This window comes from Monodelphis domestica, chromosome 7 (genome assembly GCF_027887165.1).
Source record: "Monodelphis domestica isolate mMonDom1 chromosome 7, mMonDom1.pri, whole genome shotgun sequence".
NCBI classification, from domain to species: Eukaryota; Metazoa; Chordata; class Mammalia; order Didelphimorphia; family Didelphidae; genus Monodelphis; species Monodelphis domestica.
In genome coordinates this window covers 147,496,257-147,640,435 of record NC_077233.1, presented here as the reverse complement: position 1 = coordinate 147,640,435, position 144,179 = coordinate 147,496,257, and the positions used below count along the sequence as shown (strand labels likewise).

At 37.4% G+C, this 144,179-nt stretch overlaps 3 protein-coding genes, 1 long non-coding RNA gene and 1 pseudogene across 11 annotated transcripts in view; 3 read left to right on the top strand and 2 right to left on the bottom strand.

Annotated features, from left to right (window-relative positions):
- ZNF263 (zinc finger protein 263) overlaps nt 1–1,969 on the bottom strand; it is a 14,247-nt gene extending 12,278 nt beyond the window's left edge. For all 4 annotated transcript variants that reach the window (XR_470280.3, XM_007499101.3, XM_007499103.3 and 1 more), the window contains exon 1: nt 1–1,969. This exon is cut by the window's left edge and continues 2,506 nt beyond it. The gene's annotated coding sequence lies outside the window, so the exon portion shown is untranslated.
- Nucleotides 1,970–55,416: 53,447 nt separating this feature from the next.
- Nucleotides 55,417–81,969, top strand: MEFV (MEFV innate immunity regulator, pyrin). The gene is made up of 10 exons (XM_007499114.2): nt 55,417–56,103; nt 60,502–61,083; nt 70,619–71,058; nt 75,168–75,263; nt 76,361–76,591; nt 77,995–78,017; nt 79,987–80,102; nt 80,300–80,332; nt 80,863–80,895; nt 81,422–81,969. The coding sequence occupies exons 1-10, from the start codon at nt 55,824–55,826 to the stop codon at nt 81,967–81,969; spliced, it is 2,382 nt and encodes a 793-aa protein (XP_007499176.1). The 5' UTR covers nt 55,417–55,823.
- On the bottom strand, nt 64,495–96,062 carry LOC103095692 (uncharacterized). Of its 4 annotated transcripts, none has more exons than XR_008913563.1 (4): nt 95,961–96,062; nt 72,688–81,947; nt 68,749–71,336; nt 64,495–65,985 (listed from the first exon to the last, which is right to left on the bottom strand). It is a non-coding gene; the product is annotated as an uncharacterized LOC103095692 (long non-coding RNA). The 4 variants fall into 4 exon arrangements; XR_008913562.1 differs by having other exon boundaries at nt 72,688–74,078; nt 95,961–96,047; XR_008913561.1 differs by lacking the exon at nt 95,961–96,062 and having other exon boundaries at nt 68,749–69,039; nt 70,874–71,336; nt 72,688–75,170.
- Nucleotides 96,063–96,604: 542 nt separating this feature from the next.
- On the top strand, nt 96,605–120,039 carry ZNF200 (zinc finger protein 200). 2 transcript variants are annotated; one of them, XM_007499113.3, is made up of 5 exons: nt 96,605–96,741; nt 101,694–102,059; nt 102,803–102,894; nt 103,238–103,367; nt 111,542–120,039. In XM_007499113.3, the coding sequence occupies exons 2-5, from the start codon at nt 101,807–101,809 to the stop codon at nt 112,285–112,287; spliced, it is 1,221 nt and encodes a 406-aa protein (XP_007499175.1). In that variant the 5' UTR covers nt 96,605–96,741; nt 101,694–101,806; the 3' UTR covers nt 112,288–120,039. The 2 variants fall into 2 exon arrangements, with proteins under 2 accessions (XP_007499175.1, XP_003341734.1); XM_003341686.3 differs by having other exon boundaries at nt 96,722–96,848.
- LOC130455591 (voltage-dependent anion-selective channel protein 2-like) lies at nt 118,597–125,851 on the top strand (annotated as a pseudogene).
- Nucleotides 125,852–144,179: the final 18,328 nt, after the last annotated feature.

The following is a 144,179-nucleotide window of genomic DNA, read 5'->3' as shown; positions in this document are numbered from 1 at the left end:
ATAAGGACTGAGAAAAGACTTGGATATAGCAACTGAGATATTGGTAATCTAGAAAAAGGCATTGTCTGGCTGTTGATGGGTCCAGAACCTAGATTGCAAAGGATTCAGAAGTGAGTTTGAGAACTGAATAGAAAGTAAAATGCAAACAACTGGAGTCTTTAGAAAGGTAAATGTTTTCATCCAATGGAAAGGAATATATATTGTTGATATTTACATTCTAATAGAAAAAAGTATACTCAGAATATATTGTTTTCCAGGGTCATAGATAAAATTAAGTATTGAAAAGATAATACTGTGATTAGATTCGAACCAGAAATGCAGAGTTGGTTTAATATTTTTTTTAAACCTATAAGCACAATTGACCATATTAATAACAAAATAATTTTTAAACTATGTGATTATATCATAGTTGCCAAAAAAGCTTTTGACAAATTTTAATATCTGTTTCTGTTAAAAATAGCAGAAAGAAGGGGCAGCTGGGTAGCTCAGTGAATTGAGAACCAGGCCTAGAGACGGGAGGTCCTAGGTTCAAATGTGGCCTCAGCCACTTCCTAGCTGTGTGACCCTGGGCAAGTCACTTGACTCCCATTGCCTAGCCCTTACCACTCTTCTGCCTTGGAGCCAATACACAGTATTGGCTCCAAGACAGAAGGTAAGGATTTAAAAAAAATAATAACAGAAAGAGTGGAAATAAAGACTTTTCCTAAACATAGGAAGTAGTATCTATCTAATGGGGCTGCTAGGTGGCTTAGTGGATAGAATGTCAGGCCTGGAGTCAAGACTTATCTTAGTTGAGATTGGGCCTCACTTACTAGCTGGATGACCCTGGGCAAATCACTTAACCCTCTTTGCCAAAGTTTCCTCATATGTAAAATGAGCTGGAGAAGGAAATGGCAAATCACTCCAATTTCTTTGCCAAGGAAACCCAAAATGGGGACACAAAGAGCTAGACACGACTGAAAATGACTGAACAGTACAGTGGAAGATGGGTACCTGAAGAGAAAGATTAGCGAGGAAGATAAGAGAAAGGTGCTAGAAAAGTGCCAAGAGTTTATTTCTTGGCTTGATGCCAACCAGTTGGCTGAGAAAGAAGAGTTTGAGTATAATAGGAAGGAGCTGGAGCAGGAGTGTAAGTAATCCTATCTTTAAAGATTAGGAAGTGGGGTTTCTCCTGGGGGAAGTTGTAGGGCTGAGTCCTAGCATTCAAACTCTGGAACAGCCCCTACTAGTGAAGAGGTAGATTAAATGTACTTTCTCTTTTATCACTGAACTACATTATACTTCTGAAATTTTGAGAATTTGGGGAGACTTTGCTTCCATTATGATTTCCCTCTTTCAAACCCCCTACGATGTCTGTACAGTCATTATAAAATGTAATGTCCTTTTAATTAGTGGAGGTTTTTTCCCCAAACTCAGGAATATGTCTCCCTTGCTTAGGTCTTGCTGTGCAATACACTTTTTCATAACTCAATTATTTTCTATTTTTATTTCAGAAGTTAATAGCTTAGAAAATAAGAAAAGTAAACTATCAAAATTTTTTAAAATGATAACAACATCTCAAACCAAAATTATATATAATGGAGTAAAGCTAGAGGCCTTTCCAGTAAAATCAGGGGTAAGGCAAAGTTGTCCATTATCACCACTATCACCTAATAGATTCCTAGAAATGCTAGCTATGGACTTAGGATAAGAAAAAGAAATTGTAGAGCAGCTAAGTAGCACAGTGGATAGCATGCTAGGCCTGGAGTTGGGAGGTCCTGGGTTCAAATTTGACCTCAGATACTTCCTAGCTATATGTGATCTAGGCAAGTCACTTAACCCTAATTGCCTAGCCCTTACCGCTTTTCTGTGTTGGAACTGTAAGGGTTTTACACTAACTGTAAGGAAAAAGTAAGGGTTAAAAAAAAAATAGAATTTATCAAGTGGAAACCAATGATTCCATGAGACATCAAGAAACACTAAAACAAAGTCAAAAGTAATTAAAAATAGAAGAAAATGTAAAATATCTCATTGGAAAAACAACAGTCCTGCAAAACAGAACCAATAGAGATAATTTAAGAATTATTGGAATATCTGAAAGCCATGATAGAAAAAAAGAGCTTAGATATCATCTTTCAAGAAAAATGTAAAAAGATGGAAATGAGAGGGTCTACTATTACCATATCTCAAACTATACAACAAAGCAGTAATCAAAAAGTTTTTGTACTGGTTACAGAATAGGTCAACAAGCAGAATAGAACATACAAAAATATGACATACAAAAGCAAACAAACTAGTGGCAGAGCCTTTGATGAACCCAACGATTCCAACTGCTGAGGTATACTTAATGAACAAAAATTGCTAGGAAACCGAACTGGTAGAATAGTGGGATCACTATATAATAAGATTCATTCCAAATGTTTACATGACATAAATAAAGGTCATGTCACAAAAAAAAAAATTAGAGGAGCCAGAAAACAAATATCTTTTCCACCTGTGAGTAGGAAAGGAGTTCATGTTAAAAAAAGTTTGAGGGGGTCGTAGATGATAAAACGTTCATTACTTAACAATTTTTAACTGTGCAAACATCTAATTGTGTTAAAATTAGAAGGCAAATAATGGGGGAAAGTCTTTGTAGAATATTTCTTTAATAGTCTCATATCTCTTCCACAAAATGACTAATATGGAAAATGTTTTAATTGATTTACAATCTATTAGATTGCTTACCATTGTAACCGCGAAAATGTGGGTTTCAGGACTGCGAATTGCCAAAACCGTAAAGATAATTTTTAGTGTCTTGATTTAAATCAAAAATAAGTGGTTGCAATGGGAAAAATTTCCAAATATGAAAATACCCAAGTCAGCTGGGGTTTATGGAGATTTAAATTAATACAAATTAAGGAAAGGGAGAGAGAGAGTAGAGAGTAAATAGTATGAAGGGCCTAGGCCAAAAGCCTTAAGAGAGACTAGTCAGTCTTTTATCACTCACCACAAGATTTGTCCCAAGCAAAACTCTAGTCCTTCACTGAAATCCTCAACTCCTGAACTGAGTTCATAGACCCAGCTCCTTCAAACTAACTCCAAACTCCAACTAAGTTCAGAGAGCCAACTCCTTTTAAAGAGAAATTTCTCTCATGTTGTCTTCCCTAAATTTTCACATCTACCAATCACAGTAAACATTTTCCCCAGGACTGATCATTCTTAGTTCACATCTTCTTTTGTTATCACCTTCTCTGATTAGATTATATCTTCTAAGTATTTCACATCTCTTTGCTAAGCTTGCCCTTTGTAAATTGCTTGACCTTTTAGTGATTAATTTAATCTTTATAGGTACTTAGTACCCTTTTGTATTAGATCTAAAAATAGACCTAGCTTAGGTTTTTTGCTTCACTATAAGTATGAGTTGGGGACTTTTCATTGTTCAGTAAGGAGTTCACAACTTTATCTTCCCCTAAAGTATGCCTAAGTATAGGTGGAGTAATGTTAAAGTTCTCAATACATTCCTGACCAAGTACCTGCATTGTTTAAAATGGGGAATAGCTTTAACCAAATCTTCTAAGATAGAGTCTGAGCAGTTTTTAAGATTCACACCATCTTAGGGAGGAGGAAGGGAAGAAGAGAGGGAGAAGAATTTAGAACTCAATGTAAAAAAAATGTTAAAGAAAATAATGGTCTCATTAATAAGATTTTTAAGAGTGCAGACAGCTTTCAAAGGAAGAAATCCAAGATGCCACAAACCATATGAAAAATAGCTGCAAATCATGAATAGAGAAATGTAAGTTAAAGTAATTCTGATATTACACTTCATACCCATCAGATTATCAAAGACAACAAAAATGGAAGAAGAAATTAGGGGCTATGGGAAAATATACGTTAAAACTCTGTTGATGGAACTATTAATAAGTCCAGACATTCTAGAAAGTAATTCAGAATTATGTATACTTTTTTACTGAGACATACTACTACTGGCATATACTCCAAAAAGATCAAAGAAAGAGGAAAAAGACTAATATACACCAAAATATTGTAGCAAATCTTTTTGTTGTGGCAAAGAACTAGAAACCAAAGGAGTTTCCTATTGGGAAATAAATTATGGTATATGAATAAAAGTGCATATCATTGTGCCATAGAAAATGACAAAAGGTAGTAAATAGATTATTCTTTGAAGGGGTCTAAGGATTGCCTAAAGTAGAGATGAGGAGGAACATTCCAGACAGATAAAGCTGGAATACCTTGTATGAAGTGATGCACACTGTTTTGGGCATTTATTATTTGTGCATTAACTAGAACCATTTATTCAATAAAATTATAAAGAAAAACAACTTTGACAGACTCTAGAATTTTGGTGAATGCAATGAACAACTACAATTCCAGCAGATTAATGATGAAGCACATTCACCACCATAAGTAGAAAGGTGATGGACTCAAGACTCAGAATGAGACATACAACTCCTTACATGCCCACTGTGGGAATTTGTTTTGCTTAAAAAGAAAAGCAATGAGACAAGTAATTTGATGTACAGCCCTTTTTCTTTCCTACTCCATATAAGGAAATGCCTATTTTATTTGGTGTTAAGTTCAAAATAAAAATAAATTTATAAAGGAATGGGATGAAGGAGGAGGCCATGAGTTATAGCCATATCTAGGATTTTGGCAATGAAAAGGGAGGAAAAAGAGGATTGTGACAAATGAGGTGCAGGCTGGATATGTTTTGGGTATGTATCTCAGATGATTCGTAGAGTTCTGCTTTCTTATACATTATTCAAACTGCCTCCTTTCTGTAAGCCTATTGAGGCAGGCTGAAACTTTATTATTTCGTAAGGAAGAGATTTTCAGGCGTTCCTGTTAGCCATCTGCCCAGATAAAAAGGCATTTTAAAATGACTGTGCAAGAAGGAAATCCTCACCAATCTGGCTGAAGTCTTGATTTAGGGGCAAAATGAAAACTTTAAATTAATGGAGAATCTCCTGGTTCCACCCTGACCCCCATATCTGGGGAATTTCCTAACTCAATCTGATCCTCTATTTCAATGACAGACTCCCGTAGTCATATAAAACCAGAGAAATTGCTAAGTGTTCTCTTCTAGAACTCTTCAATCAATAGTCCTCATTTACCTTCTCACTTTTTTGGAGTATCTGAGGGAAAAGTTAATACCCCCTGCTCCTGAATATCCTGCAAGAGAGTGGGGAGAAGTGTATTCAGGATCTCAGCTCTGAACCTTGACATTAAGACAGGAAGATAAGGGCTGTAGGGGGAGAGGTTGATCTCCTCTGCTTTGACTCACCTGTACTTTTCAACATCTGATGGTTTCCAGCTCTCTGGGCCTAATCTCTGTTCAGGCCCCTGCACTTGCTCCTGATTAAGACCTATCACCGTGCCCGATTTCACTCATAGGGTTTCTTTCACCACCTTGCAGATTATCCCCACTTCTAACTTTCAGATTTGACCTCTCTTCTATCCACATCCAGAGGAAGAATTGTTGGAGTGAAGAACAACTGCTTGGTCACCTGGGTTGATGGTGATATGATTAGGGATATAGACTCTAAATGATCACCCTAGTGCAAATATCAATAATATGGAAATAGGTCTTGATTGATGACACATGTAAAACCCAGTGGAATTGCTCATTGGCTACAGGAGGGGGGTGGGAGGAGGGGAGAGAAAAAACATGAATCATGTAACCATGGGAAAATATTCTAAATTAATTAAATAAAAATTTTTAAGTAAAAAAAATCCTTGTCTGGGTCTCACCAACAGGCTCAAAATAAAATTCCTATCTTTCCCCCATAAACATGCTCTTCCTTGGCTTTATATTATCTTTTGCCCTTAATATATAATCTGTTACCAAGTTTTATCTTAAGTATTACATATAATCCATTACCACATCTTTCCCATCTTCTCTGTTCCCACTAATATCACCCTAGTTTGAATTTTCATTACCCTCTGCTTGAACTACTGTAGTAGCCTCACAGGTCTCCATTTTCTGCCCTCTTTAATCCATCTTCCCAATTCCTGCCACAGTAACTGTTCTTATGCTATGATCATGCCCCTCCTCAGCCCAAAAATCTTCAGGCTCCCTACTACTGATTAAAATGTAAACTTGTTTGCCTGGTTTTCAAAGACCTTGAAGTCTAGTAATTGGTACCACCCTATCTTTTTTTTTTTAAACCCTTACCTTCTGTCTTGGAATCAATACTGTGTATTGGTTCCAAGGTAGAAGAATGGGGGTCAAGTGACTTGCCCAGGGTCACACAGCTGGGAAGTGTCTGAGGTCCGATTTGAACCCAGAACCTCCCATCTTAAGGCCTGGCTCAATCCACTGAGCTACCCAGCTGCACCCTACCACCTTATCCTTCAAACCTTCTTTTGTTATTCTCTTTAATGCCAAACTATGATCCTGCCTACCTGTCTTTCTTCATGCCATCCACCATGTGCAGAATCTTTTCCTTGTTAAATTCTTGCCTCTTCTTTAAAACCTAACTTAAATGGCACCTTTCCATGAAGCTTTTCTCATTCCCCTACTTAGTGATGTCCTTCCCTCTCAGATGTTAGTAGTACTATACTGTACTTGAGTTTTGCAACTCTTGGCCCCAGAAGCAGGTTAGAACATCATCTCCATTTACTAGTTATTGAAATCTGACAGGTTTTGTGTTTTGTTTGTTTTTTTTTTAATTGAGTCTGTTTTCTCTAAAAATTTAGGGCTGAATTAAGATTGGGTAGCTCGGTTTATTATATCTCTGGACATGGTGTGTGGAAGACCTGAGTTCAAATATAGGCTCGGGCACTAACCGTGCCCGTGTCACTTTTAATTTGTTTGCCTCAGTTTTCTGAGATAGGGATTATAGTACCTATTTTATAGGGTTGTTGTAAACATCATATGAGATGCACCACGGTGCCTTTATAGCTATTAGTTATAAATTCTGCCTCAGACACTTGTGTGAACTTCGGAAAGTCGCTTGATTTCTCTTTGCTTCAAATTTCTTATTTATAAAATGAAAGGGTTGGACTAGCGTCTTCTAGTTCTGTAATTTGGCCAGCTGAATTTCGATGTCTCTAAAGTCCCGCCCAGCTACAAATACTGTGATCCTAATTGGCCAACTGCAGAGAAGAAGAAGAAGGTCTTTCCCTTATTGGATGATCTCGGGTTAGGAGTGGGGAGAAATCCTTCGTGCTTATTGGGTAGAACCAGAAAGGGAAGAAATCCATCGAGTTCTCTGGTTTGAATTGGGAGAAGGGGAGACGACGTTCAAGACTATTGGCTCACAGGGAAAGGGAGCCTGCAGCGCGGAGTCTTCCGGGAGATGTAGTCCCGCTGAATCTGGGCACGTATGCCTTGGGCGATGAGCAGCTGTTCCCTTTGGACGCTAGGGGACCGAATTTCCCCTTATTATATCCCCCAAACCCTAGATATTGGAACATTCTCTGCTTTCATTCTCGGTTTCGTCTCCCGGATTCTTTCTGGCCCCCGATCGGTTTTAAGGAAACGAGATAAAGGGCAAAGTGCTGGGAAGACAACATTGGGCATGTTCTGGGGACGCGGCTGGGGAGTGGGGCGCTAATCAGACGGACCCCCCCCCAGAAAACCCCAAACCCCAAACACTAGAAGTCTCTTTCTCCCTGTCCGCCTCCCCGGCTTGTTCTAGTTGAGCTGTCCCAGGGCCCGCAAACATTGTCAGTTCTTTGTTTTTATATGCTTGTATGTTGCCATATAGCGTTTGTACTTTAACGGTCTCCAGGGAAAATATGTCTAATACCTCCAACTATATTTTGGAAGCCCAAGACATACTTCATTTTAAATAAAGCTTTATGGATTTGGTTTTTATTTTTTACATTTACAGATCATTCCCAGGTTGTGAGAGGCCTCTGTAACAACTGGAAGAGTGCCCTCATTTGAAAGTGCATTTAACATTTTACATCTATCACACCTTCCTACCTTTCTAATGGGAAAAAAAAAAATTAACATCTCTCAGAGCTCCTACCCCACTGGAAAAAAAAAAAGTAAAAAAATTATTGTACCAAATCCACATAGTCTAGCAAAACAAATTCCTTTGATGCCTATGTAGAAAATAAATGTCTCATTTTGTATTCTAAATCTATGACCTCTCTAATGGATAGCATGTTTCATCACTGGTCCTCTGAAATCATGAATTGTGACTTTATTGATAGTTCTTCCAGTTTTCCAAGTTGTTTTTACAAGTGTGGTTGAATAGGAGAACATTTCATAACCAAACAAGGAGTTGAGAGGATCACAGAACATAAAACAGATACTTTTTATTATATCAAATTGAAAAGTTTTTGCACAAACTCATCTAATGAAGTAAACTACTGCCTAAGAATACCCCAAATGGAATCATGAAGAGCTGCGACCTATCTGAAACAACTGAATGGTATTTTTTTTTAAACCCTTACCTCTGTCTCAGTGTCATTCTAAGGCAGAAGGAGGTTAAGGGCTTGGGCATTTGGAGTTAAGTGACTTGCCCACAGTCACACAGCTAGGGAGTGTCTGAGGCCAGACTTGAAACCAGGTCCTCTATCCACTGTGCTATCTACCTGCTCCAACATTTGGAATCAAGCACAAAAAGGTTCCAAAACTTTGCAGGCTATTCCACTGCAAGGCCCATACCCAAAAGAGATGAAAAAAGAGGAAAAGGTCCATTACATACGAAAACACATAGAACAATTTGTGTGTGGGGTGGTAAAAAAAGAAAAAAGAAAAGAAAACTAAGGGGAAGACTATCAATTGAGGCATTGCTGGGTAGGTTATGATATAGGATTGTGATTCAATACTTAAGAAATGAAGAAAACAAATTTTTAAAGACATGAAACCATATGAACAGTATTTTGAGGACTTTTATAAACTGACAAAGAGGTGAAGCAGGAATCACATTTCTATAGCGCTAATTAGCTGTTTACAAATCCCTTTCTTTAAAGCAATCTTGTGGTGGCAAAGAATTGGAAATTAAAGGGATGTCTCATCAATTAGGAAATGGCTGAATAAATTGTGGTATATGATGGTAATGAAATATTGCTGTGCTGTAAGAAATGAACAGGATGATTTCTGAAAGAGCTGGAAAAACCTTCATGGATTGAGGCAAAGTGAACCAGGAGAACATTATACATAGTAACAGCAATATTGTGAAATGATCAAATGTGATAGACTTAGCTATCATTGGCAATACAATGAACAAGGACAATCCTAAGAGACTTAAGACAAAACGCTATTTACCTACAGAAAAAGAACCATTGGAGTCAGAATGCAGATCAAAGCATGTGATTTTTCATTTAAGTTTTTTGGATTTTTGCTTTGGGGGTTGGGTTTTACATGATTATTCTCTTAGAAAAATGAACCATATGGAGATGTGTTTAGCATGGTAACACATGTATAACCAAAATCAATAGATTGCCAGCTATTGGGGGTGGGGCTGGGGGAGACAATTTGGATCATATAACTTTGGACAACTTATGTGGAAATTTGTTATTACATGTAATAGGTAAAAATAAAATATATTTATAAAACAACTTTGTGAAATTGACAGCAGGCACTGGAGGCTCAAATGAATTGAATAATTTGCTTTTGAGAAGGATCATAGGCCTGGAGCATAATGTCTTTTTAGAGATGAGTAAATTGAGTCTCAGGGAGGCTGAGTGACAGATACCAGGGGCAGAGCAGATCCTCTGGCTCCAAACCCAGCCCTCTCTCTACTGTACCATGCTGCCTTTTGCTTAGAGGCAGAACTAAAAATCTAACCTAGGTCTTTTGCCTCTTAAGACCAGGTCTTTTCCCACTACAACTAGGGCTGGTGAGAGGAAAACAACAGGTTGTATAGGAAAAACCTAGGGCCTCCAGGGGTGCCCAAACTTTTTACACAGGGGGCCAGTTCACTGCCCCTCAGACCATTGGAGGACCAGACTATAAAAAAACTGTGAACAAATCTGTATACGGCTGTCTGGGATAGCGGAGGCTGCAGCGCTGGCTGTGATGGGCCTGTCACACCTTGCACAGTCCCATCACCACCACCACTATACTGGGCAGCAGTATACACAGTGTGGAATCCCCTCCCCCAGATCGCCACTCACCATGCTTCCATTGTGCAGCCACATAATCCTTTGTGCAGCGTCTCATTCTCGTTCAGTTACTCTCAGAACAAGGCGCCACGCAAAGGATTATGTCACCGGAGGTAGTACTGTACGTGAGCAATGCCTCACTTTGTGGTGCCGCCACATGCAGTGCTCCTCTCACTGACCACCAATGAAAGAGGTGCCCCTTCTGGAAGTGTGGTGGAATCTGGATAAATGACCTCAGAGGGCTGCATGTGGCCCCAGGGCCTCAGTTTGGGGACCCAGGCTTAGGCTATACAGGCTTGTGATAAGCACAGAACAGAGCAATCCCCAAAGCCTGGGATTCGGGCTGGGAATTGTAGTCCCTGTCACTTTCTACCTGTGTGAGCTGGGCAAGTCTGGGGTTCATTTTCCTTGTCTGTAAAATAAAGGGTTGCCTGGGGAACTCCCTCTCACTCCAAATCTATGGTTTGTGACAATATGTGCATGAAGTAAACATTCGGTGAGTTCTTTACACTGGTAACTTTAGAGGCACAATTTGCAATCATCATTAACCAAAGGAGAGCAGTTAGCAGATCCTGGATTCAAATCTGATCTCAGACACTGGACAAATCACTTAACCCCAATTATCTAGCACTTACCACTCTTTCGCCTTGGAAGTGATTCTAAGACAGAAGGTAAGGGTTTTTTTAAATAGTGCTTGTTGAATGATTGATTGAAAGATTAAGAAGATGTCTCAGAGGGATTGGTATAATAACATAAAAAAAGTAAGGGGGAAGCTTGAGCTTGAAAGTTCCTGTGTTTTTTTAACAGCTATGAGATAAGAACGGTTTTTACATTTTAACAAAATTTTATTGTATTTAGAAATGCAAACTCCATTTTTGGCTCACTGGCCTTACCAAATCAGGAGGAGGCAGGTGGAATTTGCCTCCTGCATCCTAGTTTGCTGATCCCTGCCTTAACCAGATAAAAAGTGATGCACTGAACACAGAATCAAAAATCATGAGCTTCCAATTTAGAATCATATATCTAGTATTTAGAATCATAGATTTAAAGCCAAGCTCTGATGTTTACTAGCTGTGGGTCTAGGAGTAAATCACTTAACTTTTCTTACCTTCAGTTTCTTCTTTGAAATAGGGATAATACTGTTTTCCTACCTTTTGGTATTCTGAAAAGCAAATAAGGATATAGCAATTTCATTGTTGTTGCATATCTATTCCATGAGGTGGGGCCAGGGCCAGCATGGATGAAGAAGCGACATTACATTTCATTATTCTCATGATTTTCATGATTCTGGGTCCTTTTCTGCCTGACAGGTTCTTGTTCTACAGAAGTATTCCTCCTTGGTTTTACATACAACCATAGAAATTAAATAATCAAGCATTTTAAGAATCTAATTTCTCTAGGAGCAAATAACTTTTTCTCTTTGAGTTTTATTTTTTGTATCTATATCTGCTATCCTTCCATTAGAATGTAAGTTCCTTGAGAGAAAGTACTATCTTATTATTCTATGTATCTAAGTACTAAGTACAGTGCTTTGCACATAATAAGCACTTAAATATTTTTTAAATTTATTCATTTATTCCATAAAATAGGAATAATGTCACTGAATTTCTTATCTTGGAGATTGCTAGGAAAGAGAGATGGTATAGAAATGTGAATTATTATTATGATAGCTCCCTTCTTATTATACTATTTCCCTTTTCAATAAATCATCTACTCCTAATTATTTTTAAGCAGTTCCTTTTGGAAATATTAGTATGTATTTTGTTTAATCAGGTGATAGACAGAGCCAACATCAGCAATACAGCTAATAATTTGAGGACATTGAATCAAGAATTTGAGAAAGGATATTCCACATTATTTTTTCCTATGTTTCGATTTTTCCCTTCCACTGGGTTTTATCTTTGGTTCTAAATACCTTTTCACTCACTTCCCTTTTTGTTGGAGGCATAAGAAACATAACATTACAAGTTTTATATCAATCAAATGCAAAGGAAAAATGATACCAGGATTTTTGGTTGGGAATTCAGGACACTAAAGTTATAGTTAATAAGGATGAAAAGGATTTGCCCTTTTTCATGGTAGTCTGTCCTAGGATTTTTCTCGTAGTTCACAGAACTTCTTGGTCTTCTCCAAACCATGCCACCTGCATAATTGCTTTCTCCTCTCACTAGAACTTGAACTCCCATGTTCAGAGTGGTGAACTTTTACCTTATCTAGTCCAATTACCTTGCCCTTCTCTATATTGCTGGGCTCCTACCTTCTGGCACCATCTTGCTTTCCACCTCTACCCTCCTCTTTATATTTTATCCTGTTGCAATAAAAGCTCTTTGAGGGCAGAAACTATCTTGCTAGCTTGCAGCGCCTCACATATATTAACTACTTGATAAATGTTTGGTTTTTTTTCCCCCATTCATTCTGAATGTTTCTCTGGGAATGGAATGAAAATTTGGGTTTTCTTTTCCTTCTTTGTTGTTCACAAGGGAGTCTTCCCCTTGTCCTCCCATAGTAGTTAAGAATTTAGCACCAAATTATTTAGAAAACTATATTATTCTTCCTCCCTACAGTAACAAGTATGGAAATTTTCCTCAGGTCACAGCTTAGAGGAAAGTGTTCTTATAAAAGATGGCACTACTAGGTGCAGTGTTGGAGATGGCAGAGCTCCAGACTGAAGAAACATCACAGGAGGAGAAAGTATGAAATTCATACTCAGTATTTCAAGAATCACTAAAGGGCTCAAATGAGGCCTCCAAGCCCTTTTAGAAATATGGTCAGGCTCAAAGACTTTTTTTTAGATAATGGGAGATCTCAAGTATTAGAATTAGAAATATTATTGATAGCAGGTAGCCATGTTTTGTTTTGTTTTTAAACACAGTGAGAGCTAGACATAGCTCCACAGTATCAGTAAGGAAGTGAAAATTAAGTAAGAAAATGAGACTTTTGTGCTAGTACTCTGTTCAGGGATATGCCTTAGGGACATTGTATAAGAAAATTATAGAACTATAACTCCTCTGGGAAGAACCAATTTACCTTATTCTGTCCCTTCTCTGAACACAAAATTTCAAATTATAGATTTTATGATAATTTCTTGAGGGGTCCTAATCATTGCTGGCTCTAGAATTTGTGGGGAAAATTCTCCATCGACAGGTGCTCAGAGTAGTAGATGATTCCAGAAACTAAAACTTGAACTGCCCTGTGAAGGGCAGAGTAGCTAAAGGGTATAAGTCTCATGTTTGTTAATAGCCAAAACCACAAGATTTTTGCAGGACATGCAAAAATGTCTTTCACAATGTATAATGTTCTTTTATGCTAAAAAAGGGGGGGCTTTTATAGACATCATTTTAAAAGTCATATAAATAATATATCTCTGTAAAACCAAAAGAAAGCATTATAAAAAAAATGAGAATATACTAGAAAGTTTCCCAATAAACACAGTAGTAAAGCAAGGGTACCTATTCTCCCCATCATTACTTGATATAGTTTTAGAAATGTTAGCAATATCAATAAGACAAGATAAATGAAAGACAAAGATAGTAAAAGAAGAGTCAAAACTATCCCTATTTAGTGATGACAGTATTTATTTAAAAAATAAAAAAGAATCAGGAAAAATGTTAATTGAGATAATGTAGCTTTAAAAGATGAAGGCTGAAAAATGAGCCCACAAAACTCATTAGCGTTTCTCTGTGTTAAATCCAAGATTCAAAGAAAGAGAAGTCCTATTCAAAACAACCACAAATTGATCAGTCTACTAAAGCACACTCAAAACTTACATAGATTCAGTTACAAAATCTTCTTAAAGAAACAAAGAACAGGACAACTAGGTGGCTCACTGGATTGAAAGCCACTCAAAGAAGGATCAAGGGAGAGGTAAAATTGGGTAAATTATCTCACATAAAAGGAGCATGAAAGAAGAAATGGGCAAAGTATAAAGGGGAATGCTTGAACCTTATTCTCACTGGAATTGGCTCAATGAAGAAGGAACATATACACTCAGTGGTATGAAAACCTATCTCACCCTATAGGAAAGTAGAAGGGGATAAAAGAAGGGCAGGAGATAGAAGGGTGGGCAAACTGGGGGAGGCAGTGGTTAGAAGCAAAACACTTTTGATAATGGACAGGGTGAAATGAGAAAGTAGGATAAATAGGGGAAATAGATGGAGGGTAGCACACTAATAATTTTGGGAAAAAATCACAAGTGTCTCTAATAAAGGCCTCATTTCTCATATGCCCAGAGAAATGAGTTAAATGTATAAAAATATGTTATTTTTTTGATATTGATAAATGCCCAAAGGATATAGGCAGTTTTCAGATGAAGTAACCAAAGCTACCTATAGTTATGTGAAAAAAATGCTCTACATCATTATTAATTAGAGAAGTATAAAAAATTTTTAAATGTAAAAAGCCCTGAAGTACTACTTCATACTTATCAGATGGGCAATTATGACAGGAAACAAAAAAGACAAAAATTGGAAGGGATGTGTAAAAACTGAAACACTAATGCACTGCTTAGGGATTTCTGAACTGATCTAACTGTTCTGGAGAGCAATTTAGAACTATACCAAAGGGCTATAAAACATGTGCATACCCTTCAACCCTTCCAATACCATTACTATGCCTGTATCCTAAAGAGATTAAAAAAAAAAAGAATATCTGTATAGCAGTTCTTTTTGTGGTGCCAAGGAACTAGAAAATGAGGGAATGTCTATCAATGGGGGAATGACTGAGTAAGTTGTAGTATATGATTGTAATGGAACACTGTTGTGCTATAAGAAATGACAAGCAGAATGATTTCAGAAAAAAAAAACAAGAAAGATATAAACTGATGCAGAATGAAGGGGGCAGAACAAGGAGAACATTGTGTACAATAACAGCAATATTGTAATGATGAACAATTGTGAATGACTTACCTATTCTCAGCAATACAATGATCCAAGAAAATTCCAAAGGACTCATGATGAAAAATGGCGTATGCCTCCAGAGAAAGCTGATGGAATCTGAATCCAGACCAAAGCATATACTATATTTCATTTTCCTTCATTTTTTTGTTTGAGTTTGCTTTCACAAAAGGACTAATATGATAAAATGTTTTATGTAACTGCACAAGTAAAATCTACATCAGACTGTTTGCCAGCTCAGCAAGGGAGAAGGAGAGGGAATAGAGAATTTGGGATTCAAAAAAAATTTTTTCATGAATGTTAAAGTGTTTTTTGTACATAATTAGGGGAAAACAAAACACCAAAGCAAGACCTGCTACCAACAAAAGGATTAAGGCTCACTGAAAGATCCCATGATGGTTAGTATGTAGGAACAAAGTATTTTTTAATTAAAATTAAAAAGAAAAGGTAAGTTCAAGTCAATGTGGGTTAGAAAGGAAAGGAGGGAATTCTCCAGAGGAAAGACTAGGGATTTAGGGACATTCATAAGGCATTCAAACCACCATATAGGAAAAAAACCAGAATGACCTTCTGTAGAACCTTATGATCTTAGTCCACAGCAGAAAATCAGCCCAGGAAGAAAAATTTATAAATTTCTTTATTGAAGAAAAAGTTTTACTCAGAGGTCACAACCTACCTCCTACGCAGAAAAGAATTTACACACAGGAGATGAAGGCCATAAAGGTTTTTAATGGAGGAAAGCTGCAACTGTGGTTCAAATCTTTTTAGACATCAGTGACAATATAGAGGGGAGTGAACTCTATGAATGTTCTGAATTTAGAAAATGCTCCATTTGGTGGTCACATTATACACGGCAGCAGTAGTGTGACTACCACATTTGTGTGTGTGTGTGCGCTTGTAAACTTTGTTTAGCTCACTAATCATGCTTGAGCAAACTCACAATAAAGAAACCTTTCATGTATAGTTTGTGGAAAGAGCTTCAGAGACCTGGTCTTTGGCCTTGTTATTAATTTAAGAATTCACATAGGAGAGAAGCCATAAATATAAATGTAGATTGTACAAAAAGCTTTAATCAGATATTAAGCCTTATATAATAGGTAATACATATAAGAAGGAAACGTGTATGACAATTCTACCACATACATGTAACTGACAGGCATTCCTTCATCTTCACTTCAACACACATAAACACTTCCTGATGAACTAAGTAAAATTGTTAAAGGATGAAGATTGTTTTTTTGGCAACTTTTTATCTTCCTTTGGTTATATCATCTCTCTCACATGAATTCTTCTGCCTCTCACTCTAGTGTCCTATTCAAACTGCAGTTGACTCCTCATTAGGCAACTAGAGTGAGTCTGATAAAATTTATTAATCTAAGCGACTAAAGGTTTAATGTATTAACATTTACCATTAATAGTTTTAATCAAGACCTTCAATTATTCCAACAAACATTAAATAAAGCACTCCATGTTCTAAGTAAACAAACATCAACAAAACATCATCTCTGTCCTTGAGACGTGACATATACCACTAATAACCACATATATGAAGAAAATGTGACAAAGGAATAATAGGTACAAATAAAGTTTAGAGTGAGAGTTACTGAGTAAGAGAATGGCATTTAAGTAGATACTTGAAGGTTTGATAAGATTTTAACAGTTGGAAACAGTAAGCTATAGAGCAGCTTTTTATCTTTTTTTTTTAGTGTCATAGATCTCTTTGAGAGTTTAGTGAAACCTCTGTACTCCTCAGAATTATGTTTTATATAAAACAAAATACATGTATTATTAGTGGTATGTCTTATGTTTCAAAATTAAAGGCTTCCCTTAGAGGGACTAGTATAAACAAAGTCACACTGATGAAAGAATACTGGATAAGCTTAAATGGAGACTAATCCATTTTGGAAGGAACAAAGGGCACAGAAAAGGGAAAAGCTAGAAAGAAGTTTAGACTTTGAAAGTTCTTTCAGCTACTGAAATTTCTTTGGGAATGTAGTTAAACAGAGTTGTATGTGAGGACTATTAACCCAGAAACAATGTATAGGATATATTGAAATGAGAAAGGACAAGATGAGATAGGTAATGAAAAACTGAAATAAAATCATAAGAATGGACAGTTAGGGGCAGATATGAGATATTTTATAGTTTGGTTGGCTTTGTGGTGGTAAGTGAACTTTAGAAGGAAAAGAACATTAGAGATATTGGAGACATAAGCTAGGTAGAGAGTGATTGAAGAGATTTCAGGAGTATGGAATTAAAAGAGACCACTGGAAGGGTTAGTACTAGAAAGGAGAACCACCAATTTCTTTGAGAGCAAAAGCTGAGCATACGGATAAAAAAAGGGGCACTAGGTGGCAGAGTGGATAAAATGCTGGGTCTGGAGTAAGAAAACCAGAGTTCAAATCTGGCCTGAGACTTACTAGCTATATGTTAACCCTGTTTGCCTTATTTTTCCTCATCTGTAAAATGAAATGGAGAAGGAAATGGCAAATCACTCTAGTATCTTTGCCAAGAAAACCCCAAAAAGATCACAAAGAGGAGAAACAACTACACAACATAGATAAAAAACAATGGAGAAGGGTTTTTGAGGAAGCTCCAGTTAGATGGGACTCATCAGATCAAAATAAATACAATGGTCTAAGGCTGTGTTAACAAACCTATGACATGTGCCGGAGGCAATATGAAACCTGAGTAGGGTGATTCAGCAAGGTTTATTAGGCACCACAAAAACAAACGGGTTTGGTGGTGGTGGTTAGTAGTGGTGGTGGGGAGGAGTAAAGACCCAAAGCTGAGAGAGCTAGCCTAGGGTCTCATCTGGGCAAGGGGAGTGTAATAAGGGACTATTTTGATTGGTAATTGATAACTAAAGATCAGGCTGTTACTTTCTTCCTCCCTTTTTTCTCCCTCCCGTCAGCCTCCCTTTTCTTCCCTTCCCCCTTACTTCTTCTCTCTTCTTTTTCTAAATCAACTCAGGGTGAATTTATGATGTCTCAAATGAAATACTCTTTCTCTTCGTTATCTTAATTAAGAGGTTTATTTGGGGAAGACAGGAAAGGATAAGAAATGGAGGTAAAAGGGTTGGGGATTTTCCTAATACTACAATGAGTCTTAGGTTGGAGGATGGTGAAATATAGTTCAATTGAGAGAAATGGCTGATAGGTCTGGAAGTTCAGTCACAACAGAGCAAATCAGTGAGAGAGAGCTTTACTTTTGTCCTTCTTTCTTCTGTCTTCAAAGCAAAAACCACCTTCAGACTTTAGTCTCCAAAGTCGATAGAGAACAGCCTTCTTCCCTCCTTCAAACCAGAAAAGTTCCAAACATCAGTTGGTTTGCCTCCAATTGCTTCTCCGGGTCAGATTCTAAATAGAATACTCTCGTTTGAATGACAGATCATCGGTCTCAGCTGCTCCAAACTCCTGCTACAAAATCATTCTCAGTTTCTCACTTCCACAGGAGGTAGATTTGGGCAGAGTGGGGGCGGGGTTGGGAAAGTTAGGGGTGCAGATTAGGTAATCAGGCCTTGTTTCATTGGCCGTTTGGGGGGGGGGCAGTTGGTTCCCATGGTTGTATAGTTCTTGGTATGGTACAGACAGTATAAGTCCAGAACATCAAACCATCATGAAATTGTCAGGTCACAGTATGGGAAGTAACAGTTTTCCTAACAGGTGGAACTGCTGCCTTTGTTTTGCAGCTTCAACAGGTGCAGGGGAAGGTGGGACTGACAGGAAAAGGGGGCTTAGATTTTATCAAGGCCTATCATTAGTCTCATTTTACAGTTTATGCAACTGAGTCCCAGAGCGATTAGTTGACTTGCCCAAGTCACACAGTGACCTGTCTGTGGTAGGATTCAAACTCAGGCCTTGTTGACTCCAAGTCCCATACTATATCCACTGCGCCACCTAGCCGCCTACTGTAACAGTTAAGAAAAAATGTGTGTGTGCATTTCAGGGGCGCACAATCGCTCTAGAAGCTGCAGTAGAATGCAAAGGGGTGAACTGCGTGGTGGGGTTAATACAAAGACGGTGGTGTCTTCCCGGTGGTTCTCTGAAGGCCGGCAAGATTTCTCGCAGTCTAGAACAGCATATTCACTACTGACCAGGTCTCCTAGAGATTCTCAATTCAAGCTTCCTTTGCTGTCATTTTAGCTCACGCTCCTCCGTAGAGCAGATGCTACGCCTAAACTCCAGCGGGTAGCCTCTCTGAGTTGACAGCTGCGCAATGTCACTCCTCGCTCCTCCTCCCCAGGAGACAGTCCGGAAATAGAGTGAGGTGTTGTTTACTTCGGCCCAAACTCTCTCCGGCAGGAAGGGGCGGGGTTCCGGAATGCTTCCGGCAGTGACAGTGGTATCCACCAATGGGCTTCGAGCCCATTTGGAAGGGGTGACCCTAGTTTGCGAGATGTGGAGATGAAGAGGACCGGCCTTTGGCCGCTCTTCTGAAACCCGGGAGCATGTTTCTTGCCTCTCTCACCCTAAGCCCCACCCCACCCCACCCCGCGCATGACGTAGGCTTCCGTCTCCGGAGCCTGCCACCTCCCTACTTCCGAGCCCGGGGGCCATCTCCTTTCCCCATTTTCATGGCTCAGCTGGTAGTGCGGCCTACCTGCTAAAGCCTGACACGCATCGCTGGAGAATGAGGCCTCTGTACTGCAGCCGGTACCATAAATGCGTAAATACCGACTGTCCCCGGAGCGCCTCACTCTCCCCCGTGCTCTCGCTTGTCCCTCCCTCTCCCTTGGCATACTTTCTTTTTTTTCCACTTGTTAGTACTTCTTTTACTGCACTCTTAGCGACTTTGCTACTCCCTTCTCTCCCCGACATGCCCATCTGTTTTAAAACCAGAGATGCGAGCATACAGCCCTAATTTTATAGAGAAGTTGCGGGCCTAAGAGGTAAAGTAATTCGCTTAGCCACGCCCATCTTTCGCGGATGATTAAGATGGGAGCTCAGGATGCCGTAAAATCACTTTAACAGGCACAAGCAACCCCCAATAAAGATTTTATGTGAGTTCAACTGGGGCCTAAAATAGTTCGAAGCATTATTCATTTCTAATTAAAAAAAGACTTAGAATTTAATCAGGCATGACATGGGCATGTTTTAAATGATCTTTTATTGATATTTTGTTTGTACAACACCTACCTAGGGAGGTAGACCTATAATAAATACAAGTTCAGGAAAATAAACAAGACATTTATTGACACAGCCAATTCTCCATAAATGTAAGTGGGCTGTTCTGCAGACATTCTCCTGCCTTTCTAGGACTCCACCAGTCAAATTTGCATAATGAGATAAATGTAAAGCTAAAATTATCATAAGCATTTAATTTTTAAAAGGCTATACCTTCCCTCTCCTGCCTTCTTAACCCACATAAGGAAAAAAGTATGACTTTATATTTCAACATTCCATATAGTGATTCTTCTCATGTTTCTCTGTCTTCATATAATTTCTTTCGGCACAGTTTTATACATTCATGTACTTCTATTCCATTGCAGGGTCTCTAAAGGAATGTTCCAGATAAGAGTATAGATGTCTCAAAATAATAAACAAGTTTAATGAAAGAAATATATCATTCTGCTATGCCGTAAACTCCAGAAAGTTAAGGACCATATCTTAATTGTTTTGGGGCTTTACCTACCATTTAATGCATTACATATCTATAACAGGTATTTAATAAATAGCTTTTGAATTAATGAATATTCAAAGGGTAGGTTTGAATATAGTAGAACTTATCTAAAAGTAAGGATACCAATTAGTTTTCAAAGTTTCTCTGGCATTAAAAATACTGATGGGGAGAAAAAGGTAATGGTGATATATATGGGGATGAACTGAGCTTCAGAGTAAAATCTACTTGAAAGAATATATAACTTTGTAATAGTGTTCTCCAGTTGAGCTCTAATCACTCTCCAACTTAAACCAGCTCAAGATTAGGATGTAATTGTGGTTTCAGAATGGAATTTGTGAGACTCCTCAAGGAATTTTCATTCCATCACAGTACTGCATTATTCTGGAAGGGCCATTTGCTTCAAGAAACAATTCTTCTGTTAGACCTAGCAACCTCTGCACTTTAATCAAATTAAGTATTATATCCAGGTTTGTGATGCAGTCAATGCAAAAAAAAAATATGGAGACATGAGTGGAAGTGTTGGGAGTGAGGGATGGAGAAAAGGTCAATTTGACTATTTCAGAATTCAGGAGATGTAGTAATGTCCAATAAGGCTGGAAAGAAAGGTTGAGGCTAGGTTGTAAAAGTCTTTAAAAGTTAAAGATGTTGCATTTGTTTCTATAAGCTATAGGAAGTTACTGGATTTTCTTGAATGACATAATGTTATAAAATCAGTGTAGTGGTATGAAGGATGAACTGAAATGGCAAGACATCAGGCACAAATCAGTAAGAGGTTCTTGCAGTTATCTAGGGGTAAAGTGACGGACTGAACTAAAGTGCTATCTGTATGAATAGAGAGAACGGCACTGGATTTGATACTGTGGAAATAGAAATGGCAAAGACTTCCCAAGTGTTTGGATGTGTGGGGTGAGAGTAAAAGGTTGAGGATAATGAATGGCAAGGTTACAAGAATGATACTACAAGAATGATAATTCCATTCATAGAAATAGTAAAGTTTAGGAGAGAGGAAGAGTTTCGAGAAAGGGGGAAATGGAGAGAGTGGAGATATCAGTGAGTCAGTGGGATAAGTATATTTCCTACCTCTAAATACAGAAGAGACAACCATTGATTCAGCATAAGACAGACTTTCATATATGGCCAACTTTTAGATTGGTTTTGCTTGACTACACAAAATTACTTTTTGGGAGATTGGGGGTGGGAGGAGATTGGGGAATGTAAGGAAAGAAGGAGAACTAAAGATATTATACCTCCCCCCAAATAAAGAAGAAAATCAATGCAAGTACAAAATGCTTTTTGGCAATGAAAGCTCTTCATAATCTATCTCCCTCTTTACCTTTGAGTTTTCTTATATCTTACTTCCCCCAACACATACTCTTCTGTCCCCTGAAACTGGCCTCCTGGCTGTTTCATGAACAAGATACCTCATCCTTTGTCTCTGGGCAGTCACACATGGTCTAGAACACCCCCTCCTATACCCAAACCACTGACCTTTCTGGCTTCCTAGCTTTAAGTCCCAACTAAAATTCTGCCTTCTATAGGAAAGTCTTCCGCAACACCCTTTTAAGTCCCCAGTACCTTTATTCTGTTAATTATTTTTTATTTGTCCAGTACACAGCTTTTTTGTATAAAGTTGTTTGCATGTTGTCTTTCATATTTGACTGTTAGTTGCTTGAGGGCAGAGATTATCTTTTGCCTCTTTTAGTGTCCCCAGAATTTAGAACAATGCCCGATACATAATAGGTGCTTAATAAATTTAATTGATTGATCTAAAGAAAATAATAATAGAAAAAGCTTCAAAGGGCAATACAGACAAGTGAGATTGCTTTAGAACTAGCATGCTGAAATGAGTATATATACTTAAGAAAACAAGCTGTACCTAAGTTTTGCAGTTTCATATACAGCCATTTTATTGTCTTTGCATATGAAAACGTTCAATTTTTGCTTGTCAAGTTCAAAAAAAGCATCAACTTTTAAAAAGATGATTGCTTTATAATCTAGTTTGAGATCTGGTGATGCTATGCTTTATTCCTATTTTTTCCTCATTGCTTCCCTTGACATTGTAGAGTTTTTGTTAATACTGTTATTCTGTTTCCTTTTCAAAAGTATCCTTTTGATATTTTGACAAAATATCTTAGTAATAATTATCAAAATTATATTCTAGGGGCAACCAAGTAGTACAGTTGATAGATATCCAGGTCTGGAGTTGAGAGTATCTGAGTTCAAATGTGACCATAGGTACTTCTTAGATGTTCGATCCTGGGCAAATCACTTAATACCATTTGCCTAAACCTTACTGCTCTTCTGTTTTAGAGCTGTTACTATAGAAGGTAAGAGTTTAACAATCAAAAAGCCAAAAATCTATATTCTATTAGATAAAAATTAGAAAAGCTGATGAGTGCAAGAAGTGAGACAAGCATGACTTGTAAGGAAATTGGGCAGCACCAGCAGAGTCTTTTTGTGGATGTGTCATGTGCCTATGATATCATTAGTGTAGAGAGGATGCCTAGGGAGGATCCACCCCATTACAAGAAAATTTTTTTGAACAATTTCAAGAAAATCTGCATCGACTATCTTAGAGGGAGGGCTGCTTGGGGCAAGAAGTTAAATACATTGTCCAGGTTCACACTGCCAGGACTATTGTCGGGGTCAAGATTTGAAGAACCCAGGTCTTTCTGACTTTAGGCCTAGTTCTCTATCTATTCCAACATGATGCACAGTGATATAGAAAGCAATTTTTTCTTTGCTCATTGGCATGTGTTATTCATGATCTTTTGTGTGGTGCATCATCAGTGGCTGTTTACCTTGCATACTAGGCCTGGCTTGTCTGACTCGTACACTTCAGGAGTTCTCCCCTCTCATGTTGTCTTGTCCTGGAGTTGGGCTTTGTAGGATGGACAAGGTGATAGGGAGATATGAACTTGGGAAGATAAATTTTGGCCAGGTTGTTGTGAGCACTGAATGCCAGGATAAGTCAGGATTTTATTTCAGAGGTAATAAATAAGCCCTTAAAGGTTCTTGAATGGAAGAAAGTGGTGCTTGGATAGAGTCATTTTTCACAGCCTATTCAGGATAGGCTACAGTGTAGCAGGGAGATAAGGGTCTGGCAAAAGGGAAACTATTTAGGAGGATACTAGAATATTCCAAGGCAAAGCAATTAAAAAAAAAAGATTAATACCATAGTACTCTGTATTTTAGGTACACATCTTCCAGAAACAATTTAAATTTATCGTTAATCTAATATTCAAGTCATTTCTGACTTAGAAAGATATAGAATCTGGAATAGTGCTCCCATGCCCTCTAACATGACTTTCTGCCTCAAAACAATTTTAGGTAAATTTTATAAGAATCCTGAAGAAGAAAATCACATTATGCAAAAATGCAGTTTTAGTTTAATATTCCAGAAGAGATGAGTAACCAAGTAGCCATCCCATTTCTTCTTTGACCACTCCCTTTAAAGAGATCAATAAAGTTCTTTATGAAAGATATCTTTTTTTTTAAATCCCTTACTTTCTTAAGGCAGACGAGCAGCAAGGACTAGGTATCTGTGGATCCTGACTTGCCCAGGATCACACCTAAGAGATTTATAACAAGAATCTTTTTGGAAAAAGAGGCAGACAGCATACCTCCCTTTCCACAGAATAAAAGGCATTTCCCTTGGAGGTGGGGTGAGGTTCATAGTGCAATCACAGTTAAGTTTCATACTCTTAATACATTTCATTAAGAAAAGCCATCGATTTTGTTTTACTGGTTTTCCTAAAGTGAAAACTCTGGAAAAATATTTCTTAATATTTCTAGAGAAACTGAAAAGGAAGTTTTTAATAGGCTTCCACAACAACTACTATGTATAATACACACTAGGGATGAAAAAGGAATTTTTTTTAGGCATGGTACAGGTGAAAGTATAGGAAGGATAGATAAGGGCATGCTCAGAGGAAAAGCCTATTGGCTACCTCTGTGGTTTGGAATCTTACCTATTTAGGATGTGCTGCTACTCTGCAATAAGTGTCTAACAATGAGGAAACATCAGCATCTTTGGCACTCTACTGAAAGAATCAAACACATGGATAGATGTTTATATTGTGGCAAGTGGCATTTGTGATGAATACAAAACATGCCAGAAATGTATTCCAACTTTTAAAAAAATGAGTTCTTAAATGATTTTCTTATTCTTCCTCACTTTTTTTCATATAAGTAAAATGATCAGTGGCATTTGCCATTTCAGATCATAAGATAAAAAAGTGAAAACAACAATGTCTAAAGTTTTAAAGAAAAGTAAATACTCAATATATGATCTTAAGGGTTTCTTAAACTTTTTTTGTCATGGAATCCTTTGGTAGTCTGTTGAACCTTATGGACTTCTCAGGAAAATGCATAAATAAAATAAATAAAATGCATATATAGTATTATAAAGGAAACCAATTATATTGAATACAGCTGTCAAAATCTTTTTTTTAAAAAAACAAGTTTAGAGGCCTCAAATTAAGAACCCTTGACTCAGAAGATCTAGGGACCCCCCCCCAACTCAGAAGTGTTAGATAAATCTGTAAAGATAAAGAAAAGAGCAGAGGGAAAACCAGAAGAGGTTTTATGAAAGCCTGACTTGTAAAATGGAAAAATTTCATCAATGTGAAGAATGTAGGAAAACCTTTAGTGATTACTATCACCTTATCTTATACCTGAGAATCCACCCAAGGGAGAAGCTTCATAAATGGGAGAAATGCTTTAATCAGCTCTAACATAGGACTTCTCACTCAGTGCTTATTGGGTAGAAACCTCTCAATCAGTGAGGAAAAAAATTTTAATCATACCTCCACACAGAGACAAGATGACTGTTTCATAGGATAACAACCTTCTATAGATTAAAATGCAGAATTCCTTGTTTACTAGAGAACTCTCAAAGGAAAGGTTCTAGGAAATGGAAAAAGCAATTATAGCATTAGTCAACTCATCATGGCAACTTGGAATTCTTGGAAAAAGAGAATGTTCTCATTGATTGGAAAATAGTTAAACAAATTGTGGTATACGAATGTAATGGAATATATTTTGTGCTGGTATTAATACAAATATGATGAATATGGAGCATAGGAAGGCTCAACATGAATTGATTGATGAAAAGTGAACTGGCCAGGAAAATAATTAATTACAGCAATATAAATGAAAACAACAACCATGCAACAATCAAAACTGAAGGTTGTTAAGTTATAAGGAATTAACTTGACTCCAAAGAAGAGATATGTGAAAATACTTGCCTCTGCTTCTTTGCAAATGTCAGGGCAAAGGGGTGTGGAACATTAAATATGTCAGATTTGGGGGGAGAACATACTGATTTGTTTTAACAAATTTTTTTCTTTTCTTTCTTAAAAACGAAAAACTTTGTTATAATGGTCAGCTCTCTGGAATAGGATAGAAAATGGATATAGCTGGTAATCTAGAAATTGTAAAAAAACCCAAAAGATATAAATAAATGAATTTTTAAAAGATAAGTTTTAGGGGGCAGCTGGATGGTTGGAATTGACAGCCAGGCCCAGAGAGGGGAGATCCTGAGTTCAAATCTGGCCTCAGACACTTCCTAGGTGTGTGACTCTGAGCAAGTCACTTAACCCCCAACCCCCGCCCCCCCCAGCCTAGTCCTTAACACTCTTCTGGTAATACACAGTATTGGTTCTAAGGTGGACGGTAAGGGTTTAAAAAAGAAAAGATGAGTTTTATTATGTTTATGTTGAGTTTGAGATGCTTAAAGGATATCCAGGTTGAGCTATTCAGCAGATGGTTGAAGAGGCAGAACTGGGACCTAGTTAGGGAAGGGTAGGATAAGCAGGATAGGCTCTCATAGGTCTTAGGCTATGATTCAGGTTAATGTGAATGAAGATGACAAAGCTTGAAAGGAATGAGGAATAGAAAGGACTCCTTGTATGTCAATGTGAAAGCTAAGGAAATAGATGCCTGAAAGCTTAAAGTGCAGCTCTGTCTAGAGAAATCTACAGAGAACTAGGAATCAGTGAATATCCAAAATAATAAATAGCTAAATGTGACAAAGGGCAGCTAGGTGGTGCAGCAGACAGAACACCAGTCCTAAAATGGGAAGATTTCAGTTAAAATACGGCCTCAGATACTAGCTGTGTGACTCTAGGCAAGTCACTTAATCTCTATTTGATTCAGTTCCTCATCTGTAAAACAGGGATATGGGAGAAGTAAATGGCAAACCACTCTAGCATCTTTGCCAAGAAAACCCCATGGACAAAGTCCATGGACTCAAGTAGAGTAAGATACAATTTAATAACAACAGGAAATGTGCCAAATATCTTGTAGTTGAAGGAGGGCAAAGTTCATACCTTCAGAACTTTTATAAATTGTAGGCTAAATCTTTTATCTTGTTAATATATTTTAGGTAAGACTTTACCCTTGTGTTTTGTAATAAATCCTCTTCAAATACTTGAGGTTATCGTGCTATTACAGCAAAAAATAATGGGGAAAGGGAAGAAATCTTTGGTGTTTTAGATGATCTTTAATGTCTTTCCTAGTTCAAGCTCTCATTTAATGATGCTAACTTCCTAATTATTTTGTTGTTTTCAGTTATATCCAACTCTTAAGTGACCCAATGGACTGGCATTGCCTCCACTTGGCTGCCCTAGAATCAGGATCTGAGTTTAAATCCAGCCTCAGGCACTTACTAGCTATGTGACCCTAGACAAGCTGCTTAACTCTGCCTCAGAATCCTCATTTGTAAAAGACCTGGAGAAGGAAATGGCAAACCTCTACAGTATCTTTTTCAAGAAAATCTCAAATGGGATCACAAAGAGTTAAAACACAACTGAAAACAACTAAACAACTTCCAGACTCTATGCCTAGTGCTCTCTCCACTGAGCCACTTAGCTATCCCCTTTTTATTAGTTAACATATGGTTAACAGAGATAAGTCTTCAGCTGGAGATTCAATCAAAATCATGGGTTATTGGCCTGCTTCATGTTCCTCCCCCCAAGTAGAAAATCTGAAAACTATTACTAATTAGGGAGATGTTTTATGTTCATTTCTCCCTTACAATGGCGTCAGCATAACACCAGATTCTTATTTAACTTTCCTTCTAGTAATACTGGGACATAGGGAGAGGAAAAAAACTTACAACAGACCAATTCTGATAACCCTATTCTTATGATATTGGTCGGGCCTTTAAGGATTTTTTGCCTGGTCCAAATTAACCCTGAACAGTGAGTTACAGCAGAGAAATGTTTCTTCCAACTCAGAAGTACTTTACTCTAGGTTAGAACTAAAAGAAATCTAACCTCAGAGAAATAGATCAAAATCTTTGTTTTACATTTGGAGAAACTAAGGCCCAGGGAATGGAGTGGATTGTTCTAACAACAAAATAAATTGATGTTAAGAGTTGTAACTAGAATTCAGATCTCCTGAAATTCCAGGCCTAGGCTTTTCCCATTACACTCTATGACTACATATACAAGGTCGCCAGGGTTTCAATTCTTGATCCACGATCTTGCAGGGAAAAACACACCTTTTTGGAAAAGATTCCAACCTCTGCTTTAAGGGATGTAAATTGAAGAGAAAGGCATATCTGTCACCATATCTAGAAAACAAACCAACTGAGATCAAACTTTACTGAGCTGTCTTCAAAAGCATCAAGATGCTAATGATCAACAGTTCAGGGAGCAAAGGTCAGAAAGGTTTACAAACCTGAGGGAGGTAATTCCCAGGGCTTGGTTCCGGGGTTACCGGAAGGGACACGCCCTTTTCCGAGGCTATTTATTGGCTAGTCCGTCTTTCCGGAGGGCATTCTGGGAAATATCAATCCCAGCGGGCTATTTTCTCGTTTTAGGATTAGTCTCTATCCTCCCGGGTTTCTCTAGAAGTTGTACTTTCAGAAGTCACTCTATTACGAAACATTTGGTTTCTCTTCTTCTGAGGCACCCTGAACTCTGGGGATCGAGGAGAGGTAGGAACTAATCTGTTTCTAACTCCCGGAGTTGGAGAACAAAATTTGTAAAGAGAAACAGGCGTAGGCTAGAAGAAAAGAGGAGGCAGTGAGGACTCCCAACCGACTACGAAATACAGAATAAAAATGAACAGCCATCTCCTCACCCACCCCCAATCTCTCGTTCCCTGGAATATACCAGCTCATCAACGCCAAAGCCCTTTTGTTCTGGTCTCTGGAGTGGCCTCCTTTGTTCCTACCCATTTAGACTCCTCCCCCTTTCCAGGCCCGCCCCCGGTGGCGGAATTCCCCCGCCCTTTCAGGCTCCGCCCCCCTGCTCCCACCCCCGCCCCACCCAGGGATTACGTCCAACTCTGTCCTGACCCTTCAGCTCCCGCCTCTTCCTGCTCTCACCCCGCCCTGATGACCTCCTCTCTGGTCCCACCCCTCCAGGGTTCTCCTGTTCCTCTCGCATCTCGCCCACGGGGAGAAAGTTTCCCCTGAGCTTCTCTACAGGCTCGAAAAATCCCTTTTCCTAAATCTCTGCGCTGGAAAAGATCTCAGACGTCACTTAGTTAAACCCGGATTTGCACAATAATCCCTTTAACGCTATCCCTGATTGTAGGCGTCAGTCTTCTCCAGTGAAGGGACACGCCCCCTTCCTTTCCTCCCCAAACACCCCACACCCCCTCAAATCAGCTTCAGTGTTACTTTTCCTGGATATCCCTCCACGAGATAAAATGTTTGTCGACTGAGCTTTGCGTCACTCCCCTAAATATTACTCTTTCTCCTCCCACCTTTTAGATTCCTCTCTCTTCTAGATTTCTACCTGACCTAGAGACTATCTCCCACGTATTTTGTCCCCTCACTTCCCTTTTTCTCTCTTATCTCCTCCCTTGTTCTTACTCGGTGGTGCCCGACTCTTCGTGATCATATTTCGGGGTTTTTGGGCAAAGATACTAGAATGGTCTCCATTTCCTTCTCCAGTTCACTTGACAAATGAAAAAACTGAGGCACAAACAAAATTAAGTAACTTGCCTAGGACCACACAGCTAGTAAGTGTCATTTTGAACTAAGATGAGTCTTCCTGACTTCAGGTCTGGCAATCCACCCACTGAACCATCCACTTTTCCCTATACTTACAGAAATGCTTTGTAGTTGAGGGGACAGGTGATGAGGGCAATGGCAAAATGCAATTATGAAATGGGTATTTTTCTCAACTGGGCATTCCAAGCCTGCAGGAAGCTTATCTCCATTCAGGCCTCTTCTCTCCCAGTTCTGATTTTTAGCTAGCTGTGGCCTGACTTTGAATTACCTGATACCAGACAAAAGGCATGTTTTTCTGTAACAAGGTTCTTAAAATAGCCTGGTAGATTGAGTCAGCTGGCAGGACCTTAGAGCTTATCTAGTATATCTGATGATCAGATTTCTATTTTTTTTTTCAAACCCTTAGCTTCCACCTTAGAATCAATACTGTGTATTGGTTCCAAGGCAGAAGAATAGTAAGGGCTAAGCAATGGAAATAAGTGATTTGCTTAGGGTCATATAGCTAGGAAAGGTCTGAGGCCAGATTTGAATTTAGAACCTCCAGTCTCTAGGTATGGCTCTCAATCCACTGAGCCACTTAGTTGTGTTCCCCCTATTTCCAGCATGTACTTTTTGATCCAGTGACACTGGCCTCCAGGTTGTCCCATGAAGAAGACATTTTGTCTTTTGGCTCTGGGCATTTTCTCTATTTTTCCTTCTCCCTCTTCTCTGCTGGCTTACTGGCTCCCCTGGCATTCTTCAAGGCCCAACTAAAATCTCATCTTCTACAGGAGACCATTCCTAATCCCTCTTAATTCTAGAGCCTTTCCTATTTCTTATTTATCCTATACATAATTTGTTTGTATATTGTTTGTCCTTTATTTTGAAGAAGACCAATAAGTGATGTCTTGACTTATCCATTATTGGATTTAAGTGAGGCAGAGTTGCACAAAGTCATCAGTTTCACCTTTTTCCAGAGTCATTAAAGTCCTATACCAGGGCAAAAGTCAAGACAACTGGTGATGGCCTGGGATGCAGGGGGATGATCTTGGTGTCTTCAATGTTTGCCTTAGTTCTATATACTCCCATTGCCTGCTTCAGCCACCTTCATGGCCATTGGAAAAAATTGTTCTCATCTGCCCATTCTACAGAAGAAAGTCTTCACATGCTTGAGGTAGACATCCCTCTAAGTCATTGACAGGTTTAAGTACTGTCAGTTACCCTCAACCTTTAGGCTATCTGTCAAAATGGTTTGACTGGGATGTGGCCATTGTACATGTTACAGCTTCTTGGGTAAGAGTTGGGTGACAAGTAAATGCCAAAAGTAGATGAGTAGCCCTGAAAAGGGCTCAACAAGTCCTCATATCATAGGTACTGAACTCCTCTGTGTAGTCCATATATGTGTCTAGCACATAGTAGATACTTATTAAATCAATTTTGTCTTTTTCGATGGAGAACTGTGGATTCTAAGATATCACTTTAGATATGTGAGGAGGCTGTATTGTGGTCAGGAGAGAATTAAATGTGGTTATTAGTCTAAATCCATTCACTAAATGAAGGGCCGCAGACCCTGCCCCCCCCATCCCTCATCCCTCATTCCACCTTTGTTTAGCCCATTACTCTTTTTTTTTTTTAATCAGGAGCTTTCCCCCAGATTATGGAAAGGACTTTAGAAAAATATTGTTTAATATTATTATTTAATTATTTATTGACTATTATTACCTAATATTTTCCATTTAATTATAAATTAGGTTTCAAATATGCTTCCAAAGTATATATAGTTCCTTTCCCTCTTTCTTTGATCTCTTTGGGGTCTAGACCTAGTATTGATATAAGGGTATACACATTTCAGTAACTTTGGCAGCATGGCTCCAAATTATTTTTCTGAATGACTAGAGCACTTAACAATTCCAAAGTTATATTATTATTTCTCCAAAGCCTCTGTAACAATTGTCATTTTCTCCTATTGTCATCTTTGCCAGTCAAGGGGCTTCTTAATTCTTCTTTACTTTCTTCCTTCAATGTTATCATCTGTATATCTAAGATTGTTGATACGTCTCCTGGCAATCTTAATTCTGGCTTTTGATTTGTTCTGCCTGATATATATATATATATGGAGAGAGAGAGAGAGAGAGAGAGAGAGAGAGAGAAAGAGAGAGAAAGAGAGAGAGTCTCTTAAATCAGGTTTTCTGTGTTCAGTTCTACTGTTGCTTCTTTACCCTGCATACAGGTTATTCAGGAGATGAGTAAGATGATCTGGTACTCCCATCTTTTTTGAAGTCTTGCCACAATTTGTTGTGATACACATTGTCAAAGGCTTTAATGTAGTCAGTGAAACAAAAGTAGATGTTTTTTCCTGAACTCCCTTGCTTTCTCCATAATCCAGTTATGTTTTCACTTTCATTTTATTTTAGTTAGTCTCTTTGGTTTTTTTTGGTGGGGTAGAAGTAGAAGTCTGGAGTAGGGTGAGAAAGCATATATATTTGGGGTCAGCAAGTTTTGGCTTATATCTAAGATTTCATTTATTAATAAATGTTTACTAGAAAAAAGTACTGGGTTTTATCAAAAGACTTAATCATCTCTTGATATAATCATATTTTTGTTTATATTATTAACATGATCTATCATATTTATCATATATTGAATTAATCCTATGTTCCTGGTATAAACTCAATCTGATCATACTTTATAAACATTTCTAATATTTTGTTGTTCCCTACTTGCTAATATTTGATTTAGATATTTGGGGTTAATATTAATTTGATATTCATTTGTAGTTTTCTTTTTCTACTTGATCTCTTCCTGGTTTAGACATTAAGACCATTTTTGTATCATAGAAAGATATTTGAAAGGAATATACTTTTCTTATTTCTACAAACAGTTTATATATTATTGGAATTAATTGTTCTTTGAAAGTCACTTGTTAATCTACTAGGTCCCAAGTTATTTTCTTTGGGAGTTCATTTATGGCTTATTTAATTTCTTAATTTTTAGGGGGGTACCTACAAGACTCAGTGGATTGAGAGCCAGGCAAACAGATGGGAGATCATGGATTCAAATATTATCTCATGGATTCAAATATGATCACGGACACTTCTTAGTTGTGTGACCCTGGGCAAGTCACTTAACCCCAATTGCCTAGCCCTTACCACTCTTTTGCCTTGGAACCAATACACAACAGTGATTCTAAGATATAAGATAAGGATTAGTTGAGAATTACCAATTTTCTCTAAATTACCTGTTTTCTTAAAATGTGATTGGACAAAACAGTTTCTGATGATTTACTATTTCTTCCTTGTCAGTTATGCTTTTTCATCTTTAATTTAAAAAAATTGAGTTTTCCTTTCTTTTAAAAACTCAGATTAACTACCTGTTTATTTTATTTATTTTTTAAAACAACTTGTTTTTATTAATCAATTAAATTATTGTCTTTTTGTTCTCCATTTTACTAATCTCATCTCAGAATTTCTACATTTTTCCTTAGTTAGGGAGTGTTGTATACTCAATTCACAATTGGCTTTTTCTCTTTTGTTGAAAAAAGTGTTTGAGATATAAATTTCCCCCTAAGAACAGCTCTAGATCATACCAGAAATTTTGGTGTGCTGTGTAGCAATTGTCCTTTTCTTTGATAAAATTTTATTTTGATTTTATAATTTTTCTTTCAGTTACCAGTTCTTTAGAATTGTTATTTCATGTCAAAGCACTTTTAAACTCTTTAAGATTCTTCTATTAAACGTTATTTTTTTAAAATATCAGAATCAGTCAATTATGTATAGTATTTGTTTTTCTAGATTTTAGAAAAGACTTTATATGCCTCAATATATGATCAAATTTTGTAAAAGTGTCATAGAATTTATAAATGTTCAATTTCTTTTCTATTCCTACTTGATAATCACCAGAGATCTAGCAGTAGTAATTTTCCTAAAGTGCTATTCATCTCCCTAAGTTCTTTTTTATTCATAGTTCTTTCTTTATCTTTTGTTTAGATTTTTGTAAGTGCAAAAGTGGTTCATTAAGATTTGCCACTATTGTAGTTTAACCCCCTATTATTCTAGCTAATTCAATGAACTTTTCCTTTAAATATTTAGATGCTATGATAATTGTTTTGTATATATTAAATAATGATATTGATTCATTATCTTTGGTTATTTTGAGCATATTAGCATTATGACTAATGCCTTTTAATCCTATCTATATCTGCTGTCATGATTGCTGTACTGTTTTTCTAAGATTAAATGATGCATAATGAATTTTGTTTCAGGTTCTCATTTCAACTTCATGGGAATCTTTTTGTTTCAGTTTTTGGGGTTTTTTTTTTTTTGTAAATGACACATTGTCAGATTCTATTTTCTAATCTGTTCTGCTGTCTTTCATTTTAGGGGTGAGTTTATCCCATTCACATTTATGGTTATTATTGTTAATTTTCCATTTCCTTTTTGTTCTTTTTTCATTTCTTTGTTCCCAAACCCTTATTTTCAAGTAAGAATATAGTGTTAAAAGAGAGGGAAATTCTATTACACTTGTGATCTATAAATGCAACATCCAGTTTCTTTTCTATTTCAGTTCTTCTCTTCCCTTTACCATGCCCTGGATATCAGGGTTTCAACCTTTTCCCTTTTCATTTTAATCCCTTTTTCAAGATCTAATCTTTAATTTTAAAATTTGTTTTGCTTACGACTAATACCTTATCCATCTTGTCTTTTCTTTTGGGCTCCTCTCTAACTCTCCTTTATATCTGTCCCCTCCTATTTTCTTTTTGAAATTAACTGCATTTAAATACTATGTATATAATTGTGTTTAATATTCCTTTACCTGATTTAGATGAAAGTGAGGGTTATGGAACATCTATTTTCCCCATCCATCCTCCATGATTATATAATCTTTATCTTATGGACCTTTATTATGTGACTGGTTTCTGTACTCTTTCTCTACTTATCTTTCCCAATATAGTTCTTCATCCCCTCCTTTTTTTGTCTTTCCGAGACTATCTAAACAGAATAAAACTACCTCTAGACCCTCAGTTGTTACCATTCTCTGTGACTTTTAAAGATATTAAGATTTGAGTGGCAGCTGGGTAGCACGGTAGATAGAGAGTCAGGTTTGGGATTTGGAGGACCTCAGTACAAATCTGGCCTCAAATATTTCCTAGCTGTGTGACCCTGAGCAAGTTACTTAACTCCAATTGCCTTAAGTCCTTGCCATGTTTCTATCTTAGAACTGATATTAAGACCAAACATAAGATGTTTTTTTTAAAAGAAAAAAGATATTAAAGTTTTGGAGAGTAATCTGAAATTATGCCCAAAGAGTTGTGAAATTATGTATACCCTTTGGCCCAGAAATAGCTCTATTAGGTTTGTTTCCCAAGATGATGGGGTGGGACAGGGAAGGAAAATCCTAAAATATTGATAGCATTCCTTTTTATAGTGGCAATGATCTGGAAACCAAAGGAATGTCCATCAATTAGGGAATGATTGAATAAGTTGTGGTACATGATTGTGATGGAATACTATTGCTTTGCAAGAAATGATGAGCAATTTGATTTTAGGGGAAAAAAATGGAAATACCTGCATGAAATAATGATGAGTGAAACAAGCAGAATCAAGAGATTGTTTTATGCAGTAACAGCAATATGGTTGGAAGAGCAACTGTGAATACTATTCTGAATAATATGAATATTCAAATTAACTACAAAGGACCTATGGAAGAAGATGCTATCCACTTCCAGCAAAATAACTGATATATAGAAGAATGTATTGTATAGTTTCACACACACACACACACACACACACACATGTCTCTGTGCATGAAACCATTATATATACATGTATTTCAAAATGGCCTTCTCTAAATCTGGGTTGGGAGGGAGACAGCTCAGAACTCAAAATGTAACCAAAAAAAAGATAATAAGGTTTTGAGAAAACATAGATTTTTTTTATTTCTCTATTAGCATATAATCAATGCATCTCCATGTATTCATTTCCAATGAGATAAATATGTGTGCCTTTCTGTTCTTTTGGTGTCTGTATTTCTATTTCCAAATTTCTACTCAGTTCTGTCCTTTCATCAAGTATACTTGGAAATTATTTATTCCATTCCAGGTTCATTTCCACTATAGCCCCCATTCTTGTGGGATAATAGTTAGTTTTTCTGAATAGACTACCCATGATTTTTTTTTAAACCTTTCCTTCTGTCTTGGAGTCAATACTCTGTATTGACTCCAAGGCAGAAGAGTGGTAAGGGCTAGGCAATGGGGGTCAAGTGAGTTGCCCAGGGTCACACAGATAGGAAGTGTCTAAGGCCAGATTTGAATCTAGGACCTCCCATCTCTAGGCCTGGCTCTCAATCCACTGAGCTACCCAGCTGCCCCTGACTACCCATGATTTTAAGCCTTTAACTTTTAGTTCTGGAACATTGCTTTCCAAGCTTTTCTCTTCCTTAAGTAGAAGTTATGAAATCTTGCATGATACTTTGGTGGCTCCATGATATTTGAACTCTTTCTTTATTGCCACCTGTGCTATTTTTATCTTTGTAGCTCTCTCAGAGGGGAGAGGAGCTTCAAGGTAGGAAGATAGAGACAGGATAGAAGTTTTAGATACCACGAGGGGGATGATGGAGTCAAATTAGAGATATGAGGTGGTCAGAATGAGTCTTTATTAATTATCAATGAGCCACAGCCAAGCTCTGATCAAAGGACCATTCCGAAGGCTTTTACCAGTCCAGAGATCCATATTTAATACCACACAGGTCAGAGAGATGAATAGAGAAAGATTAAAGGCTGCAAGGACAGCCATCAGCTAGCCTGAAAGAGAAGGAGAGAGAGAGAGGCGGAGCTTGCTGGGCTACTTATACCCTCTGATACACAGTACATAGGGATGATCCTCATTGGTTAATGACAAGGTATAGGTGTGGTTTCTCTTAACCAGGCAAGAACAAAGAAACCTGTTTTCCCGCCTAACCTGGGAGAAGCTGGGGTCAAAGGTCAGAGGCCTTCCCAGCCATGAGCAATACTGAGCATGCTCAAGACTGAGCATGCTCTCTTCTAAGGCAATCTGCACATACCAGCCGTTCCCCTTGCCCATAGCTAGGGGTGGACTGCTACAATCTTGGTCCCAGAAACTCTTGATTTTGAGTATTATGTTTATGGGAGTTTTAAATTCAGAGTTTCTTTTGGGAGATGATTGGTAGATTCTTCTCATTTCTAATTTGCCTTATGGTTCTAACAGTTTGGGAAAGATTTCTATTATAATTTCTTGAAATATTTTATCCACACTTTCCCTCAGTCGTCAGTTTCAGTACTTCTTTCTATTGGAAACTTTTCCTAATTTCCCTACCTGCTAGTGCCTTCTCTCTACAAGATTATCTTTACTCTTCACTGTTTGATCCAGTAATACCACTACTGTCTCTATCCCAAAGAGATTAAAAAAAAAAGGGGGGGGGGAAGTACCTATTTGTACAAAAAAATTATACTAGCTCTTTTTGTGGTGGAAAAAAATTGGAAATTGAGGGGAACTTAATCAGTTGGGGAATGGCAAACAAATTGTGGAAAAAATTTGTGATGAAATACTATTTTCAGGAGAACACTGTAGACAGTAATAGCAATATTGTATGATGACCAACCGTTAAAGACTTAGTTATTCTCAGAAATACAGTGATCCAATCTGGCTTCAGACACTTCCCAGATGTGTGACCCTGGGCAAGTCACTTAATCCCCATTACCCAGCCCTTACCACTCACTCTTCTGCCTTGGAACCAATATACAGTACTGATTCTAAGTCAGAAGATAAAGGTTTTTTAAAAAATGAGATACACCTCCAGAGAAAGAATGAATGGAGTCTGAATGTGGATTGAAGCATATTATTTTTCTCTTTATTTTATCTGTGTATGTTTTTATTTGGGGGTTTTGGTTTTATATGAGTATTCTTTCACCTGACCAATATGGAAATATGTTTGGCATGATCATACATGTAAAACCCAGATCAAATTGCTTACCATCTTAGAAGAGGGAGGGAAGGAAGGGATGGAGACAATTTGGATCTTATTTTTTCTGAAAAGGTATGTTTAAAATTGTTATTACATGCAATTGGAAAAATAAAATATATTTTTAAAAAGATCATCTTCAGTCTTCTCTGTGTATCTTGTATAAATCTATATAAATGTTGTCTCTTCTAAGATAATATTGGCTCTGTGAGGGCAGACACTGTCTGTGCTTTTTCTTTTCTCCCCTGGTGTTTAATACAATTCTTAGTACTTTGTAAGTGCTTAATAAATGCTTATTGATAAATGCTAATCCTCTTCCAAAGTAGTCTCTCCTTTATCCCTTCAGCAATGTAATTATCATGTACTGCTTGCTTAAATATATTCTACTGTTTCTTGAGTTGTTATTTAATTCTTTTTTTAAATTTTTTTTTACTTAAACCCTTACCTTCCGTCTTGGAGTCAATACAGTGTATTGGCTCCAAGGCAGAAGAGTGGTAAGGGCTAGGCAATGGGGGTCAAGTGACTTGCCCAGGGTTACACAGCTGGGAAGGGTCTGAGGCCAGATTTGAACCTAGGACCTCCCGTCTCTAGGGCTGGCTCTCAATCCACTGAGCTACCCAGCTGCCCCATTGTTATTTAATTCTTAATGCTATTTTCACCTTCTCTGGAAGTGCATCTCTCAGTATCTTTGATCCATCACCTCCTTGCTGGAATTACCCAGACCTTAGCACTGTTCTGCCTTGGAACTGATACTTAGTATTGATTCTAAGACAGAAGGTAAGGATTAAAAAAAAAACCCAACAATAAATTGTTGTAGTGACCTGGGACCAACCCCAGCCAAGAGAGAATGACCCTTTCTATCAACTTTGCTGCATTTGGAAATTAATTTGGTGATGATAAAATGCTCTACAGCAAATACTTAAACTTGAGTCCACTGTCCCCACTCTGTAGGGCAAGAGTACACTTTTAGTTGGAGAGAGTGTTTTTATCTTCTGTTTTCACTATGTTTTCTCAGTAAAAATCCCTTCACAAAAGTGAATTGATAGTAAATGATCAAACGATCCTAGGGCATCAACCAGTCAGTTAACTAGTATTTATTGGGGGCATCTAGGAGGCTCAGTGGATAGAAGGCCAGGCTTAGAGGGGAGAGGATCTGGGTTCAAATTTTACCGCAGATACCTCCTAGCTGTTTGATCCTGGACAAGTCATTTAACCCCAATTACCTAGCCTTTAACACTTTTCTGCTTTCAAACTGATACTTAGTAGCAATTCATAAGACAGAAGTTAGGTTTTTTAAAATTTAAATCCTAGTATTCACTAACCATTGGCAGTTGATATTGTGGATAAAACACTAGAATGGGGGATTGAGCCAAGAGCATTATAGAAGAACCCTATAAAGCTCTGAGATATACCCCTAAGACTCCGAGAGAAAAAAGAAACAAGTTGCTTTTGAGGAGTGGGACATCCCTGTGAGGGCAAGTGGAGATAAGGACCTCCTATGAACTATATTAATTTCTTCATGAAAACTTTGAGTTAAGTAAGCAAGCATTACTATCTTCATCTTACATTGCTTACCTGTGAGGTGTGAATCTTAAAATTTCTCAGACTCTACTTCAGAAGATTTGATTAAGCTAAATCCATTTTAAATAATGAAGGGACTTTGGTCAGGAAGGTGAGAACTCTAACATTACTCCACCCATACTTAGGCATACTTTAGGGGAAGATAAAGTTGTAAACTCCTTACTGAACAATGAAAAGTACTCAACCCATACTTAAAGTGAAGCAAGAACCCTTAAGCTAGGTCTATTTTTAGATCTAATACAAAGGGGTGCTAAGTACCTATGAAGATCAGATTAATCAGGCAACTTGCAAAGGACAAGATTAGTGTACTCAGGTGTGAATTACTCAAAAGTTTTAGCCTACTCAGGTGTGAATTAAGAATGGTCAGTCCTTTGGAAAACATCTACTGTGATTGGTAGACGTAAAAACTTAGGGGAGGTGACATAGGAGAAAATTCTCTTTAAAAGGAGGTCAGAAGGCCTCTGAAAGTTATTTCAGCTTTGAAGCCAAATTGGAGGCTGGTCTCTCTCTCAGTGGCTGAAATGAATTCAGCTTTGGTAGCTGAGTTGGAGCTTGGATTATTTGGAGTAGCTGGGTCTCTCTGAACACTAGAATCTTGCTTGGGACAAATCTTGTGGTGAATGAATTAAAGACTGACTGGTCTCTCTTAAAGCTCAGGCCTAGGCCAATGGCCAAGGCCCCTTTCCCATTATTTCATCTTACTCTCTCTCTCCCTTTCCTTAATTCCTTATTTGTATTAATTAAAATCTCCATAAAAATCCAGCTGACTTGGGTATTTCATATTTGGGAATTTTTCCCATGGCGACCACTTTATTTTTAATATAAAATCAAGACACAAAAAATTATCTTTACAGTTTTGGCAATTCAAAGTCTTGAAACCATATTTTCGTGGTCACAGTTTAAAACAACCACTCTTTTAACTGCACAGAGGGCAAGTGCCAGTTTCGACTCAAGTCCAGTTCTTATATGGAGGCTAGGTCTCTTCCCATTATACTGTATTTCCTCATCAGTGTGAGTATTATTTCTACCTTCACAGACTGGAATCCCTACAGGTCTTAATAGGGAGGTTTCATGGGTTTCTGTGATATCCTAAAATGGTTACCTTACTTCTAATCTTCTAGGAATGAGTTGCTACAGTTTAGGTAGTGTGATTCTTAGATGATGCATGTAAAGTTTATCTCTGGGCATAGCTGTACTTGAAATTCTCAGCGATTATACACTAGCTTTTAAAAAATAATTAATTAAGTAATTAATTAATTAAATTTTTTTGCCTGTTTGAATAAGTTTATTTAGTCAATTTAGAACATTATTCCTTGGTTACAATAATCACATTATTTCTCTCCCTTCCCTCCACCCACTCTTCCCACAGCCAACGCGCAATTTCATTGGGTATTACTTGTGTCCTTGATCAGGACCTATTTTCATGTTGATGTTTGCACTAGGATGTTCATTTAGAGTCTACATCCCCAATCATATCCCTTCGACCCATGTATTCAAGCAATTGTTTTTCTTTGGTGTTTTTATTCCCACAGTGTTTCCTCTGGATGTGGATAATGGTTTTTCTCATAGGTTCCTCCAGGTTGTTCAGGGTCATTGCATTGCCACTAATGGGGAAGTCCATTACTAAGTAATTAATTTAGAATATTTTTCCATGGTTACATGATTCATAATCTCCTCCCCTTCCCCACCCCCTCCAGGAACTGACAAGCAGTTCCACTGGGTTATACATGTGTTATTGTTCAAAACCTATTTCTATGTTATTCTTAGTTTCAGTAGAGTGATACTTTAACATCAAAACCCCAATCATATCCCCATCAAACCATGTGATCAGGCAGTTGTTTTTCTTCTCTGTTTCTACTCCCACAGTTTTTCCTCTGAATGTGGATAGTGTTTTTTCTCATAGATTCCTCCAAGTTGTTCAGGATCACTGCATTGCCACTGTAAGGATAATTTAGGGTTATGACCTAATCTAAATTTGATTTTTGGTCACCAGGGGATATCCCAAATAAAATACCCAAGTTAGTTTGGAAATACATGGTGGTTTAATCAATATATAGGGAAGAAATCAAGGAGAAGAGAGAGGGAAAAGTATAGGATTTCTCCCGCCCGGCCTGTGCCAGGCAAGTTCAAAGTCCTCTGCCACGAGGTCCTTGAAGATTAGAGGCTTTCTCTAAGAGGATAGTGTTTGAAAGGTAAAGGAGAGAAAAATCAGCCTAAACTCTGAGAGATCTCAGAGAAGAGTCTCACCTGAACTATGTTACTAGGCTTCCTCCAGTATGGTATGAAGTAAAACTCACTGCTAAACCCGGACAAAAGCAGGTGCCACTCCAAGAGGCCGACACACTCAGCAAGCTGCCGCCAGTCACCTCTCCGCCGTCAAAGAGACCGGAGAGAGGAAGTGATGCAAAATATATAGATGGTTTTACATCACTTTCCTGAGTCTCACATGTACCAATGATATCTTAGGCTTGACTTAGGACAGCCCAGGGGTCTGTCAGTTGTTTCTGATTGTCATTTGCTAGCACATGTCTGTCATAGGCCATCCTCCTAAATACTTAATCCTTAAGTATGGGTGTAGATTTTGTTAAACTAAGTAGGGTAGAGTAATCTAAAGTTCACACCACTAATGGAGAAGTCCATTACTTTCAATTGTGCCACAGAGTGTCAGTCTCTGGGTACAATGTTCTCCTGGTTCTGTTCCTTTCACTCTACATCAATTCCTGGAGGTCTTTCCAGTTCATACAGAAATCTTCCAGTTCATTATTTCTTTTAGCACAATAATATTCCAAACACTAGCTTTTGGTGGCATACTTGCCACAGTGAGGTATCAGAGCAGAATATGGATGTTGGAACAATCATGGATATTAGAAATGTTCTACAAATGGCTTTTTATCTACTTTGTTAATTGACCCTCAATTTGGTCTTATGAGGAAAGCAGTTTAGGTATTATTGTGAGTTCTATTTGATAGCTATAGAAACTAAAGCTTATGGAGCTTAAATGACTTTTCCAAGTCACATAGCTACAATCAGGTCTCTTGACTGTAACTTTAGTGCTTTCTCCAATACAACACAACTATAGCACTCTAGTATTTCCTGCTGTTGTTTATTGTTTATATGCACTCTAATATACCTGTTCTGTGTTTAAATGTCTTTATTTCTTGAGGTATTTTCAGAGGGAAATAGAAGTAATATGTTCTTGCTCTGCTGCAGTTCTCCTCCTCTCACCTTTCCTTCATCCCATTCCCCTGGCCAACTTCCATATAGGTTAGGCTACTTCTTTCCCTAAAATATGAGGAAATTATGCCCTAAATTGATTGACCCAGGGGCTGCCTAGGAAGGTATCTAGGAATGTGGAGCATCAGAACTTGGAGGAATCTTAGAAATTAGAATGGTCATTGCTCATTATATATATATATATATATTATACGTATATAATATATATTACTTTTGACACAACTTAGTGGTTTCAGACTATGTTGATGTGGCATTAAGGGCATAAAGAAGATACAATCCAAAGTTTGAAGCCTCTATACTTCATGGGCATCCAAAGGTTGTATACTCTAATCTTTTTATCAGACAACTCTGAGTCATGGCTCAGCTAAGTAAACTTTCTTTTGTGAATTTTTGAAAATGTTATTGGTTTTGTTCCAGGATGAACCCAAACAACCAAGGGATCAGCCTGAGTTAGGCCTAGACTACACTATGGGAGATTGGTAGGAGGAACTTAGAGAGAAACAATAAGCAAAATTCAGATGTTCTAAGGACTTGAACCTAGGAAGGGGCTGAGTCATTTACTTAGTTGTTAAGAAGCCCTTAAGATTAAAATAGAGCTGGCTTAAAGCAACAGTCTACACTAATAATACTTGTATGGGACCCTTATTTCATCACATTACTGTGAGGAAAGTATTATATAAAATTTAAAGCATTTATACACTGGGCTAAATAGCGATTATTTATGTGTATATCCTACCAAACATTAGGCTGCTAGTTTCATGAGGGAAGGTATCATGTTTTATCTATACAAATTCTAAATTTTTATCTCCTTGAACACAGTGTTGGGCAAACAATAAATGTTATTGAATTGAAATGATTGTATAAATATGAGTTTTTATTTTTTTTTTTCAAATCTGACTTCACCCTACCCCATCTGTGATTTAACCCTTGTGACCTGGAAGAGACTAAGACTAGGTTTAGCTTATGAGGGTGAAAAGGGATGCTACATAAAGAATCTCTGGTTTTCAGGTTGCTATAACCTTTGGAAGGTATAGACTCATCAGGACCAGGCCTTGATACAGTCTAGTTCTGGCTCTGTCATTAACTGACTGTGTTGACCTTGGGCAAGTGATATACTTCCCCTGGAATTCAGTTTCCTTATTTGTAAAAAGAATTTGGATTTTTGTAATATTTAAGAGCCCTTCTCTCCAGACCATTCTAGATCCTAAGATCCATCCTCTGACACTATATTCTTAGGCACCTTCCAGCTCTGACATATGGTGAGTAAGGGAGCAGCTGCAAAGGGGTCAAATGAGTGGCATAGACATGCTAGAAGAGTACAAAGGAGGAGACGGGATCTGGCCTCAACAAGGAAGAAGTGGAAATTGACTTTCTTGAAAAAAAGTATCTGACTCAGAGGAAGAGGAAATTCTAGACAGGAAGAATTGTGTAAAGGAAAACTGAAAGATTGTGTAATGTATGGAAAAGAGCCCTAGTCCTAACTTCACGAGAATTGGATGTGAGTCCTGGTTCTCTGACACTAGCTATGTGATATTGATAAGTCACTTCCTCTTTCTGGATTGACTACTAAGCTCACTTCTAGCACTGAAATTCTGATTCCATGTATGAATATTATTAATTTGGGAAGCAATTATTAGAGTTAAACTGGAGGAGATAAAAGACTTATTCTGTAACCTTCTTCCTTCTTACGTAACATTAAGCAGTGTTTTTTGTTTCTACTTCTACATTTCTTGTTTATGATCCTTTCTCTCTTCTAATGCAACTACTGTCACATTAATTCAGGCACTCACCTAAATTATTGAAGTAGCTTCCTAATTGATCTCCCTTCCTTAAGGATGGACTGGAATAGGGAGAGACTTGTGGCAAACAGACTAACCAGTAGGCTATCATAGTAGTCCAGGTGAGGTGATGAAGGACTTCATCAGGGGAGTGGCAATATTACAGGAGAGAATGGGGCACATTAAGAGATGTTACAGAGGTAAAATTGGTAAGACTAGGCAATATATTGGATGTGAGGAAAGGTAAGAGAAGAAAAGTTGTCAAGGAAACCACCTAGATTTTGAAACTAGATGCCTAGAACATGCTAGGACCCTCCACAGGAATAGGAAAATTAGACAGAGGAGAGGCCTTGAGGGAAAAGACCATGAGTTCAGTTTTGTACATGTTGAGTTTAAGACATCTATGAGACATCCAGGTTAAAATGTCTAATAGGCGGTAGGAGATAAAGATTTGAATGTCAACAGAGGGGAGAGTTGGGTAACTAGATATGAGAATCATCATTTAGATGATAATTGAATCCATGGGAGCTGATGTATAGCCAAGAGAAGAGGACCTATGACCAAGTCCTGGGTGACACCCACATTTAGCCATATAATCAGTGGATGAAGATGGATAATACAAAATTCATGAAAGGAAGCTGAGGACTAATTAGATAGGCAAAAGGAGAGCCAGGATAGAGTAGTATTACAAAAACCTAAAGAAAATCAAGAAGAGGGGGCCAACAGTGTTAAAGACTGCAGAGGTTTCAAGAAGAATGAGAGTTGAGAAAAGGCCATTACATTTGGCTATTAGGAAATCGTTGGTAACTTTTGAAAGGGTAGTCTTGGTTGAATGATGGGGTTGGAAGCCAAACTTTAGAGGTCAGAAGAAAATAAGATGGAATAAAATTGAGGCATGGATTGTACATAACCTTCTCAAGGCTACAAAAGGAAGGAGAGATATTAGAAGATATCTAATAGTGATTGATAGATCAAATAAGAGTTTGACATGGGCATATTTATAGGCAGTTGGGAAGGAGCCAGTAGAGAGGGAGAGACTGAAGATCACTGAGATGGTGAGAATAATAGTAGGATAATCTTCTGGAAAAGAATGGATAGAATGGGATAATTTGTGCATGTAAAAAGATTTGCCACACCTTGATGTGAGGTAGGGATGAAGACAGAAAGAGTGGCAGAAAGGATCTAGGTAATGTGAAATGAGAAGGGGAGCAGAGAGAACTGTCTGCAAATGGTCTCTTTTTCCCAGTGAAATAAGAAGCAAGGCTCTCAGCTAAAAGAGTCAGGGGAGGGGAAATTATGGGAGGTTTAAGGAAGGATGAAAGATTTTGGAAAAAGCCACTGTCGTGCATATTATAATAAGTCAATAAGGAAGATATAAAAGAATTGCCTTTCCAAGGTTAGGGCCCAGTTGAGATTATGTAACATAAATTTGTAGTAAATCTAATCAGCATATTTTCAGTATTTTCTCCTGTTCCATTTGGCAGTATGCTGAGTAGAGGCAAAGACAGTAGATAATAGCAGCAATATAAAGTTGAGGCCATGTGGGCAAGATAGATGATAAAGGGGCAAAGAACTTAAAAGAAAGGAAGAGAAAGGTACATTGTGAGAGTCTGTGATCCTAACCTGAGAACCTCCAGGCTTAACTTCATGGCTATAAATCAGAAAGGATTCTTGCTTTTTTAAACTGTCCTGCCAACCTTGATTGGTGAGATCACCAGGTAAGTATAGCCCACAGTTAGATCTTCAAGATATTCTGGACCTCAGAGCATATTCTGTCTTAATAGAGTAACTCAGCCTGTTAGACAATTTCATTCATGAATGAGAAGAGGACAAATTTTTCGTGATTGCCTGGGGCAGAAAAGATTTGGAACTCCCTTAGACCCACCTGGAATTGATTCAATTAGGTTCACATAAGGAGAGTGATTTTTCCAAAAGTGTCAAGTAGTGGTCTCTTTTTAGGACTTTATGCACATTACAGACCAAAATTATAGCATTTGTTGTACATATTGTTAGGAGAGAACTAGGAAGCAACTGGAAGATTGTTAAAGAAAGGGATGTTTAAAAAAAAAATCCTGGGGGCAGCTGGGTGGCTCAGTGGATTGAGAGCCAGGCCCAGGGATAGGAGGTCCTGGGTGCAAATCTGCCCTCAGACACTTCCCAGCTCGGTGACCCTGGGCAAGTCACTTAACTCCCATTGCCTATCCCTTACCACTCTTCTGCCTTGGAGCCAATACACAGTATTGATTTTGAGACAGAAGGTAAGGTTTAAAAAAAAAATAATTCTTAGCATAGCATTTGTAACTGTCTACTCTCTTTTTTTTCCTTAACAGATATCAACACAGTCTTTTTTTTTTTTTAATTCTTACCTTCTGTCTTGGATTGATACTAAGTGTTGGTTCCAAAATAGAAGAGCAGTAAGGGCTAGGCAATGGAGATTAAGTAATTTGCCCAGGGACACACAACTAGGAAGTGTCTGAGACCAGATTTGTAACCAGGTCCTCCAGATTCCACTGAGCCACCTAGCTGCTTTTCAATACTGTCTTACAAAAAAGAGGAAAACAAATCGTCTATTGCTAGCAATAGGATTTAAAGTACATTAAATGCACTTTTAATTTAGTTGGGCAGATCTTTCTTTTGAAAAACTTTAGCCCATTCATTTTGGCTTAAGAATAAGCATGGTTTATTTTTCTGGTAAGTATGCATTAGTGGCTTTTCCTGAAAGAAATTTTTATAAGCTCTCTTCTTCATTATGGGATTCCTCTTTTTCCAAGAGTTGGACACTCAGTACTGACCTCACCTGCAGAGTGGGGTAATTGTTCTTAAAGTCCATTGATGGACTCATAGGAATCTGTTTCTGGCTCAGTTTGCATGACAAGGATCTTAGTCTTTTTTTCTTTTCTTCAGACACAGAAGCATTCCTAGCTTCATTTTCCATTTTTTAAAGGATCTATTAGCTTTGAAGTCAGACACTTGTGTTTTGTTGAAGAGGATTTTGTGAACCTCATGGTCACTCATCCTTCTTTCTCACTGAATTTGAGATTAGTCATTCTTCTTAGATTTTTCTATTTCTAGAAAAGTTCCTAACAAACAATTAATAAAATATCAAATACAACTCTTAACCATTTGGGAATCTCTGGATAGAGAGTAATAATTATGACCATGGGATTCACAATCATAATATCTAGCATTTAGAGAGTACTTTAAGATTTTCAAAACACATGCATATTTTTTCTCATATGATCCTCACAACAATTCTGTGAAGCAGGTGCTATTATTATTCCCTTTTTACAAATGAGGAAATTAAGGCTGAGTGTGGTGATTTAAGTGGTGTGACTTGTCCAGAGTTGCATAGCTATTAAGTATCTGAGACAGGATCTTAACTCAGGTCTAAGTCCAGTACCTGAGACACCTAGTTTCTAGCTCCCAAAGGAGATGACAGTAATTTAGCACATGCTCACTAAACAGGCTGTAGTGTCAGGTGATATTTATTGTCCAATGCTAAATAGAAGGGTAAGGAAAATGTCCCTGTCACTAGGTCACTTGATTTCAGAGCATGCTAAATCCTTTCCCTTTCAGGACTGAAAATGGTCTAGTGGGAAAAGGGTTTTGTCTCAGGCCAGTGAAGTGATTCATGTTAAAAGATGAGCTTATACCGGTATAGTTTTTACAAATGGATATTTTATTGGAAGCTAGGGCAAGAACATAAATATTAACATTTTCTCTGCTTCTGGAGTCTTCTTCTCAGTGACAGATGGGCTGGGTCCTCAGGTTGTTCCTCTCCTTCATGCTTGACAGACTGGCCAGATGCAAAACCCCATATAGGTAGTGCTTAGCACAGTGCCTGACACACAACAACACATAAATGTTTAATGATTGCCCCATTCTAATCCTAGATTACATGGTGACTAAGTCTCCTTACCTTTTGAAGCTCACAAGGTTGAAGACATCTCTAATTTTCTTCATGTAGTAATAACAAAGAATGGATGCAAGAGAGAAAAAAGCAACAGCAAGGTCTTGCGCTCTCCAGTTCATGTCTCCTTGGGTAGTGAGAGGGAGGACTGGAGGCCCTTTCCCCCATCAGGAGATCCTTAGCAGCTTTTCCTCATTCTCCAATGCCAGCAAGTCTGGAAAAGAGCATATACCAGCAGACTAGTGCCTTTTTATTTATTTTATTTTTAATTGAAATATTTAGTTAGTTAGTTTTGAATATTTTTCCATGGTTACATGATTCATGTTCTTTTCCTCCTTTCCATTCCACTGGGGTTTTACATGTATCATTGATCAAGACCTATTTCCCTATTATTGATAATTGCACTATGGTGACCGCTTAGAATCTACATCTCCAATCATATCTCCCTCGACCCATGTGATCAAGCAGTTGTTTTTCTTCAGTGTTTCTGCTCCCACAGTTCTTTCTCCGGATGTGGGTAGTGTTCTTTCTCCCAAGTCCCTCAGAATTGTCCTGGATTATTGCATTGCTACTTGTAGAGAAGTCCATTACATTCAATTGTGCCACAGTGTATCAGTCTCTGTGTACAATGTTTTCCTGGTTCTGCTCCTCTCACTCTGCATCACTTCCTGGAGGTTGTTCCAGTCTCCATGGAATTCCTCCAGTTTATTATTCCTTTGAGCACAATCATTTTTGTTCAGCCATTCCCCAATCGAAGGGCATCCCCTCATTTTCCAATTTTTTGCCACCACAAAGAGCGCAGCTATGAATATTTTTGTACAAGTCTTTTTCCTTATGATCTCTTTGGGGTATAAACACAGAAGTGGTACAGCTGGATCAAAGGGCAGAGACTAGTGCCTTTTTAAATGCATTTCACTTCTGGCTCCATAGCCAAATAAAGAGGCTCCTTTTCCTCATGTGACTAGATGAGAACAAGTTCCAGAGTACTCCTGGATCTCTCCAAGGTATTTATATTTTATATTTGACTATACCTTTCTAGAAGTAGACTTTCCAACTTCCACCATGTGAGTAACTGCTTCAAGCTCCCCTTTATATTAAGACAGTGTTTGGCAATATATCTGTGATATCCAGAACTGAACATGAACCAACTGTCTGACATCACCAGCAAGTGTACATTTAGCCTCTACATGAAGGCTTCCAATGACGGGAAACTTGTTATCTGACCCCATGGTAACTGTTTTCATTTTTAGATTAATGTATATATTTTAAAGCTCTTTCTTATATTGGGGCAACATTGACTTCCTTGTAACAATAGGAAGAAGAGCTGAGATGAGCTTGAAAGGAAAAGAGTTTAGAAATGTAATCTACATCTGTCTAGACTTTGTTCAAGAATGGCACAAACGCATGAATGAATGCATGAGAACCCTGTGGATCAGTTAACAGGCACCTGTAGACGTTTGGATCCTGAATAAGGCCCATATTACATAAGCTATCCCATTATGAGGGAACTTAAGTCCTTGATTCAGGTACTCCTGAATGGTACATTATAAGGTTAAAACCCTAACTTGAGGGCCTGGCTCAGGGAAGCTAAAAAGTCAAGTTAAGGTATGTGACTGTATTGAAAGATTAAGAAATAGTGGGCAACTGGGTGGCTCAGCAGATTGTGAGTCAGGCCCAGTGATGGGACATCCTGGGTTCAAATCTGACCTCAGACACTTCCCAGCTGTGTGACCCTGAGCAAGTCACTTAACCCTCATTGCCTAGCACTTACTACTCTTCTGCCTTGGAACCAATATATAGTATTGATTCTAAGATGGAAGATAAGAGTTAAAAAATAAGATTCCGAAATTAAAGAAAGATTTTATAAGAAGTGAAGGATATGAAAAATTCAGAGAAGCCTGGGAAGAAAAAATTTGAATTGATGCAGAGTAAAGCAGACCAAGAAAAGAATTTACACAATGACTATAACAAAGAAAATGGAAATAACAAAACCTCTTGAAACCATACACTATCATTATGATGACCAAAATAGAAGAGATGAAGAAATATACCTCTTCCCCCACCCCCACCCCTTTTCAGAGGTAGAAGACTTTGGGACTGGAAGATTATTCAAGTTGTCAGATTAGATTGATATACTGGTGAATTTTGATGATCTGAATTCAGAAATGAAGGTGCTGATAAAACAAGATTTGTCAATAACATTAAAAAATCTAGTAAGATATAAAAATATTTCTATCAAATTTTATGATTTAGAAAGACTTATCCATGCTATCACACTTGAGCCTCATAACAGTCCTATGTAGGAGGTAATGTAACCATTATAATCTGATTTTAAATATAGGGAAATGACTTGCCCATGATCACACTGTAAATAAATGTACAAATTAAATTTATTTGTTTTTTCCCCCCAATTATCATTTGTCCTTTCTTACTAGCCTTCTCCACCAAGGGGAAAATTGGAAAAACAATCTCTTGTAACAAGTCATAGTCAAGCAAAACAAATCTCTATACTGGTCACGTCCAAAAAGTCTCATTCTGTATATTTGGCCATCACCTTTCTGTTAAGACCATTCTTCATTATCAGTCCTCAAGAATCATGATTGATCATTGCATTGATCAGAGTTCTTAAGTGTTTCAAAATTATTGTTGTTATTTACTATGCTGATGTTTTAAAATAAAATTTTCTCTTGTTTCTGTTTTCTGCCTCAGTCCATGTGTTTTCTGAAATTTTGTCATTTCCTAGTACAGTATTTCATTATGATTATATACTGAAATTTATTCAGCCATTCTCCAATTTATGGGTCCCCCCCTTCCTCAATTTCCTCAATAAAGAAGAGCTGTTATAAATATTTTTGTCTGTATAAGACCTTTTCCTCTTTCTTTGATCTCTTTGGGATGTAGGCCTACTAGCAATATTGCTGGGTCAAAGAAAGAGTATACACAGTTTTGTGACATTTTTAGGAATAAGTTTCAAATTATTTTTCAGAATGGCTGGACCAATTAACAATTACACTAATAGTCCATCAATTTTTTTTTCTTCAGTCCTTCCAAAATTTGACAAATATTCCCATCTCATGGATGAATCTCAGAGAGGCGACATGCCTTGCCAACATCCATTGTCAACCAGTAAGCATCTGAGCCAGGACTTGAACCTAGATCTTCTGTCTCTATGATGAGTATTCATTCCATACCATTATGCACCTGGTGACTCCGGACTCTCATAGTTTTTCCCTTAGTATCACTATCAGATTCAAAATCCTAGGTAAAATGGAGCATTAGTATGGTTTAGGATTAGTATAATCCTATAAGAGTTGCTTATTTGGGGGGGGGGGCAGAATGTTCATTTCTGGCACTAATTATACTGACCTTATGGCAAAGAGAAGGTTTCTTTTTCTCACAGAATCTCTTTCCCAGTGGCACATCTGGAGTCCTTCACTACAGCATCCCTTCTGTTCCAGTCCTTGTTTTTTTATTTCTGACATCACTATCATCTAGATTCTATTTCTTCTGTCTTTTCATTTACTCTTAGTTTACTTACTTCTTTTGGGTAGACTCTGGAGTTCACTGAAAATGAGGTTAAGATGAGCCATGCCCATCAGATCAGTAAATTGATGACTCCACTAGCAATCCTCAGCCTCTCTATCTTCTCTTTTGATTCCTTTCTGCCTTCTAGCCACTATGGCTCTTTTCTGATATTCTTTCTGCTTCATCTATTGTATTCCTCAATTTCTTTCTTTCTTTTTACTTATCAAATGCCATCATCATAAAATCAGTGAACCAATTTCCCTTTTAACACATGCTTCTTTTTTCTTCTTCTGCTTTCAGATTCACTTCTGTGACCTCATTTGGTAACCAGTTCTCAATCCCTTCCACTAAGCTACTGTTTCTGTTTGAGCAGAAGGCCCCTGACACAAAGTAGGAGGGTGATTTGGGGAAAGTCCTGCTTTCAAGATTTAGGGCTCTTTCCTGATAGGAAGAAAAATGCCATGGTTTGTAAATGAAGGGAAAAGGAAGCTGGATGTGTGATAGGTATATTTCATCTCACTTTGTGAAAATCCCTTTGGTGACTACTTGATAACCCAAAGGAAAATGTTGGTATTGAAGCTCCATGAGAAAAGAAATTTTGGAATTTCCCAAAAGTATCTGTATTTAATATGCTCAGCTCTTATGTACTTCCTGTGAAGGGCAAATGGGTATGTATGAGAGTGTTTGGTGCCTTTGTGAGTGTGGAGAAGTTGGGAAACTTTTGGTCATTATCATTTGTTTTGGAGATTTGAAAGGGTGTTAGGAAATGAGTAGAAGAGATGACTTCCTGGAGGCTTTCCTAGATTGTCAACTAAAATTTAATTGAAATAATTACTTTACTAAAGTTGCAGAATAGAAAAATAAAGCCATATAAATTATGTATTTATCACAAAATCCAGCAGAATGAGATAGAAGAAAAATTATATTTAAAATAACTCCAGAATGTTTTTGAAGTCTACCTATCAATACACACACAGGAACCATATGAATAGAACTATAAAACACTTTACAGAAATAAAAACAGAACTAAACAACTGAAGGAATATTAGTTACTTATGGGTAGGCCATACCAATATAATAAAAATGACAATACTACCAAAAATAATTAATTTATTAGTGCCATATTGATCAACTTACCAGAGAATTGCTTTAGAAAATTAAAAAAAAAATAACTAAATTCATCTGGAGGAACAAAAGGTCAAATATCCCAAAGAAAACAATCCAAAAAGTGGGAAGAAAGGGTGCTTAGCAGTTCCAGGTCTTAAAGTATACTTACACAGCAATAATCACTAACATAATTTGGGACTGGTTAAAAAACAGAAAGGTTTATTAATAGACAGATCAGGTATACAGTATGTAAAAGCAAATTAATCTAGTGGCCTTGTGTTTGATAGCTCTCCTCTCCTCTCCAACTCTAGTGACTGGGTAAAAAACCGCACTATTTGACAAAATCTTCTGGAAAAAAATTGGAAGGCAATTTGTCAGAAATTAGATGTAGGGGGGGAGCTGGGTAGCTCAGTGGATTTGAGAACCAGTCCTGGGATGGGAAGTCCTAGGTTCAAATCTGGCCTCAGACTCTTCCCAGCTGTGTAACCCTGGGCAAGTCGCTTAACCCCCATTGCCTAGTGCTTATCACTCTTCTGCCTTAGAACCAAAACATAGTATTGATTCTAAGATAGGAAGGTAAGGGTTTAAAGAGAAAAAAAAAAAGAAATTAGACTTAGACCAACATCTTACATTGTATGCCAAAATTAGATCAAAATGGATATGACTCAGATATAAAAGGTAACATTGTAAATAAATTAGAGAAACAAGTAAGAAATTTCCTTGTACATCTATGGTTAGGGGAAGAATGCATAACCAAATAAGGAACAAAGAAAATTGCAAAAAATAAAATAGGTAATTTTGATTACCTAAAATTAAAAAGCTTTTTGCACAAAGAAAACCAATGCAACTAAAATTAGTATGGAAACAGATAAATGCAATAGCTTTATTTTAAATATCTATATGTCTGTATGTGTATAATGTGTGTATATATGTTTTTATATATGCAATAGGCCTTAATTCCTATATATATAATATGTGTATATATAAACATATGTGAAATTAATTGAAATTTTTAAGAATAAAATCAATTCCCCAATTGATAAATGGTCAAAAGATATGAATTAGCAGGGAGGGAGAGAGAAAGAGAGGGAGAGAGAAAGATAAAGAGAGAGAGAGAGAGAGAGAGAATACGCAAGGATATTATCACTGTGGTTATTCTCATTTTACAGATGAGGAAACTAAGGCTCAGAGTGGCAACGTGAGTTGCCTATGGGTTTACAAGCAGGAAATATTGGAGCCTGAACTAGTTGGAATCTTTAGTGTGCCTTCCAAATTAACATGTTGCTTCCGAATCTTCTACATCCAGGGCACAAGTCTGTCTCCTCCATGAAATCTTTCCTGACCTTTGGATTCCTAAAACACAATCTGTTCTGTCTTGCATTTGTACTCAATTGATGTGTGTGACTTTTTTTCTCAATGAGATTCTAAATTTCATGAGGGCATGGACCTTGTCAATTACCTTTATAGGCCCCGCAGCCCTAGCACAGGACTGGGAAAATAGGGTTTGAACTGTAGTTAAATTGAAATTCTCCCACTGCCCCCCCAAATACTCATAGAATTGATGCTGGGTGCTATGCTCCCTCTTTTTGGCATCCTAGAGTTCAAGCATTGAGGTAAACCTAAACAGATCACAATTGTTATCAGATCCCGAGGCAAATGTTACCCCTGCTTCCATCCTACGAATTCTTCTTGGCCCTCTATGTTCCCAGTGCCCTCAGGATGCTTTCTGGTTGTCTGATTCCATCTCTCCATGCTAGACATCCACTTAGCACCCTACCTAGACCTGAGAAATACACCAGGTGCTAGAATTACCCTCAGCCAAAACTCTTCACCATATCTAGATTTTAAAAGAAAAGTGAAATACTAATGAGTTATTAGTTAACCCAACCCTCCCAGGGCATTTACATTTTTAAACTACAAATCATTTATCCAAAATGAATCTTCATTTAGTCGAATTAGTGGAGAAAACATTTTTTTTCCCTGATTGGGGAAACCCTTCCTGAGATCCATAGTCTACTCCACCACTATTGTATACCTAACCCCACCAAAACTCCACCAGTCCTGATGGAAGAAGAGACGAATGAGCTTCTGCTCTTCTCCCTCAACTTTCATTCCTTTCAGGGAGGAAGTGGGATATAGTGCATTTTTTAAAAGTTCCAAGCAGTATAAAACTGTAGAATTCTCAATGTTCAACTTAGACTACGAATCTTTTTTGAAAATTTTATTTAATTAGTCAATTTAGAACATTTTTCCTTGGTTACAAGAATCATGTTCTTTCCCTCTCCTCCCCCATCCCTTGTAGCTGACACGCAATTCCACTGGGTTTTGCACGTGTCCTTGATCAGAGTACTAATCTAACAAATAGATCTCTTAGGTGCTGGGAATGTTCTGGGAATGACTTCATGGTGTGGTAGAAAGAACATTAGATTGCAATCAGGAGAGGCAGATCAATGGGAAAGTATGGTACAGCAGAAAGAATAGAGATTATGGATTTGGAGGACCTGCATTCAAGCCTTTTTGGGGATTGAGGGTTATTTACTACTCTTGTATCATTGAGGAAATCACTTAAACTCAGTTTCCTCCTTTGTAAAATGTTATTGGTGCGCTATATACTCTATAATGCCTTATCTAGCTCTAAACATATATAGTGATCCTATGACTCCTGGCTCTCACACTAGCTTTGTGACCTTGAGCATGTAGTTTTTCTCCTCTGATCATCTATTTCATCCTTTCTAAACGACACTGTAACATAACCTGTTCTACCTGCCTCATTGGATGGTTGTATGAAAAGCACTTTGTAGACTGAAAAGTGTAACATAAATGTTATTCCTTGGCTACCACTGACTGACTAAAAGGCCAGGGCAGTGGTCTCCCTGACACTTGTTTGTTCCTTTCCCATCAGATGACTGGAGGTCACCCTTCCTTAAAATCCTTCACTCTGTTTTGATTCCTACTGAGCTGTGGTTGGTCAGTTGATGGTTGGGAAGAAGTGGCCAGCCATCTGATATAACAAAAGGGCTCCTATATTGATGGGAATGGGAGGAGTCTGGTACTCCACTGATCCTCCCTTGCCTTCCGGTTCTCCTTCCTTGATTTCACAACCTGTCGCTTCTCTATAACTCTTTCACAGCTCCAGGGCTGGAGATTTCTGTTGCCTTACTTGATACCTGACTGCTTGTCTCAAACAGCATTGAACTGATCTTATGGCAAAGACCCTGAGTGACCACCTGCTGCACACCTTGGAGAGTCTAGTGGCTTATGATCTGGAGAAATTCAAGTTCAAGCTGCAAACTGCCAACCTGGATAAAGATCAAGTTCGCATTCCCCATGGTAGGCTCCAAAATGCTACTGGGCCAGTGAAGCTTGCTGACCTTCTGATCAACTATTATGGGGAAAGGTATGCTGTGAAGTTGACCCTGCAGGTGTTGCAAGCGATCAACCAAAATCTCCTGGTAGAGGAGCTCAGCCAAGCAATTACCCCAGGTAAGTGGGGGAGCCCTGACAAGCAGCCTGCCTTTTTCTCTCCTTTCCAAAATAATTGTACTACCTCTTTACATTTTTATTGGGCTTCAGACTTTCAAAGCACCTCCACATCTGTTATCAAGAAGGTAAGAACTGGAAGGGACTTTATTTTTAGAAGTCAGAACACGGAGTGTCAGTGCTAGAAGTCTACGATACACAGAAAAGATAAGAACTCTGGCCCTAGAACATGTGTCAGAAGTGGAAGGAAATTTGAAATGCAAAACGTAGAATACTGGAACGAGGAGGAGTTGGACCATAGAATGTCAGTGCTAGATAAGATCTTATAACATAAACCATAAAATTCTGGAGCTAGGAGAAACCTTAGAACAGAGATCATAGAATGGCAGAGCTAGAAAGGACTTTAGAATGTGGAATATTAGAACAGCAGGGACCTTATGACCTAGAATATCAGAGTTGAAAGGGACTTTAGAAAATACTTTATAAAGGAGGAAATCACTAAAGTGACTTGAGTTCAAGTTTAAACAACTAATTAATAGCTAGAGCCAGGTTTCCTGACTTCCAATCCAATATTCTTTTCACTACAGAACATGTCTTATACTGTCTCTTTGAGGCAGTTAGAGCAAAGAACTAATAAGCCTATTTGATAGACGGTGAAACTGAGACATGTAGAGTTGGTGACTTGTCTGAAGTCAAATGGTTAATGGCAAAGCAGAATGAAAATCTAACTTGCATGCTTAGGTTCTTTCCATGAGATTACAGTGCTACAGATTTCTCTTCATCACCTCTTGAATTTTGTTTAGCTAGGTAGTCTTCAAGTACTCCTTCTCAGTGGCAGAAAGATGACCTTTGGCTCTATGGAAAGTCTTGGCTGAGATAGTTATCTTTCAGGAGACTTCTGGTTTCACTTCTTTTTTGTTTTCTCATTTTCTCCTTTTGTTCCTATATGCTGCCCTCTTGCTCATCAGTGCCTTCCTTCCCATTTTTCTGAGTACAATCCCATACATCAGACAGACACGCACATCACCACAAAGCCCAGCTAGGGATACTGTATTTGTTCCCAATCTTTAAGGCTGAATGATCATCAAACAGGTGGAATTTTGTATGACATTCTCCAACTCTTCCACCTCAACCTTCCCCTGGTCCCCAAAAGATCTCTAGTGGAAGCTGCCAGCCTTTTAGCTGCCCAACCCATTATATACTGTATCCTATGGTCCCTTTTGTCACTGCTCATGTCTGTTCATGTCTCAACCCTGGAATACCTCCATTACCTACCTTCTCTATTTCTGCTTGCATACTGCTGAATGCTGCTTGGAGAAAATCATCCAACTATGCCAACTGGTACACTATAAATTTGTAATATCTAATATTAGATGGCTGCTCATGGCTATATACCAATCTTCTTATCCTGCCATGTCTATTAGATGCAGACTGTCAATGAATTTTACTTGCCTCTAGCCTTGTGTGGACTGGACAGCTCCTCCACCTGAGAGAGGTTTTCTTTTTGCTCCAAGGACAGAAAACTGGAAAGAAAATGGCAAATGCTCTATCTCTGGTCCCATCTCAATTTGACACCTTCCCACCCCCCAGCTATATCATAGGCTCATTGCTTAGATAGAGAGATCCTGGTGTGATTTTCCTCCCCTGCCTTGGGAAGTTGAAAACAAAAACCAGAATCAATATTTCTTTTTCTTTTACCTGCAAGCCCTCAACTAGAGCATTTATTTTCTGGGGGGGAAAATTCAGTTGTGATTTTCTCTCCCTTCTGTTGGCTCCCTTTTGGCCCCTCTCTGCTATATTTAAACAAGAAAACACATAGATTAGCAATGAAATGGTTAAGAACACTTATAATAACCAACTTGAAAGGCAATAAAACAGAAGGGTAAACAAACATTTAAGAAAGAAAGAGAGGTGGGTGGCTAAATGGATTGAGAGCCAGGCTTAGAGATAGGAGGTCCTAGGTTCAAATCTAGTCTCACATACTTCCTAGCTGGGTGACCCTGGGCAAGTCACTTAACCCCCCCCCCCTTTGCCTGACCCTTACCGCTCTTCTATCTTGGAACCAATACAGAGTATTGATTCTAAGCCAGAAGGTATAGTTTATTTAGATTTTAAGAGAAAAAAAAGATAAATTTGGGGAAACAGGCATACACCTTCTCAAAAGGAAGGGCTAGAGAAAGGCAAGAAAGGAGAGTAGAGAGCCACTTGTGTTAGTTATGAAGTCATTGGCAGATTTCAGTGACACCACATTATTTCTGATGCATCTTGTACATGACATGCCTGGATAGCTCTGGTTGCATAATCTGATATCACAGCCAACACAATTTCCCTATATGACTTCTGCTCTACTGGCCCTAGCTCTTCTGCTTTCAGGGCATTGTCCCCTCTCTCCTTCTACTGCTGGTACCAACGTGCTCTAGAATAATTTCAGCTATCCAAAATCCCTTTGGCTGTGAGGTTTGGAGTATATCAACCCCTCTCCACCAACCCTCAGATTAGGGAAAATTTCCCTGGGAGTTTCCTCCTTGAATGGTGGAAGACCTCTATGCATCTATCTTCAGCATCCTCATCTTGACAACGCTAAATCAGTGCCTCAGCTCATTGAATATCATAATCTCTGTAATGGAAACCTTTTCTTTTCTTTTCAAACTACCAAAATCATTCTTCCCTTCTCCCTCTTAGTAAGAAACTCACCTCCTATTTTACTAAGCAAATTGAAATCATCCATCAGCAACTACCTCTCTTCCCTATTCTTTCAAATCCCCTCAACATCATCCCCCATTCTCTTTATTTGTTCTAGTCTTTAAGGAAGAAGTAGCTTTTTTCCCCTTGCCCTCTTATATGTAGTCTTGATTACATCTCTTGGTTTCTTCAGGAACTTGCCCCCTTGATCAGTTCCTATCTTGTCTCTGCAACCATCCCTAAGGATCTTTAAGATGCAAAAAGAGTATCTATGCATCCTACATTAGTATGAGAGTGACCCATGCTGGTGCTCACTAATATAGGTCTTCAGTCTAGAAGAAGATTTTTCAGTTTTCTCCCTATTAGAAATCCAGTTCTATCTCCTTGTTCTTTCCTTGCTTGCTTTTCTGGGGAAAATTGACTTTGTAATAATAATAATAGGCAAAATGTTATAAAATGTTGAGAAGGGAAAATTTTCTTTCAGTCTGTTTTTCTGGAGACTAGAGCACTCATATTCAGACAAGTGGGTATGGGACGGATAATCTGGAAATCAGGTTCTATTACCATTAACAGGTATTACCATTAACAAAATGGATATCAGTCTCCTCCATGAGCAAGTCCTTTCCAGCTCAAATATGTGATTCTGACTCTGACAAAGTTAGGAGATGAGTGAGAAGGTTTAGAATTTTTTGATGAGTGATAAGAATGAGTTAAAATGATTATATTGAGCATATGCTGACAAATGTGTTTGGTACTACTTCAGAACAAAAGGAATACTTACAATAACAGCTTACATTACATAGCACTCTAAGAGCCAGTGTGGCATAGTAGGAATAAGTTATGAACTCAAAGGTAGGAAGACCGGGTTTAAATGCCACATCTGACATTTTTTAGCTCTGTGACCATAGGTTAGTCACTTCAACTTTAGGTAAGCCTTAAATAATCCTCTAAAACATATCTATTAAGTTATATATGGATTGTAATCTATGCTGATGTTCCAAATCACTAATCCTAATTTAATATTTACAAAACACTTCTTTCCTCAGAACACTTCTGTGCTATTTTTTAAAATGCATTTTATTGATGCTTTTGCTTTTTATGCCAACTGGATTTCTCTCTGTATTCATCACCTTTCCTTGTACCAGAAAACCACCCCATGTAATAAGTAAGATTTTTTTAAAAGGGGAAAGAAGGCAAAAAATGAACAAAAGTGAATAATATAAATATATGTGATGTATCATACCCATGGACCTCTGCAAAAGAATGGGGTGACAGTGAAAATATTATTACCCACATTATATTTTTTTAACAGTTTTTCAAGAGGTCAAGTGAGTTTCTATAGTTAACACAGCTAGTAAGTCAAAGCTGAATTCTAGATCTTCTCCAACTCCAATATTTTTTCTAGTTTAATTGAAAATGTAGCCAAATTGTTTAAAGCACATTAAAAGTCACTTTAACCAAAATTCCTTGCATACCCAAATTAGGTGCTGATTACAAATTACTTTATTCATTAAAGGTGGAAAATAAAGGAAATAAATTGAACATATCTGCAGCCCTGACTTAGAAGTGAAATTTAAACTTCATTTCTCAAAAGTATTTTATAATTTAGACTTTAGCTAATTTGAAGAAGTAATTTCCTCCTACCGTCTTTCATCCCTAAAATCTTCATTTTGAATTTATGAGTTTTTTAATGGTTTTGTATTTGGATGTTTTTTTTAGAATGTTTGACTCAAGAGTGTGCCACAGAAATCTCAGGAATTTCTGCTTTTTCAAGGACAACAGGATCTAAGACCCTGGAAATCACTGTTCCTTTGAAGGGGATATTAGAGAATGAAGATGCTAATTTTCAAGGTCCAAATGAAGATATTATGGATGGAATTCAGGTACCAATTTCATCCAGCCAGTTGCATGCTGGCCAAGAATATCAGGAGGACTCTCCAGAAACAGATGCATCTCTGGTTCTGGAGAGCAACAGATATGAGAATTCAGAAGGTTTTGTTACCTTTGGGAAAAAAGCATACAGGAACCAAGCACCCTTATTCTTGAGTGCAAAGAGAATACCAAACCAAGAATTTGATGACTTTTCAGGAGAGCAAAACCACCCAAATCAAAAATCAATGAACAAGGAACATGGGAATTCAGAAGTTTCTGTGTCCTTGGGGGAGACTACAATACTTTATAAAGACCAAGTGCCTGAGTCCCCAAAGGAAAAGATATTTGGGAATGTGGATACTTCCATGCTGTCCGGAGAAAAAGGAACCAAGGATCCTGGAAACTGGTATTTAAAAGAAGCTCATGAAGGTATTTTTCACAACATTTATTTTAAGCCCTATAAGTACTATAGTGTTATTTTCTCTTTATATCTTTTAATATCCTTAGTGGAATGTTTTATTTTAAAAAATCACTTAATACAATAATAACCTTATATTTTTGATTTATGCTAATTGAAAGCTATTCTTTTAGAAGCCTCTTGGTTCTTAAATTTTAGTCTCAGAGTCAGAAGCCTGAGTTTTAACACTGGTTCTGACTCTAATATTTATTACTTATATAGCAATGGACTATTTAACTTTTTCTTCCTTATCCTTAGTCATCTTATTGGTAAAATGAAGATAATAATACTTGTCTCACAGAGCTCCTGTGAGGGAAGTGCCCTAAGAGAACTATTAAGAGCTTCCTAAATGTTTATTATTATTATTATTATTATTATCTTTTAGTACAGGTGTGGGGAGGGACAATGTAAGAGGTCTGAAAGACCTTTCCAGTGACCAGTATTGGATGTCTTTCTGTATGGGTCCTAAGTGGATTCACAAGAAATCACACAAAAGAGTCAGGGAAGATGAGAGATCAGAAGGTCATAATTTGATTATGGAATACTGAGTTAGAACTGAAAAAGACCCCAGAGGTCAGCTTGTCCAAATCCATCATTTTTATAGATGAAAAAACTGAGTCCCATTAAAGTCAGTGACTTGATAGAGATCACATAGGTGGCAAAACTAGGATTTCCCTGACTCCAAATTGAGGGGAGAATAAAAGCACATGGATAGAGTGATCAGAGAAGCCTTGAGTTTGGAACTTGACATGCAGAATATAGAGTTGGGAGGAGAGAGGAGTCAAAGAATCAGAAAATCAAAAAGTTGAAGAGCTCGAAGGACCTGGAAACCAATCTATAAAGAGACAGTGAACCTCTTTATACCATCCCAACCATGTAACTTACAGAACCTCATTATCATTTCACTGAGAGCTTTAAACCTATACAATAACTTTGAAATTTCTGTGATCTTTGCTTCTCTGTGTTGTCTCCTGCTCTAGAACTTCTCCTTAGGAACTTTCCCTTAGATTCCTTTCCCTTTCTCTTTCTCCATCAAAGTACTCTGATATCTGAAGAGTAGAGAGCCATTCTTCTAGACCCATGGTGGAAAACCTATGACATGTGTGCCAGAGGGGGCGTTCAGAACCTTCTCTGTGGGCATGTATGCCATCGCTCCAGCACAGAGTTTGATACTCGAAAGCCAGAGGGTTGTGGGGCCAGGTTGCTCCCCTCCTCCTCTCCATGAGTGCCTGAAAGCATTTCTCCCATCACCCGTCCCCCTAAAAGTTTCATCATCACTACTCTAGACCATTCATCTTCTCTTTCAGCAGGGAAAATAAGCTACATTTTCTTGTGTGCATAGGTATTTTTTATTTGAGGCTGGCAGAAATATTAACATCTTTGAAGGTCACTTGAATATTTCTTTGCCCTTCATAGTTGCTGAAAGTGAGATTCTCAGTTCTTTGCCACTCTTGCTCCTAATTTTCATTGTAGACTCAGAGAGCAAATAGCCTATCTTGCCATGGTAATCCTTTCCTATTGAGGGGCTCCATCTCTAGGGTCTTCTGAGTCAAAGGTTTTTTTCTTGTTTTTTTAATATCAAGGTTTCCCACTTTTTTCTGATATTTTCCCACCTTTTCTTGCCAGATTCATTAAACCTACTAACACACAAATCTAAACAATAAGTGCCTTTAGTTATTATCTCTGAGAGTATGTTCTTTATGTAAAAAATATTAGTGTTGAACCCTACATTTAGGCACAGTTTGTAAGAAATAATTACATTTAATTTACATCTAAGTCATTACCAACTTGGAAATATGTCCAAAGTGGCATAGTTCCCCATGTCCTCTGACATGATTCTTAGTCCCAAGAAGATTTCAGATAAAATTTATATAAATCTTGAACAAGGAAAAGATATCTTAAAAAATAGTTTGGGTTAACATTCTAGAGTTGAGCAACCAAGTCATTATCTCATTCCTCCTGGACACTGCCTTCTGTTCTGGCATTATTCCAGGCTCAATTACTATGAACCAACTAGAGGCTCCTGGAGGCTTGAGCTTCTGTACATTGAGATGTTTCCCATGTAAATTTTGAGGGTCTTTGGGTTAGATCTCAGATTATCTTCTTGGGATCCTAGTTATAAAGAGTACACTGTTAGTGGCTGCACTCGCAAACTGAAATTCTCCATGGTCATAGGGCCAAAGAGATTCTTTATTCCTAGAAGAGTACAGCCAGCCTTGATGAGCAAGGTCCCAAATATGACCCATAACTGAGATCATTCAAGAAATTCTGGACCTTAGAGCATTGCTCCGTCCCATCCCAGTATTCTTGCCTATTAGACAATCTCACAAACTAATGAGGAGGGTTTTCATGTGATTTTCCTATGCAACAAATTCCAGGGGCTCTTTTTCTCCTCTAGGATCAAACATTTAAAACCGGTGTTCCGAGCCTTTCTAAGCTGGATACTTCCTACCTTTTCAGTCTTATTACAATTTACTCACCTTCAAGTTATCTGCAAAGTATTTGACCTTCTTGATATTCGTTTTACAAGACACTCCATCTTCCACTTCCAGGCATTTTCCCTAGCTGTCTCCCATGTTTAGAATTCCCTTCATTCTCATCTCTGTCTCCTAGCTCCTGATTTCTTTCAAGTCCCATCTTCTACAAGAAACCATTCCTGAAACCTCTTAATGCTGGTACCTTCCCTCTATAGACTGTCTTTAATTTATTCTGTCTATATCTTATTTGTGTATGGTTGTTTGTGTGTTGTCTTCCCGGTGAGACTATTAGCTTCTTGAGAGCAGGGGCTGTTTTTTGCCTTTCTCTATACCTCTCCTATTTAGCACAGTGCCTGCCTGACACATAGCAGGTACTTAATAAATGTTTATTAACTGACTGACTGGAGCATTTCCCAAACTGACCAAGAGCTGATTCAGTTAGGTTTCTGTCAAGACAACAATGAGCTTTTCGATTTATGCCAATCAGTTATCTCTTTCTGAGTCTTTTTATACATTCCAAACTGAAATTTCAGTGGTGGTTTTATCCAGAATTATTTAATTAAAGTTGGATTACCTCTCCTTTGGGATAAACGCAATCAAGTAACTAGTCAGGTCTAATCAAGTCATGTAAAAAAGATAGCTTTAACCTTAGAGCAATAAGAATATTGAGAAGTAATATTTGTTAAAGAAATGGTCATTTAAAAATCACTAGCAAAACACTTACCTTCTTTCCCATTTTAGTTTGTAACAACATAGTGAAATGGTCCTATTCTGGAAACCTGGCTATATAAATGACCTTACAAAATTCAGTGCTATCATTATAAGAAACAGTATGATCATTGGCATTAATGTTTTGTTTTTCAAAGAGTACAGCTAGATCTCTATTAGTAAGAACAATTCCATGAAGTAGTCACAATTCAGAATTATAATTATGTAAAATATGGTAATTCATTCCAGTCCAATAGAAATATACAGTGTGAGTTTGAAATGATGTGATCATTTCGTGAGAATCATTATTCACATTCATCAAATCTACCCGTAAAGACATTTTATGTCAGTATATATACTTAACAAATACCTTCTTAAAAAATACAGTTCTGACCCCTGAGGAAGGGAGCATCAATAAATGCAGCTAGCTATTCCACACAACACATGTTACATTTCCAGTTGGAACAGTTTTTTCTAATGACTATGAAGGCAGTGGAAGCAGGAGCTGTGGAGCACTTAGAGCTTGATTAGCCATCAAAGAAGCCAAGGTCATCCCCTGTATCCTATGCAATCACCAGTTGTCTTGACTTTACTTGGCACCGGACTTTGAGGGCTCTCTGGAAGAGAGAATGAGGCTGACAACTTTGTGCAGCTCTGCCTTGTTTAAATTCAATTTATGCACACGTCAAAAGGTATCACTAGTAATGGCATTTTGGTCTTCTTAAGAGTATCATGGACAAAAACATTCCCAGTTAAAGCTTTCACAGTTCTTTCCAGGAAGGCATTCAGGAATTAAAGAGTCAATATATGGTTATTTTGTCCTGGAGATAATAGACATTCTATCAAAAGATACAATCTCTTTGTTCTCGAATGGTATATGCTCTTCTTTGGACAGGGAAAAGATTAGTAGTAGTAGTAGTCAACCTATTCCTTTGTCTCCAACCCAAGCAAAAAAATTAATTTACATTGGGATTTTTATTTTAAAAACTTTTCATCTCATTTTTTCTTTTTTTAATGTCATGTAAAGCACTTCCATGTTGGCAAGAGCACATTCATAGAGAACCAAAACCCCCAAATAAAACCAAAGACACACTGATGTGAGAGCCGACTCAATAGCTCTTTCTCTGGAGGTGGATAGTATTCCCCATAATTAATCTTTCAGGGTTGTCTGTGCTGGGATTTTTATACTCGAACTCAGCATTGAGCTTGACTTTAAGCAGCTGTTTGGTGGTTATCAGCAATTTGATTACAATAGTCTTTCAACAGTTTTCACTGTAACTGCCATAGAGAAGGACAACTTAATTCACCATAAAAATGTATCTACTATGATAAGAACATGTTCATTATAGCAATTAGTCTTTTGGATAAGATTGACTTATATGATACAAACAAAAAAAGACCATTCTGTGCGCTGCTCTCTTTCTTAACAGCTAGCATTTATAGAGTACTTTTGAGGTTTAAAAAAAGGCTGTATCTTCACAATAACCTTGAGAATAGGTGTCACTATTATGGCCCATATTTCACCAATGAAGAAACCCAGGCTTAGAGTAATGAAGTACTGACAGAATCACAGGGCTAATAAGTTCCTGGGGCAGGATCTATAATCAGTCTCCAAATCCAGTGTCTGCCTACTGAGCAATCCAGCTGCCTCTGTGTCTTGGTTTGAATTCCCAGTTGAAATCCCAGTGCCTGGTGGATGAGGTAGATACAATAATACCTGTTAGAATTTTAGAGAAAAATTTCCACAATTTCAAAATTTTTTAAACCAAAATCTGCATTGTATCAATAATACCAATGAACACTAACTCCCCTCTTTGTTCAAATGCACCATGCTAATCGCTGGAGCAAAGTGTGGCTCATTTCTAGAGACTGCTTGACAGAAGTTGAAAATTCAGTCATAATTGCTCCATCTTAGAGGTGAAAAGGCTATAGATTTTGGCTGTGGAGTCAGCCTAGACTTCCTTTGTCTAAATTGCATAGGATCAGCAAGGTGGCTTAGTGGATAGAGCACCAGGTCTAGAGACAGAAAGTCCTGGGTTCAAATGAGATCTCAGATACTTCCTAATTTGACTCTAAATTGTCTAGCCCTTGCTGCTCTTCTGCTTTGGAACCAATGCTTAGTAATTGATTCCAAGATGGAAGGCAAAGGTTTAAATAAAATAAATTAATTAATTAAATAACTAAATTAAATAAATAACTCATAGACATGATACTAACATAAGATGATCTCATAGAGCTAAAATATAAATCCAAAACTTATTGCCAGTCTCTCATAATCTAAATGTATCACCAAATCAGCTATGTGGAAAACCCATGTCATTAATCTATAAATTTTGGCATTCTATACTGGTAGCATTCAGAAACCAGTATAGAATATTTATTACTTTTTGTTCTCATCACTACAAAGGTGTGGCACCAGCACTTAATATTCAGAACACAGATCTACTATTCTGTGAACAATGCTTATTCCAAGTAATTTAATCAACACAGCATAAATCCCAATTTAAAATTGTTCAATGTTAAAATTTGCTATGAGAGAGCGGCAGGGTGGTTCAGTGGATTGAAAGCCAGGCCTAGAGATGAGAAGTCCTGGGTTCAAATCTGCCTCAGACACTTCCCAGCTGTGTGACCCTGGGCAAGTCACTTAACCCCCATTGCCTAGCCCTTACCACTCTTCTGCCTTAGAACCAATACATGGTACTGATTCTAAGACAGATAGTAAGGTAGTTTTTTTTTTAAATTGCTACATGACTTCAACTACATTTTCATAGCAACAAGAATTCCAAAATCTGTGAAATAATTAATAATAAAACTTAGCTCCAACTCCTTAAAGAATAAATAAGCAATGCTCTAAGTGAAATTTCACAGATTTACAGGCATGGCAGTCTTGCTATCCTCCTCTTACCTCAAGGATGTCCTAGAACTCTCTTAAACTAGCATTGTTGCTTTCTGAAATTCTACACTTCCTTCCCTGGCATTCTTTGAAGTTAGCCCTTGCTGGAGATTCTGATTGCTGGCAAAAATGAGGACATTGTATTGGAAACCAAAAATTGAAGCTATTCATCTGTATTCTAGTTAGCAACATTTAATTTAATTTGTTTATTTTAAACCCTTACCTTTCATCTTAGAATCAATACTATGTATTGGTTCCAAGGCAGAAGAAAGTGGTAAGGGCTAGGCAATGGGGGTTAAGTGACTTGCCCAGGGTCACACAGCTGGGAAGTGTCTGAGGCCAGATTTGAACCCAGGACCTCCCATCTCTGGGCCTGACTCTCAATCCACTGAGCTACGCAGCTGCTCTCTATTTATTTGTTTTTTTAAAGTATTTTCCCATGGTTACATGATTCATGATCTTTCCCACCCCTCTTCCTTCCCCTCTCTGGAACCTGACAAGCAATTCCACTGGGTTATACATGTTTTATCACTCAAAACTTATTTCCATATTATTCATTTTTGTAACAGAGCAATCTTTTAAAACCAAAACCCCCAATCCTATGCCTGTATAAACAAGTGCTTAGTAGTTCTTTCTCTGGATGTGGATTGCTCCCTCCCGATTGTCCTGTATCATTGCATTGCTGCTAATAGCGAAGTGGAGTACATATGAGTGTGCCACAAGTTAGCAACATTTTAAACAGGTTACATCTTTAGAATTTTCTACTTTTAAAAGCATCTTTATTGGGCAGCTGGGGGGCTCAGTGGATTGAGAGCCAGGCCTAGAGATGGGAGGTCCTAGGTTCAAATCTGGCCTCAGACACTTCCCAGCTGTGTGACCCTGGGCAAGTCACTTGACCCCCATTGCCTAGCCCTTACCACTCTTCTGCCTTGGAGCCAATACACAGTATTGATTCTAAGATGGAAGGTGAGGGTTAAAAAAAAAGAAAAGATGACAGCACCAAGGTCGCGTTTCAAAGCTGAGTAGACTAGCTGGGGGGTTGGGGGGATTGGGGGAGGGGTAGGAAAATGGCATATAGAAGTCTGTTATGTTTGGTGCAAATGGGGAGATCTGGGGCTGCAGAGACAGTTGGTCACATGGCAAGACAGTGGGGGGAGAGGACGGGAAGCCTCCCAAACTATCTAATTTTCAATAAAAACCTGCTGCCTAAGCGCCCAGGTGCCCAATAGAACATAATACAGGCCCGTCAGGTCCCGCCTCCGTTCTGCTAGCAGCCGGGGATGTGCTCCGAGGGAGTGTGAGTGTCTTCCTGTATGTCAATTTCATAAGTGAATTTCACAGTGGTTAGTTTCCCTTAAGCCTTTGTGGCCTGATCCCTGTAAATTTGTCTACCTGGACTCTTGAACCTGTTGATCTTTTTAGCTATATTAGATTTTTAGGACAATGAACTCTAGGAGCAAACTTCTTGGTTTGTGGACTGGGACTTCTTTTTATTTGTTCTAACCTTCCCGCTTTCGCATTCTGCTAGGCTATATTTGGCGAGCATGTGCATTTTTTACCTTATCCGTGATTTTCATAATTTGATTGTCTTCGTTTTTTGTCCAGACTCGTGACTTCCTTGTTATAGGGGAACTCCAAGTGAGAAAGCTCCTTCTGTCAATGCAGAAGAATGACTGTCCTGCAACGTTTAACCTGAGAGAGTTGCCTGGATCATGTCGTTGGGAAGTTAGATGATTTTCCAGGAGCCATACAGCTAGACTGTGGCACAGAAAGAAGGTCTTCCAGACACAGAGACTAGCTCTCCCTGACATCATGCTGCGCCCCTCTCCACGATTTTATAAACTTGATTCCTAGGGATATTCAAAGACTTTTTAAATTCAGACTTTCCATCTTAGAATCAATACTATGAAAAAATAAAAAGAATCAACACTATATACTTGTTCCAAGGCAGACGAGCAGTGAGGGCTAGGCAATAGGGTTAAGTGACTTGTCCAGAGTCACACAGTGAGGGAGTATTGAGACCAGATTTGAACCCAGGACTTCCTGTCTTTAGGCCTGGCTCTCCATCCACTAAACTACCTAACTACCCCTACTCATTTTTATTTCATGAATGCCTTTGAAAGTCTGGTAAAACCCATGATCTCTTCTCAAAATTGTTGCCTACATTCATAAATTGAGGGAAGTACAAGATTTGTTAGAGGTTTGTAAAAATAAAGATAGATTTTTTTTTTCCTAGCCTTGTTCACAGATACCTTGAAACCTCTACAGGTAAGACTAAATGAGCTCTAGGGGCCTTTCCCTCAGTAAAAGTCTTTTGATATTGCAGACAGTCAGGGGATAGAGAGCCAGGCCTGGAGATGGGAGGTCTTAGATTCAAATGTGACCTCAGATACTTCTTAGCTGTGTGACCCTGGGCAAATCACTTAACACCAAATTGTTTAGCCTTTACTGTTCTTCTGCCTTGGAACCTATATCCAGTATCTATTCTAAGAATTCTAAGATAAGTCTTAAAAAAAAATTAAAAAAGAGTAAGAATAATGAGTAAGCCAACTTACTCATTTTGCAGATTCAATAAACCCAGGCCCAGAGAGGAGTATTTTGTACATGGCCAAGTACCTTGGCCAAGGTTATGAGGAACTTAGCAGCAGTCAGCACCAGCTCCTTTAGCTTATGACTCAGTTATTTTACTTATTTAGTTCAGATTTTAGTTCAGTTATTTAATATTATTTATTATTATGTTAACTCATTTATTTTATCTTATGACCTCATTTCTTCTCTCAGCTTTTGTGCTTTTAAGGCAATAAACATCATCTTTTTCATCTGGTCTCTTCCCCTTTAGAACCTTAGAGGAGAGAATTCAGAGTAGAAGGAATCTGAAGAACTTGGCATGGGAGACCCAGAAAGGACACTAGAGTATTTCAAGTAGAATGTCTGAACTGAAAGGGATTTTAGAATACAGACTACAGGGGTCATGATTAAAAGGGACCATAACAGGTGGTGGGGAAAGGACTATATCTTAAGTTAGATGATCTGGGTTCAAATTTTGGCTCTTTTACTGTTTGACTGTGGACAAATCACTTCATCAACCTCTTTAGTTCTTGATCTGTAAGACGAAATTGACCCAGATCAGGGATTTCTTAGTGTGGGATTAAATATATTGATGATAATATTTAAATATAATTGGTTTCCTTCGTTGTCTTGTATTTTGTTACTCTTTTTTAAATATAGGAGTCTGTAGGTTATAGCAGATTGCCAAAGAGGCCCATAACCCAAAAATATTTAAGAACCTCTGGGATAGATAATCTCTAAGGGATTTTCCTAGTTCCAAATCCTGTGATGCTATGAACATAGACCATAGAATGTTAGAGCTTGAAGAAAACTTGAAAAGCAAACAATAGTCCCTCTAGTCCTTGGGTCTAATTCTTTCAGATGAGCCAAGACTGAGAAGAATACCCACTGAAGCCTTCAACCTCCTGAGGATCACAGGAGCCCCTTGCAGAGCAGCATCCCTGAGGAGAGTACAGGAGTCATGTTCCATTTGTCAGGCCATGGTGGTAAACCCATCAAAGATTTCCTGGGGGAACCACATCAGATCCCATTACAATGTTGGGCATAATGTCTGCCTCAAATGCCAAGCCATGTTTCCTAAGAATTTCCAACACAGCAGGAGCCTAGAAAACATACCTACTGACTACCGGGGGCCAAAACTAAACCCTCAATCCATGCCGCAGTGTGAATGTCATCCAAAGCAGCTCCAAAGGCTGTTCTGCAAGGATCATGGAAAAACCATTTGTCTCATCTGCAGTATGTCCCCGGAGCACAGAGGTCATCGAATGCTTCCCATAGAGGAGGCTGCTCAGAGTTACAAGGTAGGAGCCTCTAGAAGGCTGGATCTCCTTCCACATAGCTAACTGGGGATACTCCTGGGATGAGTTTGTGTATGGAAGATGGATATTCATTTTCTCCTTTCAGCAACCACTTTAAAAAAGGAGCTTAACATTCAATTTAGTGTATGAATAGAATTGACTCTCAGAAAATTTGGTGAAAAGATCAAGCTTGTCTTTGGTGATCTCCCCTTCTTTTTTCATATTTATTTTTTTTTTATTAATGAGTATTTGTTTTGTCTCCTTCTTAGCTCCTTCTTCCACTAGAAAAAGAAAAAAAAAATCCTTGATTTAAGGTCTGTGCTTTAACCCACCAGTTTTTTAGGAGTAAGTTATTTAGTCTCCAATTATTTTTAAATTCTTTATTCAAAGACTCTTTTTTTTTAATTAAAAAACTTGCCCCCTTCCCATCCTGAAAAAGATTCTTGTAATAAATATACATAGTCAAGCAAAACAAATTCCCATACTGGCCATGTCTTAAAGGTATGTCTCATTTTGTTCTGTTTATTAGTCCATTATTTCTCTGTCAGGAGAAGATGAGTAGCATTCTTCATCAATTGCCAATTATTACAATGATTAGGGGTATTAAATCTTTCAAAACTATTTATTTTTACAATGTTGTAATATAACATGTTTTCCTAGTTCCGCTGACTTCACTCTAACCTCATTTCATATAAGTCTTTCCAGGTTTCTCTAAAAAAGCATCCTTTTCATTATTTTTTCTTTTTTAAAAAAGTCTTATCTTCAATCTTAGAACCAATACTGTGTATGGGTTCCAAGGCAGAAGATTGATAAGGACTAGGAAATAGGGGTTAAGTGACTCACTAGTGGCACAGCTGGGAAGTGTCTGAGTCCACATTTGAACCCAGGATCTCCCATCTCTAGGCCTGGCTCTCAATCTACTGGCTCATCTAGCTGCTCCACCCCCTTTCATTATTTCTTATAGAACAATAGTGTTCCATTAATATAATAATTTCTCTTTAGAATCAAAGAATGTAGAATATTCCAAACTGGAAAATAATTTACATTGGAACTATATATTTCATTGCTCTTTCACATCCCACTGTGCTGAGCATATAATAGAAAATCCACAAGTCTTTTTCTGATTAATTTCTTAGTGATAGTAATCTAGTATTTTAATTAGGAATGGGGAAGTATCAGAATTTGTGAAAGATAATAGGTTTGGAGAATGTGACACTTCTAGATATGTATGGGGGGATGGGGTGCCCAAAGTAGCAATGGGGAAGTTAGGAGATGCAGAGTATTGCAACAGAACAGCCACAAAAGTGAAGAGAGAAAGAGAAAATATGGTGTAATAAGATGAGTCCTGGACGAGATGTGTTATGATGAAGAAGGAAACCTATCCCATTCCTTAACAGTAAACAAGGACACAGAGATGGGAATAAGTATGATCTGTGCTGAAGACAGGGGAAAGACCTATCTAACTGAAATAGAGTGTTTTGAGAAGTGGATAATCATTTTGGGCAAGTTTATTAGCAACTATATAAAGATACCTACCGAACATGTTTTATACAAAGACAGATCTAAATAACTGGAGAAATAAGAATTATTCATAGGTAGACTGGGTCAAAATAAGAAAAATGACAATATTACCTTTATTTAGTCCCAAATCAGTAGTTGTCAAAATCATTCAGTACTAGTTAAGAAATAAATAAATCGATGGGTAGAAAAGATTAGGTACCCAATATATACAAGCAAATAGCATAGTAACTTAGTGTTTGACATACCTAAAGATCCCAGATATTGGGGCAGAAACCCAGTATCCCTCAAAAAATATTGGGAAAATTGGAAAGCAGTCTAGCAGAAACTAAATATAGACCAGCGTTTCACAACACATACCAGCATAAATTCCAAATGGATGCATAACTTAGACATGAAGGGAGACATCTTAAACAAATGAAAGGAATAGTAATATATCAGATCTATGGATTCAAGAAAATTTCATGTCCAATAAGGGAAAAAGAGGTCATGGAAGATAAAATGGACAGTTTGATTTACATAAAATTGAAAGTTTTTTTTTTAAACAAATAAAAGCAAAGGGCTAAAATTAGAACTGACTGGAACTCAATGATAAATTATGGAGCATCTTAAAGGACCGGCATAGAAGTTGAGATTTGATGAATAAGCAGTGGGGAACATGAAATGAACTCATTCACATTCAAAAATTGATGACTGACAACAACTTGGTCTCTCTGCTGCTACCTACACCTGAAAACAGAGCCACAACATTAATTGTCCAAACACATTGGAAGGCCAGATTTTTTGCTATAAGAGCCTTCTAGTTACCTCTTAAATCATATCTCATAGGGGGCTGCCCAATTTTCCTCAAGATCAACCCTTCCCATAGATAATTAATCAAATCCCCCTTTCCCTTTTAGGGTTCTTACATCCTAGAGATAAGGGACCTTTAGGGAATCCGCTCTGAGATCTTTGAAAACCTATATTCTGAAGAATTTATCTAGAGGAAATAATATAGACAGTGCCTAGAATAGGACTATAGAGACAGCATAGTATAGTAGAAAGAAACCTGGATTGAAAGTCAGAAGACCTAGGTTTGAGTCCTGTCTCTACAATGTGCAGCCATGTGATCTTGAGTAATTCACCTGATCTCTCCAATCTCAATTTTCTCATCCATCACATGGGTACAATAATACTTTACAATGATGTTGGAAGGAAGTACTTTGTACATAATAAAGCAGCACAGGAATAAACAATTTAACAAATCTTTTAATCCAACATCTATTAAATGCCTACTATGTGCAATGCCCAAATGAAACAAGACACAGTCTTGTTTATGGTTTAGTAGAAAGGGTAAAGCAAATACATAAATAACCACCATAAAAATTATAATATGATACTTGCATGGGAGAGGTCCCTATCAAGTGTGATGAGGAACTGTAGGAGGGAAGACATTACTTCTACCTTGGGAGATTATGAAAAAGTTCATAAAGGAGATGTTCTCTGAAGGAAGCAAAAAACTTCAGCTGGTGGAGATGAAGTCAAGGAAGGGAACAATTCCAGGCATATGAGACAGTGTGCAAAGAAAAGTCAGGACAAGATTGGAAAATAACTAGTCTCCTTTAGTTGGAACAGAGTGATAAAGGGGAATGATATTAGATAGGACTGAACCACTAGTATTGAGTCAAATTCTAAAGGGCACTGAATACTGGACTAAGGAGTTTGTAATTTTAATTGGAAAGCATTTGGGAGAAACGGAAAGTTTTTGAGTGAGGAAATGAAGTGTTTTGACTTGTGTACCAGGAAAATTAGGAAGTTCTATGAAGTATGGCCCATATTGGTTATAAAGCCCAGGTTGTTACCCTTAAGTAATCCAAAAATCTTTTTCTGGATATTCCTAAGAAAAGAACTCAGAGTTCTATCTAGCATGGAAGGAGAGGAATGAATTGGAGCAGTGCTTACTGATTGTTACTAAAGAATCACAATTTATTTTATCAGTTCACAAGACTTCTATTACCAAAGCTCCTAACTTCTTAAAACATACTAAAAAAAAATTGAATCCTTACTATTCCTGCATCTTCTTCCTCCCAGCTCCTAGTTTCCTCAGAATGACATGATGGAAAAAGAGCTAGATTTGGAGCAAGAGGAGCTGGGATCCAATTCTGACTCTGCCAACTAATGTCTAAGTGACCATGAGCAAATCACTTAACCTTTCTGAGCCTGTTTCCTTAAATGAAAAATAAGGGGCTTATACCAGATAATCTCTAAGGTCCCTTCCTAACCTACCATTCTTCTCTAGCTCCTACTCCCTCATCTTACTTTTTTCTGTAAAAACTTTTGCCCTTATCTTTATCACTTAGTGGTCATTCTCATTCTCTCTACACCCCTCTGGCATACATTTTATCCTAGACACGTGGGTTTAGTGGGCCTTAGAAATATCATCTTTGCCCAATGAATACATTATATAAAATAATTGCTTTAGCGCTGATTTTCTAAGGGCCCCACATATTAAAGGTATGTTACTGCTCCTGTTCATTTAAGTAGTTCTTATATTGCAGTGAGTTAAAGAATGAAGCCTTAATTCTAATTTCAACATTTAAAAAAATTTAAACCAGGAACAAATTCAAAACCAGTTGGAGCATCTTAAGAAAGTAAGAGAAACAGCTGAAGAGAAGAAATCACAAGGAAATAAGACAATTACAGCCTTCTTGGTAAGTCTGGGGACATCTCAGGATACTAGAGGGAAACTATATGGAGAGGTTTTGCTCCTAGATCAGAGTAGAAATAGGACCTGAACCCTTCTGAGATTCTTCCCTTATTCCTGGGGAAATGAAGTGAACTTAAAAATAAGATAGCTTTTATTGGTAGTCAAGAAAATTGGGGAAAACTTCTAAAAGCAGTTGCTTTTTCCTTTTATATCTTCAAGTGGAAAGATCATTCTCAAGGGTAGATTGAGTCATGAGAATTCCTTAATAGCTAGGAAATTCATGGTGTCATTGCACCCTTGTGGTCTGCCCTAGCTTTACAGATGGGACTTCCTGGAGCTTTAGAGAAGGCAATGGAAGAATTCAGATCCCTCTAATCTGCATTTTTCTCATTTTCTTTATAATTTTATTAAGTTTAGCCAACCAGACAATAAATCAAGCCCTAATTGTAGCATTTGTTGATTTCTTTCTTTCTTCTTTTTTTTAACCCTTACCCATCTTAGAATCAATACTGTGTATTGGTTCTAAAGCAGAAGAATGGTAAGGACTAGGCAATGAGGGTTAAGTGACTTGCCCAGGGTCACACAGCTAGGAAGGGTCTGGGGCCATATTTGAACCAGGACCTCCTGTCTCTGGGCCTGGCTCTCAATCCACTGAGCCACCCAGCTGCCCTGTGCATCTGTTGATTTCTGAGGTATAAATGTTCACACTGAAAATGAGCAAGCAGTAAGCATAGTATAATTTGATTTGCTCTTACATTTTATTTTTATTTTTCTCCCTTTCATCCCTACTTCCACTTAAGATAAAGAAAAAATAATACTTGTACTAAATATATGCAGTCAAGTAAAACACATTCACATATCATTCATGTTCAAAAAGACCCCTAGGGAAATAAAAGAAACTGCCTGCAGGCCCATCCTGAGGAATGGGAATTCCTAGCACATAACCAGAGTTCCTCTAAACTTTGGGGCCTTCCAGGAAACCATAGTGATGGGAAAATGAATCCAATGGTCCTCCTCTTAGTGAAAGCCTCAAGCAGGTAATGTTCCCTAGCTATCCCTAAACTACCTGACCTCCTGTTCTCCTAATCTTGTTGCTGTCAGAACAAGACAGAAACTCAGAAGATGCAGATAATGTCTCAACTGAAGGAGTTACATGACTTTCTAGAGAAACAAGAGCGACTCTTCTTGGTCTGGTTGGAAGAACTATCCAAAACCATTTTCAGAAGCAAAGAAGACTACATCACGAAAGCATCCCAGGAAATATCCCTTCTTGAAGAACTAATGGGAGAGCTGGAAGAAAAACAGAAACAGCCAGCATGGGAATTCCTACAGGTGAAAATGAGTGACTCCTTGTATGGAGAAGTGTCCCTATCAGAACAGGGGCCCAGTAGCCTACGCTTAAGTCAGGGTATCAGTATCCTAGGTCCATTATGTGCCCCTGAGTGACTGCTCTGTCCTAAAGCCTAGGTCATTTCCAAAACCCCCTTGGGATGTGGCTGGAGAAAAGCTCAGCGTACCTGGGCTACTTGGTGAGTTCTGGTAAAAGCTTGACTTACATCAGTTGTTTGTAAGATCCCTTGGGAGTTAAAACTATTTTTAGGCATTTCCCAACACATTTTGATCTCCTTAAAGATGGAGGTTTTAAGGCCCAGGTGGAACTACTTATCTATCCAGCGTGACCTCTTCTATTCTATGTTATTAACAATTTACACTCATATAGCCCTTTAAAATAAACTCTATTTAACCAAAACTTCAGGGAACCAACTTCCTATTTGTTTCAGGTTGGAGATAGGGGAACCCAGCAGTGGGAAGAAAACACTTGAAAACTCCCTAAGGGCCATCAAATCATCTTCCTTGCCCATTTGTACATATTCTAGCTAATGTCCAAGGTTAGATTAATGTAGGGCATAATATGCTAAATGCTCAGTGTAAACAAAAGCTCAAAATATCTCTGCTTTCTATCCCTTTGACCCAAAGGATTAACTTTCCTGGATCAGTCAGGAAAGATACAATTGTGAAGTTGAAGCAGGACCCACAATTCATGGGGCTGCTCTGGTTTACACTGAACCAATTTAATGTCAGATTTTTGCTCTTTGTTTAACATCACCTATAATACACATGCATACCCATTGGTGTGGATGTAAGCTAATCCTCTCCTCCCCCTAAAATAAGATCTCTTTGAGGAAAAATAAATGTAGATATCCATTATATAACAACACTGAATCCAGGACCTACTCTGATCTAATACAAAATGGAGATGGAAAGCATGGCCTATATCTGATCATAACGGCACATATCAAGATGCTTTTCGGCCACTGGGGAAGTTGCACCCTGTAGTACAATGGCCTGAAGCTGTCTGAAATGGCAGAAACTTTGGTCATGTAGCCCAATTAATAAGCAGCTTAACTCTATAATATTTGAAACTGTCAGGTATCAGGACCTGAATAGGTTTCCCTCAAGGGTTGGTGAGACCAAAGAGGAGGGCAAGGTTTAAAATTGTCCCAGATATTCCCTGCTGGAACTTTTCTAGCAAGGCAGTAGGAGAATAGGGGGGCATTGGTAATGGACTAGAGGGGGCAGCATTGACAGGAGGGGTGGCTAAAGTGCAAGAGGTAAGGGCAGGTGTGGGAACTGGGTGATCCTATTCTGTAACTGAGCATTAGCAAATCAAGTGTTTACTAAGAAAGGGGTAGCTCCAGAGCAAGACTGACAAACTGTTTCACTTTTTCTCCTAGGACATCAGAGTCACCCTGATGAGGTATTTGCACAGCTCAAAATACACACACATACCCCCCCCCCACACAAATTGCAGACCTAGCTTCCCAGACCCTATAGCATAGCACTCTTTATTCTAGATCCCACTTGCTTTGGGGATTTCTTATTTTTCCTGCTTTACAAATGGGGAGGTATTTCTTTGAATTTACAGCTTGATCTAAATAATTCCTCCTGGGGAAGAGAGATTACTTGCTCAGGAAAGGAGAAGACCACATCATCTGTTCGTGGCCATTCCCCCTAGTCTCAGTTGTAGGGACAGCTACTCTTTTATCTAGTTGTGTCCTTCCTAATCCATGGAAGCAGAAATTCCAGACCTGTATGCCCTATGATTATCCTGCCTTAACTCTGGAGCTTCTGTCATTCATCCTACAAAAACATTCATGAAATGCCAGTGTTAGCATAGTGTTGGGTGTTGGAGGAAATAGAAGGATAAATAAGGCATGAAACCTGCCCTCAGGGAACTTATCATCTAGCAGTGAAGATTAAACACCTGCACAGGTAAATATACAAATAAAAATCTGATAAGTACATAAGAGAAGTAACAAGTATTGTGAGATCAGGAAAGATGACTTCTGAATTGAGTATCAAGGAAGGTTTCCCAGAGCAGGCGATTTTCAAATGGGCTCTTAAAATTGATGGATAGAATGCTCAGAGGGGAAGATCCCCAGGGACTTAGCACTGACAAGAGAGGAAAACAAAGTACTGTCATTGGTGAAGTTATAGGTAGGATTCATGCTTTATTCAAAGCAATTAACCTTATTCAAGGTTAGAACTAGAGGATCTCTGAATTTCTTTCCTGATTTAAAAACTATTTTATTAATGCTCTTTTCTTTAAAAAAAAAACATCATTGTGGGAGCAGCTGGGTATCTCAGTGGATTGAGAGCCAGGCCTAGAGACGGAAGGTCTTGGGTTCAAATCTGGCCTCAGACACTTCCTAGCTGTGTGACCCTGGGAAAGTCACTTAACCCCCATTGCCAAGCCCTTACCACTCTTCTGCCTTGGAATCAATGCACAGTATTGATTCTAAGATGGAAGGTTTAAACTCCCCCCCCCCCCCAACAATTATTGTCCTCAGAATCCCATCCTACCTTGTTACAAGTAAGCAATGTCAAACATGTCTGATGTCTCTTTCAAAATCTTAACTACGATTCTACCCTAGTAGAAAGAGCATTCAAGTCAGAGGACTGGGATTTGAGTCTTGGTTATGCAATTTACTTTCTATATGACTCTAGTAAAGTAATTTAATATCTCTGAGGGTCAATTTCTTTATCTATAGAATGAGGGAGATGCACTAGATTCTTAAAGTCCTCTCCAGATTTAACATTATTCTATATTTGCACAAAATATTGGTAAAAAACAAGATGAATTCTACCTCCTGAGACAAGGTAACAATCTGATCTCATAAATATCACTCATACAATTTCTTTTTTTCTAACCCTTACTTTATGTCTTAGAATTGGTTCTAAGGCAGTTAGGATTAAGTGACTTGCTCAGGGTCACACAGCTAGGAAGTATCTGAAGTCACATTTGAACCTAGGACCTCCACAACTGGTTCTCTATCCACTGAGCCATCTAGCTGCTTGGATTAATGGGACCCAAAGACTTGGGGACTGATCAGGATGGAGAAATGAAGAGATGTAATAAGAGATTATAAAAGATAAGATTTTTATAAAGTAAAAAGAAAATTATTTCCCTTTTCCTAAGGCCCTCACCTAGAAAGAAAAGAGTCCTCTAATAGAGGTTAGAATGAGGCCAAAATGTGGCATTTGCCTAATATTAGTATTAGGTGGATTGAGAATTAGCTCTGGTCTGATTCCCTACTTAGAGGTCAACTGGGAATTTCCCTGGCCTCCACTCCTATAGGAAATCTAGGAAGTAAGATCAAAGCTTTGTCCCCAGCTTTGCTTTCACTGTGACATTCACCATTTTTTGTTGTCTGTGGAATCTGCAGGGCAGAATGGGCGTTTCTTCCTGAGGAGTGGGCTCTGTCTCCTGAGTTGAAAGAGAAAACCCACCTTCTCTTCTGGAAATCACAGAGTGTGGAGAGAAGCATGAGGCAGTTCATAGGTTTGTATATAAAAACTTGGTATATAGAGAAACTGGAAACACAGCTTAGTCATCTCATCCCTGGATCAGGCAGCAAAATTCCCTATCTTTGTTTCAGTCCCTTTTTCCCTTTCATTTTTTAACACTAGTATTAACTTTCACTTGAAATCTCCCCAGAAAGAGGTCAAAAATTCATCTCATTCCTTTTTTTCTCCTAGCGAGTCTGCAATCAGAAATGGAAACATTCAAAAGTGAGTGTCTGGGTTTGCTAATACAAGGAGGGAGGGAATAGTTTCATATTGTTTCAAGAATGCCAATTTCTGTGATTATCTAAAGAGAGAAACTGAGGAAGAAAGAGGACTGTTTCCCAGGAGAAATCCCCCAAAGCTTACCTATACAAGCGTCTCTTTTGGATTCCCCTAACCTTGAGCCATGAACCTCTTTCTCCCAGTTACTTGATTAGGTTTTATGAGTTTTCTCCTGATACCTTTGTCATTTCAGAAAATGTGATAATTTTTTTTTCTATTTTCTATTTTTCCAAATTTTTCCCTTCCTTAGTTGGCTCCCATTCTAGGCCCAGATCAAAAAGTCAGGCTAAATCCAGGGAAGAGAAAGGCATATATCAATTGTAAGGACTCATGAAATCTTGAGAAATCACTGTCCTGGGGAGCTTCCTAAAACTCATTAAGTTCCATGTTTCACTGCAGAGGTCAGGAAAGAGAGGTTGATCTTAGCTTATTCACTCAAATTCTTTCTCCTCTTTTTTTTTTTGTCTTTTCAGTTTTACAGCTGAGAGAGGTCCAGTTATATTCAGGTAAGTGGCTAAGATCAGAAATTTTCAGAGTGGTAGAAAACCTAACCAAGTGGTCTCCTATTCTTTACCCTGAGGCCTCAGAAGAACAGTTACCAGTTCCAGAGTCTGGAAAAGGCATATATGCACCTTAGGCAAAGTTTGAAATTTTCATAAGCAGCCTCTGAGTTACAGTAAACTGTCCAATACATTCTTTAAGCTTACTTTGCAGGACATAAAACTATAGACTAGAGGCAGCAGCATTGATAGTAGGAGAAGCTATACAAAATAAACATGTGGTCCAAGGAGGAAAGAATTTTCTTTTAGTTATATATAGATATACATACATACACAAACACATATATATGCATGATTATAAAAATACATAATCCATATTTTATATAATTCTTCCACATATTCCCTTAAATATTACTATACCCAGGTGAGCTTCCAGCTTTGCTTCCCACAGTCTTACCTTTGCCCAGAATTTATCTGATAGAGAGTGGAGATACAATTAACTTCTCACTGGTTGTTTGGATTTTCATTGCAGCTAATGTGACTCTGGACCCTGAAACAGCTCACCCCAAACTTATTATATCTGATGATCGGAAACATGTGAGACTTGGGAAGAAGTGTGGAAAGGTGTTTGATGGCCCACAAAGATTTAATGATTCTGTCATTGTTCTGGGATATCCAAGTTTTACCTCAGGGAAACAGTATTGGCAGGTAGACGTGGGAGATAAGACTAGCTGGATATTGGGAGTTTGCAAAAATTCTGTGAACAGGAAGGGGAGCACAGCCTTTTCACCAGGAAATGGGTATTGGTTAGTAATGATGATGAAAAAGAATGAATACAGTGCCTCCACCATTCCACCCACTCCTCTTTCTCTGAAGGAACCCCCAAGATGTGTGGGAATTTTCATGGACTTTGAAGCTGGAGATATTTCCTTTTACAATGTGACTGCCAGATCCCATATCTATACCTTCTCTTTTTCTAGTTCTTCCTCTGGTCCTCTCCGACCTGTCTTCAGTCCTGGTATTCAGGATAGAGGTAAAAACGCAGATCCTTTGACCATCTGTTCAGTGAATAGGTGGTAGGTAGAATGAAAGAAGTTGAGTATCCACACTATTGGATATGAACTTACTCTGGAGATCCCATGCACTCTATAATATTTTATACCTTATTTATGGACCAAACAAATATATCTTACTTTGTATCATAGATATCATTGTGCTTGCTTTTAATCTTCCTATTAGACCAGTGATGGTGAACCTATGGCACATGTGCCAAAAAGGGCACACAAGCCTTCTCTGTGGACACACCTGCAGTCACCCTCCAAAGTTCATTACTAGAAAGCCAGAGGGATTTGGGATGGAGCTGTTCCCCTCCCCCTATCCATGTGCCTGAGGACATTCCTCACTTCACTGTTTGGGGACAGGAGACTTGGGATGGGGAGGGATCACATGCTGTGTGAAAGGGAGCAATGCAGATGACGGCCTGTTGAGTCTATGGTGAAGGTGATTCCTGTGGTGGGGTTGGAGAGGAGCTAGGTTTGAGGGGAGCATAGCTCATAATATGGCATATAGCTTGAGGGGAGCAGAGCACTCAGGCCACTCTCTTCCCCCTTTCCATATGAGCTTCTCATCACCTGCCCCTCTGCCCAGGAGTCCAATTGAAGTGCTTCCTCCCTTCTCTGTCTGGAGGACGGGGGTAGGGTGTATGTGGGGTGGCATGGCACTTGGTCTCTGGTAGGGCAGGCACAGCACTTGGTCTGGGGCTGTGTGGTGGGGGCAAGGCCTGGAACTCCATCTCTAAAAGGTTTGCCATCACTGTATTAAACTATAAACTCTTTGAGGGCAAAAATTCTATCCTATTCATCTCTGCTTTCTTTATAGAATTGTAAAAAGAGACTTGTAAATAGTAGGAGCAAATAAATGTTTGTTGAATGAATGGTCATCCTCAGTCTCTTGTGACAGAGACAACGCCTTCATTTATTCTGAAAACATATTGTCAGGCTCCAATATCCCAGATACAAATCCCAGAACTATATATCCCTTAATTCAGCTTTCCATCTCTGGATCATAAGGAGCCACAAACCATTTAAGTTTTTCACACTCTGAAACTTGCCATGAAGAAGAAAAGAGCAGGGTTAGGTACAAAATGTATGTTGGGCTATTCAAGAGGATAAAATATAGATCTAAAAATTTGATAAATGTCAATTCCTCATGGTTGGGCTGAGCTAATATAACAAAAATAACAATACTAATTAAATTAATTTACTTTTTCAGTGTTGTACCAATCAAACTATCAAAGGATTATTTTATATTGGTAGAAAAAATGATGGTAAAATTCCTCTGGAAGAACAAAAGGTCAAGAATTTCAAGAGAAATTTTAAAAATGAGGACAAGATAGGGACCTATCAGTACCAGATCTCAAACTTACAACAAAACAAAAAAACTATGTTTTGATTATTGTGAATAAATCCCATGAGGTCCTATTATTCAAATTCAGATTGGACTAGAACCAATTACTATATTTTCATATATGTAACTTTGAATAAAGTACATTTAAATGTGAACAACTATTTCAGAGGATTCACCGTTCTCACTAATTGGGACCTAACTATAAGCTCAAAAATATTTGGAACTGGTTGAAAAATAGATGATAATCAGTGGAACAGATTAGGTATACAACATACAAAAGCAAGCAAACAGTGTTTGGTTGAAAACCCAAAGACCCTAGCTACTGGGGTGAGAACTGAGTATTTGATCAAAACTGGTGGGAAAATTGGATAGTGTCATAGAAATTAGGTTTAGACCAACACCACACACTATATACCAATAAAAGCTTCAAATAGATATATGACCTAGGCATAAAGGGTCACATAACAAATTAGAAGAATAAGGAATAAGTGATCTTTCAGAACTATGGAAAAGGAGAGAGTTCATGATTAGCAAAGTGACAGAGAAGATCACTGAAGAGATCACAGAAGAGAAAATGAACAATTCTGATTACATAAAATTTAACAAATTTTGCACAAACATCCATGTACAGCATCTATATGTCCTTTCAATCAGTTGGCTCAGTGTCAGATCTCAAGGCTCATCCCTGTCCTGGTTGCCCTCCTCAGGACTAGCTCCAGTGTGTCACTGTCCTTCCTATAATGGGGTACCAAGCCTGAGGCTAATACTACTGATGAGATCTGCCCAGGACACACACCTCCCTAGCTCTGAACTTAGTACTTACTGCTCAATACTGCCAAAGGTAAAATTGGATCTTCTGGCTATAAGGCTACACTGTCCTGCTGGCTCATATTGGATTTGCCCAAAATATAATTTTGGGTGAGACCCTATTTCATTTCCTGGGCCAGCCCCCTGGTAAAATGATGCCCTTGGCTAAAACAAAGGGACTCTCACTCAACCCTAGTATTGCTCACAGACATGATGCTCCCATCTAAAACATAGATATAGGCTCTGCCCTTGGACATGGAAGAGTCCATTCTAGACTGAACACAACCTACCTGGAGAAATTACAAAGGGTAAGTGGAAACTCAGGCATACAGCCCCACCCCAGTCATTTCCCATCCCAGGCCAGAGGAAGCAAATGGTGCCGTTGGATGACCATGACTCTGCAGCTCCCCCATGTCTGAACTCTCAGCTTCCAATTTTTCCAACTCTCATTCCTAGTAACTAAGTTATATTTGGGAAAATAAATGAATAGCCACAAAACTACCAAAAGTGAATGTTGTGAAATTATAAAGAACAAACATAGTTCAAAGTAGAGATATGGGAAAATATTACTATCCCACTTTTTTGCAGAGCTGAGAGGTCCATGGATGTGGTACATTATATATATTTTAAGACTTAAATATATTGATCAGTTTTGAAAATGTATCTTCTTTTTCTACTTAAAAATATGATTTATGGGGGAAGCTGGGTAGCTCAGTGGATTGAGACTCAGGCCTAGAGACGGGAGGTCCTCGGTTGAAATCAGGTCTTTGACATTTCCTACCTGTGTGACCCTGTACAAGTCACTTAACCCCCATTGCCTAGCCCTTTCCACTCTTCTGTCTTGGAACTAATACATAATATTGATTCTAAGATGGAAGGTAAAGGGTTTAAATATATATAATTTATATGGGATATCTCTCAAGGAGGGGAAGGGGGGAATTCTGGGAGAAACTTTGCTGATATTAAAAAAAAACAAAAGACATCAAAACAAATTTATTTTTTAAAAAAGGAATAATAGTCATTTTCCCAATTAATAAATGATTGGGAAATATTAACAGATGGTTCTTTTTTTTTTAAAATATATTTTATTTGATTATTTCCAAGCATTATTCGTTAAAGACATAGATAATTTTCTTTTCCTCCCCCCCCCACCCCCCATAGCCAATGCGTAAGTCCACTGGGCATTAGATGTTTTCTTGATTTGAACCCATTGCTTTGTTGATAGTATTTGCATTGGAGTGTTCATTTAGAGTCCATCCTCTGTCATGTCCCCTCAACCTCTGTATTCAGGCAGTTGCTTTTTCTCGGCGTTTCCACTCCCATAGTTTATCCTTTCCTTATGAATGGTGTTTTTTTCTCCTGGATCCCTGCAAGTTGTTCAGGGACATTACACCGCCACTAATGGAGAAGTCCATTACGTTCGATTATACCACAGTGTATTAGTCTCTGTGTACAATGTTCTCCTGGTTCTGCTCCTCTCGCTCTGCATCACTTCCTGGAGGTTGTTCCAGTCTCCATGGAACTTCTCCACTTTATTATTCCTTTTAGCACAATAGTATTCCATCACCAACATATACCACAGTTTGTTCAGCCATTCCCCAATTGATGGGCATCCCCTCGTTTTCCAGTTTTGGGCCACCACAAAGAGCACAGCTATGAATATTTTTGTACAAGTCTTTGTGTCCATTATCTCTTTGGGGTACAGACCCAGCAGTGCTATGGCTGGGTCAAAGGGTAGATATTCTTTTGTTGCTCTTTGGGCATAGTTCCAAATTGCCCTCCAGAATGGTTGGATCATTTCACAGCTCCACCAGCAATGAATTAATGTCCCTATTTTGCCACATCCCCTCCAGCATTCATTACTTTCCTTTGCTGTTATGTTAGCCAATCTGCTAGGTGTGAGGTGATACCTCAGAGTTGTTTTGATTTGCATCTCTCTGATTATAAGAGATGTAGAACACTTCTTCATGTGCTTGTTAATAGTTTTGATTTCTTTATCTGAGAACTGCCTATCCATTTCCCTTGCCCATTTATCAATTGGAGAATGGCTTGATTTTTTGTACAATTGATTTAGCTCATTATAAATATGAGTAATTAAACCTTTGTCAGAGGTTTCTATGAAGATTTTTTCCCAATTTGTTGTTTCCCTTCTGATTTTAGTTATATTGGTTTTGTTTGTACAAAAGCTTTTTAGTTTGATGTAGTCAAAATTATTTATTTTACATTTTGTGATTCTTTCTATATCTTGCTTGGTTTTAAAGCCTTTCCCCTCCCAAAGGTCTGACATGTATACTATTCTATGTTTACCCAATTTACTTATGGTTTCCTTCTTTATGTTTAAGTCACTCACCCATTTTGAATTTATCTTGGTGTAGGGTGTGAGGTGTTGATCTATTCCTAGTCTCTCCCACACTGTCTTCCAATTTTCCCAGCAGTTTTTATCGAATAGTGGATTTTTGTCCCAAAAGCTGGGATCTTTGGGTTTATCGTATACTGTCTTGCTGAGGTCGCTTAACAGATGGTTCTTGAGGAAAGAAATCCAAGTTATCTATAGACAAATGAAAAAATTTTAAGTCCTTCAAATCACTAATAATTAGAGAAATGCAAATTAAAGCAACTCTGAATTTCAATTTCACAGCCATTAGATTTGCAAAGATAATAACAAAGAAAAATGACAAGTGTTGGAGGGGATGTGGGAAAACAAGCAAATCAGTGCATTGTTGGTAGATCTGGGAATTGGTCTAGGCATTCAGGAGTAATTTAGAATCATTTCACAAAAAAATTACTAAACTGTGTATACTCTTTTCCTTAGCAATACCACTACTAGCCCAATGCCACAAAGAGATCAAAGAAAGAATAAATATTTCAATATATACAAAAATATTTATAGCAGTTCTTTTTCCAGTGGTGTATAATTGGAAACTGAGGGGAAGTCCATCAATTGGAAAATGGATGAACAAATTGTGATATATGAATGTGATGGAATTCTATTGTCCTGTAAGAAATGATGAAAGGGATGGCTTCAGAGTAATTTAGGAAATCTTTTATGGACTAAGGCAGAGTAAAATAAGCAGACTCAAGAGACCAATTTATACTATAATATCAACATTGTAAAAAAAGAACAATTCAAAATTCTTAAGAACTTGTATCAATGAAGTTCCTTCGTATCAATGGTTTCTTTTGGCTTGCTGTAGTTTCCTTATATATATATATCTTTTTATGTTGTGAATTTTTGTTTTCTTTTTGTCTAATAGAAATTATAATTTTTACTTTTTTAGATTTACTTAATGCAGAGTAAATTTTGTTCCAGCATCTGATTTTTATTCTTTGTATGTTGTCTTTACTTTTAAGCTATATTTCTTATAAACAACATATTTGGGGGTTTTATTTTCTTGTCCAATCTGTTGCTTTTTCAATTTACTAAACTAACATTTAAAGTTATGAGTTAGGCTTAGATTTTCTTCTATTTATCTCTAATATTGATTTTTCCTGAATTATGAATCTTTTTTTTTTGGCCCTTCAATTAATTTTGTTTAATCTACTTTAAAGTGATCTTAGTCCCATAGGTTTACTTCCCATCATTTTCATGTCTTCATGCCTTCCATTTATTAACCGTTTCCCTAGTTTTAATTTATTCCTTTTATTGAGTTATCCAATTTTTCCTTTTTGTTATGTATTCAAGTAAAATTCTCTCCTTCAACTTTTGTTGTTTATAAATTTTTTTTCTGAACCTTTTTCTAAAAAAGAATTTTGTTCCCTTATGCTCTTTACAATCCCTACTTTCTCAGTCTATTCTAGACTTTTCTTCTTTGATTCATAATCCATATATCTATTTGTTCTTTATTTAATCATTATGTTCCTCTTGGAATCTAATCCTCTAATATATCTATTTTGAGCTCCTTCTTCTAAACAATTTCTGTTATTATTGCTTTGTACATATTGGCCATCCTCCCTCTAATTCCCAGCCTTTTCCTGTTGTGCCTCATGTAGAAGTGACAATTCCTGTCAGAGATAGAAAGGATAGAAGTCTTGCCCTACTATAGAAATTTTCCTGTGCTCCCAATTGTACCTTTCATTACTCCTCTTCCCTCCTTAGAATCACTTTCCTCCTATTTACAATCCTTGCATTCTTCTAAAAATCAATCACCCCTAGGACCTCCAATTTTTTTCTGTGGTAAGATGCTGTTCATGAAGGCACAACACTGTATGTTTGTAGTGGCTTCTCTATATTTCTTCTACCCTCTCTCCTTTTATTACACCCTTCTGTTCTGTACTTTAGTCTCACAAAAAACAAACAACTTGATTCATCTGTAGGCCTCTATTAGAAGGCTTTGTCCATGTTCTATCAAGTCTGTTCCTCAACCACCATTTCTATAGAAGTTCTGTTTTCACTGTTGTCTCCTTTGATACTTTGTAAAAAGTTCTCTTTTAATAGTCTCTCTGTTATTTTGTAATTGTTGCTGTGAAACTTCACACTATTTTTCTCCTCGGTTTTTAAAAAAACTTTTTTCTAGGGAAATTTATTTCTATCCCTTCTTTGACTGCTGCATTTGTTTGCCTTTCTTGTGTTTCTGTTTTCAGGAGTATTTATAAAGCAAATAATCTGCTCCTGTCTGGATTTGTTTTTGGGGGGGTGGGGGTAGGTAGGAATACTGAATATGTTTCTCTTTTATTGAAGTTTATTCTTTGTCAAGGAAGACTAGACTCAGGGTTTCAGAGTATGTTTGGGTTGTATTTGAAACTTTTGCTTTGAGAAGCATATTATTCCATTCTCTTTTATGGTTTTCAATGGATACAAAATAGTCTTGTTATTTAATTTACTTTCCTTTCTATTTTCCTCATCACATGTAGAATTTGTTGTTTGAAATTCTATATTTAACTACTGTGTTTTGGTGTTTGCAGCATAGATTTTTTGTTTGATACCTGATCTGTGAATTCTTTTGATTAGCACTTTGTTTTCTGTGCTGAAATGTTCTGGGCAGTTTTCTTGTATTACTTCTTTTTAAACTCTTACCTTCCATCTTAGAATTGATACTGGGTATTGGTTTTAAGGCAAAAAAGTGGTAAGGGATAGGCAAATGGGGTTGTGACTTGCCTAGGATCACACAACTACTAAGGTCAAATTTGGACCCAGGACCTCTCATCTCCAGGCCTGGCACCTTACCCACTGAGCCACCTAGTTGGCTCCTCATGTATTTCTTTTTGCATTATGGTGTTGAGGGTTTGTTTGTTTTTGATTTGCTATACTCTTCCAGGAGTTCTATAATCCTTAGCTATCTCTTTTCAGCCTGACTTTAACACATTTAGCTAAAGAAATCACATGTCCTTTTAATACTATTCTTTTTGCTTCTTTTTTTTCAGATTGCCCTTTACTTTTGTTTGTTTGTATTCCTAATAAATGATTCTCTCTTTTGTTTCTCTGGTAAGACCCACTACTATAGATTCAGTCTTTTTCTATTGCCAATTATTTCTATGTAATATGTTCTGCTTTCACAATTCTTATTTCTGTCTTGAGACATTCAGGAATATTCTGCTGTAACTTCATGTGCTCTGGCAAATGTGGAATCCTCTGCCTCCTCTGACATTAATTTATATTCCTTTATGTTTATTGGAAATACTTGAACTTGCTTAGATATCATGGAGGACTTCTTCCCTTTTGTTATTACTATCTTTTCTCATGATCTATCTACTTGTACTCATGGTTTTTAACTGTTTTCTTCCACCTGAGACACTTGGCAATTTTAGTCCTTTTCCTTTTTTCCCTATTGCTCAATCTCTGAGTCCTTTCCCTTAGAGATTTCTTGAGGACCATACCTCAAAGCTATAAAGGCCTCCTCCCATGCTAAGGCATTTGCTTTTTACCAGCCTGAGTCTCTGCCCCAAGTTACTTCTTGGGGAGTTGGAGGGGTGGGGAGGTATAGAACTGTCATTAGCTGCATGACGATCACCTGTTCTTCAGGCCTTGTAGAACCCCATGAACATATGGTCATATTGCTCTTGTTCTGTAGTTCTTTGTCTCAACTCTGCTACAGAATAGTTCACCTGCTACCACTCAGCAAAAGGTGCTCCCATTTTTCTATACCTCCATCCCCTGATCACATGGTAAGTGGGATAGTTTGTTGTCACAGAATGGTGGGATGATGGCAGGGGTAGATGGTGTGCTGGCAGACACTACAGCAGTACCAGGGAGATTGCTCAGAGGATCCCAAATAATAAACCTGTGGGTGCCATTGTGTGGCCCAAAATATGAGGGTGCTCATAAGAGAGATACTGAGTTACATATTACAAGTAAACCTTTGCAGTTTATTCATAATTTTCTTCTTGGACAGAATTAGGAACTCTGATCAAGAAAATAACCAGCCACAATTCCAGAGGGATTATGATGTAACATATTACTCACCTCTTGATAGAGAGGAGAGGGACTCTGAGTACAGATTGAAATATATGTTGGGATTATTTGCTTGAATATATGTTCATAACAAGGATTTTGTTTTCCTTCCTTTCTTAATGTGGGAGGGATTTTTGAAAAATTTAATGAAAAAAATCCATCGTGTTGTTATTATTAGAGTTATTATGTCTTAGCCTTTAAAAATAACTGTGCTTCTTTTCCTCTTGAATATAATTCTTTTGTGTGTGTGTGAAACCCTTACTGTCGTAGAATCAATATTGTGTATTGGTTCTAAGGCAGAAGAGCAGTAAGGGTTAGGCAATTGGGGTTAAGTGACTTGCCCAGGGTCACACAGCTAGGAAGTGTCTGAGACCATATTTGAACCCAGGACCTCCCATCTCTGGGCCTGGCTCTCAATCCACTGAGCCACCGAGCTGCCCCCTTGAATATAATTCTAATCTTAACAAAGTTTGAAAGATTGTAAAGATCAGAGAAAATATCTAGTCCTCCCTCTTGTTTTTCACATGATCCAGATGTCTCATCTAACCTGCCTGAAACGGCTTTTTAGTGCCATTGCTTCTTGCTATTTTATGAAGCAAAACTGCTCATGATCTTCTACCATCATCCTCCACAAGAGTTTACAGATGAGTTTCTATTCCAAACTGGTATTCTTGACTGCCATATCTCTGCTTAACAAAGAGATCAACTATTCAACAATGCTGTTTTCAGGTTCCTTTGTCTCATGGCTAGATTTTAGTGGTTAAACATTTCTGCAAAATTGTTATAATCATTATCAATGATTGTTCTATCATCCACTGTCTGTTTTTGAGAGGGTTGGTAGTCTTTTAATTGCATGGTTTTTTTTCTTTCAAATTTTTAGTTTCTTTTCTAGTTTTGAATCATTTTGAACATTGTTCTAACAAGTCAGTTGTCTGACGGCACACAAATAGATGGTTGAAGAATAGTTCCTATATCATCAAGAGTAATTTCCTTTATGTTAAAATATGATTGGCTGCATTTTTTGGTGTAATATTTGGTACTCTGCATTTCCAGTACTGGGTAAAAAAATGCAGGGGAAAAAAAAGTCCCTGACCTCAAGGAGCTTACACTTACTGGTAAAGAAGGACATCATGATCATTAACAATGTTTCTGACAGTAATTCTTTATCTCATGAATTCCTCCAGGGATGTGGTTACTGTTTTTGATTATTTTTCATGGTAAGGACAGTTCCAAAATTTCTCACTTAGGTTACCACGTTATCATAGTTTGCATTTCACTTCCTAGGGAACCTGCAGCAATTAGGTAAGTGATGCTATTATGTACTGGAGAGATAATGACTGAGCCTGGTCAACATCCCAAGGTTCCAACAGTAAACCCAAAACTAGGAGTATAGTCATCCCTTTCATTAACATTCCCCCAATTCAGAAAGACCTCTGTCCACAACTCAGTGTCCCATTCTTCCCCACACTGCAGCCCTACCCTAAATCACTGAGATTTTTCGTGCCTGCTTGTTTGTCTGTCAGTTTAATGTTGCCACCACCCTTATCGTGAACTTCTGGACTTGGCTCTCAGATAACTGAGTGTGGTCTATCACTAATGTTTCATGTAGCAGTAGGGTGTGATATGAGTCAACTTGAAACCATTAAATTTCTTCAGGTTTCAGGATTTTAGTAAAGGAAGTCACAGCATTATTCATTATTAGAGATCCATTGGAGCTAGACAATAGATAGAGCAAAAGAATATGGGTTAGGAATATGTGCAATATCAACTTTGTCATGCTTCCTTCCCTGGGGACCACTTCTCAAAAATGTCTGCCCCTATTGGAAAACAAATTCAAGGCAATAGCTAGGTGGCTCAGTAGACTGAGAGGCAGGCCCAGAGGTGGGAGGTCCTAGGTTCAAATCTGGCCTCAGATACTTCCTAGCTGTGATCCTGGGCAAGTCACTTAACCCCCATTGCCTAACCTTTACTGTTCTGCCTTGGAACCAATATACAGTATTGATTCTAAGACAGGTAAGGGCTTAAAAAAGAAAGAAAGAAAAGAAAGCAAGTTCAAGGAAGGTGAGGACTATCTTTCCTTCTTACATTTGTATCCCCTACAATTAGCATCCTAATCAGTTTTTCACATAGCTGCTAGTGACTTTCCTAAAAAAAAAAAAAAGGGAATGAGCTGTCACTCCTCTACTCAATAAACTTCTATTGCTTCTCATTACCTTTAGCAGGGATGGGCAAACTAAGGCCCTTGGTGCCAATCTAGCCAGGAGCCTATTTTTGTATTGCCCATGAGCTAAGAATGGTTTTTACATTTTTAAGTTTTGCTGGAACACAGCCATGCTCCTTTATCTACATATTATTTATGACTGGTTTTGTGCCACAATGGCAGAGCTGAATAGTTACAAATGAGTATATACATGGTACTTTCATCACTTCCCGCCATTGCTTCTGTTCTAAGAATTATAGTGACAGTAAAACTGGCCAGCATTTTGAGTGTCATATATATTGCTACACTGACTTTTAAACAAATTATTACTATCCATCTTATCAAAATACTCACAGGGTAAGGTGGGTCAGAGAGTATGAAGAACCATGAGGGAGGGAGAGAAGGCCGCATGTGTCAGGCAACTGAGACTACTACTACCATCATCTTCCCTTAGTCTCCCATGGAGACAATCTCATTACCTTTGATCTAAGAGCCTTGGAAATAGCGGTGGTTCTTTCTATCCATGGAGATACAGACTGGCAACTACGCCTGCAGTGCTATGGCCAGAGCTACTGAAGATCTAGAAAAGAAAGTTCTTGGGGCTCAAGTCCTTGGAACTGTCAAGTAATCTTGTCAAGTATCACAAACTAATAGGACATTAAAGAAGAGGCATTACCATATGCTTTGCCATCACACCCTAAGGACCATGGGACTTTTCCATCTGAGTTACAATTGAAACCTTTCTTATGTATTTTTCCCTGATTAAGGTATGAACTCTTAAGAGCAAGGACTGCCTAACTTTTCTCTTTCTAACCCCAGCACTTACAATAGTGCTTTGCACACAACAAGTACTTAATAAATGCTTTTTCATTCATTCACTATTTATAGATGATGTTCCCTCTCCTAGCACTAAGCCTTTGCTCTGGTTGTCCCCCATACCTGGAATGCATTCCCTTCTCACAGCTGCTCTTAAGAGTCCTTAGTTTTTTTCAAGGATTAGCCTTTTCTTATCTCTCTGCCCCCTGGCTGCCAGTGTCTTCCCTCAAATCCTATTTTATCTATTTTATATATACATACACTAAAAAAAAAAGTATGTGGATGTTCAAGAAGCACTAGCTTCTCTGGTGTGAAGGATGGCATTCACTTGGCACTTGACTCTCATCTGTGACTCTAAAAAGCCATAGCATGCATAGCGGCCACACCCCAGTAAAACCATCTTGGTAGATAGGCTAACCCAGGTTGAAGGTAACCAATGGGTCACAAACTCATCGGTGAGTTATTGGGTGTCTACCCCAAGCATGTAAAGACTTCCCTCAGTGGAATGGACAGAAGAGAACAATTTGTCCAATAGCATGAAGGTGGCTGAAGCAGGTGCTGTGGAACACTTAGAATTTGGTCCAGGTATCAAAAATGCCAAGGTTATCCACTGTATCCCAGTCCATCATCCTGACTTTTGTCTTGCCACTGGAACCTGACTCTGGAAGAGAGTAAAGCGGATGATTTTGGTATAACTCTGCCTCACTTCAATCTATGCACAAGTCAAGAAATCACCCAATGGTTGTTGGTTGTTGGTCCTCTTTAAAAACAAAGAACAAACAACATCTTATACATGTGCATGTTTTTCTACAACTTATACATATGCATGTTTTCCCCTCCCTAACCCCAATAGTCTGTAAGCTTCTAGAGGGTAAACTCACTTTTGTCTTTCTAATATAACCCCTTAGCATAGCACCTAGTACATAGTAAGTGCTTAATGTTTGCTATTCATGGTAGTAGAAAAGGAGAGATACTAGTTATTTGACAATAGGGGACACACCAAAAAGTGAGAGCAAAATTGGAAGAAGTGGTAGCCGGGAAAGAAATTTCAGAATGTTCTACTGATAGGGGAAAAGAAATTGAATTTGGGAGACTGAATACAGGATCCACCACAGACTAACTGACCTGAAGTGGAAAAGCATAGCAGGGGCAAGTAGGTGGCACATTGAATGGAATACCAGGCCTAGAGTCAGGAAGACTAAGTTCCAATCTGGTCTCACTTAACTAGCTCTGACCCTATTGCCCAGAGTCAATTAACTCTATTTGCCTCAGTTTCCTCATATGGAAAATGAACTGGAAAAGAAAATGACAAATTATTACAATATCTTTGCCAAGAAAACTCCAAAATCTGGAAATGAAAGATACTGGATTCAAATCTAACTGTAGGCACTTCCTAGTTCTGTGACCATGGGCCAAGTCACTTAACCTCAACTGCCTAGTCCTTACCCCATTACTGTCTTGGAATATTATCAGTTCTAACACAGAAAATAAGGAGAAAGAAAGAGAGAGAGAGGAAGGCAGACAGGAAGGCAGGCAGGAAGCCTCTTAAATGTTAAAAAAAATAAATAAACAACCCTTAAATGGGGTCTCAAATGAGAAGTTGAGCACTACAGGAAAGCATACCGTTTATAATCTCCCTTCATTTTTTATTTGTAAAGACAAGGGAAAATATAATTTGTGCTACCTGAATCACAAGGTTTTGAGTTCTATCAGTCATAAAGCCACTGTATTCACTGATTGATTTTTGTTTAAAAATTAAGCAACAAAAAAAGGACATTCTTTCCACCTTGCCTTCTTTGCTCCAGAACCTCAAGAAACTGGATTCAAATCTTCATTAATCCCAGATTAACTTCTAGGAGAGGTATAAAATGTCTTATCGGGTTTTATAGCCTGAAGTGATAAACTATGGGTATTCAATTCCTGGAACACTTTTCCTGTCTGCGCCTTAAAGGCCTTATCTGCAACAAAAGTGACTTTGAATGGGAGCCGGTGGCATACATATTAGCTGTGTGAATCTGTAGCCAGATGGCTAGAAGAGTGCTAAAGCTAGATAAATAAATACTAACAATTATTATGGCAAATCATTTAGTCTCTGTTTTCCCAACCAATTTTCTAAAACAATGTTTAGTCATGTGTCACAGGAAGCCTATATACGTACATTATTCTGAGTATGGAATATTGCCTTTAAAATGAAATCTCCTTAAAAGGAATATATATATGTGTTTGTATAGATATATATAGATTAGATTAGATTTAGTTAGTTAGTTAGTTGCACTGCGAAAAAAATGACCAGTGTGCTCGGGTTTTCTGCAGTCCAGAGTTAGAGGAAGAACTAGAAGAGAGAATATTTTGACAATATAAGAAACCGGAGTCATCATTATTACAGCATGAATGCTGCTAGGAGATGCCGGTAGGATGGTTTCTCCTGCAGAAGGAATAGTTTTAAAAGGATACATTCGCACTCTCAACTGCTCTCCCGGGTGAGGAAAGGTAGGAACTCGTAAGGAAATGGGAGCCAGTCTGCGGCCCAGAATGTGGAGGTCACTAAAATCCAAGACGGAGACTGCGCAGAGGCTGAGCCTTCTCCCTACATCACAGCCTCCTTTAACAGGTGTGACAACACAACTACCACCACCTCCCCGACTCCAGGTTTTTCAGGAAATAGACGGACAAAGCACTAACGTCAGAGGTTAAATTTCATTTCCTCTCCTGTCTCCGCCCCATGCTGCCCACGCGTGGGTGGGAAGGGAGACGGAACTCCATTTCCCGGAAGCCTTTACGCGAGCCTGGCTGCCTATAACTCCCAGCATGCAGCAGCTTCAGCCCTTCATGGGACTCGGGGTGTCTCTCGGCTCTCCTTCCAGGGATCGCCTATAGATGTAACAGCAACTTTTGGTCTGTTGACCAGCTCGCCTACGTACTCGACTTTGCTGCCTTCCCCGCTTCGTGACTAGAGTTCCTGACTCGGAGCGCCGCTCCGAGCGAGGAGACCAGACATCCGAAGTGGAAACGAGGCACCGGGAGTGACGCCACGGCTACTAAAGCTCCACAGTCTTACAGAAAATACGCGTCACCGCCGCCATCTCCCAAGGACAGTCATCTCAACCAATAGAGGAGGAGGGTTCTTCCGCGCGGGCGCGAAATAGAACCAATCACAAGCGAGGAGCGCTAGGCTTTTCCCATCTAGGTCTATTTCCTGGTCTCTTCTGGAATACCTGATTTCCCTGACCCAGAGGTGAGTGGATTTGTGGGCTTGCGGCCCCTCCCTCATTCCATATGGTCTCCTCTGGACGAAGTTTTGGGACGCTGATTCCTGGCAGGGTGGAGGTTGCTACAGCCCAGGTGATCCCCGGGGAGGGAGAACTGTTGGGCGGGGCTGAGCCGGGAAATGCGGGGCAGGGCCAGGCAAGGGCAGCAGAGCGCGAGGTCTGGCTAATCTCGGCCCGATTGGGCATCGGGAGCGCCTCGGGGGGAGACCGGGGAGGATCGCCAGGATCGGGCCTGCGCCTTGAGCCGAAACCGAGTCCTGACATGCGCTGTGTGGTGCAGCCCTTCCGCGGCCGCTTTGGAGACCCCAGCGCCCCCACGCTCTTCTGCCCCTGGGACCCTGGAGAACGGAGAGAGCAAGGGAGACAAAAGGACTAGGACGGAGGTCAAGCATCGAGGTTTAAAGAGAGAGGAGACCTTGAGTCAACCTTTGAGATACCATATTGTATGGGAATTTCCCCGGGATAGAAGGTCTTTAGATCGGGCAGAGCTACATGACTCACTGATTCTCAGAAACTGCGAAGTAATGTTTACCCAAATACACTTAAGCGCCCTGGTCTTGTAAGATATGGCATGAAGAACTTCTTCCCGATCAAAAAATATGCTGAGTGCCTCCTGGTGGAGCTCAATGATACTTTAGAGATTATATAATTAAGCCGTTTCATTTTGGGGATGAGAATAACCGAATCCCAAAGCAAGGAAGTGACACACTTAATGAGTTCGTGGCAAACTAGGAACTAGAACCCCTAGACCATCCTTTTTTGTGTCAACCTTTAGCAATCTGATGAAGCCTATTTCAGAATATTTTTATAAATTCATTATTGAAAGAAATGCTAAATCTCTGAGGTGGTAGGAGGATAGGGAGGAAAGATGTAATTTTTTTTTTCGAAATCCAAGTTCAGACTAAAATCTCTATGGTCACCAGGTTTTAAAAACACACAACAAAACCAACCAATAAACCCTGTTCTAGACCCTGGCTCCCAGTACCCTTAGACTAGAACATTGGTCTTCTGGCATGCAGCCCAGTGTTCTTAATATTATGCTTTATTTTCTTTGCTCATTATTAAACCACATTTCTCCGTCTTCATCTTTATGAACCTCTTAAGTATTTGGCACTTTACAATATTCTCTTGCATTAATTTCTGTGACATCACATTCTTTGATTTCTTCTTTTCCACAACCGTTCTTTTTCTGTATGCCTTTCTTACTTCCTAACTAGTATAGGTGTTAATTATGGTTCCAGCCTTTGCTTTCTGTATCTCCAGTAGAATGTAAACTCCTTGAAGATAGGGCCTTCTGCCTTTGAGGCATGTAGCACCTTATTAATAAATACATATTGAATTCTTGTATATTTTCCATGCTTTCTCCTTTGGTAATCTTATTTACTTCTATGGCTTCAGTTGTCATTTCTTTGGACAACTTGGAAATCTCCACCCTTTCCTTACTTTTCTCCAGAGTTATAAACTTAACATTTTCAGTTGCCTAATAGATTTCTCTGTTAATATTCTATTATCACATCAAGCTCAATAAATTCCAAATTGAACTTGGGTTCCCTTAGCCTTCTCTTTATTTCCTACATCTGTCTTTGTACCACCATGCCCTAGTCACTCAAGATGGCAGTTTAGAAAATGTCTTTGACTCCCCCCCCCCCCCCCCATTGCCTTTACCAGGCTCTTTCATTCCCCCAGAATAATTCTTGAATTCATTCTTATCATTTATTGTAATGCTACTTAATCTGTAATTTAGACTGTAGCAGTGACCTTCTAACAGGTTTTCCAAACTCCAATATATCCTATAAGTGTTTCTGGATTAATATTTCTAAATCACAAATAACTTAATTTGTTCATTCTGCTGCTCAAAAATTTTGAATGGCTTCTAATTGCCTACCAAGTAAAGTAAGCAAAAAAAAGCTTTATTCTTGCATTTAATCCCTTCAGCAGTATAGCTTCAATCTACTTTTCTAATCTTATCTAAAGTACTACTTGTACTCTGCCATTATGTATTCTGCACTTGAGTTATGCCAAATAATTTCCACCTTCCAGATTCCTCCTGAAGACCTTCTACATCTTTTTTTTTTAAACCCTTACCTTCTGTCTTAGAATAAATACTAGGGATTGGTTCTAAGGCAGAAGAGTAGTAAGGACAGGAAGTGGAGGTTAAATGACTTGCCCATGGTCACCTAGCTAGGAAATGTCTGAGGCCAGCCTAGGACCTCCCATCTGTAGGCCTGACTCCCAATCCACTGTGCTACCCAGCTTCCCCCTACTTCTACATCTTTGCTCATGTTCTTCCTTAATCTCCATCTTTTGACAAGTTAACTTATGGTTCAAGACTTAATTTTAAAATGTTGTCTCTGAATCATTCATTTGAAGATGGGGGAAATATTTCCTTTATCTCATCCCATATTACTTTGTACATTCTACACTTCAGCGTATTGGAGAATATGGCTCAGGAACAAGAAATAAAAGAGACCAGAGGCTATAAACTACCCCAGCCCTGCTATCCCATGAGTATTTTTTTTCCCCAAGAAAAAGGGTTGGAAGATGTTATATATAGTGGTCACTAAGTAATAACACAACAAAGTGAGGTTGATTTCATATATTGGGAAACAACTTGTTAGTAACATGAGAATAATTTTCAAGTCATTGGTATTTGTACTGTAAGATTATTAAGTTGTTAAAATAGATTAAAATCAATGTTAAATGTGAACATATGGAATACCACTAAAACAGTTTCAATTTGACCAACAAGTTATTGGAAATTGAAAAATAGGAAGTGGATAAAGGAACAGATAGCAACTTAAACTCTTTGTTTCCTTTAAAAGTTAAATATAAAACATTCACCGCAATGAGTAAATCAAAAAAGCCAAGAAACTCTCTGAGCCAGCAAACACTTGCTCTCCTTTTAGTAATATGTGGCAGCCAAGAGAACATAAACTAATTTGCAAAATAAAATGTTGAAGGGTGATGGAAGACTCATCTCTTAAAATAGTACTGGAGTGAAAATGAATGTACAGAAAAAAGGTAAAAGAATCCATTAGATTAGCTTTAGAAGGAAGATGAACAGATGAAAAAGATAAAGATACATCAATTTATTTACAACAAACTTTTCTTTCAATGACATTGGGATTGTTGCATTTGGATAACAATATCCCATGTGCTACATGGAAAATCAATAATAGTATTAAAAAAAAACAGATAGCAAGACCAAGCCTAGACATTCATTTAGAATGTGTCAAGATTGTGAAGGATTAATTCAAAAGATCTCTGAAAGAGAATATACAGATACTAGGATTTAAAAATATACAGATACTAGGATTTAAAAATATACAGATACTAGGATTTAAAAATAGGCCAAAGTAGGTAAGAGAACCTGTTTCAGAGGCAGAAAGTCCTAAATTCACATCCTATGTGTGTCATATAGTGTTTTTATGATTCTTGGCAAGTTAACTCAATGTTCTTGGCAACTCTTTAAGGCCATAAATTACAAAACAAACATTTATTGATTATTATTGATAAAGGGAATTTCTTTCCTGGCAATTTTCTACAATGATGGAACTCTCAACAAAAGTTTTGAGAAAAGCCTGCACATAATATTGAAGACAATCTTCATGAACATATGAGGAAGACGCAAGTAAATTTTGCAAATTTATTCTTTAGTGACCACATCTTTATAGTCAAAATTGACTGAAAGGTAGAGAAAATACAAAATTTTTCTGTATGTTATTGTAAAAAAGCATTTGACTCAGTAAAGCAAAATGCTACTTAAAGGCTCAAACATGTAAAGAATCATATAATTCCTTGAAGGATCACATAAGACCATGAAAAACAATAGAAAAAACTTTATTCTCTTCTGTTATGATCATGCAAGGCATAAAACTGGGAAACAGGCTCACCAAAGATGTTTGCCACTATCATGGAAGACATCTAGTCCAGAATCCAAATAAGTATTCTGGATACTCCAGTTTGCATATGACACTTTTCAATTTATCAAGCCTTAGAACATGGTAGTGCCTCCTAAATGAGATTCATGACTAGTTATTCAAAAGAGTTTGATCTAACAGAAAATGGAAACCAACTGGATAAACGATGCTTGTTGTGTAGACTAAACAAGTAAAGTTGTAAAACCAACTGAGGCGATCCATTAGAACATATTCTTTGGAGAGACACTTAAGGTGGAAAATAACCCAATTTTATTGTCTTCTACATATGTGCCATAACTCTCTCCCACTAAGAATTTAAGTTCTTTAAAGATAAAGAGTGTGTTTCATTTGGCATAGTAAGTTAAACATTTTGGAGCCTATTAAATGTTGAATTTCAAGTAGCATGGTGATAAACATTGTGCAATGATACATCAACACAAAGAACTAAATAGACACAATATGACCTCTGTTCTTAAGGCCTTGCATCTTTTCTCTGATCTTTGAGGGAAAATGAGGAGTTCAGATCAATGTTTCTAAAGTTTTACCCATGTCTGATATTTTTAATTATACTATTTGAGAACTTCCCAATTCATGTGATTCCCTCAGATTTAGCTTTGTCTTTTGTTGGGTTCTTTGTTCAGCTTTTCTCTAGAGATCTGAGAGGAATATAGCAGACATTCACAGTTTGGGGAAGTAACAAGTAAGATCTATATAGCCCTAGGTGGAACAATGGATCAAATGCTAGGCCTGAAATCAAGAAGATCCCAATTTAAACCTGAACTCAGACATTGTATTTACATATGACTCTGAGCAAGTCATTTAACCTTTGCCTCAAATTTTTCAACTGCAAAATGGGGATAATAATAGCACCTATCTGTTAAGTTGTTGTGAGGATCAAATGGGATAGTAGTTGTAAAGTGGCACATAGTAGTAGGTGCTTAATGAATGCTTGTTTTCTTGTTTCCTTTAGATAGTATAATGTTGTTCTCTTTCCTTAGGGCTCTGTGTGATATAATCATCTAGCAGAAGTTCCAATCCTATTTGAAAGGGCCTTCCTTCAGATAAGAGATTTAGTATATTAGCTGAAATTGTGGAAAATCTGAGACTGACAATGGCTGCAGAAGCAATCCTAACACCCCCCCCAAAGCAAACAGGCTCTCTGATACTGAAACTGGTGCCAGGTCCTAAAATGGGTCCAGACACTCTACAAGAATCTGCTGTACCTCCCAAGACCATCCACCAATTAGTACTGGAACACTTCTTTACCTTTCTGCCAGAGAAGAACCAGTCCCAAAATCATAAGCCTGGCAAGGATGACACTATAATCTTAGTGAAAGATGTTACTTCAGCTCTGCAGAATAGAGGTAAGAAACAAAAATTTTGGTAGAGATAATCTTACCACTCTTCTCCCCAAAAATAAGGTGAGGGGTAGGAAGCAATAGGTATTTTTCTCCCTTTCCTCCCTCTACCAAAGCTCAGTAATCAAGGGAGTTATGTCCTCAATATAAACAGTGGTAGGAAGTTGGTAAGCCCTTTGTACTTACCTTTGGTAAGATCACATCTAGACTAGGTAGTGTAAAGAGTGGGAAGGTCAGGACATTTAAAGTTATATCATATAAAGAGTTGAAAGAATTAAGGATATTTAGCATGTAGGGGGAAATATTTAGAAGGACAAAGCCTGAGCACTTAAAGAATTGTCATTAGACTTATTTTTAACTAGAATCAGTGGGTAAAAGTTGAAGGGAGGCAGAATTAGGCTTAATATTTCTAATGACCAGAGTTGTCTAGAAGTGGAATGAGTTGCCTCCGAGATAGCAGCAATTACCTTCCATAATAAGGGAATAATACCTAATGAGGTATTTAAGCAGAAGATAGATGACCACTTTGGGGAAATGTTATTGAGAAGATTCTTAATTTAGGTAAGGGTTGGATTAGGTGACACTATGATTCTGATATTTATGCCTTAGTCTCTAAAGAAAGTTGATGCTGCTGATACAGAAGGGAAGAGGGCAACTAGAAGAGCTTACTCTAGGAGCTGAGGGAGGTTTTGAACTCTGAAGACTGGAGTTTCAGTATTGGCTATTATTGCTGTTTTCTGTCCTCTCAGCTCATCCTGCTTCCTGGGTGACTATTTTTCCCAAGGATAGGCGTGTTCATAAACGGGAGATGGTGCCCCAGACATTTCCATCTGACCTTCAGGTAAGCTGCAGTTCTTTCTTTCTCTTGAATGCAGCTTTATCTTCTTCACACCTTTCCTGCTCAGAAAACCCGATTCCAGCAATTTCAACTTTAGCTTTTAGAGAGGAAACTGGGTGACCATATGTAAGATGTTCATTGTAGGCTGCTTCTGCACTGTTCCCACCTCTGGCTGCTATCTCTGTCTCTGATATTTTTCCATCTATGCTATATATATGTAGTACTCAAAATTTCCTTTTATCTCGATTATCTTTCTCCCTTTCCCTTACTATCTCTTTCTCATCAAAGAAATTAGAATCCTCTCAGAGAAAATAGGTACTAATTGTGGAGTCTGTCATTATTTCAGGAGCCTGTGGTATTTGAAGATCTAAATGTGTATCACTCCCAAGAGGAGTATGTGGGCTTGGATCTTGCTCAGAGGTCCCCCATTTCCAGGAATCATGGAGAGGAGGATGTTGGTGATATGGTCTTAGAAGGTAAGAATTTCCTTGAATTTTAGGAGCTATGGGGTATCATAGAATGTCATAACTGAAAGGTACTTTAGATATTTTCTTGTTCAACTCTCTTGTTTTTGTGAAATCTGAGACCCAGAATAAAAGGGCTTGCTTGAGGTCTCCTAGCTGAGACTAAAATTTGGATGTTCCAAATTGTTAGTTTTTCATTATAGCAACACATTCTCCTTGTATCCTAAGGCACTTGGATAATTTCACATCCAGATATGCTATTTTGCAAGAGTATCATCCCTCTTTAGTTCTAGAGTCTCCGGAATATTATCTGCTTTCCCCTCCTGAGATCACATTGAGCTTAATTCATTTTTAAGAAGAGACATTTTGAGATGTGGGAAATTATTATTAAGTCTACATTCCCCCTAGATAGAAATCATTCACTAATAGTTAACACTGTGGTTGATATGTTATATCATCATATCAGAAATAACAAATGGTACAAAAACCAATAGAAAGTTATTTAGACTGTTCCTAAAGACATCCCTTGGTAATTCTGTGGCACCTGCAAGTTCGTGGACATTTGATGTGATTCATTTACTCTCACTCATAAACATTTATTGGGAATTTCTATTATACCTTGAGTACTGTCATAGTTATTGTGACAAACCTAGGCCTCAAAAAGAGTCTTCTAGCCAATAATGAAGGTAAAAAAAATAGACATATATGTTTAATTCAAGATTGAGTGTGGTAAATGGCCAAAGAGAAGAATAAGCTAGATATTAACAGAGCCTCAAAGGAGAGGGAGAGATTAAATTTTATTAGACCTGGAGAAGGATTCACTTAAGCTAGGTCTTGGAAACTGAGTAAGATTTGGGCAAGGAGAAGATCTCAGATTATCTAGTCCAAACTTTAATCCAATCAGTTAACCAGGCATTGTCCATTGGTACCAGATATAAAACAAGCAAAGCAATCTTTATCTTTGAGCTTATATTCTGTTGGATAATATATAAAACATATCGGGGTTGGAGGTCAGGAAAGGGACCTTTAGGGTCTATCACAATCACAAGAATTGTGAGTAGAACCATAGAATAGGCAACTGTTTCCAGGACAAGTGATAATACTGTTTGTATTCCCTGGGCAAGAGGTAAAAAAGGAGTGGGAGTGGTAGTGGTTTGGGCATCATGGTAGGACAAATGATAAGATACCCGTGCTGGTTAGGCCTAGGTGACCTAGGTGGCCAAATATAAAGAATATAAAGAATAAAGAATCATGGTCTTGGGGTAAGACTGGGGTGAGAATTGCCACATCTTTTGGTCTAAACAATTCTACCTTAGAGCAAGTCCCAATACAAGAATCCCTTCTATGGAATCTCTTGAAAGTGGATACTCAGTTTTTCTTTATATATCCCCTGTGATCATTTGCTCTATAGTAGTTGGAAAGTTGTGATTGATTTAAGAAAAACAAAGCATCTTATCTTGAGCTCAGTTCTGTCTGTTTTATAATTTCCATCCCTTGGTACTGGTTCTTTGTGGAGCCCCATAAAACAGATGTTTGCATAATAGCCCTTTAGTTAGTTAAAGATATTTTACCTCTTTTTAGTGTTCTCCTGGCTAAACAATTCTGGTTTTTTCAATGGTTTATTTTGTGAGATGGTTTCTAGAATAACTTAATGTCCTAACAACTTTTCCTCTAATAAATTCTTGTTCCTCAGATTCCTTTTAATGTGACACCTAGATATGTTAACCACAGTGTTCTAGATTTAGTTTAACAATTACAAAGATGGGATGCAACTATTATTTTCCACATTCTGATATAACCTATGCTAGTGTTTTAAAAGTATTAGCACGCTGGCTTCTACTAAACTTGTAGTCATCTAAAAGCTTCAGAATGGGAATTAAAGCATAATTGCCCTCTGTAAGTTCTAGTCACCAGGCTTGGTTAAGTAGCATCCCAAAGCACTAATCTAATTTGCAGATGTACTGTTGGTAGTCTTTGAAAAATGGGAGAGATGACAGAATACTAGAGAAAGTGAATACTTTTTTTTTTTGTTTTCTAAAGGGGAAAGGAGATAGACTGGTAAGTCTGATTTCAGTTTCTATAAAAGTTATAGAACTCATTGTTAAAGGGATGTTTTGTGAGCATTTAGAAAAGGAGGCAATGATGAGTCAGCATGGAGATTTCCTCCATTCTTCCCAAAAACAAATCTCATCATATCAAACTGACTTAATTTACTTTTTGACAGGATTACTATACTAATAAATCCAGACAATGCATTGACTGAATGTACTTTGCATCTCAGGAAGCAAATTCAGAAAGTTTTTCATAATGCTTCCCATGGATAAGATAGAGAGATATGAGCTAGATAACAGTTCATTTGGGAGAATTCAGAACCAATTAAATGACCAGATGCAGAATAGCATTATAAGTAGATCATGGTCTATAAATTTTATCAGTATCTGGTGAAAGAATAGACAGAGTGCTTATAAAATCTCCAGGTTTTTTGTTAATCTGAAAGAGATAACTAACACATTGATTGAGAGTGCCAAGATGGAAAATTATCAAGAATAACAGATCTCAAGCTTTTTGCTTTTAGGACCCCTTTACACTCTCAAAAATTATTGAGGACTCCTCCCAAATAACTTTTGTTTATATGGGTTATATCTGTTGATATTTACCCTATTAGAAACTAAAATGTCTTGTTATTATTAAAGTTTTGATTTCATGGGTTCCCATGAAAGAGTCTTCAGGACCCCCCCAATGTGGACTACATTTTGAGAACCTCTGTTCTAGAACAGTAGTCTGAATATAATTGGTAAGGCAATATATAATTGAATTTTTTTAACTTGAGTACAGAATGAAGAAGACGTGACTAAAAGTTCCTATGGAAACAGAGTTTACATTTTTTGTGGACCATACATTTAACATGAGTTGACTATGGAATAATAGCTAACCAATGTGTTCCTAGGCTCCATTAATGAAAGTTTAGTGTCCTATTGTTCTCTTAACCTGATCAGACTACTTCTAGAATATCAGGTTTATTTTTGAGCACTGTATTTTAGAAAGACTGTTGATAGGCTGGGATGCAAGGATAGGAGATGATAAAGAGAATGGAACTGTTCCTAAGAGGATGATTGAGGGAACTCAGGAAGGACAAGCTAGCTTTCTTTATGTATTTGTCATGGAAAAGAGGTATTTGATTTGTTTTGTTTAATCTCAGAGGGCAGAATTTGAAATAGTGCAAGTTGCTAAGAAATATTTTGACTCCATGTAAGTTAAAAACTTAGAGCTATGTGAACTACTGTAGGAGATAATTGAGTTCCCATCCCTGAAAGTTTCAGGTATAAACTAAATTTGTTAGTGATATAATAGAAGGTATTCCCGGATATGTAGGAACAGATGTCCTTTAAGGCCTTTTCCAAAAAGTCTGATTCTATGAATGGTGCAGAGCATGTTTTTTAAAAGTTGCTAAGATTTTATGGTTTATCTTGTTTCTTAATGCAGGAATGTATTCTACAACATCCCAAATTAGTGGTGATCTGGCCTTATCCTGTCACCTTCACTTACCAAAAAAAAGTTTAATTGCTTCAGGCAGCTTGTTACATATCAATTCTTATTATTAGGAAATTCTTATATTGAGCATGTATTTATTGCCTGTAACATCCATCCATTGATCCATTTTCTTGGTGATGAGCAGAATAAGTTTAATGTCTTTCCACAAAACATCCATTCATATATTTAAATAGAATTACTATGTTCATCCTAAGTATTTTTCCAGCTAAAAATTCACAACATTTTAAATTGTTTTATATAGAACATGATTTTTACTTAACCTCCTCTATCTTGAACACTCTCTGGAAATGCTACTGTTTTTGTGAGATTTCAGATTTGGAAAGGATTTTTGAGACCATCTAGACCTGTATCTAAACAGGAATTACCTATATGATGTCACAGATAAATAATTAATGCCCAGAGAAGGCATCTACTACTTTCTGAGATAGCCCATTCCACTCTTGAATATTTCTGATTGTTAGATAGTTCCTCTATATATCAACCCTAAATCTGTCTCTGCCACTTTCATCCATTGTTACTAGTTCTGTCACCTAAGTCCAGGAAGAACAAGTTGATACCTCTTTTTTATATAGTCTTTTAAATAGTTGAAGGCAACTCATTGCCTTCCCTGTGATTCACCCCAAATAATCATCTCTAGACTAACAATTCCCAATCTTTTTTTTTTAAACCCCTATCTTCTGTCTTGGAATCTATATCAATTCTAAGGCTGAAGAACTGCAAGGGTTAATCCAGTGATGGTGAACCTTTTAGAGACCATGTGCCATGTTCCCCCCCTTCCTCCACTGGGTGCCACCCACCATTTTACCCCATACAGGGAAGGAAGGAAGCTCCCATTGGGCTGCTGGGCAGAGGGGCAGGTCACCTGAGGAATATCCTCAGGCTTGGTGGAGAGGAGAGGGAGCAATTCCGACTGAGTACTTCTGCCTTTCTAGTAATGAAAGGGTGAGGAGTTGGGGGGGCAGCACACATGCTCACAGAGGGTGCTTTGCATTGCCATCTTTGGCATGCATGCCATAGATTTGCCACCATGGGGCTAGGCCTTTGAAGTTAAGTGACTTGCCTTAGGGCCATATAACTAGGAAATGTCTGAGTTCAGATTTGAACTCTGGTCCTTCCAACTCAAGGCCTTGTGCTCTATCTACTGTGCTACCTAGCCATCCCTAATCAAATCCTTTTAAGGCATGATATCCTTTACTATCTTAATTTTCCATTTCTAGATAAATGCCAAAATATTGATACCTTTCCTAAAATGTCAGAATTATGCATGGTATTCCAGATGCCTAGCCAAGTACAACACAGCTATCACCACCTACATTCTTTTCTGTTCGCTTTGCTTTTTCTTCATGTAGTCTTTATTTAGCTTGTTTAGTTCTCATATCCATGCTGCTGATTCATTGAAAGTAGCATTCCACTAAAATCTTGATCTTTAAGGCAAAATTATGTAAGCACATTTTCCCCTATCTTCCACTTGTGAGATCAGAAGTTTATTTTTTTTTACATAAATTTAATTAAATTCCATTTTAGTAGGTCCAGTGCATTGTATAACCCATGGAAAACCTCTTTGATAGTGTTGTCTAGAGTGTTGGCCATTCCTTCTAGCTTCATGATGTTAATAGATTTGATAACATGTCCCTATGTCAAGGAGTTCAATCCTTTGTCTAAGTAATTGTTTAAAATATCGAATACTATAAAGTCAAATACAAATCTCTGGGATACTCCCTAAGGAACCCCATTCCAAAATGACATAGAATCATAGTGACTACTCTTGGATTCTGTTGTTGAGCCTGCACTGTTATCTAGTCCATGTCTCTGCATCCTGCCTACAAGGATAGCATGAAAGTTTGTCAAGTGCTAAAATTGAAGAATTCTAGGATTACAGTATGCTTCCAACCTACCAGAGTTATAGCCCTAGAAGTTAATCTGGCACAATCCATTCTTGAAGAACTCCCTCCTGGCTCTTACTTGGTAACTACTCATCCTTTTGGAATACTTTGAACTGTTTGTATAACAACACATTCTAGAATTTGGTCAGGAATCAAGTCAGACTTATTGCTCTTTTCTGTATAGATTCTATTTTCTTCCTTACTTTTAAAAATCAAGACATTTATCCTGCTGGAATACTTCTTATATTTTGCACAAATTGTGCAATGAGAAAGCACTAGATCAGAGGTCCGGAATTAAAATCTTGGTTCTGCTACTTACACCCTGGATGACCATGGGCAAGTAATTTTTTCCCCTTCATTGCTTTTTACCATTTTATGAAATGGTTCTAATGTTTGTCTTCCTCCATCCATCTCTGATAGTTTTTGTGGACTAGTTCATGTTCAAATTGTTGTTTCCTTTGTCTACCATGTTTCTCTGCTTGATATAGAGATCAAGTATTTGTTAGCTGAGGCAATTTGTTTCTAGATTTTTTATTGTCAAAATTGATTTTATATTAGCTAAATTTGTTTAGAAAATGGTGACAAAGGAGGCAACTAGATGGCTCAGTGAATAAAGAGCTCTGCCTGAAAAAAGGAGATCCTGTTTTCAAATGTCATCTCAGACACTTTTTAGCTGTGTGACCCTGAGCAAGTCCAGTTGCCCAGTCCTTGCCACTCTTCTGCTTTATAGCCAACACTTAGTAATGATTCTAAGGCAGAAGGTAAAGTTTATTAAAAAGAAAGGAAAAAAAAGAGAAAATGGTGCTGTCCACCAGTGTTTTTCCTTTTATGCATTTTTCTGCTTTTGAATGGATAGCTTGACTAGAATACCCAACAATTGTATGCAACATCTCATTTTTATTCTAATTCGGAAGTGATTTTGATCTTTGCTTAAACAAATCAAAGATCTGACTATTCTTAGCTAATGCAGAAATGATTTCCCATGCCTAAATCAGGCATTTCTTAACTCTTAAAATTGGGTACTTGCTAGGTTCCATTCTTTTAACTCTTCTCAAAGAAAAGATTTGTGATTTTCAGGGGTTGGGCTTCTTTGTTGTCTACTAATCTTTGCTTTCTCTTCCCTTTCCTTTATACCTTTGCTTTGAAGTTATTTAGTATTTTTCTGTTGCTATAAAGCTACTTAGGATTCCTCTGTTGCTTTGAAGTTGGTTACTTAGTATTATTGCATGTCCATGATCATTTAATTTTGGGAATTCTTTATAGAATTTCTCTGTCTTTTTATCTTCTGCAGTGAATGTTGGCATATAAACTGAACTTATTTTCTTGGTAGTTGAAAATATGTGTTCCTAAGGTCTTCACTTTCTTATCCTTGATTTTATAAGACCTTACAATGAATGCTAGGATTGCTTCTAGTGATATGTCCCAACATGAATCATCAGAGTTGGATAGTGGGTTACAAGGTTTGACAAATCTCATAATAGACTATCAATTCCTGGATAGGTTCTCTGAAGAGATATCTGCCCTCTTTGCTGTTAAAAGTCAAATCCAGTAGCTGCCCTAGTGTGGTACTCTGTATCCTGAAGCAGAGTCACAAACTGTCACTATTTATTTCTCTCTTCTTCGAACATTCTTGAAGCACAAAAAAATCTGTTTCTTTTTGAAAATGTTCTGCTCTTTTTGTAATAAGGAAGCCTATCTATTAACTCTAAATATTCAGTGATCCTTTTTTCTTTTCTTTGTTTTATTTTTTGCCCTCTACATTCCTAATGTAGATCAGAAATATTCTTTCTTAATACTTTTTTTAAAACTTAAAAGTATTTCTTTAATTTTTTCCCTTGTAAGCCCTTGCCTTCTATCTTAGAATTAGAAATGGTCTAATGACCATTGGAGTTAGATGACTTACCCAGAGTCACACAGCTAGGAGGTGTCTGAAGCCAGATCTGAACCCAATTTCATTCTTTTAATTAATTCTATTTGCCCTGGAAAGTGGTATAAGAAACCATATCGTACTTTATGCACATGTAGCCATTCCTTGGCATTAGCAGAAACTGTGATCTGAATATCATTTCAGAATTTCCCTTGGCCTTCTATTTAAATAGCTACAAGTGAAAATTTCTGTCTTAATTGGTTACACCTATGACATTCACCTGGTCTGCTACTGTAGCAAACAACGTGTTAGCCATATTTCTTTATTTTGCCTTGGTAAGTTTTATATTAGGAGAATTTAGGGAATAACAGGCAGAAGTCCTACAACTAACTCTTACACATGAGAAGATTCCCTATAGGAATTCCTTAACCACCCTATTCTCAAGAAATATGGGAACTAGTAATAAACTATAGAGTAGCATTCACAATGACAGAAATAATAGGCTTCAGTGATTATATCTAAGATCTTATATTTTTAATTTTTCCTTTTTATAATGCTATGTACAACACGGATGTCAATGTGTGCTGTTGAATAAATGGTGACAAATGAGATAAAGAAGAATAAACTTATCAATTCTTTCAGTTTCTCTCTTGATCAGGGTAATTTTTTTTCAAGTTTTTTAGTAAAATTAAGTAATAAAATGCTACATAAATTAAGCTAATATTATTTTTAGCTCTCAAATTTTCCACAAGTTCTGATAGAGGTCTTGATTTGTGGTCCTCAAGTCAATAATAACCTAGGTCATACATTTTGGTGTTTCCTCCTATATTTTTTCACTAAGCTTAAGAGGATATATTATATGAATTCTATCTTTGTCTCAACAGTAGATTGCAATGAGAATAAGGAAGATGATCACCAGCCAGAAATACCAGAGGATGTAGAACATCATGAAATGTCATCTGGTTACTGTGAAAGGGATGGTTCCCAGATTTTTAAGCAGGCAAAAGACTACGAGAAACACCCAGATAGCCATGAAGGGAAAAGACTAAACACTTCAATCCCACAAGAAAAGAGATTACGAAGTCTTTTAATTACTGTTGAAAATGATACCCCATTAGAGGACCTTTCAAAATATGTGGACATAAGTATTCTTGCACTTTCTCAGAATCGAAGAACACGAAGATTCTATACATGTCCACAGTGTGGGAAACACTTCACTGAAAGCTCTTACCTTATTTCCCATCAGAGAACACATACTGGAGAAAAACCTTATGATTGTATTCATTGTGGGAAAAGCTTCAATCATAAAACAAACCTTAATAAACATGAACGAATCCACACTGGAGAGAAACCTTATACATGCTCTCAGTGTGGAAAAAACTTTCGTCAGAACTCGCATCGGAGTCGCCATGAAGTAATTCATGTGAAGGAAAAACTCCTTAAATGTCAAGAATGTGGGAAAAGCTTCTTAGGAGATGAAGAATTCTTGCTTCATCAAGAAACTCATGAAGAAGAAAGGCCCTATAGATGCAGTAGATGTGGAAGAAGATTTAGTCGACAATCAAACTGTACCAGACATGAAAAAGCCCACTTCATACCTAAAATGCAAAAGCAAGTGTTATCAAGTTAATCAGTTAGACCTCATTTACCTTGACATGATTCTCCCTGTGGTGACCCTCTAAATACTAAGAATGTAAGGAAAATTATTTGAAATTCTAAACTCACATAGTGAAACTGCTAATAGTCTAAATGAGATAAATATCCAACCTTCACAGCTCAGGCATTATTTACTCTGAAGAATGTATAAGGAAAAAACTATGAATGGGCCAAGTCTTTGTAGTTCAAAGGACTAATGATAATTCCCATGTAAAGCAATGCAAAGAGAACTGTAAAGTCTCCAAATCTCCCTTTCAAGGAAAACTTTCCTATGTATTTTTCTGTCTATCTTCAGGCTTCTCTTAGGAGTGACCAGATATTACTAATATAGTTGTATCCTGCTTCCCTCAACATGAAAATCAACATTAAAATATGGAAATAAAGAAATGAATCAAGTATACACATACTTGTCAGAATCGTGGACATAGTGAACCAATAACTCATTAGGTCTGTTAAGTAAATGACTAAAAGCTTAAAATTCAAGGAACTATCATGAATTAATGTAAAGGGTCTATATAGTGGATCACTTCCATTTGGATTTCACCCAAGTGCAGTTTCTGGTCCTGTATAGCTTTTACCATTTCAGTACAATATTTGTATTTTGTGACTTATTTTGAATATTCATGTTTTAACAGAAAAAAATGCCATTTTCCCCTTATATGATTAAAAGAAGTTTTCTGCATTTTTATTCTTGTCTGCAACAGGTCTTTTCTTTTTCTGTCAGCACCCATCTTAATATTTCATTATAGACGGTGAGCTGATAATGATACACAGAAATCCAGTATACAAATGAAGTTCACTTGTAATGGGAAAATAATTTGGAATTCTGATAGTTGTTCTGTAATGTTTCCTATGTACATGAGAAATTGTGTGTGTACAATTCAATCCAGTAAATATTTACTGAGTACTTACTATATGTAAGACAATGTGATGGGGATTTTAAGACAAAAAAACTCACAAAACCTTTATTCCATTGGGAGATACACCGTGTACATAAATATGTGAAAACAAGATAATTTGGGAAGAGGGAGAACACCAGATTCAGAGGATGATCAAGGACAACACAGAGATAAAGGCTTTGGCACCCAAACTGAGCTTTGAGAAAAGATAAAGATTCTAATAAACAAAGGTGAAGGAGAGCTTTAATGTCATATGGTCTGAACAAAATCACAGAAATAAAAAGTAAAACAGCTAGTCGTCTAGTTGGGTGGAAACTGTTGGAAGGGAAATAATCTGAAAAAAGATTAGAAAGGCCAGTTGGGACCAGATTGTGAAGGGCCTTAAATACCAAGCTGGGGAACTTGTATTTTTGTTATAAGAGGCATTAGGAAACCATTAAACCATTGAAACCATTGAAAGGTTTTGGCTAAGGAAGTGACATGATCAAACTTATTTTAGGAATGTTATTCTTGCAGCTTTTTGAATGATCGATGGGAAGATCCAGAAACCAGGAGACCAATTAAAAGGATTCCAGTAGGAGATGATTAGGACCCAAATGTACCCAAATGTGAGAAGTTAAAGGGACATTTAGATGGAGATAGCCAACTGATGGCCACATTCAAGAAAGAAATTAGGTGAGATATATTGATTTGAATAGATGATAATTGAACTAATAGAATCTAATGAGACTGCCAAAATGGAGAGTGAAAAGAAAAGAGAATAGGCTCTAGGACACAGCCTTAGATGATATTCAGCTTCATTTTTGTCTCTCCTTGTCTCTTTATTCCTTCCCTGTTGCTCACAAGCCCACTCAAATTTTCCCACATCTATAAACAAGCCTCACTTCATTCCACTGTCCTTTTTAGAGATCATTCTCTCTCCTTTCCTTTTCAGCAGAACTTCATGGAAAATCTGTCTATATTTAGTGCTTTCTCTTCCTCTCTTCTTTGTTAGTAGGGCTTATGACTGCTTCACTTAACTGAAACTTCTTTCCCCAAAGTCAGCAATGATCTCTTATTTTACTAAATGTGATATCCTTTTCTCAATTCTAATCCTTCTTGACCTATCTGTGTTTAACATTTGACCACTTCTGGATACTTTCTCCCCTCCAATTTCTTATGTTCTAGCTCTCTCTGATTCTCTTGACCACTTCCTGGTTTCCTTTGCTGGGTCATCATCTATGTCAAGCCCACTAACTCTGGGTGCCTTCCAAGCTGTGTTCTGACCCTCTTCAGATGTTCATTCTACACTATCTCACTTGGTGACCTTATAAATTCCTGTGGATTTCATTTTTATCTCTATTCAGATTACTCTTTATTCTAAACCTAGCCTATTTCCTTCAGTTCCACATCACAAACTTTCTGGTACACATTTTCAGACTGAATGTCCCACAGGCATCTCATACTCAAAATGCTCATTCTCTCTTCTTTTTCTATCAGCAAACGTCTCTCTTCCAAGCTTCCTTATTGCTGTCAAGAACATCACCCTCCTTCAATCACCTAGGTTCACAAACCCAGTCCTCAATCTCACCTCAGATGATATCTAGTCAGTTGCCATAACTTCTCATTTCTAGATCCATAACATCTCCAGGATCCATACCCTTCTCTCTACTCTTCACTGCCCTATTTCAAGCCTTGATCCATTCTATTCTTCACAGATGCCACTGATTCTCTTAAAGCATGGTCTAACCAAGTTACCCTTCCCGTAATAAACTCTAATAACACCTTTTTCCCTTTAGGATCAAACAAACTCTTTAGGATCAAACAAACAAAATACTTTTGGTATTTTAAAACTTTTCACAGCCTGGCTCCTTCTTACCTTGTTAGTCTTACAAATTATTCCCCCTTACTCTATGTTCCATCCATACTCTTCCTCACAATGTTCTGTTTCCTGTCATTGTGCCTTTATTTTCCTCCTCGATTCTGTCTTGAAATCTTTGGTTTCCTTCTGGTCATGGCTCAAATTCTATCTTCAGTGCTAGGCATTTTCTCATTGCCTTAGTCTTTCCTTCCAAGGCTATTGTGTACATGTTGTCTCCCTCATTAGAATAAAAAAACTCCTTGACTATAGGCACTATTTTGCCTTTTTTTTTTAACCTTACCACTTTTAGCACTGTGCCTTTCACATTATAGGCATTCAATAAATATTTCCTGACTGATCATTGACTGGAAAATTTTAAGAACAATGCAATAAAAATTGGGAGATTTAACATTCCTATTTTATAACTTGACAGATGTAACAAAGATTACTACAAATGTTATTACTGACTTGAATAGAATTGTTGAAAAGTTTATTTAAATTTCTTGTAAAGATGGCAGTGTGAAAGATTTCAGCCAAACCCAACTTCTCTGAGAAATTTCCCAGAAAAGATTAAAGGCAATGTCATTACAAATTCAATAAAACCAGAAAAAACTAATAAACTAGTCTGTCCAGTCCAGGACTACACAAGAAGATGTCACAAAAGCCCAAGAGCATTCTTGATGCCAGTGGGATCTCAGTACTGACCTTTAAGAGTTGAAGCATAGTGCAAAGGTATATGCGAGGCATGTGCTGCAGGGCTCCCTAGGATGTCTGAAACCAGCTCTAGCTCCAGCAATCAGGCATGGCTTGTTAGATCTGCATGAGGGGACAAAGACATCTCTTGGTTGGTGCTTGCCTAAGGAATTTAAATAGGGTAAATGCACCTGTGCAGCTTTTGTATTAAAAGACTCTTGAGGTCTAAAACAGTGATCTATGAAAATAGGTTAGGATTGGCCTGGGCCACTTTAGGATAAGTGGAAATCTAGTAGGTGACAGAGAAAGGAGACAAATGAAATAGAGATTGGTATACATGTTGGGCCAACAGGAAACAAACCAGGGGTTGAGGTTAAAGACGGCTTGGTCCTTTCTATAGGCTTGGAACTTTATCCCAAGCCAGAGTTGCAGGAATGAAAACTAGAATGTCTCATGGAAAACTGTAGCAGGACAATGGCAGTGGTGTTATTGCATCAGAGGGCCTTGGCCGATTCACTTCATCTAAGAATGTGGGTGAGGATAGAACTTGGTTCTGATTTTGAATCCCAATTAAGAAGTGAAGCTAGACTTGAGTAAACAGAAGAAAACTTTACAGTGAAGAAATACTGTTGAATGAGAAAGATAGTGGATTGGTCACTTTCTCCGGATCCCTTTAACTGCCTGATACTCCCATCAAAAAGGAATTATGTACAAAGCACCTAACAATTATAGTTGTATAAAAAAGATAAAGAAGGTCCTGATCAAGTAAAGATACAAATGAATTGGCATTATACTTCTCTAGTCCTTAAAGCAGTAACTTGGTGCTTTTATCCTACCAGCAGCCAGACTTGTGGCAAACCAACCAACATGAAGGCTTGTGCTGGAGGTCCATTAGGAACCCTCACCAGCCCCACACCCTCCATTGCAAGGACTACCTACATACTTTTTGTTCCCTCATGCTAAAAGAAAAGGTGGACCGACTGCCCAACTTGGGGATGGGAGGAAGGGGCTGAAAATGTGAAACCTTCTGGCTCAAGCCCCATTCCATCTTTTTTTCTTTTTTAAACCTTTATCTTCCATTTTACAATCAATACTGTATATTGGTTCTAAGGCAGAAGAGTGGTAAGGGCTAGGCAATGGGGGGTCAAGTGACTTACCTTGGGTCACACAGCTGGGAAGTATCTGAGGATAGATTTGAACCCAGAACCTTCCATCTCTAGGCCTGGCTCTCAATCAACTGAGCCACCTAGCTGTCCTGTAAGGGAACACTTAAGACTGCAGAAATTCTTTCCTGAACACTCTCACTTTTCTCCATCCCAGAAAAATCAGTAGATGATTATGCAGTCCAATTGGGGAAGGAAAGGAGAGCCCAGAGAGGAATTAGGGGAGGGAGGAAATCCTGTTCGGCCAGAGTATACTGATAGTAGGAAGACAGGTCAGCAAAACCTGTATCCCCTGATCTATAGGGACTGAGGCAGCCTTATAATCTTCAAAAAGTGATGGATGAGGGGAGGTAGAAGCTTTTAAAAGAATGAAATATTGAAAATTATCTAAAAGCTAAGAGTATAGGCAAATCAACTTAGAGCATCCTAAGCCAGAAGGAGGGATGAATACTGAATCCTAAAAAGCAAATGAACAAATGCCTGGTGAAATGAAAAATCTTGTAAACTCTCAAGACAGAATAAAACATCAATAAGAAGAAATTAGTTCAGTGGATAGAATGCTAGACCTGGAAATTTGAGTTCAAATCTAACCTCAAATATTTAACTAGCTATATGATCTTGGGTATATCATTTAACATCTTCCTAAGTTTCTTCAAATATAAAATGAGGTAATAATACCACTCATGACACAGATTCATTGTGAGGTTATAATGAGATAATATTGGTAAGGCATTTTAAAATCAGGAGTAAGTAGAGTTCAGAATTTAGAGCTTTAGTTGCAGAGTTTAAATATTCAACAATTTAGAAAAATTGAATCCAGAATTAAGAATTTTCTAAGGAAGGGAAAATGAACCAATTTTTTTTTTAAGTAGAGGAAAATCTGGCATAAAAGAAGTAAAAGGCAGCACTGTAAAACACACCAAAGTGATTTAACCTGGAAGAAAGCATACATGGGATAACAAGTATCAAAGATCTCCCAAAAGAATGTGACAAAAAAAATATTAAACACCACATTGTAGTAAATAATGCAAGAAAACTTCCTAGAATTTCTGAATATAGAAAACAAAAGCACCAATTTTGAGAATCCAGTTTTTCTTCAGAAAAAAGACTCTTGAACTTCTAATTTCCAACTCACAGCAGTTAAATTGAATTTCCATTATTAACAACAAATCCAAAATAGGAGAAATGTATAAAGAAAAGGATGGCATAAGATTATTCCCCAGGCACAAGAAATTGCTGGAGAGAATGGAGTACCATATTCCAAAAAGCAAAGGATCTCAAGCTCCAACCCTTTAAAACAATATACTTTGCAAACCTGAACTTATCAGTTTAAAAGAAGATAATCAACAAAAAAGGAGCAGAAGGAATTTCTGGAGAAACAACATAAGCAAGTTATTCAATTTGCAAATTGACTAAACTACAGAAACAGAACATAATGGGATAGGGAAATCCAAACTGCACAGTGCAGTAACTGCACAAAAAATAAAAGAGTACATGACAAACACAAGTAGTTCCTCAGAAAAGGGAACAATGTGGCCAGAAAGTAGCTAACAGTGAATGGAAACATAAAGGAAGACATTTTTAAAAAGGAAATTAAACCTTTTGAAAGAAAATAATAGGAAGAAATGGCTTAGGATTCCCACCATTTCCCACCTACTCCAAGCACAGGCTGCTCTCACTGCTGCCTAATGGCTGTCTTTGCTTCCCTCCCTCACCTGTGCCTCCTTATCGTCCAGAAGGCAGACACCAAGGTAGCTTTGCAGAGGATGGGTGGCTGAGTGGCAAATTCTTAAGGTGGTCAGAGTGACTGAAAGATGACTTTGGTTGGACCATATCAGGATGCGGCCATGATGAGGAGTGGTGAGTTCCTGGCAGTTAGCAGAGAGAATGATTATGTCTCCTTTATTTTGCCCTCCAGCCTCAGCAGCTATGCCTAGAACTCTAGTGCACTAACCACGAGGCCACCCCCTCCTATAATTTTGACAAGTCACTTTACAAGCAGTCATGGCAGCATCTGACAACATGTATTCCTCCTTCATGTGATGATGTTGGCAAAATTTCCAGAGACATTTTCAACCAAGGATTTTATTTCTGAATGTGAAAACAAAATGCTTCAATGGAACAGAATTCTCATCTTCTGGTTTGCCTAGCACAGAAATCAGTAAAGTTAATAGGGCCACAGTTAAAGGCAGTTGGAGACCAAATATAAACATGTGACTATGATTTGACTTATACACACAGACACACAATGGAATACTGATAATTCTGGAAACTGAAATTGCAACTGAAGATCAGATTTGCCAGGGTTTGAAGCTGACATTTGACACTATCTTTTTCACCAAACATAGGAAAGAAAAATGGTAAAAAAAAAATCTGCTTACAAATGGGAATGTATAAACTGATTGTAATATTGACTTTGATTTTGGTGGGCTTGCAATTTATAGGTCATCTGTTTTTGGTTACATAGGCCAGTTTACTAGTTACTAGATGACCTTAGTACCAAGTCAAAGTTGACAAAAATTGACTGCAAAGGGTTATAGGACTGGAGCCTTCCAGCAGCACACTAATGGATTGGAATCTGGAAGTTCAATTTATTAGAAAGTATGTGATGATCTTGATACTTCTGTAAAACTAGCTTAGACCTGCCTTCATTTTGGTATTACAACTATATAGTGTATTCTACTGCTTCTATTTCTCAAAAGTTAGTAATTCTAATTTAATTGGTGTGGGCCACACTCAGACTCTGAGGCCCAGTGTGTCTGCCTTGGTAGATGGAAAAGAGCATTAATGTAATGCTGAAGTTCACAAACTTGAATTTGCCTTGGAGTTGGAGACTTAGTACATCTGAAGAAACTTTTAAGGAAGGAATATCAGAAGATTTGGCCATAAAATATATTTCCAGTGTGACCTGCCGACTTTTTTTTTCCAAGAGGATGATCTAAATAAGGGATGATCCAAACAAAAGCTGTATTTTAAATATTTAGACAATTACTTGTTAGTTGGTTTCTAGTTAAATTGGTTATCTAATCACCAGTGCTGCAGTAGTGCACTCATTTATACATTATTTAGATGCATTTAATTGTTAAATTGCTACCCACTTATAATGAAATAGACCTTTTTGAAAACTAAAATTGTGTGCATGTTTGTATTTGTTTCTTTTAATATTTGATATTGCCATTTGATGAAATGGATTGGCGTTTTAAGATGAGATACAGAAATTTTGCTAATTAACTTTCAATAGATATACTTTTGGTATCCTAAAGCACTACAGAGTATGAATAAAACATGTATAATTGTGCCTCCAAGTATTTTCAGAGCTAAAGCATTGATAGAGTAAAATGAGTTAATATATAAGCATTCCCTTTGGTCTCCTCCTTGTGTAGATCATAATTTGTTTTCCACAAGCTCTTCACTCATCTGTGCTACAAATACTCCTCCTGGCTTTTAGGATAGTCTCAATTTTTAAATACATATATATATATATATATATACACAGATATATATATAAAACCCTTACCTTCCATCTTGGAGTCAATATTGCTCCAAGGCAGAAGAGTGGTAAGGGTTAGGCAATGGGGGTTAAGTGATTGCCCAGGGTCACACAGCTGGGAAGTATCTGAGGCCAGATTTGAAACTAGGACCTCTTGTCTCTAGGCCTGAGTCTCAATCCACTGAGCTACCCAGCTGCCCCCTCAATTTTTTTTTAAAGGACTAAATATGAAGACATAAAAAAATGAACAAACTACTTAGAAGGTAGGAAAAAAACTTGATGAGTGTGAACTTTTTGAAAAATAGAATGGAGCAAACAGCTGATTGAATGAAACATGAAACATTAGAACAAAGTTAAAAGACTCAAAGTAGAACAAATTAACAGAAAGAATTAAAAAGTGATGACAAAATGGAAAGGCTTGGTACCATATTATAGAGGTGCAGTTATGATGGTGGAAGTATTGCCTAGCTCCCCCACCAAATTTCTTTCACAAAGTTCTAGGAAATGCACGAGACCAAATTCTGTCACATTGTGTCATTTTTTCAGCCCTTAGTGATTTAGAGTTAAAGGTTTGTGGACACTAGGGATAGGCACTGGGGACAGGATCTGATTAGGAGCACAACACCATATGCAAATCATTGCAGTACATCAAAACTAAGATCTGAGACTATAGTAGGAAGAGATAATAATAGTGAATCCCTGAACCAGTTCTGGAGGCAGGAATAGGTGCCATCTGAGATGTTGCCCATTATCCAGTTCTGAGTCAGACTAAGGGAACAATATACACATAGGGTGGTACAGAAGAGCAGGAGCAAAGAACAAGTTTGGAAGCAAACAGTAGTTGTGTGGCTCTGTTCCCAGGAGCAGAGAGGGAACTCAATTGTAGATTCCAACAAGTATGCATGCTTTCAGTGGTATAACCAAGGTAGGAATACTAGATTAAAAGAGAACTTGCAGTTCAGTAACTCAGGAGAGACAGTCTCTCAGGAGGTTAATTGTAGCTGACTAGCAATAGATTAGTAAAATTCTCATCCAAGGACAAGCCAACAGACCGAAACCTGGATCAGAAACTTGGAGAGCTCAGACTAGGAAGATGGTGAGTACTCTGTCCCAGATCACATTAGTTTGGGAATAGTGAAAGCCAATAGATACACAACCAGAGTTGTGAAAGCAGTAGAAGGACATAGGAGGACAGAAAAGTAGGCCAGACTTTCCTCTCTCAGAAGTATACATACCCTAGCCTTAACAAAGTCACAGTGAAGCAGTAGATTAAAAGAATAAGAATAAAAAAGAATCTCACCATAAAAAGTTGTTATGATGCTGGAGAAGCCCAAGACAAATTGAGAGAAAGAAAATTGACTTGAAAATATCTACAAGGAAAGTTTCAAAGAAAAATGTAGGTTAGACACATCCAATAATTTATTTAAAAGTATTTCTTGAATAAATCAAAGAAAATATCTTTATAAACAATTATTGCAAATCTTGTTCCCTTAAAAGTAGGAAAAAGTAACTTCATAAACTGCAAAATCCCCAAAGGAAAAAGACAGATTTTCTTCAAGTACTTCATGAATAACCTTAAGAAATAAAGCAAGAATTTTTTAAATGAAATTTAAAATTCCCAAGGAAAGAATTGGAAAGAAAATAAATAGCTTAGGAAAGTGCTAAGCCATACCTATAAGATGAACTCCCTGAAAATTAGAACAAGCAAAATTAATGACTATGAGACAAGAAATAATAGAATAAAATCAAAATATTGAAAAAATAGGAAATATAAAATATCTGATACCAAAAACTGACCTAAAAACTAGTCAAGGAAAGATAGTTTAAGAATTATTAGATATAAGGCAGTTGGGTGGCTCAGTTAATAGAGAGCCAGACCTAAAGGCAGGAGGCCCTGGGTCCAGACATTTCCTAGCTGTGTGACCCTGGGCAAGTCACTTAAGCCCAATTACCTACCCCTTACTATTCTTCTGGAATCAATACTTAGTTTTGAATCTGACAGAAAGTAAGAATTGAAAAGAGAATTATTAGACTCCCTGAAAACCATGATTTTTTTTTTTTGGTTGCCTGAACATGAGGAATGGAACCAAGACAACTATAAATTAGGGGCAGTCATTCAACTGAATTCTCCCAATATTCCCCTCTAAACAACTTTAAAATAATGCATTGAGTCAAATTTTGGAGTGGAAGAGCCAACAAAAGTTTCATGTGAAACATTTTTCTGGCCTAAGAAAACTTAAGAGATTAGTAGGAGAAGTCTCTGACACCAGAGTAGAGAATTGTCCAGAGCCCACACAAGTAACAATTTTGGCACTGGCTGCAACAGAAATAGCTTCCAGAATTCTTGGCCCAGAGGGTAAGGGCATCAGACAATGAGACAGAAAGAGATTACTGGGTGCCTTTGCTGACCATGGACAGCTCTGCTGATTGGCAACTCTATTGGGTATATGTAGTTCTGGGTTTTGTTTCTGAGGTAGAGAGTATTGCTGGTGATCTGTCATAAGGGAGAGGGTCTATGGTCACAGTTACAAAGCAAAGAGGAGCAAGGATTGCTGCAGGGAATCAGAGGTCCTTCTTAGGTAAAGATCACATTACAGACTAGGAGAATTATGACTATACCTCTCCCAGGAGCTTACCTACTTGGAAATGCCAAAATCTTCCAGATTCTCAAAACTGGCTCTGAAAGCAGCAGCATGAAAAAGCCTGAAGTTTAGGACAGTAACTCCCCACTTGTAGGTATGCAGAGTCTAACTTTAACATAAAATTCAAAATCAAGAAAAAGACTGGAAAAATGAGCAAACAACAACAAGAAGAATTTAACCATAATAAGCTATTTCAATGGCAGGGAAGACCAAATCATAAAACTCAGAAGAAGACAATGTGAAAATATTTACCTTTAAAAGTCTTTTTTTTTTTTAAGTCTCAAAGAAAAATGATTATTGTACACATGCCCAATAGGAATTCCTGGAAGAGTTAAAAACAGAGATATGAACAGTAGAAGAAAAATTGGGATAAGAAACAGGTTGATTAAAGAGGCACAAAAAATACTGAAGAAAATAACACCTCTTAACAGAATTGGCCAAATAGTAAAGGAAGCCCAAAAATTCACTAAAGAAAAGAACTTTTTAAAGAGCAGAATTGGCCAAATAGGTAAAAATAGGTAAAAAAAATTTTCACCAAAGAAAATAATTTCTTAAAATAGAATTGGGCAAGTAGAGGTTAATGACTCCATGAGACACTGAGGGAAGATCATTTAAATTGAACTACCTGAAAGCCATAAAAAAGGGGGGTACATGTTATATTTTAAGAAATTATCACAGAAAACTTCCCTGGTATCTTAGATCCAGTGGATAAAATAGAAATCCACAGAATTTACTGATCACCTTCTAAAAAAAGATCCCAAAATGAAAACTCCCAAGAATATTATAGCCAAATTCCAGAGCTCTCAAGTAAAAGAAAATATTTCAAGCAGCAAGAAAGAAAAAATTCAAACATTGTTGAGCCAGAGTTGGAATCACATAAGATTTAGTGGCTTCCACCTTAAAGGAACAGGACTTGCATTGGCAAAGTATTGGCACATATGCCTAGCTTGCATTCCCCCTCTTCCCAGTGCCCAAGGACATTTTTTGAATGCCCTGCCTCTGTCCAGCTGCCCAAAGTGGGCACTTCTTCCCTCTGCTCTCCGCAGTAAGGCTCAGACACCTTGAAGTTGCAGTTTGGGCACATGAACTTAAAAACCTTTGCCAGTACTGACTTAGAATATGATGTTCTTGTAGGCAAAGGAACTAGGATCACATCCAAGAATGATCTACACAGCAAAATTGAATATAATGCTTTGTGGGTAGATTATATAATAAAAAAGGACTTCTAAGTATTTCTGATAAAAAGACCAGAACTTAATTAGAAGATTTGACATTTAATTAGAAGATTCAATATAAAAAGGTAAACATAAAAGAGTTATCGTAAGGAACACAATAAAGTTAAACTATTTGCATTCCTATTATTTAGAGAAGATGTGTGTAACTCCTAAGAACTTTATTATGGTTAGAGCAGTTAAATGGAATTTACATAGACAAAGGGGTGGCTGTGAGTTAACTATGTTGGAATGATCTCCCCCAAAAACTGAAGTCATGAGAAAGAGGGATGCATTGGGAGAAGGCAGAGGTGGAATGGGGAAAATTTTCTCATAAAAGAGGCACACAATGATGAGATTACACAGTGGAGGGGAAATGGCAGTGTTTAAACATCACTCTCATCAGAATTGGCTCAAAGAGTGAAGAATATATATAGACATCAGTTGTGTATTGAAATATAATTTAGCCAATAGGGGAAGAGTAGGGGAAAGGGATTAAAGAAAGTGGGGGATAATAAAAGAGAGGATCATTTAGGGGAGTTAGAAACAAAATATGCTTTTGAGAAAGGACAGGACGAGAACAGAAAGGAAGAAACAAGAAAATGGGATGAAGAATGGGATGAAATTGTGCATTATTCCCCAGCATACATTGATTAGTATTAGTCATCATAGATTGGCAACTTCCTATAGAAAATTAGTGAAAGTTAGGTGCCCTTCACTAGGGAAATACCAATCTATCCTTTTGAAGAGTAGAGAAATTCCCCTCCCCAACCTTCATTCATATATCTACACACACACTTACATACATATATATACATAAGTATATATAATAAATGTATAAATACACACAAATATAGATCTTTAATCTTTTCTAATGTGATGAAAAGATAATTTTGGTTCTCATGGGAAAGATGTTGGGTGTCCTAATTCTCATGAGAGAAATCTTGAAACTTACAAATTATAATCTTGACTTATGTCCTAAATGTTTCAGCCTGAAAGATCTTGGCCAGGTATAAATTTTGACTCTACTGAGAAATTGCAAACTTGAGGAATGTTCCCATAGTCTTGAAAGCATTGGGAAAACTTAAGGAGGATAGAATAAGATAAAGAAATATGACATACAAAAGCATTGTGTCACACTCAGATAGTGGAAAAGAGGAGGTATTGTGTTGGATCCCTCTTTAAATTCTGATTGAATTTGAACATCAGTGGACACTGCTTCTGAGAGGTCTCTCCAGACAGTGGTCACTCTCTCTGTCTCTGTCTCTATCTCTGTCTCTCTCACTCTTTCTTCCCCCCTCTTCTAACAGCATCTTTTCAATCCCCACCTCCCGAGTCCACTCCACACATAGGGAAATGCACACTAATTATAACTGAATGTGAATGGAATGAGGTGACCCATAATACAGAATAGATTATAGCAAAATGGAATAGAAACTAGAATCCAGCAATGTGCTGTTTACAAGAGACACACTTGAAACAGAAAGATACATACAATTAAAAAAACAACAACAATAAACTGAGTGCAAATTGAAGTATGTATACTTTTATCACTTTATTTTTCTTGTTTTTTCAAAATAAAATATAGCAAATATGGAAATATGTTTTGCATTATTTCACATGAATAAATGATATGTTGCTTGTCTACTTAGTGGATGTGGGAGAGGGTGAGAAGAAGAGAAAGAATTTGGAACTCAACATTTTAAAAGAAAAGAATGTTAAAAATTAATAATTAAAATGTTTTCAAAAATAGAACCATAACAATTTGTTAAGAAATTATAATAAAAACTTCCTAAGACTCTGAACTAGAAAGCAGAATAAAGATAAAAAGAACCCACCAATCACTTCCTGCAAGCATCCAGAAAATCAGTTTAAGTACAAAAAAAAGCAACAGAGTCAAGATCACACAAAACTTGGGATCTTTCACTAAAAATGAGAGATTTTGGAATATAGTATTTCAAAAATCAAAAGAGATAGGCTTACAACCAATACTTTACCATATAATTTTTTTCAAAGGGTATTCAAAATAACAGGTAAGTTGGTTCTGTTCTCATTGAAAAATAGAAAATGAGGAGTGCCAGTGTCATACAACAGGGTAGAAAGAAGAAGGAAGAGGATGGACCTTGCTATTTTTCATAATTAGAGAATGTGAGATTATACAAATGTAGAGAAGAAGTAGGAGAATGGACACCAAGTAAGTCTCACTATTTACTCTTCTGGTTAAAGTATTGAACACACCAACCCCGTGTAGTTTTTTGTAGAAATGCACCAAACTCAAAAAGGAAACAAGTGAGGATAGGGAGCAGGGAGTCGAGAGAAGATAACACTGGAAAGGAAAAAGAAGCAAAACAAACTTCTTGATCCTGAAGTAGAGGACTGAAAGGAGAAAAGCAAAACAAAAAGAAAATAATTAGAATTTAAAGAGATGCCTTAGATTACTTCTTAGAAAACTGATGGGTGATAGGGGCAGCAAAAATAGCAAAGTAAGGCAGGAGGTCACCCAAGATCTCCTAAATTCACCTCCAAGAATTATAAAATAATGCCTCAGAAGAAATTTTGGAGGGGTAGTGAGGTGATCCAGTGGATAAAGAACCAGGTTTGGAGACAGGAGGTCCTGGGTTCAAATCTGGATTCAGACACTTTCTAGGTCTATGACCCTGGTCAAGTCACTTGACTCCAATTGCCTAGCCCTTATTGTTCTGCCTTGGAACTGATACTCAGTATTAAAAATGAAAGGTAAAGCTTTAAAAAAAAAATTCTGGAGCAACAGAACTAACAAAAAGATAGGTTGAAACAATTTTCCAATTAACTCAATACAAGTTAATTTAGAAAGTCATTAGGAAAGACCTGTCCAATAAGAGGGGAGGGAAGTCCAGGTCAAACAGTGTCTAGACAAGCAAGCACTGAGGCCCTGTACCTCCATTGCAAGAATCTTGGTACTGTACTCCCTCTACTCCAGGAGCAGATCTCAACTTTAATATAAAGTTAAGATTCATGAATTGGACTAGGAAAATGAGCAAAATCCCCCCCCCCAAAAAAACTAACCATACAAATTTACTAAAGAAAACAACTGTTTACAAATGAGAATTAGGAAAATTGAAAAAAGAGATACAAAAGCTCACTGCAGAAAATAATTTCTTCAAAATTATAATTGGGCAAGTGGAAGCTAATAATTCCATGAGAAATTATAAAAACAAGCAAAATCAAAAGAATGAAAAATGGTAAATTAATTTAAAATATCTTTTTAGGAAAATAACTGGCATAGAAAATAGAGACGAAAGAGAAATAATTTAAGAATTATTGGACTCATGCTATTTCTTACACTGGACCCCAGTTTTGGTACCCATGTCTCTTATTGCATCTTGCAATGGTTTACCCTAGCTCTGGCTTATCTGGGTTCCTTCTTTGCCCAAGGACCCACTACTTGTCTTGCATCCTTTCACACCCTGCTCCCCCCAAGCAGAACCTAGGATGATTCTGAGGTGGATAGGGGCAGCAAGGTGGCACAGTAGATAGAGTACCATGGCCTGGAGTCATGAAGACTCGTCTTCCTGAGTTCAAATCTGATTTTAGACACTTATTAACTGTAGGACTCTGAGCAACTCACTTAACTGTTTGCCTCAGTTTCTTCATCTACCAAAAGAACTAGGGAAAGAAATGGTAAACCACTCTAGTATCTTAGCCAAGAAAACCCCAAATGGGGTCACCAAGTTGGACATAATTTAAAAATGTCAGAATGAGATTACAAGATGCCCTGGTCACACAACTCTCAAATATCCAGATCCCTGGATGTCACAAGGAGGGGATGGAGAAAGGACCTAGCTCCTTTAATGAGTGGGGTTCCCAGAAAGGGTTGATAAGAAGCTTAGGAGACTGAAATGAGGGAGTTTAGTTCCAGGTTGGGAACATGCTGAAAAACCCAAGATTCTCCCTTAGTTTTTGTCCCTTAAGAAGTTAGGGTAAAGAGTGAGAAAGGAGCTTCATAGGCAACCCAATGGGCAAAACATGCTGGAGGGCATGTCTCTAGTATTGGCCAATGTAGGAAGAGGTAAATTGCTTTTATGGTGAATAGTTGCAGGTGAGTCTTAGCTTTTCTTTGTATGTGGGTAAAGGAGGAAGAGGTTGTCCCCACATAGAAAAGAAGGAAGGAAGGAAGGAAGGAAGGAAGGAAGGAAGGAAGGAAGGAAGGAAGGAAGGAAGGAAGGAAGGAAGGAAGGAAGGAAGGAAGGAAGGAAGGAAGGAAGGAAGGAAGGAAGGAAGGAAGGAAAGAAGCATTTGTAATTTTTAAAATTTGTTAGAAGAAGTATACATAGACCAAGGAAATGGTAGTAAATGGTTTCGAATGATATGCAAAAAAAATCAAGGTATGAAAAAGTATTACACTGAGAGAAAAGGAAAGAGAGAGGTTAAATGGATTAAATTATATCACATAAAGAGACATGGAAGGAAAAAAACACTCTGGAGGAGGGGAAGATGAGGACTGTGATGGGCAATACTTAAACCTTACTCTCATTGGAATTAGCTCATAAAGGGAATAACAGCCATATTCATTGAGGTATAGAATCTTGTCCTGTAGCGAAGTAGAAGGGAAATAAGAAAGGTATTGGTGGGGAGGACAGGAATATAAGGGAGAGGGAATTGGGGGTGGTGTGAGTAAAAGACCTGTAAGGGGGGGGAGAGAGAAATTTAAGGGTTTTTTTTTAAATAAAAGGTTGGATTGGATTATTCAAGAGTAGGGTTGCCAGGAATTTAATTAATTCCAAAGAGATTTATTTTAAAATTTTATTTATAAAATAAAGAAAAAGTGAAAGTAAGAAAATTAGAGAGAGGATAGGGTAAGATATCTAGGTTACACACTAAGTATTTTACTTTGGCCCTGGCTCAACCCAGGCAGGGCTAGTTAGGCCTTAGCTGGAAGGGCCTCAGCCTTTGAACCGAGAAACTGGGGATGCAGGGAGCCTCTCTCACAAGGGTAGGTCTCTCCCGAGGCTAGTGCCTTCAGAAAATCCAAGGAAAGGGAGTTAGCCTTTTACTCACCACACATCAGTCCAAAGGGAGAGATTCAAGGACAGTCTCACCAAGTCCAGGATCTCAGGTCTAGTCAGCAGATTCCAACTCGAACTCTCAACTCTGAAGAATAAGAGAACTTCGAACTCCAAAGAATGAAGAAGTACCTCTCACAGGAAGTAACAACTCCTTTTAAAGAGGCTTCTTTGCATCACTTCCTGTGCCTTCCTCTACTTTTTATGTGGACAAATTATAATCTTTAGTTTTGCTTAGGACTGCCCAAGGGGCAGTCAGTCAATTCTTATTCATTGCCCACTATTGCACACATGAGTCACAGACCTCCCCCACTTAAAGATTAAGTGGTATATGTACACTTCTGGTGATTAAATCTAAAAATGGGCAGGGGAGTTAATTTAATCTTCACAATCAGGGGAAAGTTAATTAAATCTTCACAATCAGGATAGAGTTAATTTCATTTTCATAATCAGGGAAGAGTTGATTTCACTTTCACAATCAAGGGAGAGTTAATCTTCACAGACCCTAAAGAGAAATAGGAGGGGAATAAGAAGAGTGGTGGTGAGGAGAGTAATATAAGGGAGAGGGTGTTGGGGGAGCAATTAAAAGCAAAACACTTGTGTGGAGGGACAGAGTGAAAGGAGAAAGAGCAGATTAAAAGGGAAAACAAGATGGAGGGGAATACACAGATAATAATCATAACTCTGAATGTAAATGGAATGAACTCATCCATAAAACAGAAGCATATAGCAGAGAAGAATAAAAACCAAGATCCTATGATATGTTGTTTATAAGAGACCCACTGAGGTAGGTAGACACACAGAGTAAAAGTAAGGGGATGGTGTAGAATCTATTGAGCTTCAACCAAAATTTTAAAAAACAGGAATAGCAATTATGATCTCAGACAAAGCTAAAGCAAAAATAGACCTGATTAAAAGAGATAAGGAAGGTAATTACACTTTGATAAAAGGTAGTATAGACAATGAAGTAATATCAGTACTTAACATATAAGCATCAAATGATATAGCCTCCAAAATTTTTAAGGAGGAACTAAAGGAGCTTAAGGGGGAAATAGATAGTAAAATGATATTACTGGGGAACCTCAGCCTACCCCTATCAGAATTAGAAAAATCTAACAAAAAAAAATAAGAGAGTGAAATTTAAGAAATGTTAGATTTAATAGATATCTGGAGAAAATTGAATGGGGATAAAAAGGAATATACTTTCTTTTCAGAAGTACATGGAATATATTTTAAAAATGACCAGGTTCTAAGGCATAAAAACTTCACAATCAAATGCAGAAAAGCAGAAATTACAAAGGCAATCTTTTCAGATGACAATGCAATAAAAAATATAATCAATATATGTTCATGGAAAAGCAAATTAAAAATTTATTGGAAACTAATCTAATTCTTCAAAAGGGGTGAGTCAACAAATTATAGAAACAATCACTGATTTCATTAAGGAGAATGACAATGAGGAGACAGCATATCAAAATTTATGAGATAGAGCCAAAGCAGTATGTAGGAGAAAATTTATATCCTTGAATGCTTATATTGATAAAATAGAGGAAAAGCAGATCAACAAATTGGGCATGCAACTAAAGAAAACTAGAAAAAGAACAAATTAAAAATCCTAAATTAAAGACTAAATTGGAAATCCTAAAAATCAAAGGAGAAATTAATAAAATTGAAAGTAAAAGAACTGTTGAACTAATAAATAAGAGTAGGAATTGGTTCTATGAAAGAAAAAACCCCAGATAAAATAGATAAAGTATTGTTTAATTTGATTTAAAAAAGGGAAGAGAATCAAATTATCAGTATCAAAAATGAAAAAGTTTAAGTTACCTCCAATGAAGAGGAAATTAAAACAATTAGGAACTATTTTCCCCAAGTATATGACAATAAATCTGAAAATCTAGGTGAAATAGATGAAATATTCACAAAAATATTAATTGTCCAGATTAACAAAGAGGAAATAAAATACTTAAATAATCCCATCTCAGAAAAAGAAATTTAGCAATCCATAAATGAACTCCCTAAGAAAAAAAATCCCCACAGCCAGATGGATTCACAAGTGAATTCTATCAAACATTTAAAGAACAATTAATCCCTATACTATATAAACTATTTGGCAAAATAGGCAAAGAACGAGTCTTACCAAATTCTTTTTTTATGACACAAATATGGATGTTGATGCCTAAGCAGATTTCCTTAATGAGTATTGATGCAAAAAATCTTAAGTAAAATATTAGCAAAGAGTCTACAGCAATATATTCCAAGGATCATTCATTTTGACCAGGTGGGATTTATACCAGAAATGCAGGACTGGTTTAATATTAGGAAAATTATCAGCATAATTGACCATATTAATAACCAAACTAACAGAAATCACATGCTTATCTCAATTGATACAGAAAAAGACTATGACAAAATACAATACCCATTCCTATTAAAAACACTAGAAAGCATAGAAATAAAAGGGTCTTTCCTTAAAATAATAAGTAGTATCTATCTGCAATGGGGATAATTTAGAAGCCTCCCCAACAAGATCAGGATAGAAGCAAGAATGCCTATTATAATTGCTATTATTTAATATTGTACTAGAAATGTTAGCTTTAGCAATAAGAGAAGAAAAAGAAATTGAAAGGGTTAAAACAGGCAATGAAGAAATTAAACTATCACTCTTTACAGATGATATGATATACTTAGAGAATAAACTAAAAAACTAGTTGAAATAATAACTTGAGCAAAGTTGCAGGAACAAAATAAATCCATATAAATCATCAGCATTTCTATATATTTCCAACAAAGTCCAGCAGCAAGAGTTAAAGAGAAATTCCACTTAAAATCACTCTAGAAAATATTAAATACTTGGGAATCTACTTGCCAAGACAAACATAGGAATTATGTGAAGGGTTTCAGTTATAATGAATCATGAAGATATTGAAGATGTATTCAAAAGCTGACTCTAATGAGCAAAGTGCTCATGGGCCAGACTTATGGATATATTTCTAATATTTCACATGATTGACTTCTGAATCCTTAAATTGGTTGGATCTTAAATTTTGTGGAATTTAAAAATCAAACCTCTACTGCTATCTACAATCTGAAAGCTGTTAAGTTTTAAAGGTCCTTTGTAATGTCAAAGACTTATACTTGCATTTGGATAAGCTGATGCCAATGTGCCAGAAAGGAGGAAGTTTCACATGAGCCTTGTGTTACTGTCTGTTCTTTTTAGTTGTCATTACTATGTTATAACTTCTGATGTGCCATCTATTTGATTGACATCCCACAACCCCCATTCCTACAATCCTCAATAAAATCAACTCAGTTCACTCACTCTCTCTATGACCATTTGAGGAGGAGCTGACAGGCTGACATGATATCTGTGTCTCTTTGTGTGTTTCTTCTATTAATGTCCTTTCTCCCTTAATCTTTAACCCTTCCACCTATATTCTCCCAGTTCCTGGCTTCCCTTCTAGATGCTTAGACCCATGCAAAAAGATTATGAAGTGGCTGGACCTCTTCAATATAAACACAATTACAAAACACTTTTCACAGAAATAAAGTTGGATCTAAACAATGGGAAAAACATTAATTGCTCATGGGTAACCCTAGCTAATATAATCTAATAATAATATAATATCAATATAATAAAAATGGCAATCCTATCCATATTAATTTACTTATTCAGTGCCATACCAAACTATCAGAAAAATACTTTATAGAACTAGAAAAAAAAAAGCACACGAAATTCCTCTAGAACAGATCAAGAATATCAAAGGAACTAATGAAAAAAAAATGTGAAGAATGGTGGCCTAGCATTACCAGATCTTAAATTGTACTAAAAAAGCAGCAATCATCAAAATAATTTGATGCTTGCTAAGAAATAGAACATCTCAAGAAATCTTAAAAGAAAATTGCACAGATCTTTTAGAACCAAAAGGCAAATCTGCAACCGAAAGAATCCACTTGTCACCCCTTGAAAGTAACCCCAAAAGGAAAATTCCCAGTAATATAGCCAAAATTTAGAGTTTCCAAGTCAAAGAAAAAATTATGCAAGCATTCAGAAAGAAGGAATTTAAGTACTAGAGCCACAGTGGGAATCACACACAATTTAGACACCAACCCTATAAAGAAGTGGAGATCTTGTAAGATAATAATCCAGAAGACAAAGGATATAAGCTTTCAACTTACAATTATTTACCTGGGAAAAACTAGGTATAAAACATACAAGGGAAAAACATGGATCTTGAATGAAATAGAGGACTTCCAAGCATTCCTAATGAAAAATCCAGAGCTGCATAGAAACTTTGAAGTTCAAACCCAGTAAATAAGAAAAGCACAAAAAGGTACACATGAATACTCAGAAAAGACAAAAACAATGATCAGCTGTTTGCATTCTTATGCATGTACCCTGAAATCTATCATTATTAGGGGTCATAAAAGGAAGTCCAACTAGAATGCCTGGAAGTAGATGTTATGTCTTCACAAATTGGAAGAGAAGAGAAATACACTATGGAGGTAAGGCAAAGGAAGTTCAGGGGAAATTATCTTACATAACCAGAGTGATCAAGTTGAAATCTATACAAAGAAAAAGGGATGAAGTAGAACTGCTGACTGCTTGAATCTCACTCTCATCTGAATTATTCAAAGGAGGGAAGAATACACACACACACAGTTGTGTGCAGAAATGCATTTCAGGAAATGTATCTGTATCGAACAAAGAAATAAGAGGCAAAGGAGAGAAGGGAGAAGATAAAATCAGAGGGTGGGGTAGATTAGGGGAATGATGAGTCCTAACTAAACCTAACATTGGCTAAGTATATACAAAGATATCCATAGCTTTTTCTGAGGTGGCAAAGAATGGGAATCTGAGGGAATATCTATCAATATCCATCAATTAGGAAATGGCTGAACAAGGTATGACATATAAATGGAGAAGATCCCTATTGTACTCTAAGAAATGATGATGGGGATGTTTTCAGAGAGAGAAGGTCTGTATACACTGACACATAGTGAACAGAACCAAAAGAGCAATTTCTACAATAATGATATTATAAAAATTTTTTAAGTCTTAGAAACTATGATCAGCATTTTGTCAATTGTGATTCCAGAAGACTGATGATGAAGCATAAAACTACCTCCCAATAAGGAGGTAAAGGATTCAGAGTACAGAATGAGGCATTTACATACATATATATACATATACATTCACATGTTTGCACATATATACATGTGTGCATGTATATGCAGGTTCACGGATGTATATGCACACATGTATTTGTGTTTACATGTTTTCTATTAGATATAACCAGTGCAGAAAATTTTGTTGGACAAAACTTCCAAATAAGAGAATATTTGTTTTCTTTAAGGATAGGTGTATTAAGGAAAGCATTTTTTTGCTGATAGAAAAAAATAAAATTTAATTAAAAAAATATCTGTATAGCACCCTTCCCTCCCAACACACTCCCACTACTTGCACCCAAGTTATATAGGAAATTAATTCTCTAGAGAGCACTGCTGCTCACACTGTAAGGGTTTTGGATAATCCTGTGGGTAGCTATCCCTACTACTGTAGCTTCACAGATGTCACCAGTGTGCTTTCCCTTAACAAATTACCCCATTACCTCAATTAATACTTAATAAAGGCATTTACTCAAAGGGAAAAGCAAGAACAATAATTATATAACATTTCACCTATAAATCTGGGGTACACTATCCTCCAAATAAAGCATCTGTAAGGAGAGTAGACATAAATTTAAACTACCATCATACTAAGTGTGAAGATAAGATTAACTCTCCCCTTTTCTATTTTTAGAACTTAAAGTACCCCTACTTAACACTACGTAAGAGAGAAGCTCACACCTCCAAAGGCTACTGCCCCACCTTGGGCAGTGCTAGGCAAATTGAAAGACTACAATTGGTTTTCTGTGAAGAAGGGGGGAGTGAAAGGAAATGATGTGGAAAAAGGAGCATAAAAAGAAGAAACTAGCATAGTCTAGATTCATCCCCTTCCTGGCTTTTGGAGAGATTGGTTCTGGAGGTTCCTTTCCTGGTTTGAAGGAGACTTTTTCCCTGGACCCTGCATCGACTTGCTGGGTGAGCGGCTGAGATTCCTACCTTGGCTCTGGAGGATTCTGTGTTGGTAGAACCCTGGCTGAAGACACCACAAGGACTTCTGGCTGGGCTGAGCCAGACTTCACCAGAGAATGGCTGGTAGGCTTTTTAGGAATCTGTCTCTTTGTCTACATTTACACTTTCACTCTTTCCTCCTCTTTGAAAAAAAAAGCTGCTAAAAGTCATTTTGACTTCAGCTATGATATTTTAAAATTGGGGACCATAACATTACTTTATAACTCTCATATTAGCATAAAATCCCAAGTTTTAAACCTTACATAAGACACATATTACTATCCTACCAAAGTTAATTGATTCTTAAAGATTGACTGTGTTGGATGGGTGGCTGGGCTACTGGACTGCTCCACTGCTAAATTAGTGTTCCACTCTTGCACAAAAGGCAAAGACCATTAACCTGAGATTTGTAGAAGCTTTTCCAGTTCTTTTCACTTGCCTGAACTCTGAGGAGGATTTTGCAACCTCCCAAGCAGCAAATGGCATTATCGAGAGATATTGCCTCTCTTCCCTTCCAAGAAGCTCTCTGGCTTTTTCTTTTATCCAGCATGATTCAGGGCTGTGTTTCCTTTATGAGAGACTATACTCCAACTTATCAGGATTTGCCATTACATTTACCAAATCCTCATCTCTTCAGGCTAGGTCATAATCAGGCAATGGATAATTGCTGTGGTAAGTGCATTGTCTCTATGGGCTGCTTCTTGATGGCTTGTGTGTGTGTGTAAGCCTCACATCTGTCTATGCTCTTAATCAGAACAAATGCCCATATCTAAAAGGGGTACACACTTACAAATGAATTTGTTTATGTTTATTATTTTTTGGGGGTAGGAGAATATGGTGGTAATAATAACAACAGAATAATAATAAATAATAATAACAAAAAAGGAGTGAAGAAAATTCAGAAGGGAACACATTTCTTTCACAACATGACTAACAAGGAAATATGTTTTGCATATGACTATACATGTATGACCTATTCAAATTGCTTGCTGTCTCAGGAAGGAGGAAAGGAAGGAAGGAGAGAAATTGTAATTCAAAATTTTAAGAAATAAATGTCAAAGGACAACTTGATACACTGTGGATTGAGGGATTGAGTTCTAGAGATGGAAGGTCCTGGATTCAAATATGACCTCAGATACTTCCTAGTATTAGAATCAATGCATTGACTCTAAGACAGAAAGTAAGTGTTTTGTTTTGTTTTTTAAAGAAAGAAAGAAATGTTAAAATTGTTTTTACATGTAATTAGGGGAAAAATTTTTAAAGAAGAAAACAGAGTAGGACCAGATATGAAATATGCAGGATTTTTATTTTTAAAATTAATCATGCTTCACAGCATAAAGAACTCATATGTAAAGAAATGCAGATATATTAACTATATTCTTCATATATCACAATGCAATAAAAATAGTAGTGTGAATAAAATATGAAGAAAAGGTATAATCCTTAACAGAAAATTTAAAAAATATCTTAAATATTGGATATTTGGTCAAAGACCAAATTCTAGAAATAAAAGAAAATATTAAAGAAAATAACCATAATACAATATATGAAATTTTATGGATGTAGCTATTAGCCCTAACAAAACTGTGCTTGCTTTCCAAGGACCAGCCTAAGTGCAGAGAGGCTTATTGTTAATAAAGGACCACTTGCATTCTTTTACCATGGCAACCTACAAAAATGAAGGAAAATAGCTCCAGTCTTGTGCCGCCCCCTTATGGATGGTGGTAGAATAGCATATCTCATTACTACCTCAGCAGAATACACTAAGAATCCAATTGTTTTAGACTGTCAATAATCTAATAGCCGTTTATGTCCTAAATGTGAGATCTCACTAAGCCACTATCATAGTAGATACAGAGGACCAATGAATATACATGCTACTAGATAATCTAAATCATATATTTTTGATATTCCAGAAAACAAAAGGAATGAGCAGAAAAATGGAAAAGTTAATAGTGGTTTTTCCTTGGAGAGGCAAATAAATTAATTTTATGTGCATACAAAGGCAAAAGAAATGCCAGATCATGAAACATTTGGTCTCCTGCAGTGCTCACAATAAGTATTTCTGAAAGAATGCCATGAAAATACTTTCATTTTGTACATCAACATCTGTTGCAGAAAATGAGTAATGAACGAAATTCTATAAAGAAATTGATGACCTTCCAAATTCAATCAACATAAGCTTTAAATACCCAGAAACTTCAATGTAAACATGAGTATAAAGAAGGGCAATGAAAATTTATTGTAAAATATGGTTTGGGATAAGAAGCAAAAGAGGACAAAGGGTTATATATATATATATATATATATATATATATATATATATATATATATATGTATATATATATAAGTTTCAGACATAAATTAATTACATTTTTCTTTGATAAGAGTATGGAGATGCTTTGTGGGAAAATAGTGGAGTAGGACATGAAGCTTTCTTGCCCTCCTAATATTCTCTACAAACAACCAAAAATAACTCCACAGAATCCAAATTAAAAGCGGCAAAAACAGACTGGAATTAGGAGTGAAGCTGAATGGCCTGGAAAAACTAGGGAAAGTTTCTGACTTCCCTGACCTTAGTCCCACTGCCATTGGCCCTGGGGGTAGGAACTGAGCAAATGGAGTAGAATCAACAAGGTAACCCCTGAGAGCAAGATTAGCAACCTAGTCTTATTTGCTGAGCCCCTGGAACCTGCTAAGGAGCCCTGGAAGCAGATGTATCTACTGCTTCCTTGTTTCTGGAGATTCCTACTGGCCCATAGCTGGGGATTAAAGGAGTGGACACCATGGAGTCTGCTGGCACAAGACCCTAAGGGTGGGAGCTTAAGCCTTGCTGCAAGTGAATGGGGAACTTTAAGAGATCCTGGGAGCTCAGAGTGGGCATCTGCTCTGTCCCAGGCTACTGGGATTGGAGGTGAGGAATGAGGACGGAGAGTATATGGTGTGGTTGCTGAGGGTCTGGTGCCATTTATTGTATTTTTTATTTTAATGGCCAGGCCAAGAGATTTAATTATTGGCTTTTTTTAGACTCCCATGGTTCCTATTGTTCTAAGGACAGCTTAGCAAAGAAGTGTTATCTTTTTCCAGCTGAGGACAATTTTTGCATGCCCCACCCCTCTTTCTAACCACCCAAAGCAAGTACCTTCTCCCTTGGCTCTCTCTGGTAATATAGGGGTTCACAGACAGCTTGAATTTGTCCTCTGGGCACTCAAACTTGTTAAAGGTTCATACTAGGGTATGTTTCAGGATTTTGCTTGTTTGTTTAAAAAAACAGATAAAAATGATCAAGCAAAGGAGAAAGAACCAACTACTGATAGCTATAATGGGAACAAAGAAAATCTTGGCTCAAACTCAGAGAACAGTAAAGTAAAAACGCCTACTTCAAAAATAGCAAGGAAATACAATAAATGACCACGAGCTCAAAAAGAGCTTTTGGAAGAGCTTTATTTATTTGTTTGTTTGTCTATTTTTAATTAATTAATTAATTTAGAATATTTTTCCATGGTTACATGATTCATGATCTTTCCGATCCCTCTTTCCTCCCCTCTCGCAGAGCTGACAAGCAATTCCACTGGGTTATATATGTATCATTGTTCAAAACCTATTTCCATGTTATTTATATTTGCAATTGAGGGATCTTTTAAACCCAAAACCCCAATCATATATCCATCAAACCATGTGATCAATCTTTTGTTTTTCTTCTGAGTTTCTACTCCCACAGTTCTTTCTCTGGATATGGATAGTGTTCTTTCTCATATGTCCCTCAGGATTGTCCTGGATCATTGCATTGCTACTAGTAGAAAAGTCTATTACATTTGAGTGTGCCATAATGTTTCAGTTTCTGTGTACAATGAATGTTCTCCTGGATCTGCTCATTTTGCCCTGCATCAATTCCTGGAAGTCTTTCTAATTTATATAGAAATCCTTGTAAGAGCTTTAAAAACAAAAATAAGAAAAGTTGAGGAAATTTTAGGAAAAAATGAGTAATGCAAAAAAATCAAGAAAATGGTAAAAAGATCATCCAAATGGAAAAAGAGATCTAGAAACTCACAGAAGAAAATAATGTATTAAGAACCAGAATTGGACAAAGGGAAGCTAACAGTTTCATAAAATGAGAAATAATAATGCAAAATAAAAAAAATGAAATAATAGAAAATAACATGACATCGTATCACAAAAGCAACTGATCTAGAAAATAGATTAAAGATATAAGAATAGTTGGATTTCTGGAAAGTTATGAGCAAAAAAAAATAGAGTTTAGACATCATATTCCAATAAATCATCAAAGAAAATAGCCCAGAAATTCTAGAATCAGAGGGTAAAATAGAAATTGAAAGAATCTACTGATCACATCTCAAAGAGTCCAAAAGATTAAAGTGCATAGGAACATTATTGCTTAGTTCCATGGCTCTTAGGTTAAGAAGAAAATACTATAAGCAACAAGGAAAAAAATTAAATACTGTGGAGTTAGGGTTGAATGGCTATCTCATAAGGAGGAATAATAAGTGGAGGAACTGCCATAGAGAAAGGGAGGAGGGGGTGAAAGGTCAGTAGTAGTACTAGAACCCTACTCTCATCAGACCTGGGATAAAGAGAGAGCAACATACACAATTAGAAGGGTAAACATTTTCTTAATGTACAGAAAAATAGGAGGGAAGGGAGATGGAATAAGGGAAGTACTGGGGAGGAGAGTACATATCAAAAGGTAAGGGGTCAAGGTGAGGGGATAGGGAAAAGCTCTTAGGACAAGATTGGGGAGGGATTTTTAGAATCAAATTCATATCAAGAAGTAGGAGGGCATGATTGTGGGGATAAGGTAGGGATTTTTTTTTTAAAGAAGAAAGAATAAGATCTAAAAAGTAAAGGGGAAAGGACAAGGAAGGGAACTTTGGGAAAATGGGCCAATTTGGAACTAGGAAAGCAAAGGAAGGAGAATTTTTGGGAAGCAATGTGAATTAGAAAGGTTTTGGTCAAAGGAAATTGAATATCTGAGGAGGGATATGGTGGAAAGAAATGAAGAAAGGGACAAACAATGAGGAAGAACTGAGCAGATGGAAATGTGCAGCTGGTAACTAATGATATTGAGCATAATGGGTGAATTCACCCATTAGAAGAAAATGGATATCAGAAAAAAAAAAACACAGGACCTGATAATATGTTGTTTACAAGAAACACACTGAAAATGAGAGATCCACATAAAGTGAAGGTGAGGAGCTAGAACAGAATATACTGTGCCTCAGCTAATCCAGAAAAAGCCAGAGGTAGCAGTCATGATCTTTGATGGTGTTGGGTCCAAAATGTATTTAATTGGACAGGATGAACAGGGTAACTATATTATGTTGGGGAGGGGGTACTATGGATAATAAAGCATTATCAATATTAGATCTCTATGCACCAGGAATTACAGCATCAAGATTTTTAAAGGAAAAACTAAATGAGATACAGATAGAAATAAATAGCAAAATAATATTTTAATTTCCCCTCTCAGAACTATATAAATCTAACAAGAAAATAAATAAGAAAGAAGTTAAGGAGATAGAATCTTAAATAAGTTAAATATGATAGAGATCTGGAATGCTCCCACATACTTACATGAGGTTAATAGTAGATCTAAGCCTGAACATCCACCTAATCCAAACATACTTTCTAGTGGAACAACAATATAAATATACCATAGATATTCTTTAGAAGTCTTATTTTAACACTCATTTTATGGGAGTAATATTGAATTCCTGAAGGGTTGTGGCATTGGAATAAAAGTTCCAGGGGGTATGAATAAGCTGGAAAATCCTTGGTTTTGGAAAGAGTATGGTCCTAATAATAGATTGTCTCTGTTGCCTAAACTAAATATGGCCCTGATAATGTGTGTTTCCTGAGAACCAGATGGGTTAAAGTGATCAAATTAAATGCTGATAGGAACATAGAGAAACAGACCTAATATTACACTACTAGAGTAGCTTTGAATTTTTTTTAAGAAAACAATATGAAAATTGTGAAGATTACATTTAACTCTCCCCTGATTATGAAGATTTAATTGTAACCCCTGCCTATTTTTAGATTTTAATCACCTAAAGTGTAAACACCCCATTTCACACATTAAGTGGGAGGTCTGTGACCCAAGTGTGAAATAGTAGGTGATGAATCAAAATCAACTAACTACCCCTGGGCAGTCCTAAAAGCAAAACCATAAGCTGATTGGTAGATGTAAAAATTAGGGGAAGTGATGCAAAAGAAAGTGCCTTTAAAAGGGAGTGACAACTGCCTGAGGGCAGTTCAACTTGGAACTCTCACTTGGAGTGAAACCTCCTGTGTGAGAGAGTTCTATTGGGAGCTCTACTGGGAGTTCAACTTGGAGTGGAGGCTGATAAAGAATCTGCTGACTTGACTGACACATGGTGAGTGAAAAGCTGACTCTTAACTGCTGTTTTTTTTTTTTTTCTGAAGAGTCTGGCCTCAGAAATGAACTATCCTCCTGAGAGACTTCCCCAGGTCCTCAGCTTTGCTGAGGCCAGCTGAAACTAACTCTCCCTGCCTAGGGGGACGGAGAGTAAATTACTTAGTGCTTAAGTTAGATATCTTACCCTATCCTCTCTCTGATCTTTCTTACTTCACTCTTTCTACATTTTGTAAATAAATTGTAAAATAAATCTCTTTGGAATTAATTAAATTCCTGGTGACCATTCTTTTTTTTTTTCTAGGCCTGGCTCTCAATCCACTGAGCTACCCAGCTGCCCCCTCTGGTGACCATTCTTAAATAATCAAGTCCAACCCTTTTAAAAATTAACCCCTTGGGGGTTAGGCCTAGAGACGGGAGGTCCTAGGTTCAAATCTGCCCTCAGATACTTCCCAGTTGTGGGACCCTGGGCAAGTCACTTGACCCCCATTGCCTAGCCCTTACCACTCTTCTGCCTTGGAGCCAATATACAGTATTGACTTCAAGATGTAAGGTAAGGGTTTAAAAAAAAAATTAACCCCTTTTCCCCCTTACAAAATATACAGAAGAGCTATAAAGCTGCTTATGCTTATTGACCTGGGGATTCCATTACTAGGATTAGACCCTAAAGATATTATTGAGAGGGTAAAAATCTGTGTATGTATGAAAATATTCATGGAAGCTTTGTAATGACAAAACTGGAAATGACCCAAAGGCAATGAATGGGAAGGTAAATTATGATATTTGAATGTAATGGATTGTGTTATGTAAATATTTTAAAAAATAAGATACCAAGTCTGAGTTATAAACCCCTGGTTATAGATTTTGAGGTTCTCCAAATATTTCTACTTAAAGATAATACAGGGTTGATTATACCAAGCTATGGAACATTATGGATCCTACTAAAAGAGATTTACAATCTTTTCTTTTTTGTAGTTTAAAAAATTATCATATATTTATTTTTAACATTCATTTTATAAAATTTTGAGTTCTAAATCCTTTTTCACTTTCTCACCAATTAAGAACTAAAGTAATATATAAATCATATATATGAAACCATGCAAAACATGTATATATTAGCCATGTTGCAAAAAAAGCGCAAGAAAACAAAATGAAAACTGCAGGAAAAGGATGTACAAAAATATAATTCGTTGAGGTAGCAGAGAATGAGCATCAGCCTATAAATTGGGAACTGGCTAAAGAGATTATAGTACATTAATATGGTGGAATACTATTGTATTGAATTCTTATTTGCATAATAACCAGGATTCCAGAGAACTAATGATGAAATATGCTCCCTGCCTCCTGATAGAGAGGCAAAAGACTCAGAATGTAGAACGAGATAATTTTTTTTTGCATATGGTCAATGTGGAAATTTGCTTTGGTTTATTATGTATGTTTGCAGTGAATTTTTTTTTCTTCTGTTCTCATTTAGGAGTGGTGGTGGTGGTAGGATGACTAGAAGGAAGATCTTGTCTGATTAAAACAAATAATTTTTAAAAGAATATTATTGAGCCCTAATAAACAATGAAATGGACAATTTCAGAGAAACCTAGAAAGATCTATATGAAAAGATTCTGAGTGAAGTGAAAAAAGAGAGAAGGGGGAAAAAGTAATGAAAACTTCTTTTATTAAGAACCGGGAGGAAAGAAAATAGAAGGAAGACTAAAAAGGATCATAGATGAACAAGAAGACAGTTTTGAAAACAACATATTGAATTTATTATATACTTGAAAAGCAAGCTTTATATAATAGAAATATATGATTTTATTTATAATCCTCTTTTTCAGTTTTACTATTTTTTGGAGATATCTATTTTATTTGGTGTTTATTACATATGTGTGAAATATATAATAAATTATATATAATCTATTTTCTTTAGCATATTCTGTGTTCCATACATAGTAGCCTACTTGCTCATTTTCACACAAGATACTCCATCTCCCATCTCTATGCCTCTGTATTGGCTGTTCCCAATGCCAAAATTCTCTCCTTCTTGTCTTCTAATTCTTAAAATTTTAGCTTTCTTCAAGACTTATATCAAGCATCACCTTAAGATGAAGGCCTTTCCTGGTCTCTCCCTTCCCCCAGCTGCTAGTATCATCTACTATGAGATGAACTTTACTCTGTATTTATCTCATATGTTCTGATTTATGTATATTCTAACACTCATAGAAATATAAGCTCTTTGAGAGTAGGGACTGTCTTTTAAAAAATTTGAATGCCTAGCAATTAGCTCTTAGTAAATATTAGTTAATTAATGATAATGATTTTGGACACTTAGGCCAAGAAAAAGCATTGACTATTGAGTTGAACACTGTAAGAGTTAAAATTTG

What these genes read in the sequence shown, in the direction of transcription:
- ZNF200 (XM_007499113.3), top strand. Translation starts at nt 101,807, where the DNA reads ATGGCTGCAGAAGCAATCCTAACACCCCCCCCAAAGCAAACAGGCTCT. An exon ending in TTCAGCTCTGCAGAATAGAG is followed by an intron (nt 102,060 to 102,802) that starts GTAAGAAACAAA and finishes CTGTCCTCTCAG; the next exon opens with CTCATCCTGCTTCCTGGGTG. An exon ending in CATTTCCATCTGACCTTCAG is followed by an intron (nt 102,895 to 103,237) that starts GTAAGCTGCAGT and finishes TCATTATTTCAG; the next exon opens with GAGCCTGTGGTATTTGAAGA.
- MEFV (XM_007499114.2), top strand. Translation starts at nt 55,824, where the DNA reads ATGGCAAAGACCCTGAGTGACCACCTGCTGCACACCTTGGAGAGTCTA. An exon ending in AGACAATTACAGCCTTCTTG is followed by an intron (nt 75,264 to 76,360) that starts GTAAGTCTGGGG and finishes TGTTGCTGTCAG; the next exon opens with AACAAGACAGAAACTCAGAA. An exon ending in AAGCATGAGGCAGTTCATAG is followed by an intron (nt 80,103 to 80,299) that starts GTTTGTATATAA and finishes TTTTTCTCCTAG; the next exon opens with CGAGTCTGCAATCAGAAATG.